A 113,873-nucleotide genomic window follows, 5' to 3' on the forward strand; every position below is an offset into this window, starting at 1 on the left:
GTCTCCCCTGTCCAGTTGAGGAGGGGGAGTGATAGAGCGGCTTCGGTGGGCACCTGGCATCCAGCCAGGGTCAAACCACGTCAGTACTCCATTGCATGTCTTTTCATTCTGGAGCAAAGTCGCAAAATCATTCCCTCCTTTGAGCATCTCTAAAAAATATGGTCACTTCACAGGACATGGAAGACCCCATTGATGGGGGTTCAAACCTCACCCATCTTCCCTCTTCCTCTCTCACCTGCAGCTCCCTGGACCAACAAAAGGAAGAAGGGGAAGAGCAAGTACAGGGTCTTCATGGCTGATGCCTCGCCCAGGTCTTCACACGCCTGCAGAGGGGAGGCACCAAGGCAACAAGGGCATGGGGGAGCCCAGGTGGTGTAGAGGGCTGGGCCCAGTGGTATGCCAAACCACAGATGTGTTACCCTGAACAAAAGAAGACAGCGTTGGCTGTAGCCTATTCACAAGATCAACGGCTGCCTGTGCAATTCCATGAACAACCTGTGAGCAGTTCAGGAAGTTTCAGGCAAGGCATTACCCAGACACATGTTTTTCAGTTATCTTCCTTACGCTGTCTCCCAAGCACAGACTGTAGATCTTGCGTCCGGTGATTCATGCTGTTTTAAGGAAAAAAAGCAGCTGGTGCTATCTGAAGAACACAGTTAGTAAACTTACCTTTTGAAGTACCTTGGACCTTACGCATGGCACACTTGTCTCTAAAACAGACCTAAATACGTTTCTAGGGAGATGGAATGAAAGGGATAGACTAGGTATGCTTTCAAGTATGCTCATGAGATAAGGGTTATGCCTAGTGCCTGTGCTGTCTTGTTTCTGCATCTCCTTACCAAAGGCCAAAGTAGAGAAGGTTTTCACACTTCGGAGATGAAGCTTGTGCCAGTGCTGAATGCAAAAGCAATGGTAAAGCAACAATCTGGAAATGATTCAATGCAGCAGGTCCCCAGTTAGGAGAAAGAGGGGAGACAAATGTCTCAGCGGCCAAAGGGATCAGGAAAACATGACTTTTCAAGTTAACTGAAGGCTGAAAGAATGGAAATTCTTTGTACTGCTGCATGTAATGTGGCTCCTCCCTTTAAGTTACAGAGTTCCCATTTCCCCAGAACACAACATCCTGGTGTCCCTTTTCGAACACCACCAAAACTTTCTAATCTCTCCTGCGCTGCGGAAACCCTGGATCCAGCTTCAGCAGATTCCAGGCTCTAAGGGGAAGGAAATAATATTTTTGATTTTTTTATTTCCCGAGAAATCTCAGACGACATCAATATGTGAACAGATCCGTCCAACAGTTGGAAGTCATTTAGACAGCTCCCCTGTGATGGGACTTGGACAGAAAGACTGAATAGGTGGCCAACCTGAAAGAGACCCTATAGTTACTTGCCTGATGAGGGAAGGTCTTGGTTCAGGCAGCAAGAAACATGACGGGAATCACTTGTGTCCAGATGCTCTCGGGGTCAGGGAATACCACTTTGCCTGAAGCACCCTGGTTTTATACGACTGCTGGTAGGTGCAACATGCTTATTCCCATGGCCACATCTCTCCTTGGCCAATCAGAAAGTGACCCGTCTGCACGGGGATGGCGGGGTTGCGCCTCATCCCTCCATGTGGCAATGGGAGAGGCTGAGGTGCCTCCCAGGGGCTGTTGAAATTTTCACCGTTATCCTCATGCAACACATCTTGTGACACCCCACTGCACAGGGGGCCCACGGGCCACTGTGGTTTGGCATGAACTGCCTGGACTTTGCTTGGTACAGACAGCAGCAACCAGTCTCAAAAGAACAGATAAGGTTTCCCTCCTTGTCTTCTCCAAGCTGAAAAAGTAACAAGCTAGCATGGGATGTGAAGAACATGAGGAGAATTACACACCTTCTTGCCTTTCAAACTTATAAGAAGGGCTTTATCTCTGCTTTTATTTGAAGTTTCGTCACATGTTTCGGAAATAACATATCAATTGCTGCATGTGTTTATGAGCTGATGTCCAAATGCACACACATATATCGACCTCTCCAGTTCACTGCTTCCGTGTAAGTCATGTCATATCACGGGTAACAGAAAATATCATTTATCCATTGATCATTCTCCTTTTCTTGCTGTTTCTCCTCTATCTCTACTGTATCAAACTCATGGGGTAACTTTCCACAACACCATCAGTCTTATTCAAGATGTTCTGGGCGAAGGGTCACCCAGTAAGGAAGCAGAAGATGAGGAAGTCAGGGGTGGTGGTGCTGAGGGTAATCTGCCTCCTTGGAATGGAAAAGACTCAGTAAGACAGCCAGAGTCACTAGCTATTGACATACTCACTTGTGCATGGACGCACTCGTGTATATAACTCTACAGGGCAGAGGTCTGCCCTTGCAGGAAAGGTTGAGGTCAATGGCTGTTGACGGAGACGAGTGTTGTAATCCCAGTTTGTCTGAGGTAGGCAGTGAGAAGACACCCTGCTTTGTCCCTGCTGGACTGCACTTCTGGGCATTTCCAGGTTGTGGTCCATGGGACCTGTTGGAGAGGTCAGCTTGAGGAAGAGCTGGACAGCCAGCCTAGGAGACCTACTTCACTCTAGGGCCTGTAAAGGCCTGTTTGGGGGCTGTCTGTGGCATCAGGAGGGATGTGGCAGGGACATAGGCTGTGGAGTTGGTAGAGAGGTTGGTGTTAGGGGGCTGGCAGCAGGGAGGGAGCTGAGCGGGAGCTGTCCTGAAACGCCGAAACCCACTGCAGACGAGGGAGATAGAAGTCCCATCCCACTGTGCAGTGGGACCTCTAGGGCCACTGGGAGGTGTTGGGTGGGCAGCCCTGGCCATGCCCACCCAAGGGACACAACACCCAGCACAGCCCTGCACATGAAGCCGTGGCTGTCAGGAACAAGGGACACCCATGACTGGCAGGACCAGGACAGGGCTCCTGCTCCCTGGGAGGGAGCATCTGCAGAGCAGCTCCATCACACCCACACCAAACACCCCGGCCCAGCAGGCACTGCCAGGCTCGGTGTCCCCAGGAAGCAGCCAAGCAAGAGCATCCCCAGGGACAGTCATGGTGGTCACCCCCAGGATCCCCAGGCGCTTCTCCTGCCACCACACCACTGCCACCCCCACAGACAGCAGGCGCAGCACACCCTCCATCCCAAGGAAAAGCACACGGGTCCCACCCGCTGCAGTGCCAAAATGCTCGCCTTTATTCAGCCAGGAAAAGCAGCCTCTGCCCAGACAGCACCAGGCCCGTGATGGGATGTCTCCAGCCCACGAGCGCTCGGGCACGCAGCAGGAGCAGCACTTCCACTCCTGCTGTCACACCACCTGGGGACGGCAGAGGCAGGGACAGGAGAGGACATCAGGGGATGGTTCCAGCAGCCAGAAGCAAAGGGGGCATCTTGCTTGCAGAGTTCAGGGTCTCAACGCCAGATTCTGTACAAAGAAAGCAGACAAGCACATCACCTCTTGTAACTTACTTTTCCCTTCCTCCCTCTCTCGCACACCTCCCCTGCAACAACAAGCAAGTCTAAGGTGCAGGAGAATCAGGGTCAGAGCAGGTGAAATTCAGTCCTTACTGCAGACGGTTTGGACCCGTGTTATCTCAGTATTGGCAGCCCTGACTCCAAGTCCATGTCCATGCAGCAGGAACAGCATCGTGTCCTCAATGCTGTTGAAGGACTGTGAATGCTGCACTCCCTGCTAGCTTGGGAGAGCCCTCTGCAAAGCCTGAGTGAGTCTCGTAGCACTGAAGGAGAGTGGGATGGTGCAGACTGACCTTGGGCTCCTTCAGACCCACTCAGAGCAGGTCCAAGCACCTTTCCTTTCCTCCCCTGGCCTCTACCTTGGAGCATGCATAGCTCTGAGCTGTTAGCTAGTCGTGGGTGCTTTAACACAGCGGCAACTTTCTGCCATCACAGTAGCGTTTCTAATTCCAAAACTTACTTTTTGCAGCAAAAGAAAAACTTTGAACATTTTCCACTGACGATAAAGGGGAAAGAGCACTTCAGAAATCCACAGTAGCCGTTTTGTCGAAGACATTCTTTCTTATTTCCTGGAGCCAGGAAAGATCCTGCACCGTGAAAGAGGTCAAGGAAAGGGAGTAACTGTAAAAAATGTGTGTGGTTACAGAAGGGCTGATGCTGTCCCCAGACCTGTCTCCCATGTGTGCTGAGCACCAAACCCAACATCTTTACCTCTCCAGTAGGAGCTTATCTTTTGTACAGCAGCATGTATTTACATGGGGAAAGTTGTGGGGAAAATCATAGGGAAAGACCAGTATGAGGTCCAGGAATTACCATGCTGGGTCCTCAGCTGCCCAGCTGCTCATCAGAGCCAATCCCTCCCAAATTTTATATAACTCTTACAAATCTAGTCCCTTCCCAGGACATGGAGGACCTCACTGATGCAGGCTCACACCTCACCCCATCTCCCCTCTTCCCCTCTCACCTGCAGCACCCTGGACCAGCAGGAGGAAGAGGGGGAAGAGCAGGTACAAGATCCGCATGGCTAACACCTGTCCTGGGTCTTCACGGGGATGCAGAGAGGACACATGAAGACAAAAAAAAAAAGGACATGGTCAAGGCTGAGCATGCATGGTGAGTGAAAAAGAAGCAGCACAATTTGTGATAAAACAGAGGTCATAACGATTCTTAGCATCGCAAATTCACAGGTATCCTGGGAGCATTTTCTGAAGAACCAGCCTGTTGGACAATCTGGAGTATAATTCATTGTCTTGTTCACAGGTCTTCCTGATGTTTTCCTCAAAACATGAACTGGAGGATTCATGCCTAGTGGTTGCCATTTTAAGCAAAGCAACATCCAGGGAAACTCAGATGATAAGGAAAGAAAAATTACTTTTAAAAGTTACACTCCCTAAGAACTTTGGCGAGGCGTGTGTTTGTCCCCTGAGCAGAATTTTGCAGAGACACAGGATCAAGGGGTGACACAAGATAGACTTCCCAGCCCAGGCCATAATTATCCCTAGGACATTTGCTCTCTCCCTCCTGCCTCTTCTTAATCGAATGCCAGAACAGAGAAGGTTTGCAAATCATGCTTGTGCCGACTTGAAGTACTATGCCAGTAGCCAAACCAGGCTCTGGCGTTTTGGGAAATGCATGTGTCTGCAGATGCCATGCTAGATGAAGGGTGATCCGGTGCTCTCCATCACCTCATCCAGTCCAAAGCTGGCTGCCCAAAACACCCTGCCCAATCACCGCTGCACCCCTGGGCTCCAGAAAGTCCTCCCAGCTCACATTGGGAGTGCCCATCCTCAACTTGACACCATTCTCAGGCTTCCCAGCAAAGACCCCCCCCAGCCCCACACTTACTGCCCCTGCCCCACGCAGCACCCACCCAGGCAGCAGCAAGAGGGCAGGGAAGTGCCTTGGGGCCCAGAAATGGAAACACAAATCAACCTTTTGCGTTAACTGAAAGCCTGAAAGGATGGGAAATCTCCACAGTGCTGTGGGAAAATACCTCCTGCCTTTGCTGAGGAAAGTCCCCATTCCCCCAGAACAGATCTTCTCAGGGTGTCTCCTCCAGCATCAAGGCCCCTTTCCAGTCTCTCCAGTACCTAGGAAAACCTGGTCCCATCTGCCACATGTTCTGGGCTCTTAGACTCATATGAAGGTTGATCTCTTTCCCAGACAGCTCTGATTCTTGTTTGCATTCAGAGACACTTCCAACAGTCTGTCATGTAGAGGGTTCCAGGAAGATGGATTTACAGAATTGGTGCATGGGTGGCCAGCCTGGAAGAGACCCTGCAGTCACCTACCTGATGAAGGTGTTGGTTCAGAGGGTACCAAGGCAGCAAGAGGCTGTGACAATCTGACCAGGAATCACCTGCACCCAGAAGTGTTCGGATCTGGGGGGTATCCCTTTGCCTCAACCCCCCTGGTTTTACCCCCTTGCCTGTGGGCGGGACATATGCTTATTCCTGCTGACAAACCTCCCCTCGACCAATCAGCAAGTGACCCATCTGTGTGGGGGTGATGGGGTTGCACCTTATCCCTCCCTGCTGCCTCCTGGGGGCTGCTGCAATCTTCACCGTTATCCTCATGCAACACTTCTTGTGACACCCACAGCACCGCGGGCAGACGGGCTGGTGTCTTGCTGGAAAATCTTTGGGTTGGACAAAGAGACTGGGTGGTGCAGGCACCAGCACCAGCGCAGTCCCAGAAGAAGGGAGTCCTTCTTTGCCTCTTCTCACCCAATTGATCAATCAACTAGTACACAACATGCATGGACACACCAAATGCTGAAAATCCTCCCACCTTCAGAGACTACAAGAACACCTTCTTCATGGACATGATGGCTGTGCACCTGACATGTCCAAAGTGATAAACATGGCCCTGTCTCCCAGTGACTGTTCAGATAAAGGGACAGTAACACCAGGGAACATGTTACCGTCTGTAACCCAGGTGATCCAACAAACCTGCATCTCCTCCTAAAGCCATCCAAGGGGAAGGAATAGGGGATGGATGTAGCCATCGCTTGTGAAGCCAACGCGTTTAATGCCATCCCTGCAGTCCTTGCCGGGCAGGAGGGGGCTGTGCTGCATGCCCGACTTGGCAACTGCCTCTCCAGGATTTTGGAAAAGCAATCTGGTTCCCCCAGCATCCAGGGCTTACCTGCTGGGGGTTTGGGTAGTGCAGCCTGCCCTCTCGGCCTTTCCTCCTTGCACGTCATTGAGATGTCAAGTCACGATGGCAAGACATTGACCCCGAAAAAGGTGGAAGGTGACTTTGGCACACTTGGCAAACGCAGAATCCCCTTTGGCCCACATCTGGCTTTTAGTGGGAGGGCTTCTTGAAGAGAAGCAGCAAATATTCTGTTCAGTGGTAGGGCAGCAGTTTGGTGCTGGTTCCTAATGAGCAGGTATGCAGGGGGTGTGTGTGTGCGGCCCAAGAGGTGTCCAGCAAAGCACAGCACCCAACAGCCCTTACACAAGGTGAGGTGACAGAGGACCCAGGGCTGGAGGAATGGGTTCCTCCTCAGAGGTGTCAGAAAAGGAAAGGGATGCCTCCGTTTCTCTGCCAGGGGGCGAAACAGGAAAAGGAGCTTTTGGGGTGGTTGTTGTGAGGAACGAGTGACTCCAGCCTGTCCTCTCTGCTCTCCTCCTCCTGATGCTCCAAGGAGCAGTAAGTAAGACAGGAATGAATTAAGAGTATGGAAAAATAGAGGATATCTCTGACACTACAGTGAAGCTGCCCAGCAGATAATGAGGTTTCCCTACAGACATAACACAGATGAAAGGAGGCAGAAGACAAACCTTTTGGTAGAGAGATTTATTTTTCCTCCATTGAGATCATGAGTCATGTGCGACTCCCTCTGGTTGCTGTCATCGTCCCTGGGGTCCCTCACACCCCACATCTTTAAGGAAAGGCTCCCGCTGCAGGTTCTGTAGCTGGGACAAGAGCTGGGACCCTGTAACAAAGCTCTTGTGCTGCAGGGATGAGGATTTGTCACCATCTCCATACCTCCTGGCCCATGTCTGTCTGAGTCAGCAGCACTGGGCACAGCAGCCCTGCTGGAGAGGAGGAGGAGGGAGGAAGGCAGATTCTGCTTCCCTCCTCAGGGACCTCCCTTGTGCCACGACACAACCAGCAGCCGTGTTGGAAAGCATCTCCCGCAGACTGCTGTGGGACTGCAGTGAGCACCACACCCCAGTGCCATAAACAGAACCCGTTTTCCATCGGGAAATTTCCCTTGGCTCTTGGAGACAGGGGACAAGATTCAGCCCAGGGCTATGGGGACACCTCGGGTTGACATTCCTGCTCTGCCCAGGCTGGGAGCTGCTGCTGGGGCTGCAGCGACCCGGTATCCTCCAACACCTCCCACCAACACTGCTGGCAGCCCACCCACCATCTCCAGAGAGTGCAGGGGCCCTTCCTGGGCTCCAGCTTGTCCCCTATTTGCCCAGCCAGTGACAAGAGTGAGAGCGAATTTCCAGCTTGTGCACGGAGCAATAGACAAACACAAATGTGCAGTCTGACCCCTCCAGTGGGAGCTACATCCTTGTCGATTTGGGCACAGACATCTCCTGCTTAGCATCCAAGGGGAGTCCTTCCCCACCGAGCAGCAGGACGTTGCCTCCATCAGAGTCATCATCCCTTGGGCTGAGCACTCATCACAAGAAAGGACAATGACCCAGCACAAAAAGAGACTGACGTGGAAGTAGGGCCCTGGAAAAAAATGAAGTCTGGGCCTATGAAACCTGGGGGCTGCATACCCAGCTGGAAAGGTGGCAATAGCTGAGGATAACCTCCTTGGAAACAGAAGTCTTCACCAGAACAAATAGAGTCACTTCTTGTGAGCACACATGTTCATGGACCCACACACATATTTACCTGCAGGTTAATCACAACGATGGAGGAATTTTTTAGGAAGAATGAGGTCATCAGCCCGCTGGCAGAGAGCAGCCAGTCTAGCCTCAGGTTATCTCCAGATGGGTGGAGAGGAGAAGACACCCTGCTCAGTCCCTGCAGGACTATCCATCTGATCCATGTGTCCTTTAGGGGGAGTTGGGCAGCCCGCCTGGGAGGTCTATTTCCCTCTAAGGTCTACAAGGGTCACCTTGAGTGCTGGTCACAGAATCAGCCCAAGTGCTGAGGAGGGCAATGGAGGTCCCTCCCCTCTGTGTGGTGGGATGGGGCATGTGCAGCACATCTCCCAGCAGGGCCTCCAACAAGGAAAGTTAGATTGTGCAGGAGCAAGATGAGGAGGAGCCTGGGGCCTCCAGGATGGGTAGTGCCCACCCAAGGGACACATGGCCCAGCACAGACCTGCACAAGCATCTGCTCCTGCTGGTGCCTGTTGTGGTGGTGCAGACACCCTGGGCCACGTTGTGATGTCAGGACCAGCCAACATCGTGTTCTTGTTTGGCTACAAATGCAGGGATTCGGGACAATCTGGTACGTGTCCTGATTAAGGTACAGTGAGTCAGGGCAACTAGGCGCTCCCTAAGTGTTCCTGAAACTCCTGTTGTCTGGGAAGCACACCTGAAGGTCCTGCTGCCTGGATCATGGCCCGCCCTGGAAGGTGCCAGGATTACCTGACAACAACTGTGGCCAGAATGGAAATACACTGACCAAATTCAATTCTCTTGCGATCCAATAAACAGTGATCCTAAGGGAGACCCTTTGAGTTCTCCAGGATCACAGCAGGCTGTGACCCAATACCTCCCACTGAGCTGGTACACCTCTCAGGGCAGATTTTGTGAGAGTTTTGAAGAGTAGACTTTCACAAGGATTTCCAAGATTGTTTGCTGATGGAGGGTGACGAAGAAGAGAAGGTTGAAGATCATATGCTGACAAAAGCTGGAGAATAGTGAGTGATTCACTACAATTAGATTCCTTGAGGTTTCAAAGATCAGTCAGTACCAATAATTTACTACAACTGGCACAGAGAAAAATCTTGATCACAGGTTAATCACTATATCTGTGTGTGTGTGTATTTGTCTGTGTGCGATTTGATTTCGGAAACTGTATCATAAGTCTCATGTGAACCTTGTCATTTTTGGATCTTTAACTAAGTCGCTGTGTTGATTATAGCAAATTTTACTAAATCATTCTGATAATTGTCTGCTGATTATTGTCTGTGTTAAAAATCATACAACCTAATCTTGTGATTTACCATAATAGTGGTAATAAATCTTAATTTGCTGGTACGTCATAGTTGTGTAGGATCTGTATTCACTCATTTCATGACACTTGTGGCTGCCAGGGACAAGGACAAGGACAGGGGAGATATTTGACCATTCATAACAAGCAATATCCTGTATATTGAGGCCAGAATTTTTGTCAAGGTAAAGGTTAAGTCTTGAAAAGCACCAACAAGAAATTTCAGCTTCTGAATTGTAGAGAAATCTCAAGAGTTGGTGGCCAGATACCCAGCAACTCCTGACATCTTGAAAAATAATGTGTTTTCTATCCTTCACTTCCCCAGAGTTCACTTCATTCCCAGACACAGCCGTAAAAGGTTACATTGCCACACGGTGCCACTTGAGGCAATATTAAACATTTGAACATGTTCAGGAAGAACTGCAAGAGGTAAGAGAGAGGCTGAGACAAGAAGAAATATTTTATTACCAAATATTGTGTGACCTGTGAAGTATATAGCACATGATCACAGAATCACAGACTGTTAGGGGTTGGAAGAGACCTCAAAAGATCACCTAGTCAAAACCCCTTCCAGAGCAGGACCACCTACAGCAGGTCACACATGAATGCGTCCAGGCGGGTTTTGAATGTCTCCAGAGAAGGAGACTCCACCACCTCTCTGGGCAGCCTGTTCCAGTGCTCTGTTACCCTCACAGAGAAAAAGTTTTTCCTCATGTTCATGTGGAACCTCCTGTGCTCCAGCTTGCACCCACTGCCCCCTGTCCTGTCACTGGCCATCACCGAGAAGAGCCCGGCTCCATCCTCCTGACACTCGCCCTTTACGTACTTATAACCATTAATGGGGTCGCCCCTCAGTCTCCTCTGCCTCAAGCTGAACAGACCCAGCTCCCTCAGCCTTTCATCACAAGGGAGATGTTCCACCCTTTCCATCACCTTTGTGGCTCTGCGCTGGGCTCTTTCCAGCACTTCCCCGTCCTTCTTGAACTGAGGGGCCCAGAATTGGACATGCTATTCCAGATGGGGTCTCACCAGAGCAGAGCAGAGGGGGAGGAGAACCTCTCTCGACCTACTGACCACCCCCTTTCTAATCCACCCCAAATCTTCCACAATATATACCACATGCAACACATTTGGAAGGATTCAGTTCCTCTGACTTATCTTGGGTGACTACAGGTGCAGTGGTGGCCAGACTCCCATCACAGTCAACAAAGTCAGAAGAACCAACAGACCGGTAAGGACGGCTTCAGTTGCTTGACCATTGGCAGTAGTGCCATTTCTAGTGCAGTGTGGTATTCTGCCTAGTCTCCATGTGCTGTTGTGGAAAGGTCAAGTCCTCTTGCAAGTCCCGTCTATTACAGGACTCTCAAAATTAAAATCCGTAATTTTTAAGGACATAAATCAGATCCTCTAAGGACCTCCTCTGTAAGGTTCATTAACACCATTGAACATTGTTTAGTGTAGGAAATCGTGCAAGGAACATCAGGCTAGATGTTACATTTTCATAATGGATTTGGGCTAAAAGTGAATATAATAAAATATAAATATCCTGCTTATCTGCTGGTTAAGGAATAGTCGACAACTGTGTTCTTTGTAAGCTGATTCCTTTGTCCACTTGCGAACAAAATCCCCTCCTGAACAACATTGCAGAAATGTGTGTACGCAACTGGAGAGCTGAGGGGAGTGTGCCATATGGTGCAGGGAGTGGGAGAGAAGCTAAAGAAGAGAGACCGGTATAAACTGTTCTCCAACTATTATCTTCTATGCATCCTCTCAGAGGGACAGGTGGGGAAAAAAAGCAAAAATTCCATCCGTTGCTGTGCAATTGCAGGACAAACACCTCGTGGAGAGAAAAGGACTGGCATAAATAGATGCACTATTAAAAAAAAAAAAAAAGAAATTAGGGGTACATCTTTCCTGAGTTGCTCACAGGCATCTTCCAGAAACCAAAGCATTGAGTCTCACATGATGGTGTTTTAATGAATGTGTGTGGATGCCTGGGTTTTTACAATTACTGTTTCTCTTTCTCAAAGAAATTGTTTCTGCATAGTAAGAAAAAAAGAAGGATTTTGGCGTGTGAAGACATTTCTACAAACAGAATATGAGTTCTTCTAGCCAGCCTACCTCTTGGTGCTGGAGGGTAAGCTCTTCAGGCTGTGTCTGTCCAGCCCTGGACAGCTGTATGGCTCAGAAAACTCAAGTTGAGGAGCAGCTGGCACTGTAAATTGCTGCCCTCTGGGGTGTGTGTGTCAAAACCCAGGCAGGATCATCACCCTCAGCCCATGTACCAGACTCCCATGTTTCAGTGACGTGAATGATAAGCAGCACCAATTTATTTAAAAGGAGAGGAAGCAATGCAGAATACATTTGGCTTTACTCTACATCATGAAGCTTTTGCATTGAAAGTGAAAAGTGCATGAGGCTTTGTAGCAGGATCCGATGCTTTTGGCAGTAAGGGGATTCAAAACAAATTGCTAGGTTTAGAAGAAAACTTCATCACTCTTGAATGGAAAGGCCTTCAAGTTTTTATACATCCCACGGACTGCACAGAGAAAAGGAAAAAAAGAGATTCAGATTCTCTTTCTGCTTGTGTTCCCTTCCTACTTACTCCTAGCCAATCCATATTTTCCTCTTGGTTGTAAATACTTCACAAAATACCTAATGCCATGTGAAGTCATGCTGGGACATCCTTGTGCACTCATAGCTGTGAGGAAGAGGAGGGTTTTCCTATTGCTTCAGGAAAATCAGGGAATTAAATTAATGTCCCTTGATATTGGGGTGAATGCATTCATCCCTGAGGGAGAATAGAATGGTACCTTTCAGAAGGTAATCTCTTTTTCCAATACTGTTGCACTTTTTGCACACGTTTGAGGGCACTTCAGTGTTCACCCTGCAACATAGCTGAATTCCCTGACCTTCCCCAGACAGCATGCAATCCCAGTTGGGCAAGCACCAACCCCTAAAATTTTGCTCTGGTGTAGGAGCTGTAAAGGGGTCAAACAGAACTGGACACCACCAGGATGACATCTCCAGCCTTCTAGCTGGGGCAGATCATGGTGCACATCTCAGGAGAAAGAGCACCGTGAGCTCAACCTACTTCAACACTCGACTGCGCTCATGGCATCATAGGGTTTTTTCCTTATAGTCAGTTCTGTAGCACATTGGGCTTTAGGACATGGGCAAAATAGGTTTGTCTGCTCACACAGAAGCTCAGCCTTGATGAATGTCATACTCACTATTTGCAGCAGGAGCGGAACCCAAAGCAACTTCCAACTTTAATCTTGTGGATCGGACATTCTCCAAAGTGACAGGTCCCCTTTCTGCAGAGAAACATGTCCCGACGGGGTGAAGACAAACCTGCAACAATAACAAAAGTTTCTTTCCCTCTCACTCTGCAGGGCAGGGCAACACAGTCGTGATGCCAGCAGCGTTTCCCATTTGTTGAGCTGCCTTCGGCTCAACTTGCCTTAAGGACTCCACAGCCCAGGTTTGGCTGTGTGGAAAGGCCATGTCAGCGGTGAGATCAGAAAGCAGGTCTGCACCGTGCAGAGGTGGGATCCATAGCTCAGAGTGCACCTAAACGGTTGGCCTTCAAGTCCGGGTGGGGGAGCGATACAGACCTTCTGACTCATTGCCCTGTAGCTTACAGGAAAGGGTCACACGTCCAGAGGCTTTAATGCTGGCTCCCATCCAAAACAGTTGGCCAGGATGCATTTTCGTCTGCATATGCACTGCTGAGTGTGCTGTTATCCAAAGACCATGGCCACCACAGACACGTTCTCAGGTGTCTTAACACCAGAGGGTTTAGCATCATCTTTTTAGGAAGACACCAGAGTGAAAAATCACTTTTCTTCAGAAGTCATGATTTCACCATTTAAACAGTAGTGGTTAAAATGTGCAGGGAAGTGTACTCCAGGTGCACAAAACTCCCCTTCTAACATCTCTTTTCCATCTTACCTGGAGAAACCTGGAGTACCAAGAAGAGGAGAGAAAAGAGCAGGTAAAGGACCTTCATGCCTGGAGTTGCTGTGTCACTGTAGGGAAAAAGACCAAGAAAGATGTAAGACAGACAGTCCCAGGCATCTGTGGTCTTCTGAACTGCACGAATACTGTGTTACCCAAAATGGCATTTGTATTACCTTTTGTTTTCAAACTTTCAAAAATAACCAGTGAGACCTGTATGACATCATGACTGCTGTGTGAGTGTTCCTGGGAAAAGTAAATATATCCATGGGGCAGCATGCTTTCAGGATAAACGATCATTTGAATAGTTGGATTGTTGGGATTTCTTTCACGTTTCGCCAATTGTTCTTAACCAAACTGCAATCCTGACTATTTTTAGTTAAACATTTATCTAATAAATAAACAACACTGATCAAAATGAGGCGATGATACAGTCAAGCTTACAAATTTCAGGAAACAAATGCATATTTTGCAATGTTAAAATTTATCAGGAAAGAACAGCTAAAATCAACTTGCTTAAAATCTTCAGTCTTAGTCTGCAGGCAGCAATTCTAGAATAGAAATGTACAAACAAATCAGTTCCCATTTGACAAATGAAATTTGAAAAGCAAACATGTCATGCCTTTGTTGAAAGAGTTAATATTTGAACTAATATCATCAAAATGGGGTAAGATAGCCCAGAAGGAGACTTATGGATAAAGAAGTGGCAGTTAACATCATATATCTTGGCATTAGAGAATCTTGTAATCTGTCACAAAGTGTGTTCTCTTAAGGAAGGAGGGGAAACGAGGTTGTGCTGGAATGTTATTTCTGTAAACAAAACGATAAGCGGTGGCCACAAGCAGCTTTGAAATTAGTATGAGAAGTTGACACAAATTTCTATTTGTTTGAAAATATCAGGAGAAACAAGTAGGCAAAGTTAACAATTCTGAAAAGTTCTTAATAGAGAGAGATAGATTAAAAAGATGCACTGGTTTCCATCAAGGAGATGACCAATTTCTCTGGACCTCAGACCTCTCCAAAGTTACCTGACCCAGACCGATTTTTTCCTGGGAGTTAGTAAGCAAAGCATTTTTATCAAAGTACCCCAGGTATTAGCACATATTTGAACTACTTACTCAACCTGTGCAATTTAGGAAAAAATGGGATTAAACTTTTTTAGTAACCTACAAATTCACATTAATAATGCAGAGGTCTGGGGGTTTTGGTTGGGTTTGGGGATTTTTTTGAGGAAAAAACAACAGCAGATTTTGAAAGAAAGACTGAAAGAGCTGAGAAGTTACCAGATATCGGGTGAGCCCAGAAGCCGAGCAAGACTTGCTCTTGGTCCCTTCCCTCCAGAAGGCTTTGGCTGTGGGGCTGAGAGCCTCTTTTATTACGTGTTTCCTAAGGGCAGTGACAACTGCTTTACCCTCGCAGCAAGTACACGTTGAGCCAATCAAAATATTGCCCTTATTTTGGGTGACTTCTAATCCAACCAGAATCAAGTTGCTTTTCATTTCTCAGGGAAAAAAGCAGTTTCTCTTTGAACCTGTTGAAACTTTTCTTCTGGAAAATCCTGGGTTATCCGTGCAATACCTCTTGTGACACTCCGGTTTGTGTAAGACACGTTAAGCCACTGTGGTATGTGTCAAACATCTTGGGACACACGTTGAACTGTTCCTGCTTAGCAGCAACATAATCCATTGCAATGTAAAACCTCTGCGTGCTTCTCCGTGCTCCCAGTTACTTTATTTTCTGTTCCACAAAATAGGATATAGGAACACAGAATGGACATAGGAAACTAAAATGAACCTTTATCGGCTATAGTGGCCAGTCCCCACTGAGGATGCCAATGTAAAGAGCACGAAACATACAGAAACAGGGTGTGGGCATTATGGGTATGTCCCTGTACAACATTCCAGCTGACGGAAAAAACATCAGTTTAGGGAAATCCAGTGCCAGAGGTTGCCTCTGGACCCTCAGGCTGCAGGGCTCCTCACTGAGCATTTTTCCATGACTCCAGCTGATCTTCTAGTGCTCCTCACCTCCACAGGACCTTCAGCTGGTCATTTCTCACACATATCATGCCTTAGGTGAGCATTCATTCTTTGCTTCTCTGCTCTCAGTCTGCCAGCGGGTCGTCTCTGCTTTTTCTGTCATGGGAAGTAGCAAATGTGCCATTTGCACCTCTCTACAGCTCTATTAATGCTGTGGTCATTAATATTCATTCCCACAATGAAAAGAGGGGTTCTGTCCACAACATCTGTCAGGTTAGTGTTCAGATGGATGCAGATATTTCAGTGGATCGTGCCTGTTGTACATTTATCTCTTTTGTTTCAGTTCTGTCACACCCTTTAGGGAATGGGCTGGCTAGAATTGCATGTAATGTCCAAAATGCATCTTGGATGGGTATAGTGCCTAACCTTTTGTTTTCAGCTGCTTTTTCTCCCTCAGTTCCTAGCATTTGCCATGACTTTTTTTTTTTTTTTTCCCAATTTACATTTTTCTGTGGTTTATTTAGCAGCAAAATCCCTGTCAAATTGAATTCATAAATTAATATAATGTATATTTGAGAAGCCTCAGCACAGTCTCTAAGGTCTAGTGATCCTTTCCTATCTACTGATCTTCCACCGCACCAAGTCACTTGCTGACAGACCCAATAAGTATCAAAAGACATGAATATTAAACATTTTTTCAGATCATATTTTACTTTACACTTCAGCCAACAATAAACATCGTTCATGTAACAGATTCACATAACTACTGAAGTATCTCATAAGAGGGAATGGTATGTTTCCTGTTTTGAATGTTAGTGTTTCTAATTGACCAAGGTCTCTGCAAGTGAGACCATGTCTTACAGACTGTTCTGTATCAAAACTAAGCTGAAATATTTTAATTGCTTATTGGTTCCTCAATTTAGTTACTAGTGATGTGGGTTTTTCAATACTTTGATATTAATGTCTTAAGTACACAGAAGTGTACACATGTGCATACGTGCGCAGACACACCTAGATGTATATATGTGTGTGAATACATGTCTACATGTGATTTCCTTGATAACCGAGATAGCTTTTTATTTCCTATTTCTGGTGTGTCAATGAACTTCTGGCCATAAAGCACAAAATGGAGGGAATAAAACTGCAAAAGTTGCAGTTACTTCACAACTTGCCAAGGGTTTGTGGTTAGCTTGCCTGCCGACTGTTACTGTTACTCAACCTGATTCCTCAAGGAAACCAAGACTCACCGTTAATTTTTACCAGGTCCGAGGTCCTCTGTGCAAGTGATGTCAAGGACTTGGCTTTAACACTGAGTACTCTTGACGCTGTTAATTATAAATTCTACATGGTCATTCCCATCGTTACCATCAAAGAGCTCTGCCAGGACAGGGGGAAGGGGACAGCAGAAGAGGGATGGAGCCCTTTGGGTTGTCCAAAGCACATAGTGGTGAGGCAGGCCTTATCAAGATTCTGGTTTGTGGCGCTCAGGGTGGATAACCATTCCATCCCCACCTGCAGCTCCCGTTCTGAGGAGCAGGAGACAGTCAGCAAGTTTTGCACGTCAGGAGGGACACATCAGTGTTTTGCCCTTCACAATCTCAGCGGTTTTCACCAGCGCTTTTTGCTGCTCGACCTGACTTACACCAGGGTCACAGTCACGCCAACTACACGTTCCTTCACCCAGGGGATCTGGGTAGGGAAGTGCATGGGATCCAGCCCAGATGAGCTGGGCAGCACCTCACAATCTTTTGACACTTGACATTAGGTAAGTAATCCTCTCTACCCAAAACACCGTCTACTTTCTCACCATTTTCAGTGCAGAGGGAAAGGGAGTCTTCATGCAGAGTTTGCCTCTGCTTAATAATATGTTTCTTTTCTTCTCCTGTTTCAACAAAGTTCAGAAGAAGACCCAGCTATGTTTCTCTCAATCTCCACAGCAAGTCTTCACTCCAATACCTTCAAGCTGGAGTTCACCAAAGATGCCACACTCCCTGACCCATTTCAGGTCCAAATCACCCAGTCCTCTTTGGAGGAGAAAAAATACTATGATAGGGTCAGCATTTTATGTAAAAATAGAGTGCCTAGAGCCCTGCCACAAGAGCTGATGGAGCCTGAAGTGCTGCTCCGCCTGGTGCAGATGGCACACACTGTTAAAGGAAGCGTCATCACAATGAGGTTGCAGAATGTCATGAGGAGAAATGGCTTTCACCTATTTCAAATCAAGATGTTTGCATAATTGTGCCAAGATCCCTTCCCAGAGAGGAAGAAGGCTTTTCCCTCCATCTTAGGAGTCTATGTCTAGTACAGCAGATGAGGCAATTAGGAGCGAAAGGGAGAATCTCAAACTCTACTCCTAATAGTTTTAGAATAAAACCCAAAAAAAGCAGCAAATACTAGGGAGGTCGTTCTGTAGTGCCACCCCAATTTAAAATGCTGCTACACAAAATAATATCTGCCTCCAGAGGACAGTTTGTTTAAGGCTTCAGGCATCTGGAAGTCATTCATTGTAAGTAGGCATCACTAGAACATGCGGACTAACACAAGGCTGAACCTCAGCAGCTTGCCAAAGAGCAAATGTTTTAGTGCGCTCCAAAGAGGAGGTAAATATCAAAGCCCAAGCTATTTTCACTGTTCTTCCTTTGTAGTTCATGAAGAGAAATTGTCATGAAATTTTTTAACTGAAGTACAAACCTTTACAGTCTGACTGCTAGAATAAATGCAGAAGTAACAGTAAGGAAATACAAGAAACCCAGAAACGCTGCATTAGGAGATGTGCTACAGAGTGTGCTGCAAGCTGAAGGGCCATAAGCACTCATTCTGCAGAACAGTAGAAATGGGAGCTCTGTCTCTAACAAAGCCAGCATTTCCCCTTCAGAGGTTTTTTTACGTATGTGGGCCCCTCTCCAAATCCACCCAGACAGCCATTAGGAGTCAAAATCATCTCAGTTTGGTAATTTATTTGTCTGGGCACACTGTTCTGTGCACATTCAGCAACTGCTTCTGAGAAGATAATGGCCAAATCATTATGTCACACATCCATAACTTTTGGAAACGTGTTTGCTAGTCTCTTTCTATTTCCTTCTTCGTACTTTTTCTGGTATGAGTTACTGTCAAGGGTCTAATGTCATCCAAAACGGTCCTGGTTTTCCCTTGCATGAAGTCCCTTCAGATGTGAAATTTCTCAGATGCCTTCAGGCCCTCTGAAGGAAGCATCTGGAAATACCTTGGCATTTTCTACACTGCTAGGCCATGATGGCAGGGAAAAAGAGACAGAGAGCGTGGATTCTGTCTCTGACACCTCAGTCAAAAATACCATAATGCTCTCAGAAATCAGCCTGCAAACCACCAGAATGTCTACCTGCTGGACAAAAGCACCCGTGAAATTATCACAGAGAGAAGCTAGGGTTCATCTCTGACAATGATAGCCTGATCACTGCAGAAGTATTCCAGGAATATGGCCATTGGGAAGCAGGGAATGAAATGACCTCCATTTTCCCTGGGCATGCAGTGGGGTGCAAGTGGAGAAATGTCTAGCTGGAAAAGCCACCAGCCCACCTGTGCCTCACTACCCGTGGTGTGAGCAGTTCTATGAAATATCCCCTCCTTCCCTACAAAAGAAACCCAAGGTTCAACCGTAGGAATGCCATTATAACTGATTTTATTAACAAGGAGGGAAAGAAATAACTTTCACAGTGTTGCTTGGTTCGTATTTATGATTTAGCAGACGCTGAAGTTTTCTTCATTGCAAAGGAAGGTTTTGAGAGCTTTTCGTTGCAGCAGGAACTGGTGCCATCAGGAGCAATGGGATCGGGGTGATTCAGAGGCCATTCAGTAGAAGCAGAAAGGATTTCCAGGGTCTTCAGCTCCTCCACCCTCTGCATGGTGAAGAAGAGAGGGTCTCATGTTACTCACCAGTAGGTTTTCTGCAGTGACGTTCTCTTTATTTCATGGCACCAGAGGAGAGGCTGCCAAGGAATGTGAATGCTGCCTGAGGACCCACTATGCCAGCATGTTTGGCATTGGAGAAGTGAGACAGGATGGTGTCAGGAGCTGTGCCTCTGAGACATTGCTCTGTAGAAAAGATAAGGAAGATAGGAATCATTGCCACAGTGATCCCTGCGCTTCTACGTACTTTCTGCAGCAAGAAAATCCATTTAAACATGTTCCAATCCAGTAATATGGCCGACGACATATCCCTGGGAAGCAGTGTCCATTTTGGGCACCACAATGTTCTCCTGGTCTAGGAGTGAAGTGCTGACCTGCACAGCAGAAAAAGAATAGTCAGTTACCATGAAAATGAGCAAAAGTGGATGTACTCTCTCTCTTCTAACTCATTTCTCTCCCCCACCCTGCCCTTACCTGCAGCCCCTTGGAGCACCACGAAGAGTACAACCAGAAGCTGGTAAAGGATCCTCATGGCCACAGCTGGGAGGTGAATCCCTTACCTGGAATGAGCAGAGACCACAAGACTGAAAGACACTGAATGGAGGCTCCCATCCTGACAGGGAGATGAGGAATTGCTGAAAACATGCCCTAAGCGACCAAAGACAAAATCTTATAAAATACAACGGACTTGAATGAAGAACAGAGTGAAAATCGCATCCTTGGAAATATTAAAAATTTTAACAAATATCCCTCTAAGCTACCTGACTTAATTAGCTCCGCTTTGAGCATGAATTCAGACTAGAAACTCTTGTACTTCCTTGCAACCTAAATTATTCTTGGATTCTATGATGTTTTGTTGTGGTGCTTTTCGCTGTTGTTTTGGTTTTTTTTAATACTAGTCTTAATGCATTGAAAAAATTATATTCCAGACCTCTACAACACCAGGAAGGTTACTCTGGTACCAACACAGACCCACAAATTATTCACCTTCAACCTACAACAGTTCATAAAGTGTTCTGAGACTGAGCCAACCATCGTCTTTAGCAAAGATCTGTTTATCTTGAACATCAATTAAGGTGAAAACTCACTCAAAATGTTACTGGAATTCAGGCAAGACATGTAGCTCAAAATGCAAGTCTAAACTGCTGTGCTGGCTGGATGTCTGTTTCTGTAGGAAGCTAGACATTTCTTAACTGACAAGCCCTCTGTCTCTGATGCCTCGCGTGAAGGTTTCTGAGTCTCTGTTCACTCCTCTTGGAGATCAGCAAACACAAGTTTCCTCCTGCAAGCCCTGCGAGCAACCCATGGTTCTGCAGGACATGTAGAGACAGGACACACTCACAGGAGTAATGAGAAGGAAGGGGTTAAGGAAAGCAGAATGCTCGTTAGACTTGCGATTAATTGAAAGGAAAAGAAGTGTGTAAAGGTGGAATGGTGAGAGTGCCTGTCCAGTACGAGGCAGAGGGTTACCAGTGGAGGAGGTAGAGGGTCACTGCTGCTGTCCGTCTCTCTTCTCCAGCGGCTGCCCCAGATCCAAACATGATTCTTTATATAAGGTTTGGGGATGCTGGCAGAGCAGTCACAGGCCAATGAAAAAAGCCTTTTCCAGCCAAATTTGTCCTGTACTTTGGTTTCTTCCAACGAGAAAGGAGGGTCCACTTGGAGGCTGCTTTCACCGCAAAGCCTCTGATCTTTGTGCAACCCATCTTAGACCATCCTGGTTTGTGTAAGATACGTTAGGCCACAGGGTTATGTAAAATACCTGGGAAGATGCAATGACTGCTCCTTTCGATCCTGCAGGCTCCTTATTCTGCCTTTGGTAGGCAGCTTCGTCGTCTAAATTGCAGCCATAGCACGGTCGTTGTTTCCCTTCACAACATTTTGTACCTTCTGATCATCTTTTCTCCATGTCAGTGAAAGAATAAACATTGCTTACTTTTCAGCTTATTCATTACGAAGTTAATAGTTCAGTGCATAATGAAATGATGAGGTATGAAATTAGAACATGAATACAAACTGTCATATGAAATTTTGTAATAGGTCACATTTTCATTTCTACTACTTCCTCTCTGGATTGCTCTTGGTTTTTTCCCTCTTGTTTCAGTGTCCTTCCTGATACCAGCCTTTACTCAGTCTTTCTCAGGCTGCCCAGCCTCTGGCAGGACAACCAGCACACCTGCCAACCTCATATATATTTCTCAAATTATCTATACAAGATAAGCAGTTTATGGAGAAGAAATTCCATTTATAATCCTTCCAGTTTTGAACGGTAGTCAGAATTCACACATTCTCTCTATATACATGTGCATGTATATTTTTATATACGTATTATACATGGATCAGTACATACACAAATACTCAAACACTATGTATTTATCTCAAAGGTTGTCAAGATTTTACTGCTTCTGAGCCATGAGCACGTTTGCTGTTGCTCAACTTAAGTCCTCTCTGGGACACAGAAGCATCAATTCCTATTTCTGAAGCGCTTCTCCTCTAAGTCTAAACCATTTGAGTAACTCCAACCTCTGTTAGGACATCTTTATTGACAGTTCATTCCATGTAATCCAGCAAATGGCACAGGGTAACACAGGTGAGGATGGGTAGCACATGTGAGAAGCTCAGTTAGGAAGCGCTGCTGAGGCTCTGTCTCTTCTTCCATGGCAGCAACTAGTGTAGTTGGCCACATGTTTTTAAACCTGTGGCATTCCATCCAGTCAGCCATGGCACCGAGGAGGAATTTTCTGCACTGTTTTTCACAAGGAACACATTAAAAAAATTCTTGGAAACTCCAACATTGATTTTATTTCAGTTCAAACTCAAGTGAGGAGATTTTTGTCATGCAGATCTCCCTGTGAGAAAGGAAAAGTGACCAAATCTTTCCTCTGGGTTTACTTTTAGTACGGGAACTTTATGTGGTTTTCCAGTTATTATAATCCCCCCACATAAGTCCTTCTCTGTGCCAGCAAGAAATGTTCTTTTTTCCACCTTTCCTTATCCCCATCCTGGCAAGATGCCTGATCTGTCTTCCTTTGGGCCCTTCCCACTCTCCTGTGCTACCCTATCTCCTCCTGATGTGTCTCTACCTACTCTGCTCCAAAAGTTTTAAACCCTCAAAAATGTCAACAAATAATTGTCCATAAAGCCAACGATTTAAAGTCAACCCATGCCTTGCAGCAGCAGGTTTGTTAACCCATGACATGGGGAGTTCGTTTCCATCGTTGGAGGATGGTGGGAAGACCCAGACGTCCACAGCTGTGCCGCACCAGGCAGGAGGATCTGGGGTGCCTTCGTCTGGAGGCTGCTGCCTTGCAGCTGGGCTGTGCAACACTTGTGCATCTGGTGTTATAAAAGGGAGAGGTGGGAGGAAGCTGTGGCTGCACGGCTCTAACCAGAGGTTTGACAGCACATCAGATGGGTCGTCAGTGGCAGCCTGGCTGTGGGGTGCCTCATGTTTGCATAAATCCCCACTTTCTTTTTTTTTTTTTTTCTTTTCTTTTTTCCCCCAGACATCTTGAAGTGTGCAAAGAGAGGCTGATCAGAGAGGTTCATTTATTACAGCTCTTAAACCAAGTTTGCTCAGTCTCTTGGCATTCCCCCCCCCGTGCAGCTGGGCTGGGGCAGAGCTGTGCACCAGGTCACAGAGAGCTGAAACCTGGGCTGCAGCAGAAGGTTACGTGGGGGTTTACAGAGAGACAGAAGTAAAAGCTGCAGGGAAATTACATTGAATTATTTCCTTCTTTCTCCCCTGTCCCACAATGCTTAGGTTTACACCATATATAGCTATTCTTTTTCAAATAACAAACTGCAGCCTTTGAAGGATGCTCCCCACCAAGTTTTGCAGCATGAGCAGAAGGAGCAGCACTCCCAATCTCTCTCCTGGAGACTTTATTTGGTTTCATTCCAGTTGTTTTCCCTACTGACAGTTACATAGCTGTGTCTATGCTATTCCCTTTGGAAAAATGTGGGGCTTGAAAAAAAGCAGCATGGATTTGCAGTGAAATTACACAATAGAAGGGTAATTTTCTGGGTAGGGCTGGTGCTGGAGATAGGAGCTGAGTGGCACCAGATTTCATGGATATTAATTGCACTGCTGATGTTGGGGTGTAGCAGGAGTGCCCAGGGACTGACTGGTTGTGACTTCTTTACGTGAAAGAAAAAAACTAGGTTTGCCTTAAAAGATGCTGGGACGGTTCCTGCTTCAGGCAAGCCAGTACCACAGCAGCCCAGAACTTACATGAGCCTTTCCTGCTCTTAAATTGGGCCATATGTGTAAAAATGCTTTAAATCACCTTGGAGGAAAGGAAGAGGAGGGACCTAAAACTGCTATGGTGTCTTGGAATCCTGGAGTTTCTCTTTACAACAGCTGTGTCTATGAGACAATGTCCCCCTGCAATAAAAATAAGCATGCAATGGAATAGATGTCACCACTGGTGTCACCAACTTCCCCCAGTGGCTGCGGCAGTGCTTTACAGACCCTCTGGACCATGTAACCAGGAGGACCATAAACCCTGCTGCCCGGGAGGAATGCCACACTTGGGTGAGGAAGGGGACTGGAACAGGCTGTTTCTTTCTGGTGGACTGAGTTTTTTAAGAAATTTCAGTGCTGGGAATATCTTCCTCAAGACCAGCCATCAGCTTCATGATTGCTTGAGTGCCCTAAATGGAAAGGCAGCTCAGATGTCCACCCTCAGGTTATCTAAATCTATGTTTTGGTCCCAGCTGGGGAAGCTCTCCACGTGGCATAAAGCCTGGCTTTGCAACACAGTCGGTGAAGCACAGACAGATATTACTGCTGTTCCGTAAAAGCTGCATTTCTGCCCTCTGGTTCCCTGACCAGCACATTTACCCTCACATTTCAGGGGCCTTGGAAGCAGCTGGCAAGCCCTCTGTTTGCTCGTATCTTCTCTGAGCTCGAGGGTCTCTGCAGGTGGGAGAGGTGCAGCCCAGCCGCAGCACCCGCAGGGAGCAGGGGGCAGCTCACTCTGCATGAAACAGCGAGCACCAGCTGTGATTTCCAGGCAGTTTTTGGCCAAGTCAGGTCTGGGCAGGGTTCCACAAGGCTGGCCAAGGCCACTGAACGGACAGCAGGGCTGTTCCCCAGCTGGATTTCATGCCGTTTTTTGCAAATTGTGGACATGTTGTGAGGACAAGCGTTGGGCAATTGTTCCAAAGGTCTGTCATCCCTTCCTGTCGTTTGCACAGAGGACTCTGGAGGAAGAGGATGGTGGAGAGAAGGTGAAGGATCCTTATGGCTTCAGGTTGTCTGAGGACATCCCATCGTCAGAGGTAAGCTGCAGCGTGACGGAGGTGATGTATAGACACACAGGGTTTAACCCAGTTGCCTTCACACCAGTGTCTAGAACAATTTGGGGTGCTCTGGACTGTCTGACATCTCCACCCAGGGCTGGCGGATGAGGGTCAGGAGAGAGGAGACCAAGTCTTGCTGGAGCAGCCAGGGAGGCCAGGTGGGACACAGGGGCATATTCACGGAGGGCAGGAGCCTGTGGCATGCTGAGTGATAAAAAGCCAGCTGGGATTTAGAGGTGTCCTTCCACATGTTCATATTAACAACATTATATGTATGTATATATATGTATTTAGTGTGGGTTTGCTGGGAGGGCTGTAGAGAAATGCGAGTGTAAGGAATGCCATCATTATAGAGTATGTGAAACATTGCATAAACAATTACTTAAATGAATATCCCGACCATTCCTGAGTAAATCACAGATCAGAATATATGGATTATTCTTTTCTGTTCGCATGTTCTTCAGCTAAGATAAAAGATAAAGCAGTTCAGAAAATTCAGCTTTTATTTCTCTTAGAATATGTATTATGAATATATACAGGCATACAAGTACATACATATATATATTTGTGTGTGTGCACCTGCACCTGTTCTCTATATAAAAGAACATGATTTTTAGGGCTGCACACAATATCCTTTGCAGCACTGAGGAGAAAGGCAACTGAGTAAGGCATACAGCTGTCAAAATACTTTCACCATACAATATTAAGTGATACGAAATATTCATTCATTTACTACACGTGTTTAATTGCCGAGAAACAGCTCAGGGAAATGCATCCCTTTAGTGATCTTGAGTAGCCAAGACAATATTTAGAGTCAACAATAGTATACTGTAATTAAAATAACAGCTTAACTACCATATTTAAGAAATTTAAAGTAAGTTTGCCATCAAGTATAACCTATATAATTAATTAGTTGGAGATCTCATCGCAGTCTTGATTCATATTTGAGCTTTGATCTGTTTTGTACCACTTTGGGCAGGTAGCCCAGGCACAAAGTGGGAAACAGGAGGAAAGAGCCTTTTTGTCCTATTTCAAGGTCCTTTTCAGGAGACGACTGATTGTCAGACCCCAAAAGCTCTATTCAGAGCTCTGTGCTTCTAGGAAACACATCTATGGATTTAATATTCACAGTGTTTATTTCTACTTCTTTACATTTCATCATTTGATTGTTTAAGTAATTTTTTAAAGAAAAAAGAACAAAAACAAACAATAGAAACAAATGCTCCTGCCTACTGTAAAGCACATGTACATGTTCCATCAGTTAAATTATACAGAAATGGGATTTAAAATAGCTGTCTTTCTGGGCAGTTAAAGCACCTGCTTGGATTTTAACTCATGTATCGCTCTGGCCTATGTAAACAGGATTTTGGGTTTCTGTGACACAGAAACTAATGATTTCTAAAGGAGTGAAGTGTATCCCACCTCCCCAGGTGCTCGTTATTGGCTGTCTCCAGCTGCCAAGGCAAAAGAAATCCCACACTCCTTCTCCCTGAATCCACCTCTGGTGTCTGTTACGTTCAACATAATTTTCAGAGCAAGGACTGGCTTCTTGTCCATTGCAGGAGTCCACAGCAGGTTGCAAAACACTGAGGGCTTTGAGGCTGGACTGTCAGAAAACACAATTCACTAACGTGTCAACGTCGGGAATCAGAAGACATCAGTACAATTAAGAAGAAAATCCATAAAGCCCTGCTGTCAGTATAGTTTATGTACACTTGACTGAAGAAGGCTGCTGGAGAGAAATTTCAGCATTAGCTCTTCATTGCCCTCTTCTGGGAGGCAGGTGACTTGGGTAGATGAGTGCTGTTTGGATGGCTGTTTGGAGTACAAGGATGTTGGGTTTTTTCCTAGACTCTTAGTAGTATGACAATCAAAACACAGCATCTTTTTCCGGGCTCACTTGGGTACCTTCAGGCTCCAGGAGACACCAGTGCTGCCATCAGTCTCTCTGGTCCAAATCCTCCGGGGGCACATGTTTGACCAAAACCTGTTTCCATTGGCTACCTGGCAAGTGGGTGCATGAAAGTGGGTGCCTGAAAGCGGGTGCCTCCCTGAAACTTTCATTATTCAAACAATCATAGAATCATAGAATGGATTGGTTTGGAAAGGACCTTAAAGATCATCAATAATCACAATAGTTATTATTGTTATCAATAATAACAATAGTTATTTCCTCTGCAATGAGTACAGATGTGGTAAATGCATGCAAATGAAAATATTCTTGGTGCACAGATAAGCGTTGGTCTTCTGTGTGATTGCACTGATGCAAAAGTATTTCTCGGATTAGGCTGGGTGATCAACTCCTCTTTGGCCTTGAGACACTATCTGCAGCCCACAAGACCCACCGGGAGCTTTTATTTCTTTGAAAGTCTTGTGGAAAAACTGAGGTTCCCCGGCATAGCTGTTTAGGTTCTGTGGTAGATATCTCCAGGCTTCAGAGAGGACCATCCTGGAGTCAGCACCAGACACCGTGGCCATGAGACAGCCCCGTAGAATTAAGTCCCCGCTGGAGCCAAACCAGCAGCTTTCAGTGTATGTCCTAAGAAGCAGTTTTCACAGCCCATGATGGATCAATGTGTTGTACACAAACCAGGGTGGCGTAAGGTGCTTTTTGGAAGAGCCAGCTCATGTGCCAGAGAAAGGGGAGAAGTTCACAACCAGTCACCATTTCTCACTGGTTGCTGGGAAGCGACATTTCAGCTGCTGGGAATTGCTGTGAGAAGCCCATGTCCTTGGCCAGCCTGTCTGTGGCAGCTCTGTCATCAACAGGAATATATAAACAGTTGTTTTGGGGCAAGACATCACTCTGTGACACTCCACGTTGAGGAACCAGGTAGGACAGACAGGCCACCATGCTCCTTCTCCTGAAGTCCTCTAGGGTGAGCTGAAGGTGCAGGGATTCCACACCAGTTTTAATTGATAAGGAGAAAAATGCGTACCTTTTTGATAATATTCTTTGCTTCTCTAAAAAGAACTCATCATTCCAAGAAGTATCATTTTGCAGCTTAATTTAAATCCCATAAACAACTGAAATGTACAACATTTGGTATTTCCGTAGTGCATTTGGCTGGTTATTATAGTCAATAATGGTGATTCTGAATGATTACAGTAGTTTGTATTATTTTCAAAAGTTAATTGGAATCTACAGCAAGAAATGGTGGCGGAGAGATACTTGGAGGCTTTCAGCTGGCACACATCATAGTGGCAGATGGCTCCTTGGATTTTTCTGTAAAGACATTTTCAAGGAATTACTACTGGCTTGTAAGCTACAAAAAATGACTGTTATTTGAATAATTAAAGATTCTGAGTGTTTATTATCCAGAGAAATCAGAATGGCTTGAGTCATTATCTACACATATCCGAAGAAAACTGTGATAATTAAATAAAATGGCCATTTTAGTTATTAAGCGACTTGTTACAAACATGAAGCACTGACCATATGTGCTGCCATGAAGAAAGTTAACTCCATCCCATCCAGACCCAATATAGTTGCTCAAATAAAAATGAATAAAGTTCTAAACAGAAGTATCAACGTTTTTGTGCATGTGGCAGCATTACCTGTAAGTTACAAAAGGTACCTAGGAAAGTCTTGCTTATTTTATGAGACTTAGATAGCAGCTGGAGGAAATTAGTTCTATTTCTTACTTTTTTTTTTTTAAAGTTATAACATCCAGGGTGCATGGGATTCACATACAGGAGTTTTCACTGGAGGTGATGTAGGCTATCTTTGCCGGTGATGGAAAGAAATTCACAATATTAACCTCATTCTTTTAAATTTTATAGCATAAATACATTTTCTTGATTTCATGCAATGTACTTTCAATAATATCTTTCCTCTGAGAGTAGTATTTCAACAGATTTGTTCTAGACCATTTACTCTATTGCATAAATGACAATTTTTATTAACAAAATGTAGCTTGTATGCCTTAAATAGTGTTCGGATCAGGTAACGACAAATGCAGGACAAATGCATGACCTCTTTCTGTTTTTTATTTACTAGCTCTTGTATTTGGTGCCACTGAATTCAGACATGAAGATCTTTTCCATTTGCTTTGCTGTTCTTCTTTTAGTGCTCCAAGGCACTTTAGGTAAGAGCTATGTAAAACCAAAGGAAATGCAGAGGGAAGATTGTGAGTATGGAGAACCTAAAATAGAAATTGGAAATAAAATAGGGCTTAGTCCCTTTTGTCCCAGGCCAGCTAGTGCTGCCAGCGTGTTGGGCACACTTTAGTGGTGAACAGATGCCAGCCGGGTCCATTGGATGCACTGAACCTTCCTGCTTTGGAAAATAAGGGCATTTAATGGTACAGATTGGGGCAGCCTGCAGGCAAACTGGGCTATTACTGCCACACTATAACCTTAATTTGTTCTTAATCTTCCTTGGGAAGGCAAAACAAGACTCTGGGTTTTTATTTTTGTGCAGGTTTCATGCGTGCACCTAGTAACGATGTGCAGTGTGAACTGGCTGGGGGTACCTGTTCCACCGGCCACTGCCCTCCACCCAATACACGGCCCTTTGGACGTTGCCAGCAAGGGGTCCCTTGCTGTCGGACTGTGGTGAGTTACAATTTTGATGAAGATCGGGTGTTTCTTGGGGGAATGGCTTTATTATTCACTTTCACCCATCCAGTCTGCCCTTTAGACACGGATCTCCTCTAGTGCAAACTGGCAAGGGAGCGGAGAATCTGTACACTCAGATACAGGATTTCCTGAGGATTTCCTCACTAGTTCCCTCATTACCATTAATGATGTAGCTCGAGTGCCTCGTGGGAAAGACTACAGTCAAATTTCTTTGGCAGAGATAAGTAATTAGCTAGAAATGATCTCTTTTTTTTTTTTTTTTTTTCTGCTGTTCCCATTAGCTGGTCCAAACTGCTCATGATGAGTAATACTGACTTCAAGGGACATGTCTCTCAGTGTACACACTGTCTGGAGACCTGTGACGTTTGGGTCAGGTTCACAGGAAACCTGCATGTTCCACATTGCAAAGTCTGCTAGGTTTCACACTCAGAAGAACAACCTGAAAGTCATGTTGTTCTGCCAGGTGTTTTCTCCAGCTCCACAGTTCTCTGCTTATGGACAAAACTAAAACATTAAATCACATCTTTTTATTGAATACCTTACTGGAATCCTAAAGTTCAGCATGTATCTTTACTCCAATATGAAACAAATATGCACGAAACAAATATCCACAAAAATTTCCACTCTGCCTCTGCTTACTCTAATATTTATTTTTCTGTTTCTTTTTGCTGTAAGATGCTGCAACTAGTTCTTTTTTTGGAGGATATTAATCCACTATTAATAGCAGAGATATTAAAAAATAAAGTGTGAGCAGCAGAAAGTCCTCTCCATACCAGAGATTCCAAGATGAGTAGGAAGATTCAGGTACAGAAACCGGGCAATTCGTTGTTAAGCAGAATAGAAAGGCAAATTATGATTAAAATTCAGCAACAGCAGGACTATGAATATCCTACTAAACACTGAAAAGTTATCCAGGAATATCAGCTCTTGATGCTCATTCAATCCCTTCTATGCCTTTTTTTCAAATCTTTTCTGGTTATAAGCACAAAATCTGAAAGTTTCTTTCCTTTTTTGCAGAATGATCAGTGACCGTTGGCATCTCAGACAGGCTAAGCAGAACTTCTGGCAATTTAACAGATGCATCAAATCTGGAATTTTGAGCTGAAAATATGCATTTAACACACACATGCACACACCAAAACATGAACAACAACAGAAAGAAAACTAACTCCTTCACAAACAAACTTAACGGCCTGAAGAATCTCCAAATCAATTATTGAATCACCCAGAAAAGACCAGTATTTCTCATTTTTCTAAAATGTTTTGCAGTTGAAATGATATTACAGCCAACAACATTGGCCCCAGAGAGTACATCACTAACATGCAGTAGTCTGGCCCATGAGAGGATGCAGAGCTGGTTCTTCCTTTGGCCCTCAGACCAGATATTCGTTATTTTCTTTTCCTTTTAGAGTTAGTAATAATGTGAATAACGCCAGAAGACAAAGTCTCCAGGAGACACTGAGTGCTCAGCTGGGGTGTTCATATTTCATAGTCTACCTATCTCAATAAATCTTAATAAACTTGCTCCAGAAGACTTGTGTTTGATCCTTATACCTGTGAGGAACGGTCTTGGAGTGTGTTTTTGCTGGAGGATCTGGCTCTCATCTCAGCTGCGGTCAGCGTGAGATATGACTTGTGGTAAACCTATCCAAGAAGAGGAGAAGAAACCAAATCCACATCTGGACAGAAATACGGCCTGGTCTTATTCATTATTAGGTTGACCATTGACAGAATAACTTCTCCAAACCCACTGTGATTAGAGTAGTAGAAAGCTGGCACAAACTGGCCATGTTCAGGACCCATGGCAGTCTAAAACCATCCATTGCACCTCGTGTCACGGAAAGCATGGATACTTTGAGTCACCTGTTATCTCAAGTCCTTTTGGCCTTTGCATTAACATCCTGGGATGTCAGGGGTGGGGAAAGGAAGCGGGGGGGGGGGGTGTATACCCTGTAACAATAGGTGCCGAGACTCCAGGCTGATGGACATGCAGACCACTGCCTCCAGACGTCACGGTGTGACGATAAACAGAGGCAGCAGGAGCAGAGTGGTGTGAGGGCGGTGAGGCAATGTCAGGACCTAAAGAAGCTGGCCTTCTGCCACCCTGGGGTTTCTCTGCATTGCCGTTCCCAGCACTTCAGGTTGGGCTAGCAGATGCAGCCCTGTAGAGGAGCAGAGGACTGAGCCTGTCTCCTGAACCCCAGCCTGGTGCCCTGGAGTGGGATGGCAGAAGGAACAGGCTCTAGTGCTTTTTGATTTATTAATATATATGTTGCCACACGAATCAATGCAACACAGACACTCTGCAGGATGATTTAACAGGACTCAACGACACATGCACTTAAATTAACTTAATTTAGTTAAATAAACTTCATTTACAGGTTGATTTTTATAGACAATAAGAACAGCAAAAAACATCCTGACATATATGAGCAAATATCAGCAATGTGGTTTCAGAGTGACTTGTGTTTATTAGAATTGAAGCTGCAAATCTCTTTATTGGGGTACAAGAACTCCTCCTCAGATCTTCTTGTTCTCCTAAGAGTCTTCACCCCCATGGGAAGGCTCCCCAGGTTTGCACTGAGGCTGGGATCCATTGATGTCAAAAATGGGAGAGTTCTCAGATGCCCAGAGCTCTTGTTTGTGTGGTCAGTGAGGCGTCAGTTTTAGGAACTGGGTGTCCTGCAAAGAAAAATCAGGTGCTTAATTAGCCCACCTATCTCCAGCCAAACAAGTAAATCATGCCTTGCCGTCTCAGACTACCATAGACATAAGGTAACACACAGGGTTAAAAACTACCAGAAATCCTTGTGATCTGGACTGCTGTCCTGTGTTTCTGGCTGTAAGACACATGACAGCTACCCAGTTGCAGCTGGTGATGACCCCAAATATCTGCCAGGGTATAGTTTAAGAACAGAACTAGTTTATGAGCAAAGAGCTGCACTGCAGAAAGAAGCTGATCCTCTCACTTTCCTCCATTCCCTCCATGAAATTTTCTGTGAAAAAGGGTGACAAGGTTTCTCCCTTTTTTTGCAGCCTTCAGCATGATGTTTCATAGAAACTCAATTAGAATCACAGAATCATTCAGGTTGGAAAAGACCTTTGAGATCACTGAGTCCAACCATCAACCCTACTCTGCCGAGTACACCCCTAAACTGTAACTCCAATCACCACATTAATTAGATTAAATAGAAATGCAAATAAGTTAAAAAAAGAGATAATTAAGTGCCACCAACTGCAGATGCTTTCTTGTTGGTGCTGATGAAAACATGCTAGAAGGTTTCCACCTAGAGGGTGGAAAATACCCTGTGGCACTTTGGTCTAAAATCTGGCACTTTGCACCAGATCAGGTAATCCAGACGGAGAACTGTGCCCCTGCTATGGGTCCTGACCTGCCTAATGGTTATTCTGTGCTGATAAGATTCTTTTTTTTGGTAGTGTGCAGCTCCATGCTGCTGCCTGTGTGGACCTTTGGGGGGGAGTCCTCGGAGCTGTCTCAAGTCTGTTGTGTCCACTCTGCTTACTAGAGACAGAGTTTGAGCATGAGATGGTTCTGCCGTGGTACCAGACTCATGCTGGAAGAAGTTATTAGTGATACATAATATGTTATTAGTGATATTAGGTGTTATTAGTGGTATGGAAGTTCAAAGGGTGTAGGTTTGCATTTGTGTCACAGTTGAGGTATAGTCTCAGTGAGCTGATGGAGAAAACATCTCCCTTGCAAAGACAGCCAGCCCTGGCTCCTTCATCTGCAAGCTCCCGGTCCCTCCTCGCTCATCACCAAATCCTCCCTGTGGATTTTCAGAGACAGCAGCCCGGCATTTTTGACACCACAAGGCTCTGCCTTTTTGTTACCAGACACAAAACGCAGAAACTAAAGGGGTTTTTTTTTGGAGGGTGTAGGGGGATGGAGAAGGTGGCCTCTTTCATGCCAAAAGGGGGAAAAGCCAAGTAAATCTATTTGTTCTTGGTGCAGCAGCATTTCTCTGGAGGAATTCATCTTACCATTTGCAGCATTTCAGCTTCCCACCGCGGCAGGTCCCAATGTCAACCAGAGGAGCAGAGCATGCCACAAACGAGCAGGAGCCCCGATTTTGCCGGCATGCTAAGGTGTCAGCGGCTTCTTGGCTGTAAGCTGCAAAACGAAACCCGAGGGAAAACGCATGTTCATTTGTCGAGGGAGAGGGTTGGAGAGTTGCGGCATCAAATTTACCTGGTGTGGTATGTGGTTTCAGGCCACAATGCCTGATTTGTTGTTGAGGTAAGCTGATCTCACCTTCTGAAGGTCTTTACGTCCATATGAAATGCAAACTAACCAGAAGAGCTGGCTGTAATGCTAGCAGCTCTCCATTACAGCCTGGAGAGACAGCCTGCCAGACTAGCAGTGATCTGAAGAAAACTGTCTGCTTCCTTAGCATCTCTCCTGGAGACAAGTGCTTGTCATTCCAGTTACACACAGAAATACTATGTTGTATGAAAAAGCCATAGGAAACACAGAAAAAATGTGTTTTTAAAATAAATCTCACATTACTCTCAGGAAAAAAAAAAAAAAGAAAAAGATGATATTCAAATAAAAGTGTCCTGAGTTTCTTCAAACTTTCAGTTCAAGTTCCATCAAATATAAAGCATATTTATTTTAATCTTTATTGACTGCTTTGAATAACTTCCTTACAGAAAGTGTTGAGCATTGTGAGCATGAGTGGCATGTCCACAGGAAACCTGGGCACTGTGTTACCATGTAAAATACGGTATGGCTAACACAGATGGCATAAAAACTTCAGAAAAGGTAAATCTTAATCGCGGACAAACCAATGGGACTAACATTTGCCCAGCTACAATGTTTTGCACACTTCAATATACACCATAAAATAAAGTCAATGGCTGTTGTCACTAGTACTGTATGTGGTTTAGCTAGATGTTATGCTGGTTTTACCGTGCTGGTGTGTTCAGAACTGAAGGGCCCACAGGTGGTGGCAAAGACTGCAGCTCCATCATCATCATCACGCGATCTGCCTGGGCTTATCCCAGCTGAAAAGCTGTCCCCAGGTTTGGGTTCAGAATATTTCCAGGCTAAACATTACTTGTTCCCACTGGGATATTCAGCTTGAGATTCGAAACGTGTTATTTTTGTATGATTTAAAGAGATCTCTTGTATCAGCTGGAGCCTTCTGCATCTGTGCACTTAAAAGGCAGAAAAGGACCTTTATCATCTTCCCCAACTTCTTACTAAGCACAAACCAAATCATCTCACCCGGTACGTGCTGTGCCTAGCGCCTGTCATCAAATTGGTCTCTGTCCTTAATTTGAAAGGCATGCAAGCTTTATTCTAAATTCTAAATTTCAACAAACTTGCCCTAGCCATTCTCAAGTCTTTTCTCTCAATAACATATTTTTCAATTTTGCTCAGCTGATTTTAAAGACATTATTATTCCTTGGTTTCCCCTGTCTCCTAAATTTAAAAGCCCTCCTCTGTTATGTCTTTTTTTTCTGTGCATAAATCTTTCTGAAGAGATATGGAATAACTTGTTGCCCTTTCCCAGTGACTCTACTGGAATTGCAGCAGCCCTGCAGCCATCTCAGGGGTCACAGTTTGTTTTGAAATAGAGAATACCTTTTGTGATGCATAAAATAGGAAAAGTCCAAGAAAGGAATCCAGAAGCATGAAGTACAGGCTTTGTCTAAAGCTGCTACAAGTGCCTGCTTTTGGTCTACATGGTTCTACATTTCTTCTTTGAGTAGACAGACATTTGATGGTCTAGGACAGCAGATACAAATTTGAATCTACTGCAAACCAAAGCAAGGACGGAGACAGCTTTAACTTCTTGAAGTCCCCCAAACAGCCTGGAATGATGCATGTGCTCTAAACTCGCTTAATGCACATGGACAGCATAGAGTTCAGGCAAAGACCCACAGTCACAACTACTTTTTTTTTCCAAAAATATAGGAGATCTACTAATCTAGAATACACAGTCAGGAGGTACCGGTGAAAATGTGAGAAGAGAAAGCTCTCACATTGTAGGTTTTCATCTTAAGTATCAGCTTAAGAATTGCCTTAATACATGGAAGCATCTTTTTTTCCATCATGTCATCATGTGACTGGAATGCAAGGTGCTAGAAAGAGACCATGAGGAAGGCTATCAAGGACCTCGACTCAAAGCTTAAACATTAGGACTATGATTAAGGAAAGGGTCTTCTAACGCGAAAGCCATGGAGTCAAAGAGCACAGAGGTAATCTGAACCTCAGCACTGGGCTCTAACGGACTTCTCTGCACATGCACCTTTTTAGCCTCCATCTCATCTATTTTCAATCTTACCTGGAGCAGCCTGGAAGAGGAAGAAGAGAACAGCAACGAGGAAGAAAAGGATCCTCATGACTGCCAGTTGGTAGTAGGACAGTCTTTGCAGGTATGAAGACACTCGAAGATGGACAGAAGCTGATGTCCAAGGCAGAAGACAGTTAGTCCCTCTACTTATAAGTGCTCTGGGACGGAGCAGTGCAGAGAAGGGGGGGCAGAGGAGTGGTTGGCTGTCTGAAGACCAGCAAGTTCATTGCCCTATTACTATAGAGACTGGTGATGTACGAAGATGATGCAACCTCACACGTTTGAAGACGCCTGACCTGAGCAATGACCAAATCACGCCAGCTGACCTGGGCAGCCAAATCACTCTGTGCTTGCATGTCCTGTGTCAGCTGGTGGGCTGCACCCAGGGAGGACACAGGATTGGAGGAGGAAGGAGGTGGATTCCTGTGATTTGCAATACTGTAAACCACGCAGATCTGCCAACGCCCCATGGCTTTTGGCCATGGTCTTGTGACAGCCTGTCCTCCCCCCAGCCACCAGGCACAGTAAGGGCAGCAAATGCAAGGCATCTGGCCTGCAAAGCTGCATGAAACAAGGAGGTAACAGGCCCTCCTCCTTGAATACAGGAAAGGATCAGAGCTTCAGTCCTTGCTTGGATCAGAGTTGTGGGTCTGCAACTGAAGAAGGCAGGGTAGAGGTGAAAGGGTTGTGGATATTTCCCCTCCTGGCTATGAAATCAGCAGACATGGTAGTAGCTCTGTCTCCCAGATGTTCTTCTAGCATGGTTCAGAGCTCAGTTACTCTCTCTATCTTATATTTGTGACTTTAGCCATGGATTTGTATCAAACCTGGAAGAATAAGTCATTAGACAGAAAGGACTGGAAGGGACACCACTGTGTGTTGTGCCATGCTATCATAGGAGACTGCATCCCAATTCTCTTTCAGCAATCAGCTAAGCTCTGTCCTGAAAACAGTGATGTCATGTTGCTCACTACTGCTACAGGCACTGAATACCCTACTCGGATGGTTTGAGCCCTCTTTCAAAGTCTAACTTTTGTGGAGAGTCTAAACATACTCATTCTTTGCCCCAAATTACTTTGGTTTAACAACATTTTCCCTTGCTGCTAGTCTCCTCCTTGATGTGGTTATGAAGAGATTCACATCTCTCCTGATTTCGTAGATTCAACATACAAAGTCTACTTGTGTGTGATGTCTCCGCGTTTCTTATAACCTTGCAACCTTTTTCTATGTCTGAAAAATAAATCTGCAAATTCTTTTCATGCGTGTGAAGGACCAGCCATATATAAGATGGACCAGAGGAAGTGTCACCAGAGCTTTGCACAGCACTCTTAATACTTGTGCTTGTCTCTGAGAAATGCCACTCCTGAGACATATGAGAACTGCAAGAGCTTTTTTTTTTTTTCCCAGAAGAACAGTATAAGCCAAGAATCATTAATGAAATCAAGTCATGAGGGTGCTTAATTTTTTACTACTTCAGGGAGAGCAGCAAACTGAAGCGATGGCGAAGAACAGCAGGAGGTGAGCTGTGTGTGCACACAGAGGGCTGCTACGAGTTGGGTGTAGGGCGTGGAGCGGGTCCTTCTGTTTGTGATAAAAACATATTAGTTCGCTATGTCAGGACTAGGATTTTAGAAAAATTTTCATTACAGTGGAGGGCAGATGAGGAGGTTGAGGAGGGGTAAGAGGATGCACGTGGCAAAGCGGACAAATCCCCCTCCACACTTCATGAACATTTGTCCCTGCTCAGCAGGCTGGGCAACTACGTAATGCTGTCAGGGCCGGTAGGACTGGCAGCATTGCCATGGCCCTCTGAAGTCCAAGGGAAGGAGGAGAAGCCTCATATCTGACTGCCTCATGTGATGGGCACAACACGCAGAAGATGCTTGGGGGTATCAAGCCCACATCTCCCTCTCTTTGCACCTCCCAGATTGCCAGTGGCGGGTTGCTGTGATGAAGTCCTTGGGGAATGTGATGAGAAAATGGAGCTTCAGACTGTTGTCAGGGAACTGTGAGAACTGGGGTGGGCAGCGGTGGTCTAGGGAAAGGCCGTGTATTCTCACACATGGCTGAGGCAGAGGCACAGGTTCTTAAATCGGCTGTTGCCTTTACAGCTGGCGCCTTTGCCAACCCCATCTGTGGAGATGAGGGGTACAGGACGTGAAAGCATTTGCACCTTGATGTGTGCTGTACTGTGTTGCCTCCTTCTTTTGCTTCAGGCAGGGTATGAGGAAGGAATCCTCGGTCATCTCTGCTCTGTTTTCCTCCTGAACATGGGAAAAGAAGTTTTGAGTCAGTCTTTTCTATTAAAACACTCTGTGTCTGTGTGTGTGCTGGAAATTTATTTTAAGCGAGCCGTAGGGAACACTGACCAGCTCTCTGATTTCTGATCTGTAGACGCAACCCCACAACCCAAACCACTTTGTGCACCTGCTCGTGGTTTCAGACAGACACCTCATCCACAAGCACCCTCAGCTTTGTTTCTGAAAACAGTGCATGGCCAAAAAGAGGGAAAGAAAGGGGCGGTCTGTGAACATAAAACGTGGCCAGGCATAAGGACACTGTCAAGGGTGAAATTTGCTTGCAAAAATTAAAGGATTTAATGGAGAAGGAAAATGTGCTTGTCTGCTCCTTCTCCTCCTGCCTGTCCCAGGCAACACGAGGGGCAGGGGTGTCAGTTTTGGGGAGTGAGGCTGTTAAGCAAACCTTGCCAGGGCTGGCCCATGCCATCACATGTCGTTCAATGCTCTTTGGAACCAAACAACGTCGGAGAGAGGGAAGGAAAGGGGAAACAGCTCCATCCTCCTCATCTCCCTCCCCCAGCTCCAGCTGGAGAATGGTGGCAATCCTTGTCCCTGGTCCAGGCTCCCTCCATGGAAAGGTGAATACATCGGGACAATAACAGTCCCCTTGAAAACTGCTTGGCAGTGGGGAAAGGGAGCCTGGGTAAGGTGCCCCAATTCTTCCTTCTCCTTGGGCAGCAGGAGAAGAGGCTGGCGAACAGTTGCCAGCGGGCAGAGAAAGCAGTAAGGCTGATACTGTTGGGAAGGTGTTGATCTTGAGCTGTATGTTTAGAGTTCATATTTGACCTGGTAGCAGAGGCGTGGGTGGGGGATTTTGTATGGGACCTGTCCTTTGGAAGAAACGGCAATTTGTCACCCAGAAAAAGCAAAGTGATCTTTTTGGCTCACCGTTCCTTCAGGGAGGCTTGTTGGTTTGTTGTTTGCATTTTCAGCTCGGGAAATTGCCACTTGTGGTCAGTTTTCTGGGCTGTGGGGCAAGGAGTGCAAATGTCTTTGGACCCGAAGGAGAGTCCCTGCTTTTAACTAAACTGATGGGTAACTAATCTGCCGGAACAGAAGGGGAGAATTAATTTAGTGAAAATCTCCTGTGGTCTAGGAGTAAATAAACAGATGGCAGCAAGCAGTGGTGCTGAGTTCCCCTGTCCCAAAGTTAAATGCGAGGAAAAAGTGTTAGCGAGAGGCATTTACAGACAGCGGGCAGAAGGTACACAGTTTGTTCCCCTTGACAGGCCGCTTGATAGAGGTTGCTCATGCGTGAAACTAGGTTTCAGTGGGGAGATCTCCAGTCCTGGTGATTGAAATGCCTGTCCAAGATCAGCCACGGGAACATCTCCAACCTGGCACCCTGCCATGGAAAAGGGCTGTGAGGGGAAGAAGTCACTGATCAGCAAATCTTTGGGAAGTCCCTATCCCAGTCACCATTTTGAAAACACTTCCATTCTTCAGGTGATCAGGCAGGAGGGTTTCTGAGGTCCTGAATTAGATTTGGAAGGTGTATGTCAATCAAGAGATCTCTTTTCCTCTTTAGCTTGAGCTGCTCTATCAAAGAGTTTGGGTCCAGCTGCCTTCCTGCCATCTCTCTAAGGGAAAAAAATGATGGTGGGAAGTTCTCAGAAAACAGAGGATGAGGAGCTTCTTGGGAAGAACTTCAGTGATCAGTGCAGGAGAGAGAAAAGCCAGCAAACAGGTGTAGGAGAAGCAGGTCTCTGTAGGGTGAGCGACACAGGAGAGCTGTGTGACCCATCCCACAGGCAGCCAACCTGAGGCTCCACTCAGGAGACACGGTGAGTGCAGGGGTGAGAAAGAGACTCATGGGGTTCCATGAAAATTGGGCAAGAAAGGGAAAGTGAGCCTGAAGTTACCCACATATGGCAGAATGGCTGCTGTGGTGAAACAAGTCCTTGATGGACATGAGGTGCAGCATGTAGAGACAGAAGTGGGGACCAGCCTGTTTGGAATAACACCTCTATGATTTGAAAACTAGAGATGTGTTTTGCTGGAACAGGAGGGGAATCTGAGGCTCAGTCTGTCCTGAATTTATCCTGACTTAATACCAAGGCTTTTTTTTCAGTAAAATCTTGAGGGATGCAGCACAGATCATCTATGTTTGTAGTAGTAAGTGGGAGAGGATCAGGTTATGAGCAGAGAGATGTGCTTGCTAAATGGTTAGCTTGATATTTAAATGTTATCAGGATCTTTGTTTGGGTCAGCTAGCCATCTCCTGAACAAATTGTGGGCTTGGTCCAGGGGTTAGCATAGACCAGGAACAGTTCTTATTGCACATCTTGAATGTACAGTCTTATTTTGGAGGCAAAGAGATCTGGTGGGTAGTATTTTACTTCACCAGAAAACTGTCCCTGGGCTTTTTAGTTGCTAATAAAAATGTAAGGTTATTCCAGTGATGCAGATTACTCAAGACAGCTTCAAACACAGATTATTGCTAAATCCTCAAGCCTTTTCTGTTGAAGAAGCCACTGAAGTAGGCAGAATATGTAGACCTTAGGTGGCATTCAACACTTATAGACTATGGTCCTGTTGTAGATGTTGATTCACAAGGCAGTGATCTAGCCCCATTTGACAGACTCAAAGCTACAGAAGTCAAGACATTTTTTTCCTACGCAATTTAAAAAATCTTTTGCAAAATCTTTGCAAAATCACAGGGAAATGTCAAACATGTTGTCTTCCACAGACTATCTGGATAGGAGTGTTGTCAACGGGGAATTTAAGACAAAAGGAAGGAAATAAAATGCTGCACCACCTCTGTTAATTTGACTTATTTTGATTTGGCATTTCCTTCATGTTTCTGATTGGAGTCCTTTTAGACTCTTTAGACACAAAAAAAGGCTATAGTTGTGGGGAAGGAGCAACTCTTCCTTCTGCTTGATACAGCTCCAGATTCGGAGACATGAGGATCAACTGAATTCCTTAAGGAACAGGAATTCCTTAAGGAATAGGAATTCCTACAGGAATAGGCTCCAGTGCTACAGTGAAACCTCTGGTATTTTTCTCATGCATATGGATGAAATCAGCGCTGTGTTGTCCTAACATCTTTTGAAGGCAGAAGTGGGAAATTTACTCACAGAAAATGGACTTCTTGCCTCCATAACTGATTGTGATGGGAGAAAATAAATTGATTGTGCATCTGTAACTATTGGAGGAAACAGTGAAAACCACCTTGGTTTTGCATTTTTAGCACTATAGCACTCATGGCTCTGTCTGTACTACTGAATAAAACAAGACATTTAATTTACCCTTGTGACTGCTATTGAGCACAGGTCTGATGTTTTCAAAAACAGTCTGCACATCACCCCAAATCCTGCTTCTGGGTAAAGATAGTTCAGACTGTTGCTGTGTTTATGAAGACAGGTGCATATATATATGTGTCTGTGTATATATATGTATATATATGTATATATATATATATTTGCATATATATATGAAGTTTGCAATACTGGAGGTGTTTGATTGCAATTTTGTCATCCAATCACTCACAATCAGGAGTTGCTTGTACAGTTCTTCACATTCAATTTCAGTCTCATCATCCTGAATACTTTAGTATTATCATCAAAACTGGTTGCTGTTTCAGCCATTCCCTTTTCCAAATCACTTGTTTAAAAAGACTACGTGATGCAATGAGCCTTGAGTCAAAACCACAGAGAAAATTAGTAACAATAAAAGATCACAGTTATTGTTTTAAGAAGACATTTATTTTTGTGTGTGAATAAAATAATAATACAGATATTGTTTCACATCCTCGAAGAGCTGCATGGACCTGAACTGATTGAACATCCAAACATCCCTGTGAGGTAGGCTGGAATAGGTGGCCAAGGTGCCAAAGTGGCTTGTGTGTTAAAAGCAAAAAAGGGAGTGACTTCAGCAAGGAAAAACCTGGATCTCCAGAAGCGGTGTGCTAACAGGACATGCCCTCTGGAAGCTTCTTTTAATGCTCATTTTCAGGAGGGTTTAGATAGAGGAGGAATCCATCAAAATCACCTCCTCAAGGCAGTGGAAATGTTACTGGTACAAAGGCACTGACCCAGGAAAGCCTTCTCTCCTTACTCTGCCAAAATCCTGTAAGGATAAAAAGGGTCTTGTTATTTTGCTGAAGTGTAATCTAAAATTAATCTCTAAAAGCCTCAATGCCTACTAATTACCTTTCAGAACAAAGGGACAGGGTGGGTTCAGACATCAGGTTTAAAACCCTATGTTTAGATGCCTCCATGGAAGGGTGCCCATGTATGCTGGCTGTCTAGTTCTGCAGACATCCAGTCCACAAGAACTATGGCCACTGGAAAACTAGTTATATTACCACTAGGAATAAAATTTTGATTCAGCTCATCCCAAAATAAAGATTGGGATTCGATTTAGTTGCTGAATCACACAACCCTAGTGCCATTTGAAGAGCTTCCAGCCATCTTTTCTGAAAAAAAACAATGTTTTCCCATAGGTCATGGGCTATCTCAGACAAACATGTATACATGGTTTAAATGCTCCAAGGCACCTCAAATGCCACAAAGCATGTCAATGTTTCTTACTGAATTAAACTCTTTGTGTCCAATTTCAAAGATTTCTTTTCGAGTGACTCAATAGGTTGAATCCTGAGCTGGAAAAAAAATTGTATTGTCCCTCAGAATACCCTCATGGTTTCAACTTCTACTGCCATATTGACCAATCCAGCTTAAAATCTAACAGCCCAACAGGAAGAGTTTTAATCCTCAACTTTAGCATCCATCAATATCACACATGGGTACATTCTTCCAAGAAAGAGTATTTCTGTAGAAAATTAACACCTGGAACCAAACTCAAGAGGTCTTGTTCCTTTCCAAGCCCCAAATCTCCTTTGATCAGGCCTAACAGATGTTCTTACAGAAATTTCATGCTGGAGATCTGCCATCTGCTCCTACCAGTCTATTTGTTATCAGTAGAAACTGCTCCCTAAAGAGAACGATCGTTCACAGAGACTGAGGGATCGCATCATTCCTTTGTAAAATCATCTAATAGCAGTTTGCTTCTGTACCATTTACTTTCCTGAGTTCCTAAGTGGATGCTTCCTTAACATCTTCATCTCCTGACAACAAATCTGTCCTAACATTGGTATGACTTGGGTTTCCTGAAACCACTGTCTGACAGAAGAGCACCATGTGCTGAACAAATCCTGTGAAAATTCTTTCTTAGAGACATCTCATCACACTTTCTTCAGCTTCTGGGAATCTTTAAACCCTGGCAAGTCTATAAGTAACAGAATAAGGAGTTCTGGAAAATTCAGAAAATACAGATCTGAACTGGGATCTGTCTGATCACATCAATGGCTGAGGATCTATCTGCCTGAACATCTCCTGTTGGGATGAGTTATGTCATCACACCTGTCCTTTTTACCAAAAGACATAGGAACTTCTCCTAATTTGCCACTAAATTTGATGTATTTGATACACAGTTACCGCAGATGGCAATGATCATCATGAAGTAATTAGTTAAACAAAACTATTGTAAGAATTAAATGCCTGAGGAGTATGTGTTATCCTAAGCTAAAGTGCATTCCCGCAAATCATGTTCAAAACCTTAAAGAAAGGAGTGTTGCTATTAGAGAAACTCCAGACATTATTAGAAAATGGTCTCCAAATTCAAAAGTGAAATGCACACCCAGTTGTCTCCAGTCACTAACAAAATTGCTCTTCTTCACCCTTCTACAAACTGCATGGTGGTGGGAGGAAGAAGAGGTAGGAAGAAAATGAGAAGCAGAGTTCCGAGAACGTTTTTCCTCCCTTAAGATTTCATTTTCTAGGTCGTTTTGGAAACGAAAAGAACAGAGAAAAGGAGGAGACATTGTTTCCTTTGATGAGTGAAAATACTGTGCAATATTTTCACGATAATTTCTTGAAAGATTTTTTTTTTCCCCATCAAAATTCAAAATAAATGGAAAAAAATTGAATTCTGGGAAATTTTGACCCTCCTGAACTTTTTCATTCATATATAACTTTAGCCAAAATGAATTGTCTCCTTAAACACACATCTACTGTGTATACATGTTCATCCTCCCTCTGGACTTTCTTGCAAATGGCTGCCCTGCAAGCTCCATGGAGTTGTGCATAGTATTCAAAGAAACAGTAGATAAAATAGCAGAACAAAAATGCCCTCTGATGCCCTTCAGTCCTGTGGCACTTACTTTGAACAACATTTCAGCAGCCCCGCGTGGCACGACCCTGAGACAGTGAAGGTAGGTGGGCAACTCCCAACACGGCAGAAATTTCCTTGGCTCCTGCACTCTGCGGTGTCAGCAAAAATAGGATCTGCAGAACCTGTGGGAAGTGGAAGACGTTAAAATCTCAGTTTTCAGTCTAAAATGATGAAGGGTGAATACACAATAATTCATGTGTTGCTTTTTTAGGAAGAGTGCCACCATGAGCACACGTATTCTCAGTCCCTTCCATGGTATAGCACCCTCCCACCAGCAACAGATTTTGCCTGACGGTTATGGATGTTTTTTTCATCTTATGCACACACTTCCACTTACAAGCCCTTTTGTTCTTTGTAGGATTTACTTTGCCTCTCACCTGGAGCAGCCTGGAAGAGGAGGAAGACAACAGCGAAGAGCAGGTAGAGGATCCTCATGGCTGCCAGTCGGTTGTGGACTGTGTGCTCCTGCAAAGGGCCTGAAAGATCAACGGAGGATGAATTTTGTTTGAGGAAGAGGCTAGGAAAGGCACCTGATACTTATAGGGCCCACGGGATTGTGCAAGTTTGACGGCTGAGTGCTTTGTCAATAAGTAACTGCCACCAACCTTCTGGAAAGCAGACTGGTTATCCCCCTTATCGCAGGTTGCAACGAAATGTGCAGCAAACATGTTGCAACCCCCAAGGGTGAATTTCCATTGACCGTGTCGGTTATATAATGTGACCATCAGCCAAGCCCCACTGAGCTGCAACAATTCACATGGCTTTCGCAGACCTGTTCGCGACACGGGCATGGGGATGGGTCAGGCAAGAGGGCTTGGGAGGCAGCCACCGTTGGAGTCTGGTCCCAGTGTTGACCCTGGGTTTGTCACTCACTGACGAGTCACATAACGATTTGTCTCTGTCTCCCCATCCCTGTCACCAGGCAGAAGACGTCAAAGGTAGAGGAAAGCGTTGGGAAAGACTTGAGATGACACAACTTTTCTTCGTGACTTTTTAAACAGGTTTCAGGACATCCTCACCCACTACAGAGGGCTGCCACAAAGCTCCCTCCCACCTTTAATTCTCACTTAGATGACACCTTGAGGGCTCTGCATTTTTATCAATTTTTGACATTTCCTTTTGTCTCCCTCATATTGCCCCAAGAGGTTGGGGGCATGGACTGATTCGATAAGAATCTCAGCAGATGTGATACCTCAAAGAGCAACATCTTCTGGAGCTTCGCTTCAGAGCATGATCCCCACAGCTGTAAATTTTCTGAGAAGCATTGGTTAGTGGATCAAAGCACTGAAGATTCTTCTTCATGAAATCCTGGGATTGTAGATGTCAAACGACTGCAACAGCTTTACACCCCTGAGAATGCTCCCCGTGCCCAAATACCGTCACACATAATAAACAGGTTAATCTCTGTCAAAGCCCAGGTGTTTCTGTGGTTCCTAGCTCTGGCATTCTGGTTCAGTGGTTTGCTTCCTTATTACCTTGTTTATTATATTTAACTCGGAGTTAATGGTATTTTTGTTCTAAGAATTATTCCTAGAATGAAAACACTACCAATGTTTATGTTTAATCTACATACTAACGGGCAAGTTTAAGCAGCTGAGAAAGTAGCAACAAGGTTAGTTACTTAAGTGTTTATGCAGCAAATAACAGTAAGATAAACACTGATTTCCCTCTTCCATCCATAAAATCTACTTAACCAGGAAACGCCAAGTGCTCCAGAATGTCCTTTTTTTGTACCCTTGCCTTGGAAATCAGCTCTTTTTTTTTTTTTTTTTTTTTTTTTTTTTTTTTTTCAGGAACTCTGCAGCTTTCCCCATTTCTAATGGAGAGGAGAGATGATTTGTCACTTCTCTTGTTTCTTTTCCAGAGAGTTGTCAGTGGGACACCCTGTTAAATAGACAGACACCTGACCTGCAACATGAATGTGAAGAAACCAGGAAACAAAACACTTTTGCTGTCATGAGGATCCATTGAAACACGAATTTCCCCCACCTGTCTTTCACATAGACAGGACAACAGTGGTGTGACATTTTGCAAATGGAAGCGTGTCTGTTGAGCACTTGTTGATCCCTAAAGAAGTTCATGTTAACTCGGAGCCATGTTTTCCTCAAATAAAATCAGAATGTGGCACTGGGGAAGGTGGTGACTGCTCTTTGCTATCACATGCAGTATTTGAACAAGCTCTGCTCTCTTTCAAGACTGTAGTTTCCCACCCGTGGGACAGAATAATATCAGAGTTAAATTCTTCAAATTTCAGCGATGCATATTTTCACAGCATTCATAGATGTTGCTGAACAACCTTAGGTCTTGATGAAGGAAAACACCCCTCTAGGAGAGAGAGCAACATTTTAAGCCCTACGAGTACAGGCAGCCTGAAAATGTCATTCAGAGCAATAGAAAAGTTCCATGACTTTGGCTCCTAGTAAAAAAAAAGACAGGTGCAAGCTGGTTGCTTCGAACCAGGCCAAACTTGTATAAAACACCCAAAACCTTATGCAACAATACTGCAGTGCAAATAAGACATTAAAGATTCCATGAGAATACTGGCAGCAAACGAGAGAAAGGGAAGACACACATGACACTCAAAAGGCTAATTTTGCCTTTGAGATCAGGAAAAGATGGGTGGCTTATAAGAGTAGAAGCTCCCTTACGTGTGCTCCAACAGCTGAGTACAAAAGGAGAACTTGGTACAACAGCAGAGCTCTGGATGATCACAAGAAGTGCAAAGCATTCGACACTGTCCCACATGACAATCTTGTCTCTAAGCTGGAGAGACATGGATTTGATGGATGGACCACTCGGTAGGTCAGGAATTGGCTGGATGGTTGCGCTCAAAGAGTTGTGGTCAATGGCTCGATGTCCCAGTGGAGACCAGTGACAAGCAGTGCTCCTCAAGGGTTGGCATTGGGACAAGTGCTGTTTAACATTTTTGTCGGCGACATGGACAGTGGGACTGAGTGCACCCTCAGCAAGTTTGTTAATGACACCAAGTTGTGTGGTGAGGTCAACACACTGGAGGGAAGGGAGGCCATCCAGAGGGACCTGAACAGGCTGGAGAGATGGGCCCAGGCCAACCTCATGAAGTTCCACAAGGCCAAGTGCAAGGTCCTGCATGTGGGTCAGGGCAATCCCAAGCACAGATACAGGCTGGGGGATGAGTGGATGGAGAGCAGCCCTGGGGAGAAGGACTTGGAGGTGTTGGTTGGTCAGAAGCTGGACATGACCCAGCAATGTGCATTTGCAGCCCAGAAAGGCAACCGCATCCTGGGCTGTATCAAGAGCAGCGTGGCCAGCAGGTCAAGGGAGGGGATTCCCTCCCTCTGCTCCACTCTAGGGAGACCCCACCTGCAGTGCTGCGTCCAGCTCTGGGGCTCACAGTGTAAGAAGGACATGGACATGCTCAAGTGAGTCCAGAGGAGGCCACAAAGATGATCAGGAGGGTGGAACACCTCCCCTGTGAGGACAGGCTGAGAGAGGTGGGGTTGTTCAGCCTGGAGAAGAGAAGGCTCCGGGGAGACCTTAGAGCGGCTTCCAGTGCTGAAAGGGGGCTGCAGGGGAGGTGGGGAGGGACTCTTGATCAGGGAGGGTAGTGATAGGGCGAGGGGTAAAGTCTTTAAAATGAAAGAGGGGAGATTTAAATTAGATGTAAGGAAGAAATCCTTCCCTGTTAGGATGGTGAGGCACTGGAACAGGATGCCCAGAGAAGCTGTGGCTGCCCCCTCCCTGGCAGTGCTCAAGGCCAGGCTGGATGGGGCTGGGAGCAACCTGGTCTGGTGGGAGGTGTCCTTGCCCATGGCAGGGGGGTTGGAACTGGATGATCTTTAAGGTCCCTTCCCACCCAAACCCTTCTGTGATTCTGTAATTCTATGAAGGACGCAGTATCTCAGAATGGTGCTCCCTTTATTTCCCCCAATAGGTAACTGTAAGGTATGATAGATATTTATGTTTTGATGTTTGCAGTCCAATTTTGCTGAATTTTGGCCTAGCAGCACAGCTTTCCAAAGCTGTTATTGTAAGCAAAATCTGAAATGTTGTGTGGGGCCAGCCCTTGCAAACGTCACCTCTTCCTGAGAGAGAAGCATTCAGTGACTGAGTAGACGTCTCAGTCTTCTGCAAGGCAGGTGTTTTTCTTCTCTTCCTTTCTTGGTTGACAAACTATCTCCCATAGTAGTTCGTAACAAGCACCATATATGGCATTGATTGCTTTGTGCTTCACCATTTGCTCCAAGATGTTCTCTTAAGTACAACTTACAGCTAATGGCTAATAAAATGGTTTTTTTTAGAGACTGAGAACGATTATATTTTTGAGAATGGTTATCTATAATAGGATGTATGTATTTGGACACTGGTAGGACTTGATTTTGCCATTTTAACTATAAGTATGCCTTTAAAAACCACATAGCCACATGGTTATTTAGGAAAACATATGCTTAAGTCCCATTAAAACCAAGTTCATGTTAGCACATAGTTCAGTATTCTCCTGGCTTTCCTAATTACGGCACAAATCCTCACAATACATGCAGAGTGATTTATGTTTTCATTGCTTCGCCTTCCATTAGTCACCAATAAGTTAATTAGTTATGAAAATAATGTGTTCTTCAATCGTGCCCTTTGTCTGATGCTCTCTGCCTGGATAGCTACAGGTGGAGCTGGCATCCAGCCTGCTTCACCATTGCACCTTACATCTCTTGACACAAAGGCATATCACACATAGTTCAGGGAAGGAGCAGCTCAGAGCAATCAGTCTGCAAATGCACGTGTAGCCTCCACCGCTGCCATGTCCATTTATTAACTTGCCATCCCATGGGATATCCTTTGGCATCATCATGCTAAGGGCACAATGAGAGCGGGAACATGAGGGCTGATGTTGCTTCATTCGTGGAGCTATGTTAGTGGAAATCATCTAATGGACACACTTTGCTCTTTTGCAAAATATTCCCACATTTGACTTGTCAGCAGAGTGTTTTATGCCATTTCTCGTGGGCTAAATGGGTGCACAAGGCTCAAAGCAGACCACCAGGCACATTTCACCTCTGTTCTTCCATCAGCCCTCACTGCGCTTGCCACAGTTAGAACAGTCCTCTATTAGAGAAACTTCTTAAACTTCCTAGAGGAAGGAAAGTACAGCAGAGCAGTTAACGAATCCTGATGTGTGAGAGACTTCTTGGTATCACTGAAAAGGCATGAGAAGAGGCTGGAGAGTTCTCTGTGCACGTAAGGCTCAGGGATGCTGCAATGTTGAGATCTGGGAACCTAGTCAATTATTACCTACCCTTGGCTGCTTTGATCTCCATTGCATGTGCCCTCGTGTTGCAATCAGTACAGTGAGTCAACATTAAACAGAGCCTTACATGACAATGCTGAAAATTGACATAGAGAATGTAATGGCCACCGTGCCTCTAAAGCCTGTGCAAAAGGAAGATTCCTCTGCAGAGATGAGGGTGAGAAGGAACAATAGTTAGTGTTTGAGAGGAAGGCTGGGAGGCAGGATCTCCTGTAAGAGAGAAAAGACTAGTACTGCTCTGGTCCTGCATGATGAGTCTCCTGATCTGTCACACAGCGCTAATGCTGCTGGAGTGATGTTTTTCCTGGAAGGGGCTGAGGCTTCTCTGTGGATCGTGTCACACGAAATAGCACAGAAGCTTTAATTTTTTTAAGAATTTCTGTGGATCTGGCTACTAACTAAAATACCAGAAGTGTTTTCATTAGACAGTGAGCGGTCTCTATAGGCTTCTCTCTGTGCAGCACCAAAATGGCTACCCCTGTGGTGTGCTGGGTGGATTTCTGTTGACTCTGGTACTGCAATCATCAAAACTAAAATCACTGGAGCTCCTGTAGCTCATGTTAGGTAGGAAGATGCTAATGCTGCAGAAAGATTTGGAGTTGTATATAAATCACAGGTCAACACAGCATTGACCTTCACCTGCATATGCATGCTTGTTTTCATGTGTAATGGACAAGTCCGTTGTGTCTGCTACATCCAAAATCTCATTATAACCTGTTGAGTGTTAGCTCATACAGTTAGTAGAGTCTGAACAGTGATTCAGCTGACCTCTCTGTGTCTGTACAAACGGATTAAGAGGTGCCAGGACATGATCACTGAAACTTGATTATCCATAATATTAAATTTTTAGAACAGCCCTGACAGTTTTGGCCTCTGCTAGCTCTCTGCCAAAAATTCCTGGGCTGTTTCAATGATTAGTCCTGGCTAGGAACTGTTCCAGTAGGCATTCTGATGCGGTAACCTTGTTTTGGAGGCTAAGACAGTTTCACAATGTGGGTATGGTCACCCCATGCCATAGGATCTCAGGACCTAGTGAAAGGCAATGTTACTGGTACAGAAGTATAGCTTTCCAGTCTGTGTTTGCAACTAATCATATTATAGGTATTAATATTTGTCTGGTTTTGCACCAATAGCAAATGAGCTTTTAACAGGGTGCTCCAGCAACCTCCCTGCTATCCCCTACCCATAGCCCAGCTGTCTTGACTGCCTCTTTGTCTTGCTGCTAGCAATCTTTCCTGCACAATAAATGATTTGTCCTATGCCAATCAGTGTCCTGATTAAAGTTTGGAGTTGCACAGGGTTTCCTCACTGTGCCTGTCTCTGCGTGGGTGCCGCTGTCACCAAAGGAGATCACAGTAATTAGGTGCTTGTGAGTGACATCTAAATCCCCCCTTTGGAAGTCAACCATTGCAGATCTCTGCTTGGACAGATGAGACATAGCGAGGGATAATAAGAATCACTAATCTAACAAATAAAATATGTCCATGGAGTTATAAAAGATGACTTGAAATATAATCCTTTAATGAACAAAGAAAACAAGACACTTGGAGGACTCCCTTATAATAAATACTTCAATTTACTTAGCTACTTCATTTCTAGCCTTCTGAAAACGAGCTCATGTCTTCTGAGGTCAATATCACAGACAAAACCCGGTTAGGTAAACCATGACGTAATCACGTACATAATCAATTTCCAATGAAATTATCAGTGCATTGTGTAACACACGCAGGGGCTGGGGGTGTATGTAGTATTTGCTTTCTACCACCTGGTGGGCTGAGCCTGCTGGGGATGGGAGGAGAAAGGGCAGTGCCTGGCTGGGGACCAAGAGCTCTTTCCTTGTGCCTTCATCACCAAAATGTTTGCTTCCCAATTTCTAGCTTAAGACAAGTTTCAGTTCATTTTCTTGCTGCAGCTGAACCCTTTGTGGGTCAAAACCACCTCAATATATGACTATGCCATTTCTCAGAGGTCAGAGACAGGACCCTAACCATCTCCTTGATGTCTGCTGTCTCTATCCCTTATTATCTCCTTGAGGATAAGGATAGATAAGCATCTATCAGGTGAATGCCTGGGAGTACACCATGCAAATATGTTTTCCTCCTCTCTGTATCTCATCTCCCCATCCGTGGATGATGTTTCCCCACTACTCTGGTCCCCATGCTGGGGGATGAGGCCTGTCTTAGCTGGGAGCAGGACTGGTACTGCAGCACCCGCAGAAGCCAGCCTGAAAGAGTCCCTCAAAAGGAAAGGGAAGCCACTGGGTTGTTAATTTTTGAACTCCCTTGTTCACAGGCACACCAAGAGGGCATAAGCCAATCTGATTTTCATCTGCTGAAGTTGACAAAACGCTCAAGGCCGTTTGCAGGGACCCAGCCCCACAGCAGCTAAGAGGGTCACTTCCAGCCTTCTGCACAAAGGTCTCCACAGAGCCACCCACGGCTAATAGCTCCTGCTCCCCCGCGCATGACTTTGCTGGGAAACCGTGCCTTTAATGGCAGCACCTCAAACCCCACTCCGTGGATTCCTCGTGAGTAATGAGCCAGACAAATGGCCTTTGAAAGGCCAAGACTTGCTGGCAGCATTAAGAGCTGTGTTTCTCCAGAATTTGCCATACGCTTTTCACGCCCACGTCTTTGCTGGGGGTGTAAAGCACAGTTTCACCCACCCGTCACCCTCATCTCCAGCCCTTGGGAGGAGCAGTGTGTATGGTTTTGTGGGTCTAACGCAAAGACAGTATGTAAAGGTTTGGCCTTGGTAAGGAATTCTAAAAAGACTGCAAAAAGCCTAACTCCTTATCAATGCAAAAATGTGTCACCTCTTCACAGGCAAGTCCAACATCTGGATCAACACTCTTTAGGTAGGACCTGCAAGGCAGAGTCCTCTGGGCTGCCTAGTCATATCATCTGAAGCTGATTGTGAATAGGTAGATAATTAGCCTTAAAATCTGTTTTTCTCTAACTCTTTCCATCTGGTTGGGGCAGGATATATGATGAACAGGGAAATTCTGATATGCCAGGAGTTATTTTGGTGTACCTTCCTGTGTGTTGGTGGAGTCTGGTGATGGGTGACAGTGGAGCAAATCCAACAGTGGGTGGAAGGAGGTTGCCAGAGGAAGGAAGGGAAGAAGAGTTGTGTCAGCCTTGCAGCTAAACATGATGGGGACCATTCCTAAGGCAAATAGGGTGGCTGGCCACATCTATACTGTTAAACTCTTTCACCCTCCAGAACAAGGGGGCTGAATTACAACTGCCTATTGGGAATGGTGCCTAGCCCATGCCAACCCCCAGCTGGGCCCAGGGTTTTTTTGGATTGGTGCTGATCAGCCTGGGCTCAAAGTGTGCCCCAGTTAGCTGATATGATAGAGCTATGGTCCTGCACCTCTGCCCCTACACTGGTTTAGTTGCCAAAATGGACATGATGGTGCACCAGGGAATTTTGCTATGGATATTCTCATGGGGGAGGGTAGATAGAGCCTTTCCCTCTCTTCTTCCCCTCCACTCTCCCCTCCTGCCTCAAAAAACTTATGCTGGTATACTATTTGGACCAGAGCTGTTGCAATCACACCACAAGGGAAGTGAAACCTCTGGCTTTTCCTCTACAAACTAATTGCCCCTTTTGATTACAACAGTTCCTTTTTCGATCAGCCATTTCACCAGTATAATGGACATAGGTCTTGTGTAGTGATTTAGCTGCAAGAACAGGAATATGATTTAAGATCTCAGAAGTGTAAAGGAAGGAAGGAAATAAGCAAGCTAGTGAGCTGTGGGACGAAATCCCATTTGGTAGACAGCTCCTATTCACACATAAGTGACAAAATCCCAGGGAAAAGTTCATACAAAGGAAAGAAAATCTGGTTGATTTTCCATGCACAAAAAACTAAGAAGCAGTTGTTCATCTTCCACTGGTACAAACCTCGTGAAAATGGAGTGCTGAGAAAACAACATGGCAATGAGATCAGGCACCCATGACGTGTGCTGATAATAACAAGGTGAGAAGGTCTGCCAGGTCTCCCAGCTCTTTCAGATGGAGGAATTGATGTCACCCAGATACGCTGCATCTGCATGGCTTTTCACCTGTGTTAAATAGGGACCTCATCCTGCTGGGGAAATGGATAAAAATGGATTTTGCCTTTTTTCCTGATGTAAATAAATATACTGTAGGCTGGAAGAGCGAGATTTTTATAGACAGCTCTCCATGCCTTCTTAACCATGATTTCCTTTGCCCTGGAATTTGGTAGTGTCTGTTGTACCCCATCTGGTGCCTGGACAAGCCCTTCCCCAGTGGGAAGTCACCAATAGGAAAGGGAAATAGAGGCACAGAGGCACAGAGAGGAGCAAGCAGAGGAAGGGAGAGCAGCCAGGAATATGTGGAGTTTTGCACGTGATCCAGTGGCAGGTGAACTTGCCTTGCTGGGTAATTGTGAAACTAATTGATGCTTACAGCAAATTTAAATTATTTGGTTACAGAGATAGAAGTGGCATCTGAAATACTCTGGCACCATCATCTGTGTGTCCTTTTCTCTCCTGATCAGTGAGAAATGTTGCTCATAATCCTCTTTCTGGCAGTTTGTATATTTGAAAATGATAAGTCAAATTCCTGGGAAAACACCCTGGAAAGGTGGTAAACACACAAACCCATCCTATTTCTGGATGTAAGTGTCCGTGGGACCCTCAGAGAGTGTCTCAAAGAAAATATGAGGCTCTGCCTATCATTTTCTTAATCTTTTCTCTGGACATCTGGACCACTGCAAGAGACAGGACCCTGGATTAGACGTGGAATGACTGCACAACCTTTCCTAACTTTCATATGAGATAATTTGTCTAAGATCTCACAGAAGATTGGTTGGGGCAGAGGTTTTCAGGGATGGCATAGTAAGCCACCTGTGGAGCTTCCAAAGACACAAGTTTGATTCCTCACTTCAACAACCTTTTCCAAGAAAGTCTTTCCATCCTCATGTTGGTAAAACTAGGAGAATGTTTACTCTCCCCTCCTTCCCAGGGGTTTTGTAAGAATTGATGCACGAATGGTGATGATGCCCTGTTGTCCTACGGGATGGCAATACATCCGAGATGCTGTAAGGAAAAGGACGCTTTGGTATTATTGCTTTATCAACCTTGGGAGAAGGGGAATGATGTACTGAGCAAGGCCATATACTCCAGCTCCACTTTACCACTTTCTTTCTCAGGAGAAATTCCCGTCATGGTTTCTTCACCACAAACATAAGGCATAAGATGTGTCTAGCACACTTCTGGGGCTTTGAAAACCCAATGAACTGTGATAAAGCAGGGACTACTATTAGAAGAACAGTTGCCTACAAACTCATGAGCTCTGATCTGTACACCCCTCATTTAGAGATTCATCCATTTAAAAAAATTACTCTTGATTGCATCTCACTATCAGCATTGGTGCCTGCTCACAAGGGTGCTCCTTGTGCTTTGTCTAGGACTTCTTGAACATTGTTCTGACATTCGTCCAGTTCCTAAGAAGACATCCTGACATTTGCTGAGGAATATATCCTGGGTCTACACCTGGCAAAACAAGTGAAAAATAGCAAAGACAGTTGAAAAAAATAATTGTGAAGGATTTTCTTGAACCTGGTGTCACAAAGAAATTTGAAAATTTTCAGGTTTGGGGGTTGCAACAGAAGTAGATACAGAAAAATTGCTTTGAGCCATTTTTATTGTTGTTTTGCCTTGAAATAATTCCAAAGAAATACTTCTCTCTTGTGGATTCTTGGCTGTTAATCCATTTTATACCACAGCATGTTTATGGCCTGATTTTAAAGATATTGGTGTACTCTCTCAAAGCCCTTCTGTCTGCTGATTGCAGAGAAGGATAAATATCAGCCACATGCCATCACTAAAATATACATTGGGAAACAAATAATCCCCAACAACTCCCTGTTGGGGCAATCTTGACCTTACGTTGTAACGTAAGAGCAGAGCAATGCCCTACTGGACCATCTATGTGTAGACCTTTCTGACCTTGCTGGTACTATCTGCCTTCACAGCCTCCCATGGCAGCAAGGCTGACAAGTTTGCTGTCAAGATATATTTCCTAGATTGTAACTGCAAGCACAGTGTGACAGTCTGGGTTATTTTCCCCTAGGTGTGGTGAACTGAAGCACTTTTATCATCTAATTTCCCACTCACTCTGTTTTATGAAGTTCCTTGCAACTGGCACAGCTTTTAAATATCTGAAATGAAAATGGTAAACCTGGAGATTTCACTTTTTCTTCTTTTTCCATGTCATTGCTGAAGATGTTTACAAAAATTCGTCCACACATTGGAGACTGGGACAACCCACAGGTGACCAGCAGTCACAGTCCTGGCACCTCCATCCTGCTCTGCACTAAGGCAGAGGTGAGCCTTAGGTGTAAATAGGGATAGGGATGAGACCCTCCAGGGACAGGCCTGACTAGAGAAAATAAGAGACCCAAAGCTTGGGATTTAAATCTTTCCATCACTTCTCTGGCAGTTGCTTCATTGGTGATTCAGATACTGAGGGGAAAAGAGGCTAAAGACCTTGTTATTGGCACCAGTGCCTAGGAGTTGGCCTCCTCCACAAACAGGAGGATCTTTATTCTTAAAAAATAGAAGGCAAGTGACCTTGCCTTGATCACTAACAGGGAGATGTGACCTTGTCCTCAACTTAGACCCTGAGCCTTGAGTCCACAGGGTGGAGGGAAATGAAAATGAAACTTCAGGATCATGCTAGAAGCGAGCATATCCTGGTGACACAGGGGTGGCATAGATGCTGACACGGCCAGAAAAAATTCTCACTGCCTGATAATATGTTTAAAGCATCTGTAATTATTTTCACCAGAAACAGAAAATCCAGAGCTGGACCCCATCTAGTGCTGTGAGCAGGGGTCCCAACTCAGGACAGTTGTAAACTGTCTTGTATTTTTTTTTGTTTAATGTGTGTTTAATGGACCTCAATAGGACTGATCACAATTTTCTGAGAACTAGATTTTTGTTCGACAATAAAGGTCTACCTGAAACAACATTTTTTACAAGGACTTAAGATTTTATGGAATATTTTTAAGCCTTTTTCCCTCACATTTCCCTATCTGATATGGCCTCAAAAATTTCTTTGCAAGGTGGATTGTTTTCACCAGAAAAATCTAAAGGCCCTCAAGATCATTAAATAATTTGTTCATTAAGTAACCTATGACAACTTTTCTTGCATAGGAGACAGCAAGTTTTACTGCCTGGTAAACTGTCCCCTTGACTAAACCTCATCACCAACCGTCTCTTGCCTGGATGGTGATTCAAGTCATTCCTGCTTTAAAAAAAAAAAAAAAAAAAAAAGACTTTAAAAAGACTTAGAAGTTTAGTCTGTTGAAGAGTGAGAATAATTGTAAATCTCAGTATTTGTTATGAAATGTAAAGATGGTTCCCATTGGTTGCAGTGAAAATAATACTTCTAACCAGAAGTATACCAGAATAATACTTCTTACCAGATACCATTCTTTCACGAGTGTGCTAACACTCCCATCAAATGCATCCAGCAACCTGTACTGTACTGGGGCTTTTTTTCAGCTGTGGATGATCTGCAAAAGGAAATACCTGAGTTTCTTTCCATTCAGAGACGTTAAAGGGACAGAAAATCACATTACAGAGACAGAGTGCTGGTACCAATGTTGCCCCTCGTTCAGCAGTGATCGCAGCTGAAGGCGCTCAGCACGTACAGTGTTTGGCATGTACAGATTCCGGCTGCAATATTTTCCCCATGTCACAGCTATATGCGTTTGGTCCATGGTCAGAAGACGTCTCCCGTGCCTTTGGGTGCTCCCCTTGCCCATTTGTTTTTGGAAGAGCCAAGGACATTAAACAGCAGTGAGGTGGCGACATCTGGAGGACAGCCACCGCTTAAATTCTCAACCGATCGGTGACATAGCAGGGGTTTTGGGACGTGGGACAGGAGCCCTTAGGTCTGTTCATCAGATAAGTGAGACTGGGAGCCACGGAAGGACCTACAGTTATTCTTTTGGTGCAGGGTTAGGAACAGTGGAAGCACCCTGAGGACCTTGCTCTCCTTGGTTCATCAGGTTCTTCTGCCTGCTGTCTGTGGCTGTGATTCCCAGGCAATGTCAGGCTTAGGGCATCCCCAGGGCTCTCCAGGGCTGGTGCCCAGATGTGAGAGGGCCTGAGCCCAGGGATTGTATATTTTTCCCTCCGTCTCCATCCCTCAAGGCACTTGTGGATAGTGCCAGGTAAGCTATGGGCAGAAAGGGGGTCTTCCAGGGCTGGGTTGTTGGACAGCACAGACAGGTAGATTAAAGCCCTTGCACTTTCAGGCCAGCAGCATTGCCAAAGCCCATGTGCAATCCCGCCACCCGTGAATTCAACGAAATTACCTTTTTGAGACAACCCATCTACAGGATACCCCTAGCTGATCATCCTCACTGGCTAAATAACATTTGGGTGGCTGCATGAGCTTCTGAAGATGTTATTTCTGTACGATGTTCGGGTATCACCATTCAACTGTTGTCCAAACATCAGGAACATGCCTGAGTTCATTGGAGGTGTGAGCTCAAGGCTGCCTGGTTAGGTGAGTCCCGTGCTCGTGTTGTTCTCACGGACTTCTGGATCAATGTCTTCCTCTATGTGCAGGATGCAGAACTGTTTAACTTTTCTTCCTGCTAAATGCCTGGCTCTGGCACAGACATATCAGCCTGGACCTCCTGTGGGAAGGTGGATCCCTAGTATGGGTACAGCTGGAGAAATTACTTTTTTTCCCCCTATTCTTCTTGCCTTTCTCGCCTTGCTCCATTGTCTCTTTTCATTATGCCCCCTGCTTATGTCTTTTAAAACTCATCTTTAAAGAGCCCTTAAAAGAGTTCAACTACTTTTAATGAACTGTAACTCATATAAGGTCATTCCTATATCTTTGAGTCTCCTTTTTTTTCCTGACCTCCATCCCCTCTGCCTATCTTACTAAGAAATGTATGGGGGACAAGGAAGAGAGTAAGTAGAGTGTAAAAGATCCTGATGATTTGTCTGGACAGTGGGATTTCAGTTCCTCACAGACAGATGTTTCAACAGAATCAAAAGAAAGACAGTGACATAATGAGGCAAGTCAACTGAAAGCCACCAAGGTCGTGGAGGACCTGGGTAATTGAGATGCGAGGAGAGGTGGAAAGAATTGGGTTTATTCAACCTAGGGAAGAATATGCAAAGGGATCTTATCCTAACCTTCAACCACCTAAGAGCAGAGTATAGACTAGATGGACGTAGACTCTTATCAGAATGCACAGTGATAAGATGGGAGGCAAAAAACACAAATAGCAACAAGAGAATATGTTGCCACAGAGTGCCAGGCTATCAAGGGCTAGTGCTGCAATGGATAATGTGCCCTACTATGGATCAGGAGACTGCAGGCTGGGCTTTTCGTAGAAGTTCTCATCTGGATTCAGATGTCCTTGCCCTTCTGGAGGGGGACTGGGAGCAGGAGAAGTGGTACCCAGACATGGAGCCACAGCTGGGATGCCCACTAACCCTGTCTTCTTAGTCAGTCTTAGGGGAAGGCTGAAGCTGTCCAGATACTTCCCAACCCTGGTCCAGCAAGGGTTGCCATGCCAAGCAAATGCCAAGGCTCATTTACTGCCCTTCACCAGGGCTGTGGGGCACAGAGTGGGAGGGCAAAAGCAATTACCCATAAGAGTGCCACCTCACAGTGCTACCTCCTAGTAGAGGTACATCCTGACCCCGGTGTGATTTGAACACACAGCCTTCTGATCTGGAGTCAGATGCGCTACCATTGCGCCACAAGGTCAGAGCTGGGACATATTCTGCTCAACTGTCATCCTGGACTTTATGGCCATGTGTTGTTCTTTGAGGGAAGGGGACTTTCAATTCATCTGAAAAAGAAGTGGGACCATCTTTGCCAGTTGCCTTGCTAGGTCTGCAAGGAGAGGTCTAAATGAGGTACTCCAGAGGAGGAAGGTCAAAACATGACCATGGCCCAGAGCAGTCCAGCAGGGCCTCTCCCAGAAGAAACAGGCTCCTGAAAATGGTGATTCCAGAGGGGCAGGAGGGATGGCAACCCACCACCCTCCTGGGAAGACAGGACCCATTCAGCTGGCAGATGCAGAGCTTGCACATCAAGCCCTGCGGCAGGGGGGACCCTCACGCCTTTTGCACAGCCTGGATGGGGTCACCTTCCCCCCACAATAGGAGGATGGAGTGTGTTTTGAGTTCAGCTGACACTGCATATATCCTGGACCCGTGCTGTTCACCCTGCACCTCTGCCCAATCCCTCCCTGGGCATGACCCTCTAGGCGGGTCACCACCCTGTGGGTACAACTGTAACAGCCTCTCCTCACGGGGTTTCCCTGTTTTCTCCACCTCTCATATCCCTTCTCTTGGGTTGGCCTGGATATCGCTGGGGTGGTCCCCATGCAAAGGACATCCCCACTGCCCAGGCCGGGGTCCATGCCAGGGAGCTGCATCCCTCAACCCCGACCTCGTGGCGCAAGGGCAGCGCGTCTGACTCCAGATCAGAAGGTTGTGTGTTCGAATCACACCGGGGTCAGCCTCCGGCCACCATCCACCACCCTCTATATTGCCCCTGTGTGAGGGGCTGCTCTGCAAGGCACTGACAGCTCAGGAATGGGCTAAGGGGGAAACATGATGCCCACAGCTTTCCTTTCAGCCAGGGGGCATGGGTCCCGTTCAGAGGTTCCGGGATATGACCAGCCTGGAGGTCTGGTCCTGACCAGGGCAGGGAGGTGTGTTGTGCTGGGTTGGGTGTCTGACACAGTTTACCTCACCAAGAAGATGAAGGAAGTCAAAGCTTCCTCACGCAACTGCAAGAAGCTCCATAACTGCATGCTCAGTCAGTCACTCCTGGGGGAACTTGTACTTGCCTGGGAGGGTAACACGGGGCGGGGGGGGGGGGGGGCACAGTCACTCCAGGGGACTTCTGCAGGGGATCAAGGCCAATTAGTCAGTGTCGGACTATGGACAGAGAGACAGACAGGTTTTTGATGAACAACATGAGAAGTTCTTTCAAGAACACTAGGGAGGAGGATCTGGGGAGCTCTAATCTGGTCAGCCTCACCTCAGAGCCCTCATGAAGACTGGGAAAAATAGTCCTGAAAGCCATGCCCAAATGAAGGAAGCGTATGAAAATGACTGGAAACAGTGATCATAGATTCATCAAAACCTAGATCACTCTTGGTGATAGATTTCTTTGAAGACATTACTCCCTCGGTGATCAAGAGGACACCAAGGAACAACAACCTTGACTATGATTTGTGCTCTGATGAGGTCTCCCAGACATATCACTGGAGCAGGATACAGAGACAGAGCACCTCAGCTGAATCACAAGGTGGCTGGCAAAGTGGCTGGACCTGGGAGCTGAGGGGGTTGTGGTCAGCAGTTGGCCATCCAGCTAAGGTTCCTCACTGCTTGATGTTGCACTGGATGTTGTTTGGTGTCTTTGTGATGGGCGCAGAGGATGTTCTACAGACCAAAGGACACGGGCAGGGACACGGGGCTGGTGAGGGGCTGGGGCCAGTGGCGCAATGGACAACGCGCCTGACTACGGATCAGGAGACTGCAGGTTCGACTCCTGCCTGGCTCGATGCTTTTAGGCTGACGGCAGCTCCTCCTGCACCCTCCACGATGGATTTCCTTCTCTTGCCCATCGTCTGTCCTCCCAAGTCTTCTGCAGGGTGAAAGTGCTGGGGTGTCCTCTTGCACTCCAGGATGGAAAGGTTTCCTCCAGACCTTACGGTGGAGCTAGGCACCAAGTCTCATCACTGTTCTCTACTCACTACTGACATCCCTTTACTCCCACTGCTTACTCATGATCTGCACTGGTAATATTGCATACAGCTTTGGGGTCCCCAGTATAAGGACACTGATCTAATGGAACAAGTCCAGTGGAGGGCCATCAGAATGGCCTGGTGTTGGAGCACTCAAGGTATGAGGAGAAGCCATGGGACCTAAGTTTTTTTGCCCTGGGGAAGAGGAGGTTTCAATGAGGACCTGATAGCAACCTTCCAGTACCTATGAGGAGGTCATCAAGCCAGGCCCTTCATAGGATTTCATTATGAAAGGATGAGACATTAGGTATAAATGGAAATGGAAAGTTCTTGCCAAATATGAGGGAGAAGTATTTTACCAATTTTTTTTCGTTGATGAAGGTGGGAAGGAGAGAGGGATAAAGGGAGGGACTGAAGAAGGGAAGGGGCTACAACTAAGGCATGGCAACAAGGGCTTAGCAGGTAACTTTTCAGTTGGTACAAAAGGGCCTCAGTGGGTGCCAGGGACAGCAACTAGAGGCAGGGAGACATCTCACCTGCCCCACAGGAGACTCAGCTGCAGTGCCCAGATTATAACGGTTGGGATCAGGTCTGGGTCTCGTGGGGGCTGTGGTGTCCAGCTCAGAGGTAGTTCCCATGGGGAGCACATCCTACTACCCAGGTGGGTCCATGCCTGGGGGCTCCATGTCAACCTTGTAGCAAAAGGGCAGCATGTCTGACTCCAGATCAGGAGGTTGTGTGGTTGAATAGCACCAGGGTAAGGGTTCCCCATTTCTGCAGGGTGCTGCTGGGGTGCTTCCTCCCCACGTGGCAGAACTTTGTTTTTGTCCCTTCTAATTGTAGAATCATGGAATGGTTTGGGTTGGAAGGGACCTTTAAAGTTCATCTAGTCCAACCCCCCTGCAATGAGCAGGGACATCTTCGACTAGATCAGGTTGCTCAGAGCCCCATTCAACCTAACCTTGAATGTTTCCAGCAATAGGCCTTCTACCACCTCTCTGGGCAACCTGCACCAATGTTTCCCCACTCTCATTGTAAAAAAAATACCTTCCTTATATCTAGTTTGAATCTACTCTCTTTTTGTTTAAAACCATTACCCCTTGTCTTATCACTACAGGCCCTACTAAAAAGTCCATCCTCATCTTTCTTATAGGCCCCCTTTCAGCACTGTCAAGCTGCTTTAAGGTCTCCCCAGAGCCTTCTCTTCTCCAGGCCGAACACCCCCAACTCTCTCAGCCTGTCCTCACAGGTGAGGTGCTCCAGCCCCCTGATCAGTTTTGTGACACTCCTCTGGACCTGTTCAAGAAGGTCCATATCTTTCCTGTACTGAGGGTCCCAGAGCTGGACACAGCACTGCAGGTGAGGTCTCACCAGAGCAGAGTAGAGGGGGATAATCCCCTCCCTTGACCTGCCGGCCGCGCTGCTCTGGATGCACGCCAGGATACAGTTGGTTTTCTGGCCTGCGAGCACACATCGCTGGGTCACGCCCAGCTTTTCATCCACCAGTACCTCCAGGTCCTTCTCCACCAGGGTGCTCTCAATGCCTTCATCCCCCAGCCTGTATCAATACTGGGGTTGCCATGACCCAGGTGCAGGACCTTGCATGATGTTCATAATGTTCATGAGGTTCCTATCAGCCCGCTTCTCCTGCCTCTCTGAAGAACAATCCTGCCCTCCAGCATATCAGCCTGTGCTCCCAAACTGATGTCATCCAGCAACTTGCTGAGTGTGTACCCCACCCCATCATGCAGGTTGTTAATGAAGACGTTTAAGAGTGTTGGTATCAGTATCAACACCTGTAAAATCCATTACTAACAATAAATTTGATACATTTCCAACTGGTGATCCCAACACTTTGTGTCTGGTGGTCCAGCCAGGTTTTCAATCACCTTCTTAGCCTCTCCTTCAGTCAATATATTTGCAATCTGGCTACGAGAGGACTCTGGGAGACCCTATTTAAAACTTCACTTAAGTCAAGATAAACAACTGTTTCTTTCCCAGGTTCCAGCAAATCAGGCTGTTGGGTAGGTCAGGTAGGATCTTAGTAAATCTATGCTGGCAGTTTACAACTACTTCATGTGTCCGCTTTGCTCAAATGATTCCTGACTTGACCATCCTCTGCCATGAATAATCCACTGCCATAGGCTCTGTTGGAGGGAAAAGGGACAAAAAGCTGAGAGCAGACTTCATCAATAAAGACAGAGACAGAGAAGGCATTGAGTACCTCAGCCTGCTCCATGTCCATTGCTATTGCCCTCTCTCACTCAGGAGAAGGCAATAATCTCACTTTCTTTTATTTTTCTTTTGCTGCCAATGTGGTTCTAAAAGCCATTTAGTAGACCTTTCACATCCCTGTCAATTTCAACTGCAGCTGAGCTTTGGTTTTCCTGTGTCAGCAGCAATTCTAACCATTAGATTGGGGGAATGATTATTGTCCTGTTTGACACTTGTGGGACCACATGTGGAACCTGTGTGCAGTTTGGGGATCTCTAGAACAAGAAAGACATTTACGGACTGCATTAAGTCCCAGAGAAGGTCATCCAGATGAGAAGGTAGTGGAGTCTCTGATAAGGAGTGGCCTGGAGAGTGAGGTTTTTATAATATGAAGAAGAAGAGGTCAAGGAAGGATTACAACCTTTTTTTTATCCTATATGTGCCTACAAAGGGGAGCCAGGCTTTTCTTGTGGGCTGGGAGGATGGAGCTCAATAAAACCAGATTGCATCAAGAAAAATCTCTATTAGATGACAGGGAAAAAATTTCACACACTAGAGGTCACACATTAAAACAGGGTCCCAGAGAGGTTTTGGAATTCCCATCCTTGGAGACACTCGAAGCTCAGCAAACACAATAACCTAATGTCAAAGATTTGTGCTCTGAGCAGGGGATTAGATCCCCTACCTTCCAGGGATCTCGTAAAATCTATTTTTTTCTATATTTAACTAAATCCTCTTGCACCCTCCCCTGCTCCCCTCACAAAGACCATCCAGCGATGGGAAGCCCCCAGAGCCCCAGGAGGGCTAGGGCCAGTGGCGCAATGGACAACGCGCCTGACTACGGATCAGGAGATTGTAGGTTCGACTCCTGCCTGGCTCGCCTTTTTCCTGCCCGCAGCCTGGCCACAGTAGTGACAAGGGACCTCTTTCTCCATGGTTACCTGCCTTTGCCTGGAGTTTCTCCCTTCTTGGTGGGCTTCCTGCAGAGAAAAAAGAATTCCTTTGCATCAGGGGAGGCTCTGACTGTATATACTGGCAAAAAAAAAGTATTCACTGTGAGGGTGCTGAATCACTGAGAGGGGCCCCAGAGAGGCTGTGGGCTCTCCATCTTTGGAGTTATTCGGAGTTGAAGCAGACAAAGCACTGATCTGAATGTCATAACTTGAGCAAAAATTTAAACTGGAGACTTCCACGTGTAATTTCCAACCTGAATCACTCTATTATTTGATGAGAAGTTCCTGCTTCTGTGTTCTTTTGCTGCTGCATCCCATGTCGGAATTGTACCCATGCCTTCCAAGGGGCAGTCATCTCCAACACACCAGAGCAGCTGAGGGGCTGGAGGCCACTGTCTGCTTTTGCTGCCTAGCATTCTGGTGGGGGGACTCAGCACAGGCACCACTTCTCCTGGGTGGTCAGAGCAGTAGGACCAATACTGACCTCTCTCCCACAGGTGTGTAGGGCAAGGCTGTCATGGATGGAGCAGAAGCGAGCTAGGTGAGGTCTTCCCACTTCTCTTTGACCACCAATGTGTCCAGGTGGTACAGAAAGCATGGTGGGGGCACGAGGTGGGACCAGAGGCTGGAGCCAGGGGTGTAGTGGACAACGCACATGACTACAGATCAAGAGACTGCAGGTTCAACTCCTTCCTGGCTCACCCTGAAACTGCCTGGCTGTTGTAGAGGTGTCAAAGGACTGTTATCATCATGAGGTATTTCCCCTTCCAGGCTTTTTGTCCATTTCTCTGGCATCAGAATCACAGGAGCATCGTTTTGCGACACGTTGCATCAAAGCTGCGAGCATGGCACCTGCTTCAAGAGCCACCTCTCCTCAAGTCCTTTTTGGCCTGGCCTGCCGACTTCCTAGACTGCTGGGCAGCCAGGTTGCTCCTGAGGGCTCTGAGTGTCTGGTTTTCCTCCTGAGCCCTGTGCAGAGCTCCTCTCTGTCTTCCTGAGCACCAGTGAGTGAAAGCTACCTGAAGCTTCGCTGGTAACTGCGGGTAAGGGGAGGGTGGAAAATGGTCTGGGACATCAGGCTTGAAGGGTTGTGGTCAGGGGCTGGAAGTGCAAATGGTGGTTAATTGTGCTCCTCTGATACTATTGGACTTCTTTGTTGATGTACTCAGTAATGGGATAGAAGGAATCCTGTGTGAGTTCATGGGTGACACCAGTAGGGAGGAGAGCAGCTGACACTGTCAGAGACGCCTGTCATTCATAGTGACCCAGCCAGGGTGAAAGAAGTTCAGCAAAGGTGAACACAACATCCTGCATCTGGGATGGGCTAACCCCATGCAAGACTACAGACTTGTGGAGACTGTCAAGAAAACAGCTGTGCAGAAAAGGACGTAGGGGGTCCTGGAGAACAACAACTTGAACAAGAGTCAGCAGTGCCTTTGCACCCGTGAAGGCCAACTGCGTGCTGGGCTGTCCTAGCAAGGACATAGCCACCAGCTCAAGAGTAAGGATTATTGCCCAGCATTCAGCTCTTCTGAGACCATTGCTGGGGCACCATGTCCAAGACTGAGCTCCTTACTACAAACAAGACACTGACAACATGAAGCAAGTCTAACTTTGTGATTTTCCATACTTTCCCACACCTCTTTGAGCTTTTCCCCCAGTTAACATTTTTTAAAGCATGCTGGTAGACACACTTTTGCCTCTTGCTGTCTGATACACCACGTACTCTTCTGAGCAATCCTAATTTCTAAAAGAAGGATGCAAAGTCATAGAAGTGAGTGGTCTGAGATGCCTGGGTGATGCATCCCTCCACCCTGACCTTCAAGGGCAGCACATCTGCACTTGAATCACAAGGTTGGGTGTCTGAATCACATTGAGGCCAGGCTTGGGACAGGCCTGCAGGTAGGTGGCCTGTCCATGCTGTCCATGGAGCTCATCAATGTTGCGTGCAGAACTTTGCAAGGCACAGACAAACAGCAGCAAGACGAATCTGGGCCTCAAAGGTAGCTGGGTACAAGAGCACAAGACACGACAGGACAGTCCGAGAGTGCTGTATCTGTCCATCCTACCAGGCAGCAGTTCAGGAGGCATCTTCATTATGCTGCGGGAGTTGCTGTGGTGCCCCTGGTTGTGATGTGGGCCCCACCTCTGCCTCTTTTGGAGTGCACAGGTCCACCATAAGGTCTGGAGGAAATATTTCCATCCTGGGGGGCAAGAGGCCACCCCAGCACTTTCACCCTGCAGAAGACCTGGGAGGACAGATGATGGGCAGGAGAAGGAAATCCATCGTGGAGGGCGCAGGAGGAGCTGCCATCAGCCTAAAAGCATCGAGCCAGGCAGGAGTCGAACCTGCAGTCTCCTGATCCGTAGTCAGGCGCGTTGTCCATTGCGCCACTGGCCCCAGCCCCTCACCAGCCCCGTGTCCCTGCCCGTGTCCTTTGGTCTGTAGAACATCCTCTGCGCCCATCACAAAGACACCAAACAACATCCAGTGCAACATCAAGCAGTGAGGAACCTCAGCTGGATGGGCAACTGCTGACCACAACCCCCTCAGCTCCCAGGTCCAGCCACTTTGCCAGCCACCTTGTGATTCAGCAGAGGAGCTTTGTCTCTGTGTCCTGCTCCAGTGATATGTCTGGGAGACCTCATCAGAGCACAAATCGTAGTCAAGGTGAATTGTGTTCCTTGGTGTCCTCTTGATCACCGAGGGAGTAATGTCTTCAAAGAAATCTATCACCAAGAGTGGTCTAGGTTTTGGTGAATCCATGATCACTGTTTCCAGTCATTTTCGTACGCTTCCTTCATTTGGGCATGGCTTTCAGGACTATTTTTCCCAGTCTTCATGAGGGCTCTGAGGTGAGGCTGACCAGATTAGAGCTCCCCAGATCCTCCTCCTTAGTGTTCTTGAACGAACTTCTCATGTTGTTCATCAAAAACCTGTCTGTCTCTCTATCCATAGTCCGACACTGACTAATTGGCCTTGACCCCCTGCAGAAGTCCCCTGGAGTGACTGTGCCCCCCCCGCCCCGTGTTACCCTCCCAGGCAAGTACTGGGGTGGGTAAGCCCAGTTCCCCCAGGAGTGACTGACTGAGCATGCAGTTATGGAGCTTCTTGCAGTTGCGTGAGGAAGCTTTGACTTCCTTCATCTTCTTGGTGAGGTAAACTGTGTCAGACACCCAACCCAGCACAACACACCTCCCTGCCCTGGCCTCCAGGCTGGTCATGACCCATAACACCTCTGAACGGGACCCATGCCGCCTGGCTGAAAGGAAAGCTATGGGCATCATGTTTCCCCCTTAGCCCATTCCTGAGCTGCCCCCTAGAGCTGAGCTGGCCAGTGCAGAGCCCTGCCCCTCATGCAGAAAACAGGGGCAATATAGAGGGTGGTGGATGGTGGCCGGAGGCTGACCCCGGTGTGATTCGAACACACAACCTTCTGATCTGGAGTCAGACGCGCTGCCCTTGCGCCACGAGGTCAGGGTTGAGGGATGCAGCTCCCTGGCATGGACCCCGGCCTGGGCAGTGGGGATGTCCTCTGCATAAGGCCCACCCCGGTGATGTCCAGGCCACCCCTCAGCTGCAGCTCTGGAGGGGAAGGGTGCCCACCGCCTGGTTGCAGAGGCAAGTCCAGGCTGGAGGGTGAACGCGCAGAGTGGGATGGGGTGATCTCTGGGCAGGAACCAGGCTTAGGGATGCTGTGAGGGAGGATGATGGCCCAGGGCAGCAGAACACAGGGAAGGGACCAGTTCTCCTGGAGCACAGCCTGAAGTGGGCTCTGAGTACGTACCCAGAAATGCTGGTGGACAGTGTCAAGAGCAGACAGCCCATGTGCCCAGCCCATTCACAGATGGACACTCCAGCTCTTGACATAGGCAACCAAACCCTGTTTTTAGCTGGGAATGGCAGCTGGACCTTCAGCAAGGAAGGCAAGACATCTCACCAGTGCAGGCAAGGTCCACCAACAGTGCTCTGGCTTCCCAGTCCTTTCCGCATGGATGGTTAGCACAAGGTTGTCATGGACAAAGGTGTCAGGGAGGAGATGAATCTTTCCTTCTGCCTCTCCAACTCCATGCCCACCCCAGCATCCTGGAGGAAGTCTGCGAGGTACGAGGCTGGCTGGGTCAGGGACATGGTGGGGGTACCATATAGGCAGGGGGCTGGGGCCAGCAGTGTAACGGACAATGCACCAGGAGGCTGCGGGGTTGAGTCCTGCCTGGCTCAACCTAGTCCTGCCCACAGCCTGACCATGGTGGAGGTAACGGGGATCAGGCTGCCCTGGTGTTCTTCTGGAAGTGGTGGATAACCAGCCTGGGGTTTTGCCCTGGCTCTGACTTATCCCCTCTCTCTGTCACGTATTCTGCCAGCAATAAGATGTTTTCTATTAGAAATCCATCAGGCATTTTTCTCTGAAACAGCTGTTGTTACGCCTCATTCACAAATGTCCCATTTCATCCGGATCTCCTGCAGGACTGGACAGAGGCAGGGTGGCTGTGCCTCCATCTGTCCCATTCTCTTTCTCTTTCAGAGCATGTTTTTTTTCTGCTCGACCCATCTTTGCTTTGCTCCACCTCCGTTTCATCCCACATTGTTCCCCACCACCCTACCTTTGGCCTTAGGTCACAAATTCTGACATCTTTTCACTCAGTTCCCGCTCGCCCCAGAGCTCATGTTAAAAATCTTAGAGTTAGAGCTCTGATATTTTTATTAAAACATCACTTTCCTTTAAAAGAAAATAAACCATTTAATATAAGTGTACAAGTCTGATGTAAAGCAGAATTTGTTGTTGTTATTAAGAATGAACCATTTCAGAGAAATCCTTGAGAAATGAGGACAAAAATTGAGAAAATGTTTCATAAATGCAAATAAAAATTACAGCACCCAACTGAGGAATGGCATAATTGATAGTTTGATAGATGTATTTATTTTCTGCAGTGGATATGGTTATCTAGCTATGCTTAAGGACTTTTGCTTGAATTGCATAGCCAATGAGCTACTTGTCCACCATCCGTACGTACTGTGTATAAACACATGAGATATACAATATTCATGTGGAGGGAAGGACTGCTGCTGAACTTTGTTGAACACTTGTTTGGGAGCACGTCACAGCACTCTCACCTGGGCTAGTGGTAAGGTACATTTCTACACGGAAATATTCTTTTGTGAGAAAAGAAGTCTCCGCAGAGGACTCTGAAATCCTGCATTTTCAAGCTTTTTAAAATGAGTTTTATTTAAAAAAAAAAATAGCTGGCATCATGTGGTTACTGCTTTCTGACTGTATGAGGCAGCATTGATTTGCAAGGCATGAAGTGCTAGGGGAAGGTCTCCTGAGGTGGGATATGCTTTAGGAACTTGAATGTGTCTACAAGAAGATGCCTACCCTAGGCAGAAGACCTCCCATTACTGCTATAGTTATAATGCTGTGGGTTTTTTTTTTTTTAAGTTTTATAAGTGACATAAAATTATACAAAGTTAGAAATGAATTAACTTTGTAGTTATACTCTTATCCCGAATATGACCAATTCACTCCAGTCCCTAAAATTCGATGTCTGAAACCAAACCCCATCCCTGCTCTCCGAATGTATTAATAATCATCATGCATTTACTCTGTGAATTATCAGTGTTGAAGATGGAGCAGAGAGGCAGGCACCTCCCTTTCCATCTGTGCAAACCCCGCCCCACAAGAAGGGCCTTGCTCTCCCTTTCTCCACCAGGAGGTCTTCCCACAAGAGGGAGCCATGAACTCACTCATGGGCTCCCCAAGCTGCAAAGCCAGGCTGGAAATGCATTTTGCCCAGTGAAGGACACTTCCTCCCTAGGCCAGGCTGGAAATTCAGCTTGTTTCCTTCCCTGAAATACAGTTCTTTCTCCACAGCCCATATATTTCTGGCTCTTCAGTCCCACTGGTCTCTGTTAGACTTTCCCCCCATCAGCCCACAGTTTTCTAGAAGTGTAGCCTCAGATGGGGTCACAGGGAGCTTCACCTGCTGCCTGCTCCCTGCCAACCACCTCGCAGTGGCACCTCTCCTCATCTATCCCGCTCGGGTACTTGTTTAATTTCCAACTGCATGACACAATAGGAGAGATTCAGCTGCCCAAATTCAGGTATCTAGTGTTATGGGATATGCTGCCTCATCTCTATTTGCCTCTTCAGAAGCATCGAGTAACCCACAGACTTCTGCCCATGCAAATATCTTGGATGCTCCAGGAGATCTATAGTGACATTATGTCCAGGCAACTGAATCCTGCCTGAGGGTGGGAGTCAGCTGAAAGATTTGGACGTTTATAGTAGGTATCTCGATACAGGCATGTATGCGTGTGTTAGATAGTTCACACAATACCAGGGCCATAAAATGCTTTGAAGAGATGCAGAAGATATTTCTGGACACTTGGCTTTTCTCTGTTCATTTTTATTTTTAAGCAGAATATATTGAAGTCTGTATGATATCAGTTTGATAGAATACTGAAATTTTCAAATCTCTCAGCAGAACACCCCATTTCTCCCCCAGTAGCCCTTTCCAACCCCTCACAATGTTATAAATACGGTCTGGTTTTCAGCCAGTTCAAGGAGCACTGGACCCCAACTGCAATCAAATTCTGCTGATTTATATTGCCATAACACAGATCTGTAGAAGTGCTTGGGAGAAGCAGATGTTTCCCATAATTTTATTGTCCCAGTTTACTTCAGAGCTAGCCCAGGCCCATTGACTGAAAAATTCAAAGTGAATGACATGTCCTCCCTTCTCATGCATACTGCCTTCCTCACGCTCTCAAAGGGGTGTAAGTCCCAGGGAAAGATTAATCGTTTTCTGAGCCTACTCAAAGGAGAGAACAGACACTTCACACGATGGTAAAAGCTTCTCCCCCATTGCTGTTTGCCACTCAGATGGAGCTACATCTTCTTCAAGCTACCGCAAGACATGTAGCTAAAATGATTTCACCTGGCAGATATTCTCAGGAGCCATCACGGTGATTTCAAGGTGAGAACTGCCTGGTGGGGATGTCTTTGGCTGGCAGGCCCATGACTGAGGAGCTCGCTGCAGCACTGGAGGGCTCTTCTACGGCCAGACCCTCGGCAGCTTTAGGAGAAGTCAATCCACGGGGTCACCTCGTTTTCATCTCATATTGATGACTGCCGCATGCTTCCCCGCCAACTGCAGCAGGGAGGCAGGTATCTTCTGGAAATACCTGTAAATACCTACTCATTGCTTCCCATGCCCCCATCAGAAAAGGAGACCCTCCTGGTGGGATTGATACCCATAGAGCACATTTTTTCAGGCTATTGTTGAATTAGATAATGTAACTGGGTGAGCTGGGTAGGGAATGCTACTATATGAGCATCGCTGTGGAAATCAGGATCAGCAAGATCTACTTCACAGCAGAAAGATCGCTAAAGCGGTTATCCCTATTCCCCATACTAAGAGAAAGAGAAACAATCATCTTCCAAAGACTGTCTGTCTATCTCAGCTGCCTCAGGTGCATACCTCAAGACAGGATTGAAGTCTCCTCTGGAAGTCCTTGTGTCTCCCTTGACTCCAAGGGAAAACTAGAAGATGATGTTAGATTAGACAGCTGGGATGGGTTTCAACCCACCTCTTTTGGAAGCTGACAGTACAGAGGCCTCCCTCTGAACTAGCCTTCTACATTTCATTCATAGTCAATAGAGAGAAGCAAGCATTGGATGAGTCTGCTAGAACATCACGTCACACTGGCTACATGACTGGATCCAATCCAGGCTCTAATCTGAGACAACTCAAGTGAGGGGAACCCCACTCATAATTTGGATGTATCTAATGTGAGACAAACTCCACGAAAAGCCACAAAACAGAAGATCTCAAATCACGGGTGATTCATCTCAATAACGTTAATGACTCAAATAGAGATTAAAACAACCTTGCTCAGAATTCTGCAGTTGTTTGAAATTTCACATCCTCCATGGAAATGCGTGAAAAAGTCTCCAGCCACCCTCTCTGCTGGTAAACTGGATGAACTGGGAACAGGCCTTTCTTGTGACCACTGCAGCACTGAGCATGAGGAGGCTATTGACTATGTGGAAGGCTGGTGACTTCCTCCAGCCGCAGCTGTAGGTCAGCTGCAGAACTGGTCATCAGGCAAGTAATTTTGTGTAAGTATTTCTTCTGTGATTCATATAAAATATAGAATCATTCATTAGGTTGGAAGAGACCTCTAAGATCATCAAGCCCAACCATCGAAATGTCTCTTACCTGGAATAACCTGGCAGAGGAAGAGGAGAACAAACAAGAGCAAATGAATCATAGAATCATCGAATCATTCAGGTTGGAAAAAACCTTTGGGATCATGAAGGTAGAATGAGATGGCACTCCGAATCCCAAGATATTTTTCTACGATAATGTTTCTGATCATACTTTGAAGGGGATTGTGATTGTATAAACACTTACTGCCTGATAGTGAGGACTCTCATATGCCATGACTGGAAACGATAGGGAAGGATTTTGAATGTAAGATTATTGGACAAACACTCCTCCTCTACCAAGTTATTAACACACCCGAGTTTGCATTTGTCCTTCACTTCCCATGAAAAAAAAGCCAAACATTTCCAGCCCATCATTAAACAGAACAGGACCATTTTTTTCAACTTTAAAAATAACTTTGCAGAATTAGAAAGCTGGGTTCCTGCTCCAGTCTGACAAAGTACGATGTTGGATCTTGCCTGAGAGTTGAAATATTGCCCTTGGCTTCAGCGGGAACCTGAGCCAACTGAAGTTATCTTGTCAAGGTCTTTGTTTCATCCATTTCCCTGGAGTGCCTGAAACTGGACATAAACAGCTCTCCTGACACATGGCTGCCTGGGACAATCTATGTCACCTTCAAATTTGAAATGAAAAGCTAACAAAGAAACCAGAAAGGCAAAGAACAATGCATGTTGACTAAGTGGGAGGTTTATATTGTTGATACTGAGGCCACTGGGTCAGAACAACACCGATAAATATCATGTATAGAAACAGGCTCAAGCAAGTGATACTGGTTTCTTCTGCTCTGAAGGAGAACCTGTGCGGTCAACTATCATTTCCATACAACTGCTGGCAGCACAATTCAAACACTTTACAGACAAAACCTCATGACAACTCTATCACGAATCTCACTTATCTTCTGCTCTTTGTACACCTGCTAAACTGAGAGTGATGTTCATGAACATCTGCAAACTCTGATAATCTGCACCTCATGTGCACATCTGCACATCTGCACTTCTATGATTCTATGTATAACCCTGCTGCATGTCCTGTGATGCAACACTGGTTCCCAGGAGAAAGCAATAAGGTGTAATACATAGCAAATAATTTTATTTTGGTCTATGAAAGGTGCTGTGAAGGAAAAAAAATCCTTTTCTTTTTGGTCAAACTATCCTTGAAAAGCCAGAAAAGTGACAAAGCCTTTCCTCAGGACTCCCCAGAGCAGAGAGCGGACAAATACTTTACTCATTTCTAGTTTGTGGGCACCTCTAAAGCATTTGATCCTGTTTAAGAGAACAGCATGAGCACTCAGGGGTTGAACATGGCTTCACAGCGCTGACCACTTCTAAGATGGCAAGATCTTATTTTTTAAGTAGAAAACCAGCACTTTTAATAATACAGCATGTTCCATGGAAATAAAGTCCTGGCAGTCTGAGCACAAACCAAGGTGGTTAATTCTAGACTGCTGTAACACTTTGTTCTTGGAGTATGGCACTAGCACTCAAGGAACTGAAGTGGGGGACAGCAGTGGGACATACTCACTCAGCCCTGGAGAGACTTTCTTGCAATTTCCACATGCTTTTACCTAAATGCATTATGGAATCAAGTGACCTCTCTGCAGAAGTACAGGTTGATGCATTCTGACTGACACATATGTTTTCTGTAAGGTAACAACCCATGCAAACTAAAACCATGTGAGAAGAACATAATTAATTTGCATAGCTTTCTTAATAGCATGTTAATTTACCACTGAGATGTAAGTTCTTCTTATTTCTTTAATATTCATAGAATCATAGAATAGTTTGAGTTGGAAGGGACCTTTAGAGGCCATCTAGTCCAACCCCCTGCAGTGAGCAGCGACGTCATTATCTAGATCAGATTGCTGAGAGCCCCATCCAGCCTGACCTTGAATATTTCCAGGGATGGGGCACCTACCACCTCTCTGGCCAACCTGTTCCAGCGTTTTACCGCCCTCATTGTAAAAAATTTCCTCCTTATATCTAGCCTAAATCTGCCCTCTTTTAGTTTAAAACCATTGCCCCTTGTCCCATTGCAGCAGACTGTGCTAAAAAGATTGCCCCCATCTCTCTTATAAGCCCCCTTTAAGTACTGAAAGGCCCCTAACTCTCTCAGCCTGTCCTCATAGGGGTGATGCTCCAGCCCCTGAGCATCTTTGTGGCCTCCTCTGGACCTGCTCGAGCAGGTCCATGTCTTTCCTGTGCTGGGGGCCCCAGAGCTGGACGCAGCCCTGCAGAGGGAAGGTCTCACCAGAGCAGAGTAGAGGGGGAGAATCCCCTCCCTCGACCTGCTGCCCACGCTGTTTTGGATGCAGCCCAGGATATGGTTGGCTTTCTATGCTGCAAATGCTGGGTCATGTCCAGCTTCTCACCAACCAACACCCCCAAGTCCTTCTCCCCAGGGCTGCTCTCAATCCACTCATCCCCCAGCCTGTATCTGTGCTTGGGATTGCCCTGACCCAGGTGCAGGATCTTACACTTGGCCTTGTGGAACTTCATGAGGTTGGCCTGGGCCCATCTCTCCAGCCTGTCCAGGTCCCTCTGGATGGCCTCCCTTCCCTCCAGCATGTCAACCTCACCACACAGCTTGGTGTCATTGGCAAACTTGCTGAGGGTGCACTCAATGCCAATGTCCGTGTCACTGACAAAGATGTTAAACAGCACTAGTCCCACTACCAACTCTTGAGGAGAACCACACGTCACTGGTCTCCACTGGGACATCGAGCCATTGACCATGACTCTTTGGGTGTGACCATCCAGCCAATTCCTTATCCACTGAGTGGTCCATCCGTCAAATCCACGTCTCTTCAGTTTAGAGACAAGGATGTCATGTGGGACAGTGTCAAATGCTTTGCACAAGTCCAGGTAGATGATGTCAGCTGCTCTTCGCTTATCCACCAGCCCTGTAACAACGTTGTAGAAGGCCATCAAATTTTTCAGGTGTGATTTGCCCTTAGTGAAGCCATGTTGGCTGTCACCAATCACCTCCTTATTTTCCATGTGTCTTAGCATAGTGTCCAGGACTATTTGCTCCATGATCTTGCCCAGCACATCCGCTGCTAAGAGGGGAAGATGATTTTCCAGAGTCCCTGATCTGACAGAGAGGTTAATACCAGGGTCCTTATTGGCAATTACCAGGGATCCTAAAGCAATGGCATGGTAAGGTGGTCCTCCCCTCTACCAGTGCAGGGCTGATCCACAGCACAGACCTCTCCTCCTGGGAAAGAGGGGGTTTTTCTTCCTCTTTTTCCATTAACATCTGAGAGCCAACTGATGCTGCAAAGCTGCCCTATCCTGTGAGAAACACCTTTATTCCCCTGGAAAAGAGAAAAGACTTTTTCACACATATATACCATTGCCATGGAAAAGACATTTCTACCCTACCTTAATTTAGGACCCTTCCTTCCCATTTCATTACCTACATCATATCCTAGAGCCAGAATTTTCAAGGATTCATCAAGAGTCGTTTGCTGTCTTGTAATACAAGTGAAACTTAAGCTAATAAGTTATGGCAGCTTCATGGGGATATTGATTTTATGGAGCTATGCTGAGATTTTCATTTGCCTGCTTATACAAACATAGGAACACCTCATCACTCTCCGCAGATGAAAGCTTTTTTCTCTGTGCATCTTCTGTCAGTCTGAGACCTCCTCACACCTTCTCATTGCTCTTCTCATCTTGATTTTCCAGCATTTTCAAGGTAAACCAGGGGGAGTACTAGAGAACCAATCTTGTCATTACAAGGAAAGTGTCCAGAATTGCCTGAATTATTTAGGAGCCTAGGAGAAATTTAAATAGTGCTTAGGAGCAGGTCTTCAGTGGTATAGTGTATAACAGCACCCCCGACCCCATGAGAAATTAAGCTCAACCTCTGTAAGGGAATGATAAAGACTGAGAGCAGGAAAATTTGAAGGTCACCATAAGCAGGCAGTGCATCAGTTTAGGGAGTACTCCTGTGTCCTGCAAGCTTTCTTGCTGAACACTAATCCATAGCTATGGTACAACTATGGCATTAAACACCTCTTTAAAGTTATCCCATTTCCACAGCTTGTCACTAGTTTGGGTGCAGATCCTATCAGGAAATGTGTTCCAGGTCTCCATTGAAATCTGGGCAAGAGGGAAAGTGCTTCTAGACTACAAGGTCCCCCTATGCTTAGAGGACCCACCTGCAAAGTGAAAGAGATGGGGTAGGATTACGGTCTTCAGAGATCAACAGCTTGACATAGGCACGTGCACTGAGATGTCCCAGTGTACCTGAGATATCATCTCAAGTGGACAGATGGGACACAGACCCCATGGGACAGCTGAGACCTTCTAGATGGGCAGCTGAATCCTGGCAGGGTACCATTCCCACCTCAAACAGCCCTGTGCTCCCATATGCAGATATTTCAGTGGAGCCCACAGGTAGCACAGCGTCTACCTGTCTAGAGACCTATTCAGCAGCTCACAAGTGCACATCACAGTAAAGGTGAGCAGACTGCCCTGCCTCTCTCTTCCCACACTTCACATGCCTAAACATTGGCACTTGATGCTGTCAGTGAACCCTTGGCTATCTGAGGCACTCAAGACATTTGCAGAGGGTGAGGAGGTATGGTATTGGTTAAGCCTCATATCCAAGGGTGCCTGAAACATCACTAGATGACTGCCTTGTGGCCACAGAAATCCCCTACCCACTGTTGAAAACGGGAGCTCAGCCACCTAGATTATATTGAGACACCCACGACTACGTGGCTGAAGCCCACCCCTGGTTTCTGAGCCATACCCTGCCCTTTACTTGAATGCAGAAGGAACAGCAGGAGACATCAAGAAAGACTTACTCCAGAAGAGCCTGTTGGCTAAAGCAATGTCAAAAACTAGCAGGAGAGAGTTTTGGACCTAAGCCTGCCGTGTCCCTGAGGACTACCTCAGGCCAATAGCCATCCCAGAGCAGACCCAGGTTCTTTTCTTAGTTAAGAAATAATAGTTTGATGCTTGCATGAAGATCGCAATGAAGTTGTGAGCGGATCTGTAAACTGTTTGCAGATATTGGTTACACTTATTAAATAATTCTGGGGAGAAAAGAGCATGGGTGATATTTCAGTTGGAGATACTGACTGTTTCTGGGATGTTTTCTATACACAAAAGACAGGCTGGAGTTTGGTTCTTCCTGCTGCTTAAAAGCCTGGATAAAACCAAGGCAGAAACCATGGGGGGGGTTTTCCAAAAACCCAGCTTCTCTTTCCTTTGTGTCTTACACCTGCACAGCACAGAAAGTTTCATTTCAGTCTGAATAGAAATTGTCACGTTAAGTGAAATAAGGTTGTTTTCTTTTTCCAATGGCAATTTCATAGCAGTAACTTGGAGAAAGCCCAGTTCGCTTCAGTCCAAATCAAACCCCTTTCTGTTTTCCAGCTTGGTGTGTCACTCAGAAGTTCAGCTCTCCATGCAACACAGGCTGTAGGCTACTTGCAGGCAACCTAACCACAAACCCATTGATCTGATAACACTTCGTGCCTATCATTTCTCAACAGAGTACAAAATGTTTTCTATGTGCAGGCAGCAGGACTTAGGACATCTTGGACACTTTCTGGTGTGGTCTAAGAGGACTCTGCAGGCATTACTGCCACGTAAATGAGCACCTGATTGGAAGTTGCTTCTATAACAAATACAGATGCTGTAAGAAATAGCCAGAAATAGTCTATGTTCCTAAAGAATAAAGAAAAGAAAAAGGAGGTGTGTTCTTAGCTTCAGAGATATCTCTGCTCTTTAACTCAGGCTCATTCATGATTCTTCAATGAAAGGATTTTTCTTCTCTTTTTGATGTTGAGTATATGCTTTCCCTGTTTTCCTTCTGGAGCTAACTTCTCACACTGCTAGATGCAATAACTTGGTTTAAGGGGAAAAACTCCACTTTTACCCACTGTAGATATAACAAATTAAGATATGTTGTTCTGAGAATGTGTCAGATTTCTGTAGTACATGCAAAGGAGAAGGATTCATATTTTATTAAGATTATATTTTATTTTGTTAATTAATATTTTATTAAGCTTCTGCTGTAACTCATATTTGTTGTAATGAGTGAGAAAAAAATACATATATATCACTCATGAAATATTCCCAGTTTGTCTGAAGACAATTATGTGGATGATTTAGCAATTTTGACTAATGTATAAGATGAAGAGTTCAGGAAAAAATGTCTTCTACATTTCATTTTACCAGAAGTTTCAGTGGAGTTTCTCAGCTAAATCTCTCAAAAGGGAAAAAACCTAAACTAGCCGGATGTCTAAATCCATGCGTATTCAGATATATGAAACTAGATATCCAAGCATGAAAATTAGGCATAGGCTTGCTCTTTACAAATAAATTTGGATTTTGTTACGCCAAGGCAAATTGTAGATGCAGCTTTCACTGACTGCAACAATTCATATAGAAGAAAGACTTTTCAGGGCTGTTTCATGCAACGCTGCTGGGTAAGAGGACGTTATCACTCTTCTTGTCTTACAGCTCTGTAGCTAGGGTATGGGAAACCTAACTCCAGTTCTGTTTTTCCCTGGGGTACTTAAAGCCATTAGTGCTCCTTTGCAGACTATCAAGTACTAAGAAAAATGTTAATTTTACCTTCTTTACCCTGTTGTACGTGGTATAAAAAAAATCATACATCTGCTGGAGTAGGAACAGCACCCCTGGTCTCCTGGCTTACACAGGGAGTGGTCTAGCTGACACAGTGCTGTTTTGGGACAGGATTCCTTGCTACTAGAAGTGCTTTATTTTGTATTAAACTTTCGGATCATTGCATCACAAAGCAGGACTTTACAAACAATTCTATAACCTTCTCTTTTTTTCTTTTTTTTTTTTTTTCTCCTACAAAATGACCACACCCAGAAGTTCACAATTGACAAAAACATTTAGGAATTGACCCAATTGCCCACACATAGAGACTAAAGCCATGACATTAGAAATGTCAACGACTGTCTGGGGCCGGCAGATACCGTGCAGGGGCTATGGGGGATCCACACCCTCATGGAGCAGCAGCTGGAGGCCAGATGGGATCCCTGAGGCATCTTGAGTGACAATAGATGCCTTTAGCTCTGGACTTGGACAGCTAAGTACAAGTACCTACAGTGCAGGTTTCTGCACACGTGTTGGCTCCTGAGGTCCCACTATAGCTAAACAGGTGATCTGACTCCTAGAACCACTACTTAAACATCTCATTCCCATGCAGCCACATCCATTGCAGGTGACAATCTCTTGGTATCTGAGTGTAGCACTGACCGCCGCCATTGAGGTTCAGCCAGTTGACCACACATGAATGTCCAGTGCCATTTTAAATAAGTTACACCATACACATGGTCATCTATTTGTCCCTCTATTTGCATGCAGATTGTATCAGAGGTCCTGTGTCTTACCAGGCAGTCCCATGAGATTCTTCAGATACCCTAGGGCAGCCCACGGGAGTTAAGCCTCTGTATTTGGGCAGCTGTATTGAGTCCGTAATATCAAGTAAATAATATTTTCAGAAAGAAAATTGGCTGTTTAGTTGGGTCAAATTCAGTTTTTCAGTTAGGGAAATGACACGAAAAAATCATTTATTCGCGTTGATGGAGACTGCAAACATGGCAGCAGCACCTTGGACCCTCTGCTATACTCAAAATCATCAACAGTCTTCTGATATTCCCAGGTGCCTTCTCTCCCACCAAAACTATGGCGAATTTTCTCCAGGTGGTCAATTACCAACCATCTTGATCTTTAAAGTTAACAAGTAACGATGCTTTCCGGGTGGTTCGGTATTGAGAGCAGGTATAGTTACTTCTCCTCTTGCTTTTGTGACCCTCTGCCATTGTTCAGGTTTAGCCGTGTGCAGCGGTCAGGCTGTACTCCTTCCCTTCCACACTCACCACTGCCAAGGTCCCCTGGGCAGCCAGGTCTGTTCCCGCAGCCCTATAAATGCAAGAGTGCTCCTTTCTCCCCCACTCAAAGGTTCTGGCGTTGTGGCCCTGTCTCCACGCTGCAGCTGAGACCTTCCACCATGAAGCTCTTCTCCTGCCTCATGGCTCTTCTACTTTTCCTCCTCCTGGCTGTTCCAGGTAAGGAGCAAGACCCACGCTGCGGTCTGCCTGTGTAGGAGGTACAACTAGCTTGTGTGGTGGTGCAGAATGTACTCCTCCATGCTCTTCAGATCCTTTCATTAGAGCCATTCCCTATTTCTCAGTCTAGAACCTGAAGTGAAAATTTAACCCTGACCAAATGTCAAACCAGAACCTCCCCACAGAAGCCACTACTACATGTTGGCTCCTTGTGACTCTTTGATGTCTCTTTACTCCACTTTGTGGCACTATTGGAAGATGGTACCATGGAAATCATCTGCCTCTTCTTTCCCCAGGGTCATAAATTGCCTGCTTTATGTATGGTAGAAGAGCAGCAGAGGTGTTCCCTTGTATTACTCAAGTTGAACTACACCAGTGAAGTTTACTTAAGCTCTCTGAATATGCTGGTACCCCTTCCTCAGCCCTTCTGCTGCACTGGCCCATTTACTGATTGTGCTTTTAGCCTAGCTTTTCTTTATGCTTAATGAAACTCCCCATCTTGGAGTAAGGTTTTCAGAGAGGGAAGGGATTGGGCAAACCCTGTTAACTGGGCCAGATCCCAGCTTTTGATTATTTTTTTAAGGTCATAGATACATTTCAGAGCATACAAACAGCATGCTGTCCCTTGTATGACCAGCCTCCAGCATTGCAGCCCCAGAACTTGGAAGCATCCAAAGGCTGGGCTGGTCCTACTCGCTACAACATGCATGTCCAGGATATGTTTAGAAACCTGACATCGACAGCTACATTTTTCTCTAGTCATACAAAGATCTTCCTTGGAGTCCTGTGAGGTCCCATGAGGCTTCTTAAAGCTTCTGGAAAAGCTGCCTTGGGTTTTGGGGTATTTGTATCAGACCCCTAATTGGGGTCCGTGGGGTTTCAGCAGGAAGAAGACCATGAGAAATGGACTGATCCAGCAGCACAGCTGGGAATCCCATTCTTCCTGTAGGTCTCAGCTTGCCCAAAGACACCTTACGTTGTGTTGGATACCACGGTTTCTGCTTCCATTCCAAATCCTGCCCAGAGCCATTTGCTGCGTTTGGAACTTGTTCTTGGCGTCAGAAAACCTGCTGCATAGGTACGTGTGGGAACCCTGCCCAAGCAGGCAACATTTGGAGAGGAGGATGTTACTAAAGTCGGCAAAACACACTCTTACTCTGTCTGTCTGCAAACAGCTATCTCCTCCCGCCTACAAAGATGGACCCGTCTGTTCCTCCACTAACATCAGCACAGAGCGCAGGAACAGAATAGACATTTTGGGCTGGCCAAATACCACGTAGTCCTATCTCCAACAGACAAATGCCCGGGGAAATAAAATAAAAATTGTGGCCCACACAGAGTCCTTCTTCCTTGATATCTCTTCCTATCATCACCTGTTGGGGACTGCTGACTGCACCCACCCTGCTATGTTTAATAGGTGCCAGGTGACCACTTCCCTGTAAATTTATCTAATCCTTTCTGGATTTGCTTATTTTTGGAGCTGCTCAATAGTTGATGTATATCATTAAGTCAATACATGCTTTATAGCCAGCCGTGCTAACGAGACTTGAGATCCATCTGATCCAGCATCCTGTATCTGTCCGTGGCCAGAAGTGGATGTTTCTGTACAGTTACTCTGTGTGTGTAATGACTAGTAACGAACACCACAACCACACAACTACACTTCCTTGTCTGGAATTGTAAGGAATTCCTTACAATTAGTTACATATATATGTAATTATTATAATTCCATACAATGTGGTTATATAGAATTATAATTAATAATACGTAAAAATATATGTTCTTCTGGCTTTCATGAATTTGCAGCTCAGGTCTTTTAGATTTAAGCATCTTTGTGTTTAAAAGTCCTTATTGGAGTTTTCCCCCTTAGATTAGGAATTCTTTCTGCTTGACTTAAAACCTCTTCCCTCATGATTTTATTCAGTACCACCTACTCCTGTACTGCAAATTAAATGTAGTCATTCTGCATCCGTCTTCTTCATACCTTTACAACGCCCCTCCTTCAGCTGTTTCTTTTCCATGTTGATGGCTCACAAATTCCTCTTTTTACAGAAATGCTCTGATAAGCCCTATAGTCTGTCTTTGTGCCTTCGTTTTTGGAGATGCACCAGAACTTCATGACGTTTTCCTAGTGTAAGTTGGTTCAGATGCTGGTGTAACGTTTCCTGGTTTGACTTAAATCCTTTTCATTGCAGACACAACATCAAACTTCCGTACTTGTCAAGATGAGGGGGGTCATTGTGTACCTCCAGAAATCGAATGTCTGCAAGAACAAGAGGGACTTTGCCCTCACAGAGAATGGAAGTGCTGCACAGAAGTGTAATAAAGACCTCATGGAATTGCAGAAAACCACAGAAACGCATGGCCAAGGAAATAAATTTTCTTCCTAATGTTGTAGAGAAGATGTCTGGTGTTCTCAACAGGAAAAGTGTATAATTAACTAGAGATGACATGTTTCTTTGTATAACAAAGGCAATAAATAATAAATAAACAGGTATAACAGTTGTGTATGTATGGAAAGAGGTACCTACATACAGAAATCCACAGAAAATTTGCTGTAACATCTTGGAAACCACATCCCCTTGTAACCCAAACTTCCTCCCTTTTCTGTCTTCCTTTCTTCCTTCCTTCCTTTCCTTCCTAATTGAATGTGGTGTCTTTTCCTTCTATTAAATTGTTAGAAATAAGAACTGTCCAACTGGCATGGTCAGGCCATGTCTACGCTATTTCACTCCTCCAAAGCAGGATGCCAGTCAACTGCTCTTCCTCGCCTCCCTATTTCTACCAATAAACAGGTACCACCTATGGGAAGTCTTCATGTATGACTGGGTAAGTCTCTCTAAAACCATTTTATGCAGTCTGTGCTTCCCTCTGTGTTAAGTTTGAATTTATTAACTGCAGAAGTGTCATTCAAAATGTAGAAGAAAAAGTGTTCGCTTCTGAGCGTCATCTCCATGTGCTGAGCAGCTCCCCCCGTCATGACTGCTGGCTTTCTAATTCCTCCAGTTGAAAGCTGAGTAGCTGAACATCTTTGCAGATGAACCGGAGGAGAGGTGGCATTCATCTCCCAGCCATCTAAAAGTGACCTTTGGAGCACAGGCCGTGGCACCTTCTTTGGATGGGAGGATTTCAGACCCTTCCCACACAAGACAGAAAGGCCCTTGCAGCAGCCAACTTCCATCATCCTGTATCTCAACAACTGTGACATCCTTTTCTCTGGCCTGAACTAACGCAAATTGCTTGTTCACGTCCCCACCTCACACTTCAGGAAGGTCATTCTCTAAGGCAGTGTTTTTACCCATCTCAGGCAGTCAACCTACACTGCTTTTCTGGACTACACAGAGGAAGAGATCCACTGGCAAGGTCATTACACTCACCCCTCACTGACCAAAGTGTGACCCCGCTCTTAGTCAGCCAGTATTTAGATAGGTGAGACGACCTTGCTCTAACACTTTTTTCTTCCACTCTTAAGACGTGTAGAATGATACTGATCTCTGCCTTTATTTCAGTAACAACATCACCTCTCCATGTCACAGTCTAGGTAACCAACCAAGAGTCTAACTGGGATTCTTAGTAACTGGAGATGAACACTTTTCAGGTTAGCTCTCCAATCGGTTGTTCAAGCTGATTTAACTTATCTTCTCCTAGGAATATTCATTCTGCAAGAAATTCTTCGCACTTTTTAATACCTCTGAGGGTGTTTTCTGCCATGTCTATTGCTGGTAATTCAAGGAGTGTTTTATGTAGATGTTCCCTGAGTTTGTGTCACAAACCAGGCAGGTGTGTGTGGCTTGCAGCTGGAAACAGCAGAACCCTTCCTGAAGCCACCTTTAACCTAGGATTAAGTACTAAAGGGGAAGAAAGGTTTAGAAATTATTTGAGATTTTTAAAAAGCATTTTGGCTTTGATCGTGGTTTTCCCTTTGTATTTTTTACTAGAGAAGAGGGAGGGCAATTTATGTAATGATATGCAGGGAAAAAAAATCTCAAGGGAGGAAAGAACCTACAAATATATAAGCATTACATAGTAGATGCCAGCCCAGGCTTATGGTCTGCCTACACCAGTTGATCTGCATTATTTTAGGAGTTTTTAATGTCAGCAGCTCTTCCAGGAGGTATCTCAGAAGGACAAGTGAGAACAGAAAGACGTGGAAAGAGAAGCAATGCTGCAGATGGTTTGTCTGCTTCAGAAGTGGGTAGGAGAACACAATTTTCTGTAACTTCATAAGAAACTGAGAGTTTTTTTGAGAAAATGTGGCAGTGACTATGTCTGTAGGAAGCTGCCATCCCTGACTCTCTGCTGCACCCTGATGCCAGACGTCATGCTGTGGGGGAGTCATCAGAGGGGAAACATCTGTTTGTAGAGCTACCTCTCTATTACAGTCTTCTTGATTAGCCTGATCTTGCTTACAAGCACCATGTTGTTATGCTTGAATGCTTTACATGATTGAAGACAATTAAGCATTTTTGTTGAAGGGAACGCCTAATAAAGAAGTGAAGCACAGAGTGAGTTTGCAGGTGAGAAGATGCTCTCAGGTCCCTCCACCATATCACTATGGCTGTGATGCTTGGATGACATGAGCAGAGCGAGGTCTGTACACAGAGAAAGCCAGCTGGCATAACTGGAAAAGCTGGATGGGTTTGAGCACACAAAACCTGAAACAGAAGTGGCTCTTCCAAGGCTCTATGCAAGTTGAGAAAAATACCTTGTTGGCACATCCTTGATGGTCTGTGGAAAGCAGAGAGATGAGCCAAGAACCACCTCTCCACTGACTCAAGCATTCAAATATCCAGCTGTCCCTCATCATACACCATGCCCTCATCATACACACAAACACTGCCTACTCTTCCCTATGAGTTAGATTGCTTTTCCAGGGTAGGAGGATTTAAGTGATATTTAATGAACAGTGGTGGCTCTGAGTGCCTTGCTGAGCTGTTTACAGGTCATGCTCCAACCAGGACAACAGGTCTAGCAGCCTCAGGAGCAATTGCTATTACAGCGAAGATAAGATGGCCACACGTTAGCAACAGGCACTAAAATGCTGCAGAGAGAGAGAGATTTGGAGTTGGCAAAGGAGTCACCTGTTGCAGAACTGTCCTGAGATTTTAGGTTGGTCTTGAAAAACGTAGCAGTACTTTATTTAAAGAAATTCCTGCTAGAAGGATTTTTGGGTACAAAGCTCCTTCTGCTCCGCTTCTCTGACCACCACCGCCCCCACACCTCTCCCTAGTGCCATTGCAAGTTATCATCCAGGAAGAATTTATTTTAAAATCTTCATAGCCTAGGTGTTTCTATCCAGCCACGCACTGCCTAGCATCTGCACATCTCACCGTCTTTCAGACCGAAAGACTCTCAGTATGCCTAGGAGTTACAGCAACACTGACTCCCCCTTGGGACTGCCCCCCCCCATGCCTGCACCCACAGTTGTCTTTAGCCAGCACAAATACAACTCAGAATCTAGAGGTGCAAGCACCAGACAAACCTCTGAGAAATATCAAGGATGAAGCCTTGATGTGCACTGGACCACTCAGCCACTTCACTAGAGTGTGGACACGAAGCAAATATTGGGCTTGCTCCAGCTGTCTCTGAGGCTCTGTCGTGTTTGTAATACAAGCATAGCCAGGCTAAGGTGCTGGAGCTGAAGGTTCTACACCAGTAAATTGTCAATGTGGTCTCTGGCATGGTTTTGGCTGTCGCCTTCCTTTTTTTTGAGTGGCGGGGGGTGCTTTGGAGGGATGGGGCTTGACGAACATGTTTAGATCAGACAGAAGTCTGCAGGGAAGGCAGCAGGGAAATTATTTGCAAATCAAGCCCAGATGCACAAATAACCAGGTGACAGACACGCCCTTGGGCAAACAATTGGGCTTTGCTTCCACAAAGCAGTTGGGCACATGTGTAGCCCTAAGCTCCTGAGTTTTCCTGATAACTTCAAAGCCCAAGATCATACTGCCAGTCAGTGCAGCTGGGGACTGAGTCCTGGTCTTCCCCAACCATTATATCTTCCAAACTGGCAACTCAGTCTCAGGGAACTCAGTACATTTTCATGCCAATTCAGTATCTGAATTGCTACAACTGTTCTAGTAAACTCAGCAGTCTCAGGGCCTCTTCTCTAGCCCTGAAGCCAAATATTATAATCTGGCCATGCCTATCCTCTCTTCTCCTCCAGAAAGAGATGGCTACATCCAGACTGCCTGGTGGAAGCAATCCCTGATCCCAGACACAGCTGGCAATTCTTTGGGAGAGAAATAGTTAGGCTGGAAAACAATTTCTTTTCCAGGGATATGCTAAGCATTTCACAGTTTGGATGATCAAATCCCAGCGCTTGTGTCCTGCCTTGTTTTGTTTACTATTGAAGATACATCAAAGGGTTTCAACCTTTGACAAAGGGAAGATGCAGGAGAAGAGATTAATAGATTCTTTTTCTAATCAGAATTCAGGAAAAAGCCCAACATTTTTGTGTGTGTGTGTTTTTTTAATGAAATAACCTAATTTATGGTCTACCCCATGACCCATTGAAATCAAGACAATAAATTTGCTTTAGTCTCTGCTCCCACTGAGTTTTCTCACATTGTAAACACAACCCCACTACCACACCAGAATCAGCCTCTGTTGTCTGGTCCCCTGACACATGGCTGGTGCCTCTGCAGGCGGTGGTGTGCCTGTGCAGGACTCGGTCTATGCTCAGGTGCCTGGTGAGAGGTGGGCTATGTCAACACTGTGTCTGTGGTCCTGTGCAACAACAGATAAGGGCCAGTCAATGTTGCACCATGCTCTGCTGCTGGTATATGTATTAGGAGGAACTATAGAGGATGTGGTGTCCTGAAAATGTCCCATTCCAGCACGTATGGCAGCCATGGGAACCTCAGATCTTCTTCCAAAAATGCTCCTTTGTCCATAACCACCATAATGACAGTCATAATGAAATGGCTTGCTTTCTTTGGCATGTCTTGCTTGCCTCTCATTCATTTCTGAAAGGCACTTTTTCATCTGGGACTTAGAGGTGAATTGACGTTGATTAGAGTGTGATTTACTCCCATGTTGAGCATGAACGTTCTTCCAGAAGGACACGGGCCTCACACCTGCCCAGGACATGGGTGAACCAGGACACTGGTTCCAGAGGACAGTACAGAGGCATCCAGAAAGTTTAGATCAGAAGTAGGACCTAAGACTTCCCATGTCTTATGTATGGGCTTTCACCATTGAGACTTACTTTCATTTTCTTTTTTCTCCTCACTTTATTTCCATTAGTTTTAGCTGATTTTGGTTGAGTGGTGGCAGTCTGTAGTTGTTTGCCTATTTATGCAAAATCTGCGCTTCCTTGAGTCACGAAGGAGAGCAATGCCCAACTTTAGCTCAGGAGGAAGAGGCATTGTAACTAGCAAGCTAATGGCTTGCTAGAAGATTTCACCGAGGTGCTGTCAGATATAAGTCAGCAAAGAATAAAAAGCCTGCTATTAGCCCCAAATCGGGCTTGTGTGCAGATAAAGCACTCAGGAAAGAGTACACAGTCTGCACAGTTCCCAAAGAGACTCATTGAGGGACTCACCGAAGTCACCATAACCACAGATGAAAACCCTCCCATGAAAGCAATTCACCCACCCACAAAGGTACATTGCAAACCGAAAACACAGAGTCGCCTGGGGCTGTGAAAGAGACCCACAGCTCAGCAGCCACACAGACTGGTGGAGGACAAGGTCCCAGAGGCAGCAGCTGTCCAGTCAAGCATTCCTCATTTCTCAGAAGATCCTGGGTCAATGCCAAATGCAAACAGCCGCGCTCAGATTTGCAGATGGTGTGCATCCACTGACTGCTATGTCATGGGGCGGTTTTAAAGCCAGCACTGTGTTCCTCCAGCCTTCCTAAGACACATGCAGCCATCACTGGCTGCTGTCCATGGACTGGGGTTATCTGGGGGCGTATAACTCAACTCTGCCAAAGAGGTGGAAAGGATCTTGCTTATCCGTGTAAGTAAAGACTTGCTGCCCTCAAAACCCTGGCACTGAGTATCTTGCCTTTGCTGCCCCTGTTTTCATAAAGAAATGTTCCTCCCCAGTCCAGAAATGTAACAGTAGTGGCCCCTGGAGTTAACACAACAGTGCATTTGTGCTGACACATTGGCCCACCCCTTGCTTTGCACGGAGATGTGGGGCACTGGATGGTCCGTATTGCACTCACCATCTACGCCCCATTTCCACCGTGGAGTGAACCAACTGCGTGCTTATGTATGGAAAGCCACGTGCAGAATCGCACGACGTGGGGATGAGCCTGTCCACGCCTCTTGGCCTAGGGAACAGAGAAGATGCTATTAACAGCAATACTACTTTGATAGCCACAGGTGTATAGGGTATGTACAGGCCAATGTATAATCGATAGCGTACATGTCCTAGGGAGAACGCAGATTTTAAGATGGCCATGTTTTAGGCAGGGGGGTGGGCTGTAGAAGTCCCCTCAAACCTGATTTTTAACTGATTCTAAGAAGCTGCGGGTATGTGTGTGCTATCAGTGAGACAAGTCCCTTTTGGGAACTGCTGGCTCAACAGGCAAAAAAGTTATTTCAGACAGGCAAAAAGCAAAGAGGTGAGGCTTTCATTTTATGCAAGGCTGCTCCTTCCATGCAAGCTCTTGTCCCACGCTTCAGACACAAAAGATGTCCATATGTGCACCTTCTTTAGATCACAAAAGACCCTCCAAACTCTCTTTGCAAAGCTGACCTGATCCACACTGTCACGGGCCACCACAAGAAAGCTCTTGCAGCTCCAGAGTTGTTTCACTTCCCTGCATCCTTAGTGAGTGGACCAGCATGTGGGGCAGCATGCAAAGGGTCCTGACCTACCACGCACCTTCCAGTCTCAGAGATAGTAAGGAGCAGCAAGCATCCTACAACCCGTTCAAGAAAAGGTACATCTCACCCTCACACAAAGCAGATGAGGATACAGCCCACAGTGATGTGTGAGGCCAGTTATAAGGCATGAAGAGGACGAGGAGAGAGGAGCAATATTGCTTAGGAGGGGGCTACACAGAAAAAAATCAAGCTCGCACCCTTCTGTTGGAGTGGAAATGCACTGACAAAGCAACACATCAAAAAAAAAAATGGCCTGGGGAGAGGAGAAATTCTGTCCTCTGCAAAACCTGAGCAGGCCGACCTGGAAATTGCAGCATGGATATGACTGCTGTTCCTCCGAGGTCAGTATCTCTCTGGCACAAAGTGGTCCACAGCTGAGAGCTCTTTTGCCAGACCTGCCTTACACATTTGCCCACCACGTAGCCCAGAGGAGCAAATCCAAACACAGCAGTGTTCAAACAGTTGTGTAAAGGTCCCAGCCCAGCTCCTTGCTCTAGACCCAAGGGAACAGTCCCACTCCTAAGGGACTAGTTCTCACTCCAAGAAGGCGGTTGGACCTTGGTAGTGGATTAATCAGAATATTAAGTGGACAAGCTAAATGAGGGGTTTGTCAGCACTTGACTGCCCTAGAGCAGGATTGGTCAGTATTTGTACAAGATGCTTTAAATCATCTGAGCCTAGAGAAAGAAAAAATCTGTCTTTTGTCCTTGGCTTTAGGGCCAGATTCAGTTGTCCACAGCTGGATATTGGTGTCTCTTGAGATGACCCAGGGTATCATGTTGGGCTTCCAGAGGGTCTTGTCTGCCACTGTCACTTATGCAGAAATAGAATCATAGAATAGTTTAGGTTGGAAGGGACCTTTAAAGGTTATTTGTTCCAACCGCTTCTGTAATGAGCAGGGACATCCTCAACTAGACCAACCTGACCTTGAACAATTCCAGGGACGGGGCTTCTACCACCTCTCTGGGCAACCTGTTGCCGTGTTTCACCACTCCCATTGTAAAAAGTGTTTTCCTTCCCTCTTTCAGTTTAAGACCATTACCCCTAGTCCTATTGCAGCAGGCCCTCTTTAAGTACTGGAAGGCCACAGTAAGGTCTCCCCAGAGCTGCTTCTTCTCCAGGCTGAACACCCCCAACTCTTTCAGCCTGTCCTCACAGGGGAGGTGCTCCAGCCCCCTGAGCATCTTTGTGGCCTCCTCTGGACCCACTTGGGCATGTCCATGTCATTCTTACACTGTGAGCCCCAGAGCTGGACGCAGCCCTGCAGGTGGGGTCTCACCAGAGCGGAGCAGAGGGGCAGAATCCCCTCCCTCAACCTGCTGGCCACACTGCTCTGGATGCAGTCCAGGATGTGGTTGGCTTTCTGGGCTGCGAGCGCACATTGCTGGGTCACATCCAGCTTTTTGTCCACCAACACCCCCAAGTCCTTCTCGGCAGGGCTGCTTTCAATCCCTTCATCCCCCAGCCTGCATTGGTACTGGGGATTGCCCTGAACCAGATGCAGGACCTTGCACTTGGACTTGTTGAACCTCATGATGTTCACATGGGCCCACCTCTCCAGCCTGTCCAGGTCCCTCTGGATGGCATCCAGTCCCTCAGGTGTGTCAACTGCGCCACTCAGCTTGATGCCATCTGCAAATTTGCTGAGGGTGCACTTGATCCCACTGTCCATGTCATTGATGAAGATATTAAACAGCACTGATCCCAGTACGGACTCCTGAGGGACACCACTCGTGACCAATCTCCATCCCCCAACACCTAGGCATCTCAAGCGACACTCATCAAGCTTTTCATGCCTGCTCATCCAGGACAGAAAACTTTGAGTCTATCATCAAGTGCATCTGAACTGCATTTTTTGAGGGGGAAGGGAATTTTTTACCTCAATCTTTCAACTATCCAGTTGACGATGTATTCACACAAATTGTTATTTAACACAGCTGAAGGGACGACAAACAGCAGGACCAGGCAGGGCCAGCAGCCAGGTGAGGGTAGCTGGAATATCACAGGCTGATTTTACAGGAAGAGCTGCATATCTACCACATAACTACCACCAAGTGGTGCATTGCTGAGCTAACTGGCTACCTCCTCCACCAGTGCTGCGTGCTCATCACGCTCAGGAACGAAGCCTCCCAAATTCCTCAGAAGCCAAAGCTGGAATGGCCTTTTTGGCAGGAAAAAAAATCACACCCAGGTTTCAGCTGGAGAAAATATTCACACAATCTCAGATAAAAAAAGAAGCCCTCCCAGCCTGCACCATTCTCCTCCTTGCAGCTCCTCGGGAGTCTTTCCTTGCAGGTTGCCGCCCTCCCACCCATCAGCTCCCTGGTGACTTTGCTGGCTGCAGGTGAAGGGCAGAGGATACCCCTGAGCCTCCTTTTCCACCTTCAGCTGGCAATCTACTATTCCAAAATGCCAGCTGCCGGGGAGAGGAATCAGGGAAGCCAATAACCAGTGAACGTGAAGCAAGTCGACATTGTTTGGTGCCGCGGCACTGGGTCAGAACGACACAGAAGGTTTCTCAGCAGCAAATGTTACTCTCGAGACTGGAATATAATTAACTCCTGCCTACTCCTTCCCTCTTCCCGGATGCCATCCAGCATGCCAGCAGCACACAGAGGCTTCTGCAAAATCTCATGCTCAGCCCTGCAATTTTCCAGCAGAACCAAAGCAATGGGGATCCTTTGGTTCATTTTAATTTTCGTCTCCCTGACCAGTCACGGTAAGACCAGAAAGGCTGAGGGTGGTAAACAGAGCTATTTGGGAACAGGAATAATCTTTCCTCACTGTGTAATCAATCAAAATATTATAGGTACTGAAAAAAGGTGTCCTTGGGTTTGAGGATGAGACAGTGGGTGGGGTACTGTGGCAAAATGCTTAATTTAATCCCTTGGGTTAATAAAAAAACGATCAGGGAAGAAGCAGTGAAAATGAGGCACCTCGCTGCCTTTGAAGGAGCAGACTGGTCGGCGAAGCCCTAGAGGAGATGCCCTGTGCTCTGGGAAAATATTTCTGCTTTTTCTCAGGCTGCAATTGCCTCCTTGGTAGGGCGAGGACAACCGCTCTGACCTCCCGTGCACAGTCTTGGGCAACGTCCTGAAAAAACAACCGCATGATAAAATGTTCCTTGAGTGAGGCTGGCTTTGCAACTTGACGTTTTTAGCAGAGATGTCTGAAGTTGTCCTTGGGGACAGGGGTCCTGGGTGTGCTTTTTGCAGCCATAGACGCTCGCAGTGCTGGCTTGGTTGCCTGGGCACGTGGTGCCAGGGGAAGCCCCGTGCATTTTACTCACCAACTTGCTGCTTCTTTGTACAGGAGATGCTCACGGACCAGACAGCTGTAACCATGAAGGGGGCTTGTGCCGAGTCGGAAACTGCATTTCTGGTGAATATCTGGCTAGGTACTGCTTTGAACCCATCATTCTCTGTTGCAAAAGTTTGTCACCCACTACCACAAATAGCTGAAGATTTCCAAAGGAGGAAAATGCAGCACATGGAGAGCTGCAGGCTCCACTAAACGAGGAACGAGCTGCTGTTGGGAAGATGTTGTGCCTTTCTGCGACTGTTGCTCCCCTGGGAGAACATAGCTGTGGATTCACTGGTGGACTTCCGAACACATTGCTTTTTGCTTTCACTGTGACTTTCTAGGAAACACTGTGCCAAGAAGAAATTGAGGCCACCCAAACTATTTTATTGCCCCTTTTGGCACCTAGTTGTTAGCTGTCACACACAGGTGAGAAATTGCCTTTCTCCTTACCTGCAAACAATAAACCTGAAGTTTAACAGAACAGCAAGTGCCCATCTGTGACTCCTGCTGACCCTGGTGGTGGGATGCGCTCTCTCCCACTGACCAGTTGCAACGGGGGCAGCCTTTTTTCTGTCACTTTTGGTGCAAAAACTACCGGGTTTGACATAAAGGAGAGTATGGTCTGTGTTTCTCAGGCAAGGCCCCCCATATCTATTCCTCCTTTCCAGGCTGTGCAAGGTTCTTATAGGCACCGGGCGGGGCTGGCCAGAGAAATAAGGCACAGAAAAGCAGCAGGGATTCCCTAAATGCATACAGACCCCTTTGCCCATGGGGTTCATAGCAGACATGTGCTGTCCATCGGCCATGCTTCCCCCACCTAGAGCAGAAAATGCAAAGCCCAGCAGGGTTGTCCTAGGTTCACCCCTCTTCCACAATGCAGCGAGAACCAAGGAATAGCTCAGGCTTGTTGGTTTTAAACGTGGTGGGGAATGGATCTGAAAGCTGTGCATCATTGGCCTTGACAGGCTGCTCTCCTCAACCACAGACTGCATTTCTGGTGCTCCTCCTTTCCTCTATAATCACCCAGCATAATCCCAGAGCAATTAGTATGTTTGCACCTACCAGTCTTCTGCCTATGAGCTGCATCAACCTATATGGACCTGATGATCTTAGAGGTCTTTTCCAGCCTAGCGATGCTATGATTCTAAACCCACTAGCTGTCCAGATCCACTTTCAGCCCTTCTGTGGCTTTGCAGCATGAAGTTTTGACACTCATTTGCCTTTGTCAGTTAGCTGTTGGTCTCCCTTTCCGGGTAAAATAATTCTCTCTGGGTCCATGATTTCTGCGAAAGCAAGAAAACAATGATGTAATGAGAGAGCTATGCCAATTAGCTGAGGTGTTGGTCAGAGCCAGGGAAAAGTCCTCCCTGGGAGATGAAAATTTTGTTGTGATGAATCAAACAGGAAAATTCCCATTGACCTCACCAGGGTCAGGACCCATTGTCAGGGGTCCAACAATTAATTCATCCGAGCGACTCCATTCTCTCGCAAGCAGCCCAGCTATTCTCCTCAGGAGAGTGTGTCATGATAACACAGTCCAGGACACCAACACATGCAGGGAGACGCCAGCACTCCCCTGGAGATCCCCTGCAGTTGGATGAACCACCAGGACAGTCGGATTACCCAGAGCTGGCTGTCGGGTTGGGAACCGATGCTGAAAACAGAGACAGGGCTGAGCCTGGAGCCAAATTCCTCCCCAGATCCAGCCCGTCTCTCCAATGCACCCTGATGCACGAGTACAGGCAGGCTTTTAAATCAAGGCGCCTTTCCAAATCAAACAGTTTATTTCTCACATTTGTCCACAACGTTGGTGATTCGCGCCTCTTATCTGGGGGCTGCTTAGCCACCATATTTATAGCCCGGTTTCCTAAGAAAGTGGAACATAAGCTCATGCAGCTCACCTTGTAAATCTCACTGCCAGTTGCTAGGCCTTCTCACCCCTATATATTTTGGACCTGTGGCCCAGCCAAATTTCACTCAGGGAAGGCGGAAACGCTCAAACAGTTTGCAGACAACATCATCACTTGCGGCAGGGTAAATGCATGCTGCTGCTAAAAGGTGTGGTCCCACTCTCCCCCAGATCTGTGTTCCCTTGCTTGCTGATCTGGATGGAAATATTCCTGAAAAAAACCCTAAACACAACCCAACAACAGCAAAAAGCAACCAAAATCCACCATCATTTCTGCCTGTTGAAGAAGATGGACTGACTTCCCTTCCAGCTACCTGGTCTGACACAGAGAGGGGAAGCACCGAGGTCGTGGCGGAGGGTGGAGAATGGCACCCTGCAGTCCATCAGCCCTACACAACTGTTTCTTGACCCGTTAACTCACCTGGGGCAGAGCACTCAGCCACCATCACAGCTCATGAGGAGCTGCTTGAACAGCAGTATCAGATGTTTCGGTGTAAGTGTATGATAGGGAATGCTGCTCAAACTAATCACCCCCAGGTTGGTCTATCCTGTAACCTCGGGGAGGAGGAAACACTAAACTCCTCTGGCTGAGTGACAGCACAGAGCTGTTCATCTGCCTGTTTCCATTCACTATGAGACCTCACTCCTACAGGCCCTCAAACATCATTTTCCAACCCTTTATAGCCAAGAGCCAAAAAATATTCGTCGTTCGAGGCATTCAATAAAAGTCATCCCTAGTGTGACCCTTTGCTACAGCCAGAGGACTTCCACCTGTGACTAGCAGTCCTGCCCAACTAGGACATTTCCCAGAGTGTAAATGTAAGTAAAGTCAGTGGATTTCATCTGAATCCATCCTGTTATCTGCAGGGCTGCATGTAGGAGTGGTGGGGACAGTCAGGCCCGGGGAAAGCCAGAATAGCAGAAGAAATTAAAAGGTGAAGTCTACCATCCCTTAAGAGATGCAGGCTGGTGAAAATTTAAATCAGATTAGTGGCCCACTCTGAAAAGACATTAAGTTTTTGCCCTCATGGGAGAAAGCCAAACGAGGAACAGGATTTTTGCAGGAAAGGCTTGGCTGAGCCTTTAACTCCAGCTACCTGTACCTATCAGAGCTCAGCTGGCTACAAAAATTAGGATTCTTCAGTACTACCCCAGCAGACCCATACCCACTCCTAAGGGAGACCCAGAAACCATCCAGTCATCTTGGGAGGTATGTTGGGTGTCTTTGCAGCCACACGGACAGCCAGGTTAGAGCCCTAATCTCATGCCTGGCCTGTCAACCAGCACGAGCGTCATGAATAACTGGAGATGTTAGCTCATCAAAACACAGCATGAACATCCCCCTCACTGGAATTTGTTTGCTGTTCCCAGGCAACCGGCCAGTGTTTTTTTGGCAGAGAGCGCCAGACAGAGATGAAATCCTCTGCTTCTGCCCTAAAAATGCCATTGTAAATGGATCTGTGTAATCAGGAGCAGAGCAACAGTCAGATGGGCCCCTGTTCAGGGAAGCTGAGCTCTCAGAGTCTTGGGCAAGCCCCTTACGTCTAGGTTGTCCCTCATGTCCCCAGCAATCCCATGCAAACCAACGCAACCATCTGCATGCATGGCTCTTCCTTGACCCCTCTGCAGGAGAAAGGGGGTCATATCCAGCCCACTCACATGGCTGCTCCTGCATCTCCTGTGGAGTGAAGGATATCATCACCCTACCATAGCCCAGCTCCAGGGGCACCTAGGAACATAAAGTGGGTCTGGATTTAGAGGCTTTATCTACACAAGTAAACCAAATCGCACGAGGCTCAGGCTCAGATGTCAGCAGATACCCACCTATGCTGTCATTGAACTAGCACTTTGCCAAACTGTTCCTTGGCACAGTTTGGAGGTGACACATGCCAGGAACCACCCATAATAGTCATCTGGATGTGGCCATGCAGCTCGGGGGCAGAGCTTAGCTGTGCAGACACAAGGTGTGCTGTGTCCGTTTGCCGTGGGTCAAAGAGCAACATTTTGCAAAAAAAGCAGGGAGAAAGGATGGATTTGCATATTCAGACCATATAAAATGAAATCTTTTTCCAATCAGAGAGTAAATAAGCTGCAGCAGGCTGTGAGACCAGGCTCGTATCAGGTCTCACAGGCAGAGCATGGTGCAGGACAAGGCCAGCATGAAGTCTAGCTGCCAATGTAATCAACGTGATGTGGTTCACACGACAGGTACCAGATGTGTTTGAGATGTCCAGGGTATCGGCCCTGACCTCCAGCTGCCAGCAGAAGGGCACATAGATCTGGCATCACACATATCAGCCCAGTGTGGGTGCCTTGGATACCCCAGAGCATCCTAAATCCTAACAGCTGCCTGATTAGGTGATTGACGTGAGTGCTAGGTCTCCATGAATGTCAATCAGCACTTAGACATCTTACGGGCCTGAAGACCTACATGTTTTCAGGGACAGATATGACCCCTCCAAGATGCCTGTAGGCCTGAACATGCATAGGGTTTTGGAGTCTTCTCCAAACATCTCCCCTGGGCTCATGGAGGACTTGGGGAATGGGCAGGAGGCACCACAGAGCCTGCTGGGCAGAGGTTGAGTTCAGAAGCATCTCTTGCAAAGCAGGACTGGTGTTGGGTGGTTTAGGGAGGATATGGCAGAAGTCTAGAGGATCAGAAAAGTCTGCTGAAACGTGCTGAGGGTGAATGGGGTCTGATTGTTCATGGTCTCATTACTGACAAGAACTACTGGGAAACTGGTGGGAGACACATTTAAAACAAAGAAACAAAATTGTTCCTTTATGCAAGCGGTTTCAGACCTATTAACCTCCCTGTTGAAGGATATTACCATGTAAGACTTCACTCTTCAGACCATAAAATAGCCTGAGAGCAGGAGAAAAGTTGAGATAGATACCACAGATGTGCTGTGCTTAATCTAATTCAGACCTCCCCACGTGGCCACTGTTACGGGCAGGAGGTCCCACGGTCTGGGTGAAGACAGTTGTATTGCTGTCTGTAACAAGAGCCTGTCCATGGCCATGGCGGGTTTCTGGGCCAGAGCTGATCCCAGAGCTGATCCCACAGTCACTTCTTCATGGGCTGAATGGCAGGGTTTTCTTGGCTCAGGGTTTGGTAAAAAGCCACCAGTGGGATGGGGAGGCAGAGGTGGCATCATAAGCTGGCAACGGTTCAGTCACCAAAGGATTTGCGCCTGCTGGCATAAATTTATCCCAGGCTGCATTTAAAAATCGGGCTGCTCGGGTCCTGACCCAAAAGCAGATGAAGTCAGTGGAGACACCCCTCCCATTTGGGGCTGTGGGGCGGATGCAGATTGGCTTGACTCCTCCCCAGCCTCAAAACTTCTGAGGCACCCCGGAGCTAATTTCTGTGCTGTGTGTTCCTGAGCACAGATCAGCCTTTGTGCATGGTGGGGTCTGAAAAAAAACATCTGGTGGCAGGTTGGGGAGCAAGGAAGGGTGGGAGCCTGCTGGAACAGCCCCAATAGGCTCACCAGAGGCTGAGGCCAACACGGCATAGGGACCACGCCGGAGGGAGCAAGCCCAGCTGCTGTTCCAGCAATTGCCCAGGAGACAAGAGACTTCCTGCTCCTCATTTCTGGGGGAAATCTGGTTTATGTTGGTACTGTCTGGTTTTGGCTTTCTTTCCCAAGGCACGTTCTGCAACTCGACCTGTGCACTACAGCTGCAGAGCAGGAGCTTGTGCTGGTGTGGAGGACGCATCCTGGCCAGCTTTGTGCCTGCCCCTGTGGACCCTGCCACATTTAAACAGCTCCACACACATCTCATACTCTGAGATGGTGCTGCTCCCACCAAGGGAGAGCAGCTGAGCTAGAGATAAGACATGGCGTTTTGCCATCCATCGTCGGGAACACCATGGCCGCATCATACTCTGGATCTGCACTAAAATTTCTCTCTAGAGTGCACCAAGCCGCCTGCACACACATGTTCAGACACGTCAGGTCACATACTCAGAAAAGGACACTCATATGAGCATCCAGACACTCCTCACTGCTCAGGTTGTAGCTCAAGAGCTGCAATTGCGTTTCCTCTAGGTAAACCCCGCCCCAGCCCCGTTGCAGCTTCTCTCACATTGGAGGTGCCGATCCTCAGAGGTACGTGGTGGGTTACGGTGTTCCACCCACTGCACCAAGCAGTACCACCAGATATACAAAGCACCAACACTTGTAGAGAGGCTCTACACACATCCTTGCAACCATCCCTCCTACAGATGGGGTTACAGACCCATTTTCTTTCCCCAGGTGCATGGCCAGTTTGCACGACAGCCTGTTTAAATGCTCAATGTCCCGTGATCCAAAGTCCAGCTGGTGAAGGGCCCCTTATCTACACTGTTTGATGAAGATGATCCTTGTTCTGTTCAAGCAGCCTGAAGGCCACCAATTTTACAATTTCCAGCACCATGTGGCACCCAGCCTGCAAATGCAAAGCCATCAAGGTGACTTACTTATTGAAGGAAAATGGAAGATCTGGTGATGCCTTCTGCTGCGGCGTCGCTGTAAAAAGAAACCTTTATAAAGTTTTTATTTCTTCCTCCTCTATTTGTTGTTGGTTGGGGGAGATTTCTGCTTGTTGTTTGCTTTGTGTTGTTTTCCAAAGCTGAAACTCAGGTCCCACCTCTACTGATTTCCTGGAACTGACCTAGAGAACTAGTACAAACCAGAGTGCCTGTCAGCTTTCTTGGGAGAGCTGTAATACACAAGCTTTCCTAATGCTCCTGTTCCCGATAATTATGGGGCGGTATCCCAGCTTTCCCATTTAGTAAGTACATAAAGGAGTAAGATGTTAAATTGACATTTTTCTTGACAGTCACAAAGAAAACCTTGGCAAACAGTCTCTTTGCAGGCTAGAAACTGGGGAATACAAACGGACCTTTGATTCTTAAGGATCCCATGTTTTTCAAGCCAACTTTGTGTGTTGGGGAGAGCTGAGGAGGAAACTCTGGATTTTTTCACACTTGACTGTGTCAGTGCTAAACACAGAGACTGGGAGTTGGAAATAAAAGGAACCAAACCCACCAGCTTTGATACTGCAAACACTTGGACAGGATTTTAACATCACATGCTTGAGTCTACAAACACGAGAGCCAAACTGGGTCAGTCCCAATATTCTGTCTCCAGCAGCAAGCAGTAGCAGACTCCCCAGTGCTCAGTGCAATTTGTTGACAAAACCCTGCCTTTCTTTTTTTTTTTTTTTTTTCTGTAACATGGTGTGTCCAAGAATGAGAACATCCCAATGCAACTGTTTGCTGTCATGTTGAAATGTATCTGAGATGATTGACAAAGTTCTCTCCACTCCAGGACCATTACACAACCCACTAGGCACTATAAATCCAGGATTTCCCTCTTCCCCATCTCTTCACAGCCCTTCACTCCTCCTCGTGGTGGAACCTCCACCCACGTTCAGCCATGCGGATCCTCCAGCTACTCTTTGCAGTCATTGTCACTCTCCTCCTCCAGGATGTTCCCGGTAAGGACAAAATACTCACAGGGGTTTCTGCAGGACTGTGGAGAAAGAAAAGACAGGTTCCTACCCCAAGGTAGAAAAGGACAAGACAGGGTCCTCAAGTCAAACCAAGTCAAGTCGAAGCTGACCTGACTCTTGCTTCCAAGGAACAAATTTCTGCTGGAATGGTCTCCATGAAGTTCCTGGATGCAGGTGTCCCAGGTTCATAGACTCTACGCCCCCTTCTCTGTATGTTCCTTCCTCTCCATACCCTCAAAACCCACCCAGAAACGCTGAGCCTAAGCCAGGAGCCTGAGCTCTGCTCCTGATCAGGATACAAGCCTCATCCTCCACAAAACAAGGAGAACCCCATGAAATTAAAAGCATCTTTCAGCCGGAAAAAGCGGGGGGGGAAAGACCTCCTAGGTTAGTTGTTAAGGGACTCCCAGTGCTTGCTGGAGGGAGATGCTCCTCCCAAGCATATCTAACCTTCACCATGAAGCCAGCTGAATTTCCCCGTTGCCAACTGCAAGCATCTCATTGCTCAGCCACCGGTAACAGTGGGGCTCTGAGGGGGTTTGCAGGTCCCCTAAGCAGGTCTCCCATTCCCTTTCCCCCTGCAGCAAGAGGCCTTTCGGACAGCCAGCAGTGTAGAAGCAACCACGGCCACTGCCGGAGGCTTTGCTTCCACATGGAGCGCTGGGAAGGGAGCTGCTGCAACGGCCGCCTGCGCTGCTGCCGATGAGAGTGGCCACGCTGGGACAGAGGCTGGAACCCCAGGGGGACCAGCACAGTGACCCCGCAACCTCAGCTGCATGTAGGATCTGCTCTCGGACACCTCTGCTCCTGCACCTGCAGCTCGGTTTGTCCATCACCAATAAACCTGTTGGTTTTACGCATCCTTCTGGGTCCAGAGTGCAGCCGTGTTTCCCTCTGAGATGGACCATCCTGCCTCACACTTGGGGTTTGATGCTGCTTGAGATGCACTGGGGTACTGGAAACATCTGCACAAGCCTGGCAGATGTGGCACAGGACCAAGGGACATCTGTGCCCTTCCAGGGTGGCCGCAAGAGAGAGATCTGCTGGGTTTGTCCAAGAAGCTATGAAGCCTCTCTTCTAGCCCATACCTCTGTCTGTCACAGTCCTTATCAACATCTATCTCTTGCCCTGTCTATGGAAGAGATCACAGCAAGATCCATCCTCTTCAAGGAGATGGATCCAAGACAGAGGTATGATTTGCCCTCCAGAAGCGTCTCTTCTTCCCCCATAACAACAGCAAGGTGAACCTGGGTGGATGGCTTGGGTTATCCACCTCTAAGATAAGGTAAAAGTGGGCAAGATGGAGAAATCCCACTCCCCTTGGCAAAACAATTCACCCGGTGGTCACACAGTGAGCATGGTGGGTTCTGCATCTGTCCTGCCTTTACATGGAGCAATTCTCATGTGAAATCTAACTTGCATAGTGCAAGGTTTAAATAAAAAAGAGAAACTATTCATAAGGCTGATGATAAAATCAAAAGGAGCTTTTCTGGCCTCACTGCAACTTTCTGGTGAGGGATGCCCCAGGCTAAGTGTGGTTTTGGGTCTAGGGGCAGAAGAAGAGGACTGAAGTAGCCAAGCTGACTTTGGACAGGCCCTGAACGCTGACAAGTACAAAGCACTTGCTTTTGGGATGGGTGTAAAATGCTGTTTGCTTAGTGGGGGAAAAAAGGGAGAAAATTCTTGCCAGAGAGGAAAAGATGAACACGCATGTGAAGGAGGAGAAGGACATATCAGAGCCAGCAAACCACCACTCTGACTGGGGAGCATCCCTCCAAACCCTGCTACCCTGGGCACTGCCTCCCCCCCAAAAAAGGGAGGCTTGGGACCCATGTCAGGGAAAGGCAAGGCAAGGCAAGGCAAGGCAAGGTGAGGCAAGGCAAGGCAAGGCAAGCTTAGCTTTCCACCCCTATACATGATGCATGCCTGCATGGTAGGAAGACCATGTGGCCTGTGCTGCTCCCTGAGCCCTGCCAGGGTTGTGTCTGGACCAACTGGCACAGACCAAAGGCCCAGGGGCAGTTTGACCCATGCCTCACCGTGTAGTGTTTTGCAGGGTGAAAGAGAATAAACTCTTGTATTTCAGACCGTATCCCAACATCATGAGGGGCATCACTGCCTCTTTTCCTGCATATGCTGATGTATTGAGTGAAATTATGAGTGAGAATTGGCCAAGGCCAAGTTCATATATAGCAGCTCCTCACCAGGGAGTAAATGTTGACTGCAGCACTAAGAAAGAAAGGGAATTGCCCATGATGATGTGTGCTGGAGCAGCAGCCTAGGAGCAGGTCCTTACCTAGGAAAGGAGGTGGTCTAGGGTGAGCAAGAATAGAGATGTCTCGGACATGTGAGGAGACAGAGAGCATGAAGAGATATGAAAGTCTCCTTGAGAGAAAAGTTGGAAGGTTCATCTCTGGAAAACACCCAGCAAGGTATCCGGGACATGCAAGAACCAAGGTGGCCAAAATTCATAGAATCATAGAATCATTAGGTTGGAAGAGACCTCTAAGATCATCAAGTCCAACCGTCTACCTAATACCACCATGCCCACTAAACCATGTCTAGAAGCGCTACATCAACAAGTTTTTTGAACACCCCCAGGGATGGTGACTCCACCAGTTCCCTGGGCAGCCTGTTCCAATGTTTGGCCACTCTTTCAGTGAAGAAATTCTTCCTCATGTCCAATCTAAACCTCCCCTGGTGCAACTTGAAGCCATTTCCTCTTGTCCTATTGCTTGTCACTTGGGAGAAGAGACCGACCCCCCCTCGCTCCAAGCCCCTCTCAGGCAGCTGCAGAGAGCGATCAGGTCTCCCCTCAGCCTCCTCTTCTCCAGGCTGAACACCCCCAGCTCCCTCAGCCGCTCCTCACCAGACCTGCTCTCCAGACCCTTCCCCACCTTCGCTGCCCTTCTCTGGACACGCTCCAGCCCCTCAAGGTCCTTCTTGCAGCGAGGGGCCCAAAACTGCTCACAGGATTCGAGGGGCGGCCTCACCAGTGCCGAACCCAGGGGCACGATCCCCTCCCTGCTCCTGCTGGCCACCCCATGGCTGATACAGGCCAGGAGGCTGTTGGCCTTCTTGGCCACCTGGGCACACTGCTGGCTCATGTCCAGCCGGCTGTCGACCAGCACCCCCAGGTCCTTTCCCACCGGGCCCTTTCCAGCCACTCCTCCCCAATCCTGCAGCGTTGCGTGGGGTTGGTGTGACCCAAGGGCAGGACCCAGCACTTGGCCTTGTTTAACCCCATACAATTGACCTTGGCCCATTGATCCAGCCCGTCCAGGTCCCTCTGCAGAGCCTTCCTAACCTCAAGCAGGTCAACACTCCCACCCAATTTAGCATCATCTGCAAACTTACTGAGGGAGCACTCGATCCCCTCATCCAGATCATCAATAAAGATGTTAAACAAGACCAGTCCCAAAACTGAGCGCTGGGAGACACCACTTGTGACCATGTCCCACCCTAAAGCTTCCTTGAACTGCAAAACCACCAGCTACACACCTGGATTTAACCTAAACCCACTCCATTATCTAACCCAGAGGGACCAGTGTTGTCCTGGAGGAAACAGGGAAATCAGTAAAACCAGTGACTCAACTGTTCCAGTTGACACTCAATGGAGATTTGTCCTGTCTGTGGCTGGACTCTGAGCAGGGAGAGATTCTCCCACTCCTCCTGCCACCATTAATTAAACCAGTGAGGGACTGGGCTCTGTGCATTCCTGGGCTGGGGATATTGCCATCCTTGCTTCCCTCGCTCTACAGGCTGCAAACACAGCGGCAATGCCTTCACGCAGTCCTCTCTCCTGGATGCTTCTCTTCTCCATTGAGTGACAGTCTGGCTCCTCAGGGACTTCGGAAAGCTCAGCCAGAGGTTAGCAGCCACTCCGACTCGCATGAGCCATCAGCCCCATTGAGTAGATAAGGCTCCCCTTGATAACAAGACCTGCCAGAAACGAGCCTCCAGTTTTTCCACCTTTTTGAAGTCTGGCCGGTGAAGTTTTGCAGAACTTTGTCTTTTTGCCAAAGTAACTAACTTCCAGCTCCAGCCTTCATCTTCCCTCCTTTCCCCCGACCTCCTCCCCCAAACCACCACCTTCCCTCTTCCTCCTTGCTCCTCCATGCACACATTTCTCTGTGCAGCTGATAGGGATGCTGGGGGGCTGGGGGGATGTGACAAGGGGTGATGTCATCTGTTTTTGGCTCTGCAGAGGAGCAGGCGCTGCCGGAGGAGGCAAGGGTTAGACACGTCTGCCTCTACCCAGCCTGGCGCCGGGAGCAACTGGGAGCCTTCCTTTCGCAGCCGCCTCTGCGCCTTATCGGGGGCAGGATGACATCTCCGGGACGGGCTGCCGGGGTTGCAAGGGAAAGGAGGTGGGGAGGCCCTGAATGTGAGCCTTGTGAGAAGCGTGCACGCCTGGGTGTGCACATGGCTATGCGTGTGTGTGTGTGTGTGTGTGTGTGTGTGCTTGCTGGCAGGAGCTGCGGGGGGAAATTGCTCCCAGCAGGATGGAGACGGCTATCAGCCGCTGTGGAGAAGAAAGCGCCTCTGTGTCAAAGCCCAGCCAAGTCAAGGGCGATGCTGTCACCCAGCTCCCCTCTTGAAGGCCTGGGAGAGTTTAACCTCTCACATCCCAGGCAGGCAACCTGGAAAATCCTGTGTGATCATCTGCAAAGGGTTAAAAGGTCCCGCTTGCCGTCAAAGGAGGAGGCCAGGGAAGAAGGAAGGAGGTGAATCCATCTGCCTCTTACCCAAAGCCTGGAGTCAGGAGTGATCTCAAGCAGGGCTGGCTACAAATTTACCATGGAAATGGTTTTGAGATGGAGGATTTTGAGATTGGCCCGTCTCTAAATGTTTTTAGCAATTTTTCCCCATCTTCAAATGAAAAACCTTCGTTCTCCATAAAACAGCAATAGCCCCTAATGCCACCCACTCTTTTCTTCTCTCCCACAGAAACGTGGTTCCATCATAAAGTATGAAATATTTTTGGCTAAACCCAGAAAAAATTGTGCTTCCTATCTCCTATAACACAGCCCCCAGGAGGGAAAAGCTTTGTGGGACATCGGAGCTGCAGCACAAGGAGAGAGACGGTTCCCTACAGCAGTGGTCTTTTAATATATTTTATTTTGTAATATTTATTAATGTTACAAAGATTATTTTTTCCCCTACTCTGATGGATCATCTTGCTCACACCCCACTTTGGAGACCAGTGTGCTAGAGAAAAATGGAGACTCTGGGGAGAGCAACTATGGCCCCTGAGGCACGGGGCAGAAATGTAAACAATGAGCAGTTCTCTTTCCAGTTGGAAAATTAATCTTTTTTTTTTTCTTGGAAAAAATAAGCCTTTCTGTAAAAATAATTCTCACTTCTAATTACAGTGAGCAAATCTGAAAAACTAGGAATGCTATCAAATCAGGGTCACCTTCAGGGACTCTTTCACACCTAAGCCCTGTTTCAGAAGAGCCCCTGGCATCTCAGGCAGAGCCAAGCCCTTGCATTGAACATCTACAAAGCAAAGGTCTTCATCTCCTTGGCCTCCATGGCTCCCTTCAGAGCCAGAGGAACAGGCTCTGTGCACCAAGAAATTATGTCTTACAAGGGTTTTCTTTTCTCTGTGGATGTTGAAGGGAGCCCATGGTGATCCGCCACCACGGAGACACTCCTGTTGATCAAATGAACCTCTGCCAGCAAAATCTTGGCAATTTTTTACATGAATAAGTTGATGTCCTGTTCATACGCCCCTACAAGGGGACTAAGAAAAGACACAACCACCAGGACTGCCCTGTGCTGACCTTGGCTGTCCACGTCACAGCAAAAGCCTGGCAGTTGCTCAGCCCTAACGTCTCAGAGGCTGTGTAATAAAGTACATTTTTTTCCAGGCGTAAATAAATTACTTCACTCTCCTGGCAAGGTGCTCTGGGCTCCTTTGGCAGCCCCATGCAGAAGAACAGCAGTGCTGGAGCAACACAGCCCCCTTCTCCCCAAGGAGGGAGCGCTGGCTGGTGGGGATGCTCCAAAACAAACACCGTGGCAAGCAACTGTTGGGCTGCTCTCCAGTGTGTTGGCAAAGCCACCTGCAGCCAAAACCTTGTGGCTCTTGGTTTGGAGATGCCCCAGCAATGAGGGGCAATGTTGAATTTGGGGAAAGGGCAGGGAAAAGGCTTTGCATCCCAGATAAGGGAGGGTAAAGGATCCTTTTCCCCTCTCCATCCTCTTTCCCAGGACTACTGCTTGTGGGATGCTTCCCCAAGCCCTATGAGCACTCAGGCCTTCCTCCAGGACAAGGTCCCCGCGCCTGGGACAGACACGAAAGCTGTCAGGAGGCTTTATTGTCCAGATCTTCGTACTGCTATCAGCGACTCCCACACACTGGAAGTGAGATATGTGTGACAACATTTTTTCCATCGGCGAGCTTATCATCACTAAGAAGAGGGGCTGGGGAGGGTGATGGGGAGGATGGGGGAAGAAGGGGAGGTGCATGGGCATGAACGCCCACCTACCTTATCCTTTACCCACCCCATCCTTCACCCACCCCATACTGCCCCAAATCTATGAAAGAAGGAGAGGAAAAATGGATTTTTGGAGGAATGTGTTGGCAAAACAGTTGTGACAGACCTACAGCCTCCTGGCCCAGCAGAGACAGTCCTAAATTCCTTGGGTAAGATCCGAAAACAGTCTTCCTGAAAAAATATCTCTCAATTCATATGGGTGTACATACAAGTGGAGAGACCTTCTGCAAGGATGTTGGCTGGGCTAGCAAGACCCCAAGGGGTATGGCCCCTCCTTGGTGTCAAACTGATCCTTCCCAGGACTGGAGGAAGCTCCAGCCAGCAGGAAAGATCAGCTGTATTGGACATGGACAGAGCAACTGGGACCTCACCACTGCGACTGCAGTTGTCAACTGCGCACTGCATCTTGCTGCGCTTTTGCAGTGGTCACATTTATCAAGCCCTGGGAAGGCAAGGTCTTGGCCCTCGACTCTGTTTTTCAGAGCAGAACCTGAAAACTGGCTTTCTAGGTCTTTGTCCAGAGAAGACAGAGGGAGCACAAGTACGGCACGGTTCTTCAAGCCCAGCAGTCTGTCCCCAGCCTGGAGGACCTGATGCCATGGTCCTGGGGCACCAGGGAACAGTGAGGTTTGTGCAGCTACGGGAGCTATGGGGACAAAACTAAACCTGCAGCCTGACGATGGGAAAGCTTTAGGGAACTACAAGACTCGGTGAGTCTTCTGATAGAGGTCTGGAGTTGGCAGCATTTGCAACAGCAACAGGTCTCAGTCAGGTCTGCAGGACAAGGAGCTGAGGATACAAGTGTGATTTCAGGGGGTCTCTACATTTGCTCTGGAAACCACTAGATTTATTCCAGAGTAGGTAAGTTTGCCATTAGCCCCTTTCTTCCTGAGTGCTGGGTTTCTGCTTGGCCCATAGCAGCCCTTTGAAGCAGCCCTCTCAAAAAAAACACAGTTCCTGGGATGAAAAAAATAGATTAAATAACCTCTCCCGCCAAGCTGCTGCTTGCAAAGAAAGCCCAAGATGACACTGCGCTGGTTTTGCTTCAAGATGAGAAGTTTGACAATGCTGTCTTGGGACCATGAGGAGGTAATTGCCCAAAGGCGTCATCTCTGAAGGTAGAGGTGAAGCTGAGGTCCCCCTTGCTGGCATGTGAATAGGTTTATCTCCCCAAGGACAGTTATGCATTTGCCTGTTAAGCGCATTATGGATTCTCCAGTCTGGTATTCCCAAGGACAAGGCTGGATGACACTACAATCTTTTAATGTATGGTCCACCGTCAAGGGGCAGGCCTATCTGAGCACCAGAAATCTCCTGACACTGAGCACATGGGAGAGAAAATGCATGGAAGTTCATGGCAGGGGAAAAATGTGCGTGTTTTGTCTGCTCAGCGATGTGATTACTTCTGGTAGCTGGTGTGGGGAGGTGGCGGCAGTGCTTCTGTGATGGATGGGAGGTTTCACCATCAGCATTGTCACTCCCAGGCTGCTTGTTCCTTGGGGAGCTGCTATCTGCCGGGAGATGATGGTCTTCAAGCACAGTTCGTTAGCAGAGTGCCCTGGAAGGATGACTGACTGTGGTGGGTTAAGCACAGGCTGGAAAACGGCCCCTTGCATTTAGTGATCTGACAGTGGGGGATGAACCAAGGTCCTGCTGAGTGTAGGCAGAAGCAATTTTGTCTGGAGCTAATCCAGTTATCAGCCCCCACAACAGCCCCGTCACTCATCACAGTCACATGGTGAAAGCCTTCAAAATGCCTCCAGAACCAGGCAGAATTACCCCACCAGCCATTGCCAGCCCCCAAGGCACCAGCTGGACCATCCTGAGATAAAACTGAATCTCAAAATATGGGTGGAGACCTTCTGTGACCTGAGCATGGGACAGAGACAAGTGGGTTTCTCATGGATAAGTCTGCAGCAGTAATGCTCTCACGAGGGCAATGGTCGTCCTTAGACCAATAAACGAGGTTTGCAAGGGAAGGTGGTGTTATAAAGGCAACAGATGTCCTCCCGTATGGTGGGGAAGGAGAAGGTGCTTTGGTTTTTTTTGGAAATTCTCTTATGTGTACATAAGCACAACGCATCCATGTTAATGCTGTGCTACTCTTGAGAACAGAAGACTTTTCCCAGATTGCCCTTTCACCATCCAGGCAGCTGAAAGGCTGAAGAGTTTCCCCTGGGCACACAGAAGCTCTTTCAAACCTGACCATCCAGCAGACAAGCAGTCCACCTCAACTGCAGGGGTGGAAGCCTGGCAGAGGTCAGAGACACCTCCAGTTGTTTGCACAGGTGCTCTTTGCCCATCACTTCGCTGTTTTCTGTCTTCACAGACGGTGGGTCACCAAAGTGGGGAGAACCTGCTCTGGAGGGGCGATATCTGCACCCGTGAAGGAAGGTGAGCTAATGGTACTGGAGGTAAGGGCTCCACTGCTGGGGTGATGGGCTAGATAACACAGGTGAAGCATGGACCAACTTGTATGGACCAAGACAGAATGGCACAAGGAATTACGAACAGGACAAGAATATAGTATCAGAGGGCAAACCACCACCCGCCACCAGGAACAGAAAGATGCCAGCTATCGTGTATAGCAAAAGAGCAATCCCATTTCCTTGAAAAGATGGTATTTTTCAACCTGCCACGCTCACATGTCTGTGAGAGCTGTCCCCATGGGTCACATCACCTGAGCTGGCAGCTCCGCTCCCTGGGCCTGTGACTGTCCTTTGAGCTCAGGAGGTATCAGTGGACATCTGGAGGGCACTAAAAGTGATGTAGGGGAGAGAGCAGACCTTTCCTTTCTCCTTCCCTCTCCTCTTTCACCTCTCCTCTCCTTTTGCCCACAGAAACAGGGCAGTGAGCACACAGATAACACCTGTTTTGGGGGATGTGGGGAAGGTCCTCCACTAGCCAGCAAAGCCCAATGTAACAGATGGTAAAGCCAAGACATCCATGTACTACCAAGCCTTTTTGGGAAGCCGTCCTTGTGGGCCTGTCCTGGGTTGGGTCAGGCAAGCACCCAGCAAGAAGTTATGAGGCTGCAGCCCCAATCCTTCATCGCACAAAACAGCCATGAGTAAAACCAGGATTCCGTCTTCCCTCCATAAGCAGTGATGATACAGAAAGTTGGGAGTGCCTGTGTCATTGATTTGCCAAAATTACATAGGGCATCGCTGGCTGACCCTGATGATACAGTCCTGGAAGAAGTTAGCTCCCAAATTAACATTCAACCATGCATTGATTAGCTAGTGAAACCATGTGCATGAGCCATGGGGGGAACAGAGAGGAGGTTTCCCTCTATGATTTATCCTCCTTGAGAAATCCCAGGAGTAACCAGATCTTTTCAACTCATTTAGCCCTACTGCCAATAAACACACAGAGCAAACCAGCTATCAACAATGTCGACTTTCCAAGGAGGTGTTGCCTGTCTGGATGAGTGCATACACCGGTCCAGAAACATCCCTAGTGCTGGATGCTCCTCCCGGACAGTGACAGAAATGCTGAATCAAAAAAATCAGTGCTTTTTATCCTGGGCTGAGCCTGCCTGAGCAAGCGTCCCAGCAAACAGGAGGTCAGTAAAGGCTTGCTGTGGGAAATAACCCTATTTGGCACTTTTTCAGCTTAAAGATAGTGTTTCTCCTACAGCACGTGACCAGACATGTGGAGAGCTGGTCTCCACTCCTTCTGAACAGCTTTGCAAGGTTTCCTGCCTCAGTTTACCCATCTGTAAGATGGGGGCAAAGATAACTCTCTCTCCCAAAGGTGGATGCTGGAGAACAGCTCATGAAAACATGGAGTAACTGAGGCTGGGTGGGACCTCAGGAGATCTCTGATCCACCCCCTGCTCCAGCCAGGGCGACCTAGATCAGCTGGTTTTGGGGAAAGCTGAAGGAGGTATCCCAGGGTGTTAAAAACCATTTATTAGATTTTTAAGAAATATCTTAAAATATTGTCCTTCTAATACAATAGTAAAGGTTATCCTGGGCCATGGGCTGTTAGAGACATCTATACCACAGAAAGTCATTTTTGACAGGATTAACATCCCACAGAAACAGCCTGTGACCCTGTGTGGGTTTTTTTAACCACACAGGGTCACAGGCTGTTTCTGTCGGATGTGCAAATCAAAAAGCAAAAGCATTCAGCAAGAAAATTCTGCCATATACCATCAAAAAAAAAAAAAAAGTCTAAAGAAGTGATTTGCACTTCTTACTATGAAACTTTCCTTCTTGGAGGTGGTGGAGGGGGTGAACCTGTTCCCCTCCCCACTCATCATCCCTGGAGAAGATGGATAGGCAGGGGGGTCACTCAGCCCCCCACGAGCCTGGCAGCCCAATCCCGTCCACAGGGGTCTCTCCAGGGCGAGCCCCCCCAGGCTGTCTTTGCCTCCGCCAGTCCCCAGGGTACCCAGCCATGCCTGAAGAGACCGTGGGAGTTTGGCTACTGCTTCCCAGCTCTTATCAGCACAACCCGTCCCTGATCCCACTTAGCTCAGCCACCGCGCGCCCACCCCGCAGCCGGCCCCGTCGCCGGGGGACCCCTGCTATCTCCGGCACTGGTGGAGATCTTGGCAGGGGCTTGGGGTTTTCTGATGGCAGAGGAGCCACCTCAGATCCCCACCCTTTCCCATCGCCCTGCTCCCCTCCAGCCCCTGCCACCACCACATCTGGCACAGCCTCGGCTGTTTCTGGCCGACCAAAATAGCAGCAGAGATAACCGACCCAGGCCAGGACTCAGCGACAAATTTCCATTCAGAAAAACGTCCTCCTCGTCCCTTCAGGGAGGACAACCCAGCCACCACCAGCTGGTGTGGACCTCTGTTCGTCTCCCTCTTCACCTCCAGCCTTGCAGGCAGGGGAGAGGAGATGTGGTGATGTGACCAAGGTCGCACAGCCTGCACATGGCAGAGCTGGAGTCTGACGGGTTACCAAGTGCTCTCCAAACCCAACACCCTCCTAACAGTGCTGTTGCTGGAGTTTGGCTGTGTTTTACACATGTGTGGAGGAAGCAAAGCCGCTACAAGGAGCAGACCATGCCTCAGGGGCTGGCTTCTGCCCTCACTTGCTTCCTTCTGTCTTCCAGTGACGCTGCCCTTTGGGTAGCTCAGAAAAGGGGACAAGCCTGATCCTGGGCCCAGCAATTCCCAGACAGCAATCCTGGAGCTGACCCAGCTTTGGGCATTGCCACTTTCATGTGTGGACTTACCCAGACTTTCTTATTGTTGGCCTTTTACCATCTAACAAGCCACGAGGGAGCCTACCATTGCCTCCAAAGGCCTTCTGATCAGGCCTGGAGAAGCTGGTCTTGCCTTATTGGCCAAGAGATCACGATGTTAGCATGAGAGGGCATTGTATGCCACTCATTTTCTTCTTGTTATGTTGGAAAGGAAAAGAGGGTCTGCTCCTTCACACAGCCCATGCACAAACAATTCACTGAGTCCACCTTTCTTTCACTGACTCGATGCATTTTAGGATCAAGTTTCTCCCTTGTCACAGCCCATCGCAGGCACCACCTTCTCATAGCCTACCCTCCATGTCACGCCCATGATGCGATCACATGTCCACTTTCAGCCCCATTTGGCAAGGATGCATGGTACCCATCTCTAGAGCATGCTTGGAGACATCCAGATCAGCAGTAAGATGCTGAGGGACAGATCACAGAGCCCCTGGGGCTCCCTCATTGCTTTCTCTACATGATCTGGCTGGGCTTCACCACCAAATGTCTGTGGTCCAACTCTGCCCTGCTGATGCCAGCTGGAGACCTGAGAGCAGTACCATGAGCACAGGCTGAGCTTCAGCATTTCACTGATGTTAGCGGTGTGATGAGATGGACTGTCTCTAGAGAAGGCCTGTGGCCAAGCTCTTCCTTCGTCCCCTCTTAAGGCTGCCAAAGTCATGCCTGGAAATGCCAGGGGAGTTTGGCTACCATTACCCAGCTCTTATCACCACATGATGTCCCACCTTTCACAGGAGAGATGGGGAGTCCAGGGGAAACACAAAGAGAGGAATAGAAGATGAACTTGTGGCTTGGGTGGAGGGATTCAGCCCACAGATACTTCACCACCTTTTCTTTTGGCCCACATCCCACTTCCCAGCTGTTAGAGGAACTGGTTCTGCCTTTGGTGGACGCCAGCCATGTCCTACCCAAGTCAGCCAGTTCCCTGTTGCTCGTGGCTGTCACTCAGCCTGGGATTTTGGCTTCCATCCCCAGCACCATCAGTGATGGCTCCTTGAGTTACTGAGACAATTCTGCTTTGGCTTCTCTGCCCACATCCCTTGTCTGGCAGCACAGGCAGGTGTGCTGCATCCCATCTCACCACAGGGGACACAGTCACCCTGCAGGTCTCTTCAACCTGTGGTGTATCTGAAAGATTGACCTCTTCCCTTTCGGGGTTATCATCTACCAGACCCTCACTGTTGGCAGGTACCCTTGGCAGGACAAGGATAATCCCTCCTATCAAAGAGGGAATTAAATAAGTGCCTTTGTCTACACTTTCAAATTACTACTTCCTTGCTTTCGACGCTGACCTGAGAGCACTGAGCTAAACAAGCCCTGGGCACAGTTTGGCCATCAGTACATTCCCAACAAGCTCTCCTGCACTGAAGAGATCTCAGACCTGGCACAATCCCAGGAGCCTGTGGGTAGAGAGATGATTCTGAAGGGCCAGCAGGTTAGATGTCACTCCATCTCACCCATCTGTGTTTTGGGGAGGGTTACACCAAAGGTTACAACCGTAGTCAGGATAGAAGATGGTAAGCACTTGGATTAGGGTTTTATCCACGCAGGTGTAGAAGAAAGGCTGTGTCTTGGAGAAACTATGCAAAAGGACAAGATTTCCCTGTGCCACAACTGAGACCTGCTCAAAGGTGATACCAAGAGCATATGCCTGAGTAATCAGCAGGAAAGTGGTGGTGTCTGTAGAAATCAGTCAGGAAACACAGTTGGTTTTTTGTACCATAGAAAGATTAAATAAACACCAGGTTACCTGCAAAGGGAACCCTGAGGCAGGACAGACCTGGGATATAGACATAAGCCCCTGTCTCTGAGGTGTTTCATCCTAGCATGACAGCAAGGGGTTGGGTTCACACCAAGTCCTGTCCCCAGGACATCCCCCTCTCTAGGGCTGTCTATCCACAAGGCAGTGACTCGGTCTTACCATGATGAGAAGCGTGACACTAACAGATTAATTAGCAGGGCTTTG

The 113,873-nt window shown here is 46.8% G+C and overlaps 7 protein-coding genes and 6 non-coding genes across 13 annotated transcripts; 5 read left to right on the top strand and 8 right to left on the bottom strand.

The window, feature by feature from the left end:
• Positions 1-3,913: 3,913 nt before the first annotated feature.
• Positions 3,914-4,479, bottom strand: LOC147416067 (ostricacin-2-like). Its single transcript, XM_086461681.1, has 2 exons — positions 4,422-4,479; positions 3,914-4,044 (listed from the first exon to the last, which is right to left on the bottom strand). The coding sequence occupies exons 1-2, from the start codon at positions 4,477-4,479 to the stop codon at positions 3,914-3,916; spliced, it is 189 nt and encodes a 62-aa protein (XP_086317807.1).
• An 8,348-nt stretch (positions 4,480-12,827) lies between these two features.
• Positions 12,828-14,865, bottom strand: LOC104350890 (antimicrobial peptide THP2). Its single transcript, XM_086461682.1, has 3 exons — positions 14,839-14,865; positions 13,550-13,626; positions 12,828-12,949 (listed from the first exon to the last, which is right to left on the bottom strand). The coding sequence occupies exons 2-3, from the start codon at positions 13,605-13,607 to the stop codon at positions 12,828-12,830; spliced, it is 180 nt and encodes a 59-aa protein (XP_086317808.1). The 5' UTR covers positions 13,608-13,626; positions 14,839-14,865.
• A 1,972-nt stretch (positions 14,866-16,837) lies between these two features.
• LOC147416068 (gallinacin-7-like) lies at positions 16,838-19,951 on the bottom strand. The gene is made up of 4 exons (XM_086460489.1): positions 19,894-19,951; positions 19,667-19,793; positions 17,491-17,558; positions 16,838-16,911 (listed from the first exon to the last, which is right to left on the bottom strand). Exons 1-4 carry the CDS (start codon positions 19,949-19,951, stop codon positions 16,838-16,840), a joined length of 327 nt encoding a protein of 108 aa, XP_086316615.1.
• An 8,805-nt stretch (positions 19,952-28,756) lies between these two features.
• LOC147416069 (gallinacin-8-like) lies at positions 28,757-29,815 on the top strand. The gene is made up of 3 exons (XM_086460490.1): positions 28,757-28,814; positions 29,150-29,283; positions 29,690-29,815. Exons 1-3 carry the CDS (start codon positions 28,757-28,759, stop codon positions 29,813-29,815), a joined length of 318 nt encoding a protein of 105 aa, XP_086316616.1.
• Positions 29,816-33,052: 3,237 nt separating this feature from the next.
• Positions 33,053-35,679, bottom strand: LOC147416070 (gallinacin-9-like). The gene is made up of 3 exons (XM_086460492.1): positions 35,622-35,679; positions 33,313-33,442; positions 33,053-33,098 (listed from the first exon to the last, which is right to left on the bottom strand). The coding sequence occupies exons 1-3, from the start codon at positions 35,677-35,679 to the stop codon at positions 33,053-33,055; spliced, it is 234 nt and encodes a 77-aa protein (XP_086316618.1).
• An 8,410-nt stretch (positions 35,680-44,089) lies between these two features.
• LOC147416071 (gallinacin-10-like) lies at positions 44,090-44,539 on the bottom strand. The gene is made up of 2 exons (XM_086461683.1): positions 44,482-44,539; positions 44,090-44,226 (listed from the first exon to the last, which is right to left on the bottom strand). Exons 1-2 carry the CDS (start codon positions 44,537-44,539, stop codon positions 44,090-44,092), a joined length of 195 nt encoding a protein of 64 aa, XP_086317809.1.
• A 14,554-nt stretch (positions 44,540-59,093) lies between these two features.
• TRNAW-CCA (transfer RNA tryptophan (anticodon CCA)) lies at positions 59,094-59,165 on the bottom strand. The gene has a single exon. It is a non-coding gene; the product is annotated as a tRNA-Trp (tRNA).
• A 687-nt stretch (positions 59,166-59,852) lies between these two features.
• TRNAW-CCA (transfer RNA tryptophan (anticodon CCA)) lies at positions 59,853-59,924 on the top strand. The gene has a single exon. It is a non-coding gene; the product is annotated as a tRNA-Trp (tRNA).
• Positions 59,925-60,904: 980 nt separating this feature from the next.
• On the top strand, positions 60,905-60,977 carry TRNAR-ACG (transfer RNA arginine (anticodon ACG)). Its single transcript has one exon. It is a non-coding gene; the product is annotated as a tRNA-Arg (tRNA).
• Positions 60,978-64,182: 3,205 nt separating this feature from the next.
• Positions 64,183-64,255, top strand: TRNAR-ACG (transfer RNA arginine (anticodon ACG)). The gene has a single exon. It is a non-coding gene; the product is annotated as a tRNA-Arg (tRNA).
• A 2,401-nt stretch (positions 64,256-66,656) lies between these two features.
• On the bottom strand, positions 66,657-66,729 carry TRNAR-ACG (transfer RNA arginine (anticodon ACG)). Its single transcript has one exon. It is a non-coding gene; the product is annotated as a tRNA-Arg (tRNA).
• Positions 66,730-67,734: 1,005 nt separating this feature from the next.
• TRNAW-CCA (transfer RNA tryptophan (anticodon CCA)) lies at positions 67,735-67,806 on the bottom strand. The gene has a single exon. It is a non-coding gene; the product is annotated as a tRNA-Trp (tRNA).
• A 32,293-nt stretch (positions 67,807-100,099) lies between these two features.
• On the top strand, positions 100,100-100,881 carry DEFB125 (defensin beta 125). Its single transcript, XM_086461684.1, has 2 exons — positions 100,100-100,160; positions 100,760-100,881. Exons 1-2 carry the CDS (start codon positions 100,100-100,102, stop codon positions 100,879-100,881), a joined length of 183 nt encoding a protein of 60 aa, XP_086317810.1.
• The last annotated feature ends 12,992 nt before the right edge of the window (positions 100,882-113,873 follow it).

The sequence above is a fragment of the Leptosomus discolor genome, chromosome 2, assembly GCF_034619465.1.
Source record: "Leptosomus discolor isolate bLepDis1 chromosome 2, bLepDis1.hap2, whole genome shotgun sequence".
Classification (NCBI taxonomy): domain Eukaryota; kingdom Metazoa; phylum Chordata; class Aves; order Leptosomiformes; family Leptosomidae; genus Leptosomus; species Leptosomus discolor.

Excerpts from the sequence above, each read along its gene's own strand:
- LOC147416070 (XM_086460492.1), bottom strand. The coding sequence starts at position 35,679 with ATGAGGATCCTTTTCTTCCTCGTTGCTGTTCTCTTCTTCCTCTTCCAG. Across the intron at positions 33,443-35,621 it reads CCTCTTCCAGGCTGCTCCAG|CTTACAGCCAAGAAGCCGCT; the intron begins GTAAGATTGAAA and ends TTCGTTTTGCAG. Across the intron at positions 33,099-33,312 it reads AAGCTGAAATGCTGCAAATG|GGAGGATTTGGTGATGAGCG; the intron begins GTAAGATGAATT and ends GAAAATCCACAG.
- LOC104350890 (XM_086461682.1), bottom strand. The coding sequence starts at position 13,607 with ATGAAGGTCCTTTACCTGCTCTTTTCTCTCCTCTTCTTGGTACTCCAG. Across the intron at positions 12,950-13,549 it reads GGTACTCCAGGTTTCTCCAG|GTTTGTCTTCACCCCGTCGG; the intron begins GTAAGATGGAAA and ends TTATTGTTGCAG.
- LOC147416069 (XM_086460490.1), top strand. The coding sequence starts at position 28,757 with ATGAAGATCTTTTCCATTTGCTTTGCTGTTCTTCTTTTAGTGCTCCAA. Across the intron at positions 28,815-29,149 it reads AGTGCTCCAAGGCACTTTAG|GTTTCATGCGTGCACCTAGT; the intron begins GTAAGAGCTATG and ends ATTTTTGTGCAG. Across the intron at positions 29,284-29,689 it reads TCCCTTGCTGTCGGACTGTG|GAAACCTGCATGTTCCACAT; the intron begins GTGAGTTACAAT and ends TCAGGTTCACAG.
- DEFB125 (XM_086461684.1), top strand. The coding sequence starts at position 100,100 with ATGCGGATCCTCCAGCTACTCTTTGCAGTCATTGTCACTCTCCTCCTC. Across the intron at positions 100,161-100,759 it reads CCTCCTCCAGGATGTTCCCG|CAAGAGGCCTTTCGGACAGC; the intron begins GTAAGGACAAAA and ends TTCCCCCTGCAG.
- LOC147416068 (XM_086460489.1), bottom strand. The coding sequence starts at position 19,951 with ATGAGGATCCTTTACCAGCTTCTGGTTGTACTCTTCGTGGTGCTCCAA. Across the intron at positions 17,559-19,666 it reads GGATTTTCTTGCTGCAGAAA|AGGACTGGGTGATTTGGACC; the intron begins GTACGTAGAAGC and ends TCTCCTCCAAAG. Across the intron at positions 16,912-17,490 it reads TGGTGAACTCCAGCTTGAAG|AGCTCTTTGATGGTAACGAT; the intron begins GTATTGGAGTGA and ends CTGTCCTGGCAG.
- LOC147416071 (XM_086461683.1), bottom strand. The coding sequence starts at position 44,539 with ATGAGGATCCTCTACCTGCTCTTCGCTGTTGTCTTCCTCCTCTTCCAG. Across the intron at positions 44,227-44,481 it reads CCTCTTCCAGGCTGCTCCAG|GTTCTGCAGATCCTATTTTT; the intron begins GTGAGAGGCAAA and ends CACTTCCCACAG.
- LOC147416067 (XM_086461681.1), bottom strand. The coding sequence starts at position 4,479 with ATGCGGATCTTGTACCTGCTCTTCCCCCTCTTCCTCCTGCTGGTCCAG. Across the intron at positions 4,045-4,421 it reads GCTGGTCCAGGGTGCTGCAG|GATCTTTCCTGGCTCCAGGA; the intron begins GTGAGAGGGGAA and ends TTCACGGTGCAG.